Source organism: Dendrobates tinctorius, unplaced genomic scaffold (genome assembly GCF_039654945.1).
Source record: "Dendrobates tinctorius isolate UK_male_01 unplaced genomic scaffold, ASM3965494v1 ptg000219l, whole genome shotgun sequence".
NCBI classification, from domain to species: domain Eukaryota; kingdom Metazoa; phylum Chordata; class Amphibia; order Anura; family Dendrobatidae; genus Dendrobates; species Dendrobates tinctorius.
In genome coordinates this window covers 3,197,405-3,341,583 of record NW_027361886.1, presented here as the reverse complement: position 1 = coordinate 3,341,583, position 144,179 = coordinate 3,197,405, and the positions used below count along the sequence as shown (strand labels likewise).

Genomic DNA, 144,179 nt, shown 5'->3' with positions numbered 1-144,179 from the left:
GCTAATGGACAAGGTAGAGGAGCATTGTGTGGCAACTCTTTTACCAGGAAGCTACTCTTACATGGCTGGAAGAGAGACGGATGTCCATTTTCAAGAGTATTGGTAAGCATGCTGTCGACTAAGGCCGGCTTGTGTGCTCCTCCTAGGCAGACGTCTCCTATGATGACCCATCCAAGGTCGTGCTCCTGTGCGTATGGAGCGTTCCTGGAGCCATTGATACATTATCTAGCCTTGTGGACTTGTAGTATATCTCTTCCCAGAAGTAGAGCTTTTGGGGTTCCTGGATCCATCTCAGGTATCAGGTGGGCTATACGCTTTAGATGGGGGTGATGTGTCGCCACCTCCCATGAAGGTATTTCTGACCTGTTGTCAGGAATCTGGTTGCACTCCAGGATGGTCGGTAATGATAGGCAGGTCTGGGCATCTATAGACTCCACTTTGTATCCAGTTGCTTTTCTCCCCGCCATCTCAACGGTACCTGAACATGTCCTCAGGTTGTAGGGAGAACCAGGGCCTACGATGCTGAAGTTGTCAAAGAATATGGACCTGGCTAGAGAACTGTTACTTTGGTCATCCAGGATTGCATAAATCTTGAAGGCTTTGTCCTTGCGGCCTGCAGGATAGACTCGGACAAGGCAGATTTTTGAACAGGACCTTCCTCCCGTGAGTCCTCTACAGATCTCAGTACATTTAGAGCTGACCTCAGGGGTGTCTTCGTCAGTGTCCTTCTGCTTCCCATCGTACTCCTCTGCTTGTGACAACACTCATGGAGGTGATCCAGGGTGCAAGGCTGTATTGTGATCCATGCTGCTGCATTCTGCACATTTCACGCTAGCTTCACAGTTCCTGGCGAAGTGAGAGGTTGCGGCACAACATTTGAAGCAGATGTTGTTCTCCTTGAGGAAACCTTTGCGATCCTCTAAAGACTTCTCCCTGAGGGCTCTGCAGTTTAGTAGAGGATGTGGTTTCTTGTGTAGAGGACAATATTTACTGACATCCTGAGGTTTGCTCTCGTCTGGAGGGGGTTTATTCACCTTGTGAGGAGGGCCTGTGGAATCAATGTTAGTTTTGTGGACTGTCACGGGTGTCTTACCACATTTGACACCAGTGGCAGTGGAACACGACAGAGTAAAATCAAAACTAGGGTCATTTCTAATCCTAGATTGTTTGGTGACAAAATCAACAAATACAGTGAAAGGAGGAAATGATACATTATGATTGTGTTTATACTCTGAACCACATGTAATCCACTTTTCTTGTAGGTTGTAAGGAAGTTTCTGTACTATCAGATTGACACCCCTAGCGGTGTCTAAGAATGCCAATCCGGGCAAGTCTCCTTCCTGCTGAGCAACTTGCAACTCATTCAATAAAACTCTCAGTTCTCTAAGCTTTAGATAACCTTTAGGTCCTATCTTAGGAAAATCCTCAATTCTTTTCTATAAAGCATTCTCTATGACTTCTACTGACCCATAGTATTCATCGAGTCTTTCCCACACTTTATGTAGGGCTGTGCGAGGATGCTTTATATTAATGTCTCTCAGTCTTTTGGCATGCTGAACTGACTCACTTCCGAGCCATTTTACTTAGGAGATTGAACTCCTCACTATAAGAAAGGTACAGACCATGAATGGTGTTCCGGAACGAGGCTCGCCATGACCGATAGTTCTCGGGTTTGTCAATGAACTTTACAAGTCCCTTTGTAACCAGTTCTTGGTGGGCAAGGAACTTTGCAAGGTCCTTGATGGCTCCGTCAGTGCTGGCACGAGCCGGTGTGTAAAAGTCATGTCTAGTGTGTGGTGCATCACCATACCTGTAAGACGCTTGCAACTCCGGATAGTCTGTGCGGTACCTTGTCCATGACAAGCAGATCATGCGCCAGGGCTGTCATCTACAAATGCAATAATATATGGACGGAGGGCACAGCCAAATTAGTCAAAAGTGGGTTCACCAAAGATATATTCAAAAATACATTATACAAAAAACAAAAGAGAAAAGCAATATATCTACATATGGGAACTCCACAAAATGTACAAAATGTAAATTTTATTTATACATCAATACCTGACACATACACAAAGCAGCAAAAAGCATTAAAAACAGATTAAAAGATGCAAAAAATTGCAATCATCTCAAATCATGAAATAATGATATGATGATACTCCCACAGCAGAAAAACCCCACATAGCAATAGTGACATTGGGTAAACATCAAACAAGCCACCTCAACATATTGAATATCACAAACATTGTATGTAAAATAGTGTAGTCATACATAGACCTAAAGGTCTGTGTATGTGAGGTGTAAAAAGCCGCTATTCACAGCACCATATGAGCCAAAAAAGAATTAACAGTGCAAAAAAAAAAAAGCCCACACAATTGTTCAATACCTGACCCAAAAAAGGAAAGCTTATAGACCCTGTAGATGCATAGGGATCAGACGATATTCAGCATAAAGATATATAATGCAAGAAAATGCTGGAAGCAGCTGGTGGGGTAAGGGAGGGGGGGGAGCAAGGCCCCACGCATATCGCCACACGCTGTGTGGCTTCTTCAGGGGTGGATAAAGCGCTGTAGGAATGTATGTGCCACATATATATATATAGTGCGGTCACACATGATACATAATTACCAAAATCAAAGTCTAATACTAACCCATGAGGCAGATAGACGCTGCATGGCCGCAGCCATCTTGTCAGCGTTAGGCTGGTTTCACATTCGCGCTTTTTAAGCGCACGCACGGCCGGGGGTAGCTCCGCCCCCGAGCCGGCTCTCTGCCTGGCGTGCCCGCCCCTTCCTTGTTGCGCCGCCTCCTAGCGCACAGCGGCGCCTGCGATCGGCGCACCCTATCTTTAGCATAGGGTGCGCAGATCGTGCACAGGCCATGCGCTAGTTGCGCTTTGACCTGCGCTGCGCACTTTTGACGGTGCGCCGTGCGCGCCAAAATCCGAAAAGTTTGATTTTGGCGCGCACGGCGCACCGTCAAAAGTGCGCAGCGCAGGTCAAAGCGCAACTAGCGCACGGCCTGCGCACGATCTGCGCACCCTATGCTAAAGATAGAGTGCGCCGATCGCAGGCGCCGCTGTGCGCTAGGAGGCGGCGCTACAAGGAAGGGGCGGGCACGCCGGGCAGAGAGCCGGCTCGGGGGCGGAGCTACCCCCGGCCGTGCGTGCGCTTAAAAAGCGCGAATGTGAAACCAGCCTTAGTCACAGAGCAATAAAGCTTGTTGAAAATCAATAATATCACCGGGCAAGATAAACAAATAGAAAGCATGCGTCCAAAGTATGCCAGACATAGTATGGTGAGTGGTATTACTGAGCATGATCAATGCCTGCTCAATGAAAGCAAATAAACACCGCACGTATAGCCAGAGTATATCAGGCATGATGTAGTCATTGCTAACTTGATCAAATATTTAAGCTATTGCAGCAGCTGTCTCTTTGTCTGCCGCAAGTATTTCTAGCTCTGCTTGCAAACGTGCAGTTTCCGCTTCTCTCTCTGCCTGCAAATGTGCAGTTTTCGCTTCTCTCTCGACTGCAGGCGTGCAGCCTCCGCCTCTCTCTCTGCCTGCAGACGTGCGGTTTCGGCTTGCAGGTGTGCAGCTTCTGCCTCTTGATCTGCTTGTCTCAGCATCTCTCGTTCGGCGAAGGAGGATCTCGCTTTGGCTGCTTCGACCTCAGCGCGAGCAACAGCAGCTAACTCTGCTAAGGACGACCTGCTGGAGCTTGCTCGTGACCTTGTTTTGTGTGAGGATGTACTTTTCCGAGACATTGTGCGTTGAACTGAGTACTGCTTAGTATATTGGCGGGAAACAGTCTATGTATGGTGGGCTTCTGCCTGGCGGGAAAGATGTAGCACTTCTTGGTGGCTGCAGAAGCGTTCTGTGGCTGTATGGCAGCTGCTGTGATACCTGTATGCGGAGCAGTGTGGGTGTTAGCGGTCCCATACAGTCTATGCAATCACCACGTGCGACCGGCGGTCTTTTACTGAGCCCTGGGCTCTTTTCTCTGTGGCTGTGTGGCGGCTACTGTTGTACCCATATGCAGAGCAGTCAGGGTGATACCGGTGCCGTATAGCCTGGGTAACAACCGCTTGCGACCAGCGGCTCCTTAAGTCTTATTCACTATCGCAGGCGTCTAGCATCTGTTTTACTGGGCCCTGGACTTGTCTCCTGCGGCTGTATGGTGGCTGCTGTAGTACCCGTATGCGGAGCAGTCTGGGTGATAGCGGTCCCTTACAGCCTGAATTCACTATCGCAGGCATCTGGCATCTGTTTTACTGTTCTGCCTTCAGACACGTTGTGCACTCCAGCATACAGCATAAACAACAGCTCTGTCTTACAAAATAAGCAGACTGTTCTCTGTAGTCTAACTTGTTTATTGGTGAAGAGTAAAGTACATGTGGTAAAACTGTAAGAATACAATTGACATGCATAAGTATGGGCAGATGATCACAGCTAACACAAATACAGAAGCATTCAGTGTGATGCAACCTACATAGAAAACACACAGGTGTCTAATTACATCTCTGGTACAATGCAGTGTGTGCAGAGAGTTTAAGAAAGATTACGCTTACCAGATATGCTTTACCCGGATATCAAACTCGAGTTGGAGAGTTAACATGGAGGACAGGTAAACACATACATCCTATGATATACACAGAAGCAAAATGGCCCTTTTTTGTCCCAGAATGCATTGCTTCCTTCCCACAAAGCATTGCTTCAATCCCATGGTGCATTGCTTCTGTTAAAGTCACATACTCAAAATGCTATCAAAGACACTGCTATAAATTCAGCCACCACTAGATGGTGCTATAACTAACCCAGCACATAATAAAAACATTCTTTGCCCTATTCAAAGGGCAGAACACCAAGCATACTGCCAGGGCAATGAAGGAGTGGCTTCATAAGAAGCATATGAAGGTCCTGGAGTGGCCTAGTCAGTCTCCAGATCTGAAACCCATAGAAAACCTTTGGAAGGATTTGAAAGTCCATGTTGCCCAGTGACAGGCCCAAAACATCAGTGCTCTAGAGGAGATCTGCATGGAGGAATGGGCCAACATACCACCAACAGTGTGTCAACCTAGTGACGACTTACAGAAAACGATTGACCCCTGTCATTGCCAACAAAAGATATATAACAAAATATTTAGATGAACTTTTGTTAATGATCAAATACTTATTTTCCACCATAATTTGGAAAATAAATCTTGCCAAATCAGACAAGGTGATTTTCTGGATTTGTTTTCTCATTTTGACTCTCATAGTTGTGGTCTACCTATGATGCCATTTACAGGTCTCTCATCTTTTTAAGTGAGATAACTTGCACAATTGGTGGCTGACTAAATACTTTTTTCCCCACTGTATTTAATAAAAATCTAATTTTTAAAGGGTATATACTCTATTGTTATTCATTTTATCTTAAAAATTATAAGAATTGTAAAAAAAAACTATAATGTGAATGTTACATAACGTTTTTGATACAATAGTTGACATCCACCAGTAATCACCATTTCCCAGAAATAACTAATTGTTATGCAATTGAAAGGTAAGCAGAAATGTATTAATTATTAAATAAGTTAAGAAATATTCCCCATACCAATATACATAACATATGTAATGTATTTAACTAGTTAAATATCAAACTAATGACTAGTAATGTTATGATAGCATGACCATTATGCAATATCCCAAGGTTGCTGGGCAGAGTGCCCTTTGCCCCATCTTTGTCTGGGGTACAACACACTTCTTAAGATTTCCTTTGTATAGGGATTCCAAATAGGGTCTAGACAGCCACTCACTCTCCAGGACAGCAGGGGGACATCTGTCTCATGTCTGGCTGTTAGGAGGAATGCTGTGAAGGGGGGTGTATTTGATTAATGAGACTACATGATTCAAGTACTGTTCCCTTAGACTAATTATTAACCCAAATGTTGTTATGGCTACATTCAAAAATATGTGATAGATATTACCCTAGTAATTGTGCTTTTTTTAGCTATAAAATAGGGTCATGAGTCTTTAAAAATACACACATACACAGAGTGGTATGAAGAAATCATAAAATACGCAGGGCACAATTAATTATTGCATTTGTGCCTTTTAATTTGTGCAGCTTTTTGTGTTTGTTTTTCTTGTTTTTATCTTGCGCCTTATTCTTCAGTCTTTTTATGCAGTTCATGACTGTGCCATTTACCCCCTTTCCTGATTACGATACCATAGCTGCTGCTGCAATGGGCTGCCAGTAGCACGGCACCAGTATTATTTCCTCAATAGCAAGGTGACATTAACCCATTATTATTAACCCATGAGCCACCGCTAAAGGCAATGGGAATAGAGAGGCTAAGTGCCAGAAAAGGCGCATCTTATAGATGCGCCTTTTCTGGGGTGGCTGGGGGCAGATTTTTTAGCCGGGGGGGAACAATGGTCCCTCTCTAGGCTATTAATATCTGCTCTCACTCACTGGCTTTCCCTCTCTGGCGGAGAAAATTGCGCGGGAGCCCAAGCAATTTTTTCGGCGATTATAGCATTAAATTTAATCCACAGAGTTCCAAGTTTTTCTTAACACAAACCACTAAATTGATTAAACACTGACATATATAAATCGTTTTGATATGACATGGTTTACTATATGTAAACCATGTGTCATATCATGTCGGGTTCGGGAATAATTTTACTGAAGCCTGCAATTGATTTAGCGGCTATCATGCTATGTAGAACTCTATGAACTATAAATATATATATATATATATGTGTGTGTGTCTCAATGACATCTATATATACTGCTCAACGATGGACAGCGATGGATCTGATTTTTTGACAGTCACAAAAAACGTTTCTTTGTGTGTCGTGTCCAGCCGCCGGACAAAAAATTGACTGACGAAACGTGAGGCCATCCATCACAATCCGTTGCTAATACAAGTCTATGAGAAAAAATCGGATTCAGCGGCATCAGTCGTCAGATGCGTTTTTTTCAAAAAACTACGGATTGTGACTGATAGCAAAAAACTGATGTGTGAAAGGGGCCTAAGACATTTTGAGGTTTTATGGCACATGAGCTTTTAATGGCTCTATAGCTTTTTCTTGTTCTGATATTCAAATATGAAATACATGTCTAGTTTTCACATTTTTTATTTGATAAACAAAGGACTGCTCAAAACATTTTAAATTGTGTTCCCCTTTCCATAGAAATTGTTTCTATATATTGGTCGTATATTATTTTGATGGTGGCAGAGGTAGAATAGAGATTCAGACTCGCAGTGTCTTTTTTTTTAGTTTTTTTATTATTTTTTATGTTTTTTTCAATTTTATTTTTGCTATTTTTATTTATTTTTTCATTTATTTTATTTATTTTTTACATTGTAAGGATGGTGCTGATTTCTTTTTTAACTGGAGCTGGTATAATAGCCCCAGCTATAGTGAAAATAAGGCTTCATGGCTGCATAGCATAGCTTTCTGATTTCCTAGTACCCAGCAGCTACTGATCCCTCCCTACACCCAGTTTTCACATGCTCACTGGGTTTGGAGATGAAAGCACGGTGAGTGTTTCCTAATCTGTATACACAGCTCACTAGCTCAGTACTGTGTATACAGATATTGAGAAGGTAATCATGGTAATAAACCATGCTTAACTTCTCTCTGGGAAGTCTGGCTGAGTGTGACTGCCCCTCTCCCACAACTTCACAATCTTGTAAACGTTGACGTTTTAGTATGCAAGTGCAGGAATTAGAAAGGCATGTCGGTCATTTAAGGTTTGTGAACAGTCAGGAAGCAGTTTGAGTCCATTTTATATGAGTTCACCTGTTGTTTTATATGTCATTGTGGGTGAGGTATGTGGTTTCCAGATGTTTTTGGCTGATTCATCTATTGGGACTATTTTTGTGCAAATATACTCCAGATTGCCCCGGAGTTATTTTATGCTCAAACTGTTTAATTAAAGATTTTTACAAGATAAATAATACAAAAAACTTTAGTATAATTTTACATGTAAGACATATTAACCACATGGCATTTTTTTAGAAGTCTTGAGTCATGTGAAAACAAACATTTTTACATGAGTGAATTGACATTAACTTACACAGATTATGCTGTGAAGGAATAGAACTTAAGGTTTTCCAGCAAAAAAAAGCGAAGAAAAAAGACAGGGAATAATGAATTATAAACAAAGAAGAAAAAGAGAGATGGAATGCAGAGGGAAGGAAAGATAGGAAGAAATATAAAGTAAGGGAGGGATGCCAGGGCATCAATAGAGACTCATAGCACGAACCCAGGTTCACTTAGCGATCAAAACCACTACTGAAAAATGTTATGGAAATCAGTCCTGAAATATTATCCAAACGCTCCAGACCTTCCTAAATTGGTCTGATCTGCCAGAGCTTTCAGCTGTCAATTCTTCCATTTGGCACAAATCAACCATTTCAGAATAATATTCCTCTGTGGAGGGAATCTGTGATGAACGCCAATGTCTTGGGATCACTGAACGAGCAGCTGTTAAAGTGCAGAATGATAGCTAATGGAGGAAGCTAGAATGGAGAGGAGAGCTGTCTGTGGGCAGACAGTAGTCCTATTTCCTGTAATTATATGATAGGCCACAAACACTTTCCCAAAATTGTTTAAACTTAGTGGAAAATAGCATTTAATTTAAAAGGATAATGATACCATTTTGTGAGGATTTTATAAGTTTTCCCTGCCCTACATGAAACAGACATTTTGTGAATAAATAAGAATCCCTTCTCCCAATCTGAGGGGGAAATCGAGATCCCCAATTCCTGTTCCCAAGCTCTTTGGAATTCCCTCCTTTACCCTCTCTCCTTAGCCAGTTATAAAGTAGTGAGATTGCATGGTCAGGAGAGGAATCTTGCATGAATACATTTTCAAAAGCATAGGGTACAGACTGGAACAAAAATTCCTGGAGTTATTTTATGTACCTTTGATTATGTTGCCCACAAAATTTGTGTCATTTGAGCAAAAGGTGGTACTTTTTGAGGTAAAAAGTTGCAAAACAAAAGAGTAAAAAAGGGTATTTTTATTTTGTGCAAAATTCACGCAAAAATAATCAACAATCACCACAAGATAAGAAGGGTTAAGAAGAGTAGCTTAATAAAAGTGTAAAAAATGAATCAGGCCTAGTTTCCAAATGAGTGAAACTGTTATCCCCACATTATCAATCATTGCTCAGTTGCTTAAACTTCAAAATAAATATAGTTATCAAATGTAATCAAGTTCCAGGAGTGCTTACTATTCTAGATATCATCCCTAAGGCTCTCGCTTATGTGGCTACCCATGCCAACGCCCTGTAGATGTTTAATTACCTTGATATATTAATATATGCATTTGATGTCTTATTCCAGAGAAAACCATGTTTTCTTATATGTAAATGAGCTGGTAAGAGCTATGCGAAGGAAACTGATCTGCTAGGTTTATGTTAAATGAAAAGGGGAGTTAACAGTGTGAGACATCTAATGACTGACACTTTGCTCTTCTGATTTGCCTTCATGTTGACACACAACTCTACAGTGGGATCAAAACTAAAATAGAAAAGCAGCGCTAACACTGTAATGAGACAAAGTTCACCTCTGTTGTACTAACACATTTGCAATGCAGGAGTCCTCTCAGTGTTCCAACTTCAATCTCACAGGCAGCCAGTGTTGGGGGAATGGGCAGTATAGAAGAGTTGACATCACTGCAAATGTGTTTGCAATGAGATAAAGTTCAGCTCTGCTTTACTGTGTCAATTATGTAACATTGTTCTACATATTTTCAAATGTCAGGATCAGTTATGAAATGAGCAATATCTTAATGATTTTGACTTCCTGATTAAAATCTGACAATCAAAATGTTTAGTTGGCTCTTGTTTCCCTGATATCAAAGAGTTTTCCTTTCACTGCTACATATAATGAATACATAAACGTTTCAATACTTTGAAACATTATTATTTTTGAAAATATAAAGATGCAGAATATTTTGTTATGCCAATTTTCTGATATTTATTTAGTTGAAACTTAACAACAAATCAAATACTGTATATACTCCAGTATAAGCTGACCCGAGTATAAGCCGAGGCCTCTAATTTTGCCACAAAAAACTGGGAAAACTTATTGACTTGAGTATAAGCCTAGGGTGGAAAATGCAGCAGCTACTGGTAAATTTCAAAGATAAAAATAGATACCAATAAAAGTAAAATTAATTGAGACATCAGTAGGTTAAATGTTTTTGAATATCCATATTGAATTAGGAGCCCCATATAATGCTCCATACAGTTCATGATGGCCCCACAAGATGCTCCATACAAAATATGCCCCATATAATGCTCCATAAAGTTCATGATGGGCCACATAAGATGCTCCATAAAGGTTGATGATGGGCCCCTTAAGAGGCTCCATACAAAATACGCCCCATATAATGCTGCACAAAGGTTAATGATGGCCCCATAAGATGCTCCATACAAAATACACCCCATATAATGCTGCACAAAGGTTAATAATGGCCCCATAAGATGCTCTATAGAATAATATGCCCCATATGCTGCTCCATAAAGGTTATGGCCCCATAAGATGCTCCATAGAATATGCCCCATATGCTGCTCCATAAAGGTTATGGCCCCATAAGATGCTCCATAAAGGTTATGGCCACATAAGATGCTCCATAAAGGTTATGGCCCCATAAGATGCTCCTTAAAGGTTATGGCCCCATAAGATGCTCCATAAAGGTTATGGCCCCAGATGCTCCATAGAATAGGACCCATATGCTGCTGCTGTGAATAAAAAAAATTGCATACTCACTTCTATTCGCTGGGGGCCAGGTGCCGGTGTCACCGCTGCGATATTCACTTGTCCCCATTCCACCGCCACGCGCCGCTCTGTCTTCCGGTTCTCTGCAGTGACTGTTCAGGCAGAGGGCGCACATTAACTACGTCATCGCACCCTCTGTCCTGAACGTGACAGCCAGAGGACACGGAAGACAGAGCGGCGCGCGGTGGTGGAACGGGGACAGGTGAATATAGCATGGCTGCCCCGTCCTCCCCATCATACTCACCCCCTCCTGGCGTGTCTCTGCAGCCCCTGGTTCTCCCATGGTCTCGGCGCTGCAGCTCTTCCAGTGTTCAGCGGTCATGTTGTACCGCTTATTAAAGTAATGAATATGCGCATATTCATGACTTTAATGAGCAGTACCACGTGACCGCTGAACACAGGAAGAGCTGTGGTGCCAAGACCATGGGAGAAGCAGGGGCTGCAGAGACCAGGAGGGGATGAGTATGATCTGACACCCACGCTCCCCCTCCCCTGCTGACCCCCTGGTATATGATTCGAGTATAAGCCGAGAGGGGGCACTTTCAGCCTTAAAAAATGGGCTGAAAATTTCGGCTTATACTCTAGTATATATGGTAACTAAAACCTGTCTAAACACTATTGCCAAATATAAACAGTTACAGAAATTGCACTACAAAATTTGGTCCTCTTTCAGTGACATCTTTTTTTTTCTTGTCTCTTGTACTCTTATATCTGATCATCTCTTACAATTGTCCAACAGTAATCTACAAGCTTTGATAGATTCCATTTTCTTTGATATTTTTTCTCCATAGCTGCAGTTTGGTGGAAAAAGAGTCTAAATGCAAAAGTAAGAAATTAATCTGTAAGGACATATTATAGCCAAGATTCTTATATATTTTGAGGAGATTTTCCATCAATTCTTCATAGTCACCTGCTCTTGAGTGTCCCAAAAAATTAGTTACCACTAATGTGAATGCTACCCATGTAGCCTTTTCCTTGCCCCTGCAACAAACTGAGGACCAATATAGACTCCTTTCTTTATCTTTGCTTCATTCAACCTGCTTTTGCATTTTTATCAATTGCTGTCACAACTCTGTTGGGTGTCCCGTGACTAGGCGCTCCTTCCCTATCCCTAACGCCAGGCCCGGATTGGCAATATAACCAACCGGGCATTTTCCCGCTGGGCCGCTGTCACCTGGGCCGCGGGCGGCAGCACCCGATCATCTGGCCGCTTGCCAGCTGCTGCGGCCACTGTTGCTCCTGCCGCCGGCCCTCTGCGGGCACGGCGGTGATAGTTTCCAAGTTCCTCCCGCACTGCAGGGAGATAAGCCGCCACGCCCCCCCTCGCACCCCATCCTCGCCTTAGCATGAGACCCCCTCCCCCCCGCAGCCACTCACAGCGTCGCACTCGCTTGCCTGCTCGCTCTGTTCGCAGGACCTGTGATGAGGTCACAGGAGGGGAGGAGTCAGGGGGTCACATGATCAGGAGCCTTTGTCCAGACCCCCGATCATGTCACCCCTGACTCCGCCCCTCCTGTGACCTCATCACAGGTCCTGTGCCCTCAGCCTTGCCTCTACCGTCTGCGACTGCAAGACTCTGCTTTGCTGTTGTCATGGTGCTGGTTGAGGTAAGTATGTGTGGGGTCAGGATTTACAGTGTGGATGTAGCAGAGCTGTGTGTGTATGAGGTGTACGGAGCGGAGCCGCATGTGTGCGAGGTGTACGGAGCAGAGCCGTGTGTGTATGAGGTGTATGGAGCGGTGCCGTGTGTGTACAACGTGTACGGAGCGGAGCCGTGTGTACGAGGTGTACGGAGCGGAGCCGTGTGTACAAGGTGTACGGAGCGGAGCCGTGTGTGTACGAGGTGTACGGAGTGGAGCCGTGTGTGTAAGAGGTGTACGGAGCGGAGCCGTGTGTACAAGGTGTACGGAGCGGAGCCGTGTGTGTATGAGGTGTACGGAGCGGAGCCGTGTGTGTACGAGGTGTACAGAGCGGAGCCGTGTGTGTAAGAGGTGTACGGAGCGGAGCCGTGTGTGTACGAGGTGTACAGAGCGGAGCCGTGTGTGTACGAGGTGTACGGAGCGGAGCCGTGTGTGTACGAGGTGTACGGAGCGGAGCTGTGTGTGTACGAGGTGTACAGAGCGGAGCCGTGTGTGTACGAGGTGTACGGAGCAGAGCCGTGGGTGTACGAGGTGTACGGAGAGGAGCCGCGCGTGTACGAGGTGTACGGAGAGGAGCCGCAGGTGTACGAGGTGTACGGAGAGGAGCCGCAGGTGTACGAGGTGTACGGAGAGGAGCCGCAGGTGTACGGAGAGGAGCCGCACGTGTACGAGGTGTACGGAGAGGAGCCGCGCGTGTACGAGGTGTACGGAGAGGAGCCGCGCGTGTACGAGGTGTACGGAGAGGAGCCGCGCGTGTATGAGGTGTACGGAGCGGAGCCGGATGTGTACGAGATGTACGGAGAGGAGCCACGCGTATACGAGGTGGACAGAGTGGAGCCGTGTGTGTATGGAGTGGAGCCATATGTGTACGGGATGTACGGAGCGGAGCCAAGTGTGTACAAAGCATACAAAGCGTGCTTTTCCCACGGACACAGGAGTATACGGCGGAGCCCCGAGGAGCATTTTAAAACACACACATGATGTTCCACCTGAAGTGATGTGCTGGAAGCTGACCGGAAATGAGATAATTTCTTGAGGAGATTATGACGGAACCAGGAATGCTTCAGATCCATCACCGTGTCCTCCTCCGACAGCGCAGACAGCAGGATCGCCTTGGAATCGGGGATGCCGGCCATGTGAGCGGATCATGATAGGTCCTGCACCGGGAGGCTCAGGTGGGCACTACAATGGGAGCTGGGCTGCTATAGTATCTTTGTAGAATCTTTCTTGCTCTCTTTTTCTTTCTCTCTCTGTTCTTTCTTTCTCTCTCTGTTCTTTCTTCCCCTCTTTCTTTCTTTCTTTCTTTCTTTCTTTTTCTTTCCTCTCTTTCTCTCTGTTCTTTCTTTCTTTTCTTTACTTCTTTCTTTCTCTCCCTGTTCTTTCTCTGTCTCTCTGTTCTTTCTTTCTTTCCCCTCTTTCTCTGTCTCTCACTGTTCTTTCTTTGTCTCTCACTGTTCTTTCTTTCTTTCCCCTTTCTTTCTCGCTCTCTCTGTTTTCTTTTTTCTCTCTCTCTCTGTTTTCTCTCTTCCTTAGTGCCAGCCACTGTGCCCTCAGTACCAGTCAGTGTGATCAGCAGTGCTAAATGGGTGCGATTAGGTGTGGACATGGGTGTGACTATTTTTGACATGGGTGTGGCTGGGCGTGGCCAAAATTTGCAGCGCCGCGCTGCGCGCGCCGCAGTCTTTGTCCGTCTTTCCCTTCTTCAAAAGTTGGGAGGTATGATAGGGGCGGCTATGACCAGGGGGTCTGGTTGCCCAATAGAGAGCAGTTCTGCCAGGAATTCTGTAATCATGCATACAAAAGGGGACAGAGATTTGGGAGGAGTACTGTACCTAAAAGCAATAAATTGACTGAGCTGAAATACTGGGCACAGCTCTGACTACATGTTATATAGTCGTGTTAATCTCCTCTCACTTCTTGTAAACTACAAGTGTACAAAGATATTATATAGTCACCATGTGACTAGTGGGCTTGTGTAACTTCAAATGCCAGGGCTGAATTTTAGTCCCAGTCCGGCCCTGCCTAACGCTAGGGGCACCCTAGCTTGCCCTGCTCCCCGGATAACTTCTGATGGTGAAGAAGCCGGGGCCATGTACCTTGCCTTAGCTCCTGAATCTGCCCTCAATCTGTACCTTTCTACCAACCAGGGAATAGGGGAGTAGTAACATACCATAGTACAAACCAGACTAAAAGGTTAACGAAAAATACCAAATATGCAAATATACTCACACATATAACACAGGAATGCACAGGGGAGTGGAGATGGGGGTTAAACCAAAGTAGAAGAAGAATGGGAATTATCACGCACTCAAAACCTAGCAACAGTCACAGATAAATCAACCAAACACCTTCTCCAATTATTTATAAACAACAAACTTCAGCCATGAAGCATAAGCTAACTCTGACAATGAGTGCTAGACCCAGTTCATATAGGAGATGGGCGTGGCTAACAGTGCACAGCTGAGAGTCTGAGCGCTCCAGGAGCGCTCAAAAGAGCAGATTAACCCCTGCACTGCTAAAAGAAATTTACACTGTTTAATATGACGGTGAAGTGCTTCTAATTAGTGCAGGAGTAGGAGAAATCAGATGCTGCGGTCTTCTGGCTCCTCTCTGTCAAAGTAAACCCGTGACAATTGCCTTTAGAAAGTTCTTCATTAAGCCCAACTTGATATGCAATGGTGGTAACAAAATCTTATGTAGGTCAATAGGTGCTGGATGCAGGATATTTTTATTCCATGGCTGAAGTGAATGTCGAAGGGGACAGTCTCTTTTATTGTAGAACTAGCTGAAGAGCCCGGCGTTGCCCGGGCACAGTAACTAACTGCCATCCTGCTCTCTCCCTCCGCAGTCCCGCTCTCCACTCGCTGTACTGCTCTCTCCCTCTGAAGTCCAGCTCTCCACCCGCCGTCCTACATTCTCCCTCAGCAGCCCCGCTCTCCATCCACCGTCCCGCTCTCTCCCTCCGCAGCCCCTGTCTCCACAGGCCAACCTGCTCTCTCAGCAGCCCCGCTTTAGCTCCGCAGTCCCGCTGTCTCCCTCCACAGCCCAGCTCTCCATCCACCATCACTCTCTCTCCTTCTGCAGCACTCTCCAATCGCCTTCACGCATTCTCCCTCCACAGCCCCACTCTCTCCCTCTCCAGCCTCGCTCTCCACTGTCCCTCCCACTCTCCCTCCACAGCCCCGCTCTCCACTCACCATCCTGCTCTCTCCCACTCTCTCCTTCCACAGCCCCTGTCTCCACTCGCCATCCTGCTCTCTCCCTCAGCAGCCCAGCTGTCCACCCGCATCCTGCTCTCCCTTAACAGCCCCGCTCTCCAACCACCATCACGCTCTCTCCTTCCACAGCCCCGCTCTCCACCTGCCATCCCTCTCTCACCCTCTGCAGCCCTGCTCTCCATGTGCCATCCCATTCTATCCCTCTGCAGCCCCGCTCTCTATCCATGTGCCGCTCTCCCTCCACAGCCCCGCTCTCTTCCTCCACATCTCTGCTCTCTCCCTCCACAGCCCCACTTTCTCCCTCCCCAGCCTCACTCTCCACTGTCCCTCCCACTCTCCCTCCACAGCCCCGCTCTCCACTTGCCATCCCGCCCTCCTCTCGCCATCCCGCTCTCTCCCGCTCTCTCCCTCCACAGCCCCTGTCTCCACTCGCCATCCTGCTCTCTCCCTCAGCAGCCCAGCTCTCCACCCGCATCCTGCTCTCCCTTAACAGCCCAGCTCTCCAACCACCCTCACGCTCTCTCCTTCCACAGCCCCGCTCTCCACCTGCCATCCCTCTCTCACCCTCTGCAGCCCTGCTATCCATGTGCCATCCCATTCTATCCCTCTGCAGCCCCGCTCTCTATCCGTGTGCCGCTCTCCCTCCACAGCCCCGCTCTCTTCCTCCATAACTCTGCTCTCTCCCTCCACAGCCCCACTCTCCACGTGCCGTCTGGCTCTATTCCTCTGCAGCACCGCTCTCCATTTGTGTCCTGCTCTCTCCCTCGCAGCTCCACTCGCCAGCCGCATTCCACACATTCCTTCTGCAACCCCGCTCTTCATCCGCCAATGGGCGGGGCTATGAGGAGCGGGCGTGGCTTGATACATACACACATACATACACTCAGCTTTATATTTATATATTTATAGATTATTCTTTTGCACAACTATCCCACTCTCACAGAAAGAAACAGTACTTTATGTATCCTCCCTGGAGACCAAGTTAGAGGGCAACCACCTTTAAGTCACCACAGAGGGGCCACAAATGTTGGTCATAGCTCAGGCACCACAATAGCTGTTTCATGTTGTCTTAGGTTTCTTTTATGTGGACTGCATAACCAACGGGACTTGAAGGTAGAGCATTGTCATTTTGCAGCAAGACGCCTTTAAGTCTTGTTTTGGATGAATTAATGAAGAACCTCCATTCCTCTGGGTTATGACTTATCTTAATAGCTTACATTAAACTGTTGATGTTTTTGCATGCCAGAAGACCTCCCTCCATGAAGAAGTATTGGACAAGATCTTTAACACAGTTTAAGATCAAAGACATCTGAACATCGCCCACTAGGAGATTCCACTACTATAGCCTGAAACCTAAAAGTTCAGTCTTACTCTTGGACAGAACCAAATCTCTAACAAGATCATTAAGTTCACTTTGTGTGTGGTGTGGTTCAGTTAGGTTGCTGACAAAGTCTGGGTAATGAGAGGAAGATGCTTCATGACACCAAGCTTCCTCTTCTACCTCACTTTACTCAACTGAAAATGTTTCTGCTGGTTTTGGAACCAGCGAAAGCAAGAATGAGGCATACCTGAAAACATGTCAATAAACTTGGAAACTAAGCTAAGAAATCCTAAAACTGTGCACGTTACACAGAGAGCATTTATAAAAGTAGGTGATGCAACTGTAATTAGAATTATGTCATCAGAGCTGAGTTGGTGTCTTTTAACCCCTTTACCCCCAAGGGAGGTTTGCATGTTAATGATCAGGCCAATTTTTACAATTCTTACTACTGTCCCTTTATGAGGAAATAACTCTGGAATGCTTCTATGGATCCCGGTGATTCTGACACTGTTTTCTCATGACATATTGTACTTCATGATAGTGGTAAAATTTCTTTGATATGACATGCGTTTATTTGTGAAAAAATGGAAATTTTGCAAAAATTTAACAATTTTCCAACTTTTAATTTTTATGCCCATAAATCTCAGAGATATGTCACATAAAAGATATAAAAGTAACATCTCCCACATGTTTACTTTGCATCAGCACAATCTTGGAATCAATTTTTTTTTTTGTTAGCAAGTTATAAGGGTTAAAAGTTAAACAGCAATTTCTCATTTACAGTCATATGTAAAAGTTTGGGCACCCCTATTAATGTTAACCTTTTTTCTTTATAACAATTTTGGTTTTTGCAACAGCTATTTCTGTTTCATATATCTAATAACTGATGGACTCAGTTATATTTCTGGATTCAAATGAGGTTTATTGTACTAACAGAAAATGTGCAATCTGCATTTAAACAAAATTTGACCGGTGCAAAAGTATGGGCACCCTTATCATTTTCTTGATTTGAACACTCCTAACTACTTTTTACTGACTTCCTGAAGCACTAAATTGGTTTTGTAACCTCATTGAGCTTTGAACTTCATAGCCAGGTGTATCAAATCATGAGAAAAGGTATTTAAAGTGGCCACTTGCAAGTAGTTCTCCTATTTGATTCTCCTATGAAGAGTGGCATCATGGGCTCCTCAAAACAACTCTCAAATGATCTGAAAACAAAGATTATTCAACATAGCTTTTCAGGGGAAGGATACAAAAAGTTGTCTCAGAGATTTAACCTGTCAGTTTCCACTGTGAGGAACATAGTAAGGAAATGGAAGAACACAGGTACAGTTCTTGTTAAGCCCAGAAGTGGCAGGCCAAGAAAAATATTAGAAAGACAGAGAAGAAGAATGGTGGGAACAGTCAAGGACAATCCACAGACCACCTCCAAAGACCTGCAGCATCATCTTGCTGCTGATGGTGTCACTGTGCATCGGTCAACAATACAGCGCACTTTGCACAAGGAGAAGCTGTATGGGAGAGTGATGCGAAAGAAGCCGCTTCTGCAAGCACGCCACAAACAGAGTCGCCTGAGGTGTGCAAAAGCACATTTGGACAAGCCAGTTACATTTTGGAAGAAGGTCCTGTGGACTGATGAAACAAAGATTGAGTTGTTTGGTCATACAAAAAGGCATTATGCATGCGCTGTATTGTTGACCGATGCACAGTGACACCATCTGCAGCAAGATGATGCTGCAGGTCTTTGGAGATGGTCTGTGGATTGTCCTTGACTGTTCTCACCATTCTTCTTCTCTGCCTTTCTGATATTTTTCTTGGCCTGCCACTTCTGGGCTTAACAAGAACTGTACCTGCGTTCTTCCATTTCCTTACTATGTTCCTCACAGTGGAAACTGACAGGTTAAATCTCTGAGACAACTTTTTGTATCCTTCCCCTGAAAAGCTATGTTGAATAATCTTTGTTTTCAGATCATTTGAGAGTTGTTTTGAGGAGCCCATGATGCCACTCTTCATAGGAGAATCAAATAGGAGAACTACTTGCAAGTGGCCACTTGAAATACCTTTTCTCATGATTTGATACACCTGGCTATGAAGTTCAAAGCTCAATGAGGTTTCAAAACCAATTTAGTGCTTCAGGAAGTCAGTAAAAAGAAGTTAAGAGGGTTCAAATCAAGAAAATGATAAGGGTGCCCATACTTTTGCACCGGTCAAATTTTGTTTAAATGCAGATTGCACATTTTCTGTTAGTACAATAAACCTCATTTGAATCCAGAAATATAACTGAGTCCATCAGTTATTAGATATATGAAACTGAAATAGCTGTTGCAAAAACCAAAATTGTTATAAAGAAAAAAGGTTAACATTAATAGGGGTGCCCAAACTTTTACATATGACTGTAAACAACACCATTTTTTTTTAGGGACCACATCACATTTGAAGTCACTTTGAGGGGTCTATATGATAGATAATACTCAAAAATGAAACCATTCTAAAAACTGCACCCCTCAAGGTGCTCAAAACCACATTCAAGATGTTTATTAACCCTTCAGGTGTTTCACAGGAATTTTTGGAATGTTTTAAAAAAATGAACATTTAACTTTTTTTCAAAAAAAAATTAACTCAGATCCATTTTTTTTATTTTACCAAGGTTAAAAGAAGAAATTGGACCTCAAAAGTTGTTCAGCAATGTGTCCTGAGTAGGCTGATACCCCATATGTAAACCACTGTTTGAGCGCACGGTAGAGCACGGAAGGCAAGGAGCGCCGTTTGACTTTTTCAACGCAAAATTGGCTGGAATTAAGATCAGACGCCATGTCACATTTGGAGAGCCCCTGATGTGCCTAAACAGTGGAAACCCCCCCACAGATGACACCATTTTGGAAACTAGACCCCCTAAGGAACTTATCTAGATGTATGGTGAGCACTTTGAGCCACCAAGTGCTTCACAGAAGTTTATCACGTAGAGCAGTAAAAATAAAAAATCATATTTTTTTCACAAAAAATATCTTTTTGCCCCCAAATTTTTATTTTCCCAAGGGTAACAGAAGAAATTGGACCCCAAAAGTTATTGTGCGATTTGTTTTGAGTACGCTGATACCCCATATGTGGGGGTAAACCACTGTTTGGGCACATGGCAGAGCTCAGAAGGCAAGGAGCACCAGAATTTACTGCTATGGTTTGCAGGTGCCATGACCCACTAGGAGAGCCAATGAGGTGCCAAAACGGCAATACCTCCCCCCCGTTTATGAACTACACCTCTCAATGAATTCATCTAAGCGTTCAGCGATCATATTAACACCAGGGCGGCCATCAGGGCATTACTGCCTTGACTGGTGAATGGGGCCCAGTGGTAGAGGGGGCCTGCATCGGGCTCCATCTCATCTGCTCACTGGGCCCCTACCGGCAGGCTAAACCGGGCCCTTTGCGGCGCTGTGGCAATTGAACGCTATTGACATGTGGGCCCAGGCCCTCATTTCAATAGTCAACAGCCGCCAGCCAATAGGAGGCTGGCAGCTGACATCAGCCGCAGCGCACATGTCGCTGGTGTTTGAAGTCATTGTCAGTCGCCAGCGTTTGACGTCATTGTCAGTCGCCGGCGAGTGCACACTTCAGCTGCGTGGAGGGAGCTTCACCGCAGGAGCGTGGCCAGGTAAGAAGAACTTGTTTTTTTTATTTTTTATTGAAAGTGGCAATCCGGGGGGCCCGGGGCAGAATGCTGCACAACATGGGGGCAGAATGCTGCACAACATGGGGGCATAATGCTGGACAACATGGGGGCATAATGCTGGACAACATGGGGGCAGAATGCTGGACATGGGGGCAGAATGCTGGACAACATGGGGGCAGAATGCTGGACAATATGGGGCAGAATGCTGGACAACATGGGAGCAGAATGCTGGACAACATGGGAGCAGAATGCTGGACAACATGGGAGCAGAATGCTGGACATGGGGGCAGAATGCTGGACATGGGGCAGAATGCTGGACATGGGGCCAGAATGCTGGACATGGTGGCAGAATGCAAGAAATGGGGGCAGAATGCTGGACATGGTGGCAGAATGCAGGACATGGGGCAGAATGCTGGACATGGGGGCAGAATGCTGAACATGGGAGCAGAATGCAAGACATGGGGCAGAATGCTGGCCACGGGGGTAGAATGCAGGACACGGGGGCAGAATGTGAGACACTGGGGCAGAATGTGAGACACAGGGCAGAATGTGAGACGGGGGCAGAATGTGAGACACGGAGCAGAATATGACAGTGAGACACAGGAGGAGGCAGGATGCGAGACATGGGGCAGAATGGGAGACACATGGTGCAGGATCATGGGGCAGGATGGATACGATGTAGACACATGGGGCAGGATCGGGAGATCATATGGGGGCAGAATGGATACTCATGAGGGCAGAATGAGAGAAAATATGGCTGGAGCCAGGAATGAGACACACGGGGTCAGTATGGGGAGATATTATTACCATAGGGGCTAATTAAGGGATATTATTACTGCAGTGATGTATTTTATTTTTTTGAGGATACTGTTTTAAATGGGGGAAGGTCCTGTTACTGTGCAGAGCGACACTATGTCACCTTTTTTCTTCATCTGGAAAATTGTAGAAGTTGGGAAAAAATTAAGTAATGTGCTCTCCAAGTAGAGCTCTAGATAACTGTGTTATTTCCTGCAGAGACGAGCCCAGGCTGGAAGACGTGATGGCGGTCTGTGCTGGATGAAAGATGAAAATCGAAGCTGAAGGACTTCACCTAGAGACATCACTGGTGAGTCAGAGTGTTACCTGTACACTGACAGTATACACTATATACAGAGTGCCTGTCTACAATGTCACCAGTGATCACTGCATTACTGTCATGATCCATGCTGGATCATGTCAGATAAGAGCTCTGGTAACCTTTTTTTTTCTCTCTATAAGCTTTGTGCTTAGAGATAGTTTTGCCCCCGGTGGCCAGTATGGTCATTGCACTGGTGTTTTTAGAGATAGTTTTGCCCCCGGTGGTGGTTAGTGTAATTGCACGGGAATCACTAACAGGTGTGTTTACTCAATAAAGGTGTGTCAGTTGTGCTCACTCACGTTGGTAATATTGTTGGTCTTTTCCAACCATCCTGGGTGAAGGAAGGAGCTGAAGAGAGTCCAGGGCAGCTCAGTCAGAGTCCTGGAGTGGCAGCTATGGTGTCAGCGAGGAGTTTGTGTAAAGCATGGTGGAGTGGCAGCTATGGTGTCAGCGAAGAATTCTTGCAAAGCTTGGTGGAGTGGCAGCTATGGTGTAGAGCTGCACTCAGTTGCTGGACTCTGTTGCTGGAAGCTGCACTCAGGTGCTGGACTCCATTGCTGGACAGTTGCACTCAGGTGCTGGACACTGTTGCTGGACAGCTACACTCAGGAGCTGGACTCTGTTGCTCCAAGGCGGCACTCGGGTGCTGGATGCTGTTGCTGTAAAGCTGCACCCAGGTGTTGGACACGGTGGGAGGAAGATGCACTCAGGTGTTGGACTCTGTTGCCAGGAGCAAGTGCATCAGAGCAAAGCTAAGTGTTTCCCTGTTTGTCACTTTTCCTCATGTTGGTGTTAGTACAGCAGTGGGGCCAGTGCCTGCACCACCCAGCTCCCTAGTAAGGTGTAGGGTGTGCTAGGGTGACAGGTATCCTGATCGGTGACAGGTGAGGAGCCTGTATAGGGAACATTAGGCGTGTTAGGGACACTGACTCAGGGGAGTGCAGGAGGTCTCCACGTCTCCCGTTCCATATCACAGGGCCCACCATTGTAAATGTTTCCCTATCCCCTGTATCTTGTTGTATTAGTTACCGGCCTGCGGGCCGTGTCACACTGGACAATTACACGTGCCGTGTCCTGTTGTATTAGTTACCGGCCTGCTGGCCGCGTCACACAGGACGGGGCACGTGACATTATCACCAACCATACATTTTCTCTGGTGAGCCTTTGGCCATGTTCAGACATGTGAGCAATTGCTGCTGGGCCTCACTAGGGTGAGTGAGGAGCTGCATGGTGTGTTAAAGCAGTTCCAGCAGCAGTAACCGGGGTCTGGTGCCTTCCCTCTGGCTCAATCAGAAAATCAAATTGCGGCTCTGGCAAAGAAGCCCCCTAGTGTCTCTGCTGGGGAGCGGGACTTGCTCATACAGTTGTACGTACCCAGGCAGGTGGGTGGAGTTGGTATCCCCATGGTGCTGTCTGGGGTTCCCTAAGGTGAAGGGGTGCGTCCCTGTAGTGAGCAGACTGGTGATATGGTCCACGGGACTCACGCCAAATCTTCCATACCACATACCACCGAAGAAGCCGCCCCCTCCTGGTCGTGTGGAGGAAGGCGGCCAGGGAGTGTATTTTTCCTCCATATTCCAAGCCCCTCCCTCTCCGGTGTGAGCAGCAGGTGTGCTGCGGGGGAGTAGGGGCAAGTCTCTACCCTCACCATTAGCCAACTCTGGAGGCGCAGTCCTCGTGCTGGAAAGGGTTGGGGGGTAGTGTACCCCTTGGTGGAGTGCGGGGGTGTGAGTGTGGTGACACAGGGGGACGCCTCTGTTGTCAATCCCAGAGAGAGGTCACCGAATATTGACAAACGAATGTGTGGCAATAAACGTTCAGGTCCGGACCTGTTTGTGAATGAGTGTGTATGGGTCCCACCAAAAAAACATCTAGTGGAAGTGTGTTGTGGAGTCTTACCAGCTCATATCAATTATACACATATATAACTCGTTCCCCAGGACGGCGCTTTGGAGATGTGTGGTGTCTCCAGAACTTATATTGCCAATACCAGCGGTGCGTTTGTCATAAACCTGAAGTGCAGAGGGTTGCTGGGGTGAATTCTGGATCTGGGCGTCCCCTCTGTAGGTAGTTCCTGATGAGGAGTGGTTTTGAGGGTCCAGAGGCCCCTCATTAAGGGGAGGGTACTGTCATGATACATGCTGGATCATGTCAGATAAGAGATCTGGTAACTTTTTTTTTCTCTCTCTAAGCTTTGTGCTTAGAGATAGTTTTGCCCCCGGTGGCCAGTATGGTCATTGCACTGGTGTTTTTAGAGATAGTTTTGCCCCGGTGGTGGTTAGTGTAATTGCATGGGAATCACTAACAGGTGTGTTTACTTAATAAAGGTGTGTCAGTTGTGCTCACTCACGTTGGTGATATTGTTGGTCTTTTCCAACCATCCTGGGTGAAGGAAGGAGCTGAGGAGAGTCCAGGGCAGCTCAGTCAGAGTCCTGGAGTGGCAGCTATGGTGTCAGCGAGGAGTTCATGTAAAGCATGGTGGAGTGGCAGCTATGGTGTCAGTGAAGAATTCTTGCAAAGCTTGGTGGAGTGGCAGCTATGGTGTAGAGCTGCACTCAGTTGCTGGACTCTGTTGCTGAACAGTTGCACTCAGGTGCTGGACACTGTTGCTGGACAGCTGCACTCAGGTGCTGGACTCTGTTGCTCCAAGGCGGCACTCGGGTGTTGGACGCTGTTGCTGTAAAGCTGCACCCAGGTGTTGGACACGGTGGGAGGAAGATGCACTCAGGTGTTGGACTCTGTTGCCAGGAGCAAGTGCATCAGAGCAAAGCTAAGTGTTTCCCTGTTTGTCACTTTTCCTCATGTTGGTGTTAGTACAGCAGTGGGGCCAGTGCCTGCACCACCCAGCTCCCTAGTAAGGAATAGGTGTAGGGTGTGCTAGGGTACAAGTTATAGAAAAAACTGACGGCACATCTAGAACTAGTCTGAATAGGTGCATACCAAAAGGCAACTTACATATTAAATTAGAAAATGGTAGCACACCAAATATGAAATAGGAATAGCAAAATGGCTTTAGTAATACTTTTCATAATGGCTTTTATAAGGCATATCAAATATGAAATAAGTGAAATATGAATAGCATAATGGCTTTTGTAATCTAGAAAAACATATGAGATACTTAGCACAAAATTTGGCCAAAAGATGTGAGCCCATTCACCAGCGACAAGGTGATCTCAGATTGAATGGGTCCCTATACTGACTGCCTGGTGTGAACTGACCTCTGGCTAGTAACATGATAAAGCCTATATATATAGGACGATAGTAACCAAACATGTGATTGAATGCGATTAAAATCACCACTTGATGAAGGGCGGAGTGCTCAGTCAGAAAACTAGTATACAAGTTATAGAAAAAACTGACGGCACATCTAGAACTAGTCTGAATAGGTGCATACCAAAAGGCAACTTACATATTAAATTAGAAAATGGTAGCACACCAAATATGAAATAGGAATAGCAAAATGGCTTTAGTAATGCATTTCATAATGGCTTTTAAAAGGCATATCAAATATGAAATAAGTGAAATATGAATAGCATAATGGCTATGATCGGCGACAGGTGAGGAGCCTGTATAGGGAACGTTAGGAGTGTTAGGGACACTGACTCAGGGGAGTGCAGGAGGTCTCCACGTCCCCCGTTCCCTATCGCAGGGCCCACCATTGTAAATGTTTCCCTATCCCCTGTGTCTTGTTGTATTAGTTACCGGCCTGCGGGCCGTGTCACACTGGACAATTACACGTACCGTGTCCTGTTGTATTAGTTACCGGCCTTCTGGCCATGTCACACAGGACGGGGCACGTGACAATTACCTGTACACTGGCACTATATACAGAGGTCCTGTGCATAATGTCACTGTTGATCACTGTATTACCTGTACACAGACATGCATACTAAGTACAGATCTCCTGTGTATAATGGCACTTATGGTGATAGTATTATGTTTTTTTTATTAATGATAAGTATTGTAGTATTCAGTCACCATGTAGTGGTAATATGTGGTCTGTGCATGGTGTGGTGTTGTTTGTCCCTTGTATGTGCTATTATTCTGTCACTGTGGTGGTAATATTTGGTCTGGTCATGGTGTGGCTGTATTTGTTCCTTGTATGTGGTATTATAGGTCACTATGTGGTGGTAATATGTGGTATTTGTCCCTTTGGATGTGATATTATTGGTCATTTTAAAAATTGAAAAATAAATAAAAAATATACCTAAATTGTATTGGATATTTTAACAAATGATAAATAGATTAGAGTAGAGCAGGGCCCAGCCAAAAGAGTCTACCTCGTCGTGGTGGCAGATTTAAAAAATCTTTTGGCCAAAACAAGAGCTGCTGGCTATGTGTGTGATCTGGAGATGGGAACCATTAGGCTATGTGCCCACGATGCGATTTTTAAGCGTTTTTGCCGTGATTTTCGGCGCGAAAATGCAGCGAAAACATTTAAAAATCGTGTACAAAAAGCCCCCCATGCATTCCTATGGCATTCCGCACATGCTATGCTAATGCTGCGCTCTTTTCCGCGGCGGAAACGCATCGCGGAAAAAATCGCAGCATGGTCATTCTTTTGTGCGGAATCGCAAAGAATTGCCGCGATTCCGCACCCATAGGAATGCATGAGAATCGCTTACTTCCCGCATGTGGCTATGCCCACCATGCGGGAAGTTAAGCGTCTCATGTGCGGTTGGTACCCACGGTGTGGAGGAGAGGAGACTTTCCTCCAGGCCCTGGGTACCATACCCCTGTAAAAAAAAATAAAAAATACAAAATCTGGGTATATTTACCTTCCGACGTCCCGCGCTGCATTCCCGGCCTAAGCGTTCTCAGTAATGCCTTGCGGCAAGGTCCTGTGATGACGTAGTCTCGCGTGACTCTAGCGGTCTTGCGAGATCGCTATAGTAACGCGAGACCAACGTCATCACAGGTCTCGCAAGGCATTACTGGGAACGCTGTGGCCCGGGATGGCAGCGCGGGACGTCGGAAGGTAAATATACCCCGATTTTTTATTTTTTAATCATTTTACCTCTTACTATTGATGCCGCATAGGCGGCCTCAATAGTAAAAAGCTGGTCACACTTGTCAAACACTATGTTTGACCAGTATGACCAACCTGTCAATCACTTTCCAAGCGATGCTTCAACAGACTCGCGGTGAAATCATGTGGAAAAACCGCGCGATTTCTGGGAAGGAGTCCGGTTTTTAGTGTGCGTTTTAAAACGCTACGTGGGCCCATAGCCTTAATGTGTGATTGGTGAGAAGTTGAGTTTTTCCAAGAGAGAGCGGTGGGATTGTGGACAGTTTGAGGGGTGAAGGGCGGGGCTGGGGTTGAGCCTGGGCGGTCTCAAGGGGGCCCCGAAAACTTTGCCAGTATGGGGCCCCGAAATTCTTTGTGGCAGCCCTGATTGACACAGTGGGTGTGTCACAGAATTTTATACCATTGGGCAGTGAGGACAAAATAACTACATTTTTACCACCAAAAATTTGTTTTAGTCACAGATTTTACATTTCCACACAAGAAGTGGGTAAAAATGGCAACAAAATTTGTCCCACAATTTCTACTGAACGTGTCAATACCCCATATGTGGCTGTACAGTGCTACTTAGCCATGTGGAGAGACTTGGGAGGAATGGAACGCTATTTGGCTATTCAAGTGAATGGGTCTGTGCACATGTCAGTGTGTTTCCACAGACCATGTGTACGTGGGCAAAACACGCTGATATGTCCATTTTTTAATGTCAGCACAGATCACAAAACATTTAACACACATGCATACACATAACACACATGGATGTGATCCATGTGACACGCATCAGCACTGGGGAAGAAGCGATACAGTAAGTGCTGTTCCCTGGCATCGGGTGCTGAACAGTGCTATACTGATTTGCCTTATAGTTGTTAATAATGTCTCAATGGCTAATGTGTGTTGACCTGCCACAAAACCCTGCCAGTATCATTGAGTCTTGTCTCCTATATAGCTAGCGTGCATACATCTTTTGCTAGGCCACATGCACATGATCAGAATTTGGTCAGTATTCTACATCAGTATCTGTAAGCCAAAACTAGAAGTGGAGCAATCAGAGGAAAAGTATAATGGAAACACGTCACCATTTCTGGATTTATCACCCACTCCTGATTTTGGCTTACAGATACTGAGGGAAAGAACACCCCAAATATTGAGTGTGAACGTGGCCTTATTGTGAGGCTACTTATAGCTGATGTTGAGGACAATGTAATGGCACAGTGCATTTCCATGGGGCATTTTTACATGGCAAGGGACCACTGACAGGACTTGTTGGGGGAAAAAAGTGTAGGAGTCAAGTGTAGTGCAGGTAATTTGTGTTATGCAAGAGGCACTTCTAGGCTGGAGTCACACTGCCGTATTTTTCGTGCGATAATCGCATCACACTGCATGGACTGGCCGGCACCTCTCCTGACCTGAGCATGACAGCATGATGGATTACTATGCAGCTGTCAAGCTCAGGTCAGGAGAACTGACAGCAAGTAGAGGTTTTCCAATGCGATTCTCGCACGAGAAATAAGGCAGTGTGTCTCTGCCCGTACAGATACTTTGATAGAAGCCTGTCTGCAGGAGGCAGATACTAATCAGTCACTGTGAATCGGGCTGGTGGTAGAGACTGACATACATTCAGAGCCATTGCTTGGTTATTGTAGAGGTTGATGAGTTTGCCAGTCAGAGTCTTGGCAGTAAAAAAGCTGTAGCCAAAACACAGGTTTTGCTCCCCTTTTTGCTGCTTTTCTTGCTGCTTTTTTATGTGTTTTTTCCATAGTTCAGCTTTGCTTTCATGAAAATTATATGGTGTTAGGCCACCAATGCAAGACGTATGTGAAACCATAAAACATTTTTGGAAAAATGGTAATTTGGTCAAATTATTTAGGAGGAAAAGTTTTTTTATGTCTGAAAAACAATGACTATTGTGATCAAAAAAGCTGGATTCATGTATGAAGTGCAGCTATGAACTAAGTTTACATATGAGTTCAGAAAATACACAATTGCACATGTAAAAACAGTGGGGAAGTTGAATTGGTAGGGCATTCTATACTCAACACATTGGTAGGCCATTGAGTTGTTCGGGCACTGTTTACTGTCACACATTGGTAGAGCATTGAGTTGGTTGGACACTGTTCACTGTCACACATTGGTAAGCCATTGAATTGGTTGGGCAATGTTTACTGTCACACATTGGTAGAGCATTGAGTTAGTCGGGTACTGTTTACTGTCACACATTGGTAGAGCATTGAGTTGGTAGGGCACTTTTTACTGTCACACATTGGTAGAGCATTGAGTTGGTCGGGCATTGTTTACTGTCACACATTGGTAGAGCATTGAGTTGGTCAGGCACTGTTTACTGTCAAACATTGGTAGAGCATTGAGTTGGTTGGGAATTGTTTACTTAACACATTGGTAGGCCATTGAATTGGTCAGGCACTGTTTACTGTCACACATTGGTAGAACATTGAGTTGGTCGGGCATTGTTTACTGTCACACATTGGTAGAGCATTCAGTTGGTTGGGCATTGTTTACTGTCACACATTGGTAGAGCATTGAGTTGGTTGGGAATTGTTTACTTAACACATTGGTAGGCCATTGACTTGGTCAGGCACTGTTTACTGTCATACATTGGTAAGCTATTGAGCTGGTTGGGCATTGTTTACTGTCACACACTGGTAGAGCATTGAGTTGGTCGTGTACTGTTTACTGTCACACATTGGTAGAGCACTGAGTTGGTAGGGCACTGTTTACTGTCACACATTGGTAGAGCATTGAGTTGGTCGGGCACGGTTTACTGTCACACATTGGTAGAGCATTGAGTTGGTTGGACACTGTTTACTGTCACACATTGGTAGAGCATTGAGTTGGTCGGGCATTGTTTACTGTCACACATTGGTAGAGCATTGAGTTGGTAGGTCACTGTTTACTGTCACACATTGTTAGGCCATTGAGTTGCTTGGGTACTGTTTAATGTCAAACATTGGTAAAGCATTCAATTGATCAGCATTGTTTACATTAACATCCAAGCTCATGTGAGGGTACAGAAACATTATGGTTTAAAATTGGGAAAATCACAAAAATAAAAGCCTTTCACATACCGCTGTATCTGCGTTGTTTCACCAATAATGCTGCAAAAACTGATAGCAGCGGTTTTGCTGCATTTTGCACTTACTCATTGCTTTCTATAGTTAAAAAAAACACTGCAAAAACACTGAAAGAAGTGACATGCTGCAGTTTACAAAAACATATCAGTTTTCTCAATTCAATCAGGAAAAAAAACAAGCATGTGCATGAGATTTCTGAAATCTCATAGTTTCTACTGATACTGTAAAAATCAGCTTTTAATTTGCATAAAAAAAGTAGCAAAAAGACAACTTGTGAACATAGCCTAACATCCTGTTGTTTCAGGAATTTCACATGTACATTAATTAGCTGCAATGAACAGACTCTGACCCTATATTTTATATTGAAGCACCTAATGAGCATGCAAAGGTCAATATGAAGAAAGAGGAAGCAGGGTCAGCTGTGAAATCACCTATTGTTAATGCTGGATGTTGTGTTATCAGCTGTTTATAGACGCGTTTATCAGTGATTGTAATCCTGCCTCTGATAATAAGGAAACTGCTGAAAACTCATCCTGAAAGTGTTGGGAAGGTGACCTGACGGACAGACAGACTTGTCAGAATGGAGAAAGGAAGGTTTGCACAGTTTAGTCAGGTGTCAGTTACTACAGTGGGGAAACAGCTGAGAAAGTGTAGTGGACGTGCAGTACCTTGGGTTGACCATTAGAGGGCAGGGAGGAGTGTGAGCAAAGGACTTGACATCAGCTTAGGGCTTAGGAAACCGTTGGTCATGGGGGCGGAGTAACAGGGAACCAGGCAATTATATAAATTTGACAGGAGGGTTCCAGAAAGTTCCAGTCCCCAGGGGGAGCTCCAGTGATAGGAGGACTACGACAGTTTGTGCACTGTGAGGAAAACTAAACCAGGGGGACTGAGGAGAGAAAAAGTCAGGGGGGTGGTCCTGACACAAAAGTACCGCAGTATAGACGAGGCACCGAGGTAAAGCATACCGTATTGAGAGAGAGACGACTGATCAGTAAAAGTACTGTTGGTGTACGGGCCTAAGGTGGCCACAGTGATGGATCTGACAGGAGCGTCGAAGAGTGAAGAGGGGACAGTGCGTATATATACGTCCCCGGTGTAAAGTACGTTGTGCGAGAAGCGGCCCTGGAAACGGAGGGCCGATAAGTGAAGTGAAGTGAATTGAAGTGCGGTGTACTTCGGAGTCCGTCAGGCGGACGCCAAGAGAATAAACTTGGACCTGTTGTACCCGACACTTGCCTCCATGGTGTCTCTGTTGCGTCTCTGCGCGGTAAGAGAGGGACCACCCCCCAGTCCGGCCCACTGACCCTACACTTGGCGTAGTCGGCAGGATCACCGCCGCTAATACGTCATCTTCTGCGGCAGGCCTGCCCTAAAGAATGGAGAAAGACTTGGACTACACTGCTTGGATTACAAACACCTGTGGATTACAAATTACCCACCTGTGGAGTACAAATTGGGAACACTGTGGCAGATCTGCGTTGCCAGCATAGGATCCGGGGTGGTACCAGGTGCTGTGCAGTATGGCCGTGTTGCTTCAGCGCAGAGGAGAGGTCCAGGTGTTTGAAGTTGTTCTGAATGGACTGGGACCCCCTTCAACGTACCCCAGGGGGAAGCGGTATGTACCCGGAGGCCGACGCTCCCATATACTGGACCCTGGCAGATGTGTGGAGAGGCCTGCCATCACCCCACCCAGCAGAGGGAGTGGAACAGAGGGAAAACTTGGCTGCGGCTGCTTGGCGCCATTCGACTACTGCCCAACGGACAGTATGAGACGCTGCGGGTGTCGAGGCATCGGGCGCCGGGAGTGGCGATGGCTGCGGGAGGTCGAGCATCGCCAGAAAGCGTCCCCCTCAGAGCCACGGGCAGGCAGCTGGTTGATGATTGGAGAAGCGGAGCCTGTGCAGAACCAGCTGGAATGGCCGCCGAAGTTACCAGCAGAGAGCCTCCCTGCGGAGCCCCCGAGCCTGGAGGCTAGCCCCGCCGGATGGCGGGGTGAAGAGCAGAGACTGCGGGAAGAGCTGTGTGATGATGTGACGGAGGCCACGGCGCCGGGGAAGGTGAGAGTTCCCCCAGCACCGACAGTGGTTCTGCAAGCGGTCCCCACCATTCAGCCACAGCACGCGGCATCCTATGTCCCCGAGAGCCCGGCCAAGGAGGGCCCTACCATATACGCAGAACTGAGCAGGGCCTCTGCTCCTGGTCCAGAATCACTCCACCCGGTGGCGCCACGCCCGGTGGCGCCGCTGCGGAGTCTGACCGTAGAAGACACTGTTGCATCCCCTCTGCCGCTAGCGACCGCATCTTCAAAGGCGGCCGCTGCCCCGGCTCCGGATAAAAATTCAGGTGCGGCCTACCCTGCGGCCGTGGCTGCTGTGTCGGCGCTGGAACCGGCTGCGGCCTGTTTGACAGGCCTTGTGGCCCAATCTTCCGGGAACACGGCTCCTCCCACCCACCACCCGGCCCCAGCGGCTGCTGAGCCGCTGATATCATCGGCCGCCTCTGCCCCGCTCTCTTCTTCGGCAGAGCCCCGCCCACCAGACTCCAGAGCCTGCGCTGTACCCTCCGTCTGGGTCGCGGAGGTTATTAAGAAAAAGAAGGCCCGGGAGCAGGAGATATGGAACCTGCTCCATAAAAAGGGAGAGACAGGTATGGCGGCTAAGAGATCTATGGGACCGCTGGTGTATACTAACATCGCCAAAGGATACGGCTTTATTCGGGATGAGACTGGCCAGAAAGTTTATAGAAATGTGACTTCCATTCGTCACGGTCGGGCTTTGAAAGAAGGAGACTTAGTGTCGTACTACAAAGAGTACTGTCCCCGCGGCTATTATGCGGTTGCCGTACTTGCAGAGCCCGAAGGATGTGAACCCCCGTAAAGAGGACTTGTGTGGACACCCTCGGTATCCCAGGAGCTCCACGGTTGTGGAGCCCCTCACTTCTGACCACTAAAAGTGGGTTAGACTGTCGGGAGTTCGATGCACCGTTGTGCAGGTCATATGGACAGTTATGTTAAAAAAAAAAAAAATGTTTTTGTTGTTGTGGTTTAACTGTTGTTTCTATTTCCTTTTTCTTTCTTTCTTTTGTCTATGTTCCTTTTAAAGGAGAGTATTCGTAAATATGTTTGCCCGACTGAGCGGGGATACGAAGAAGAGAGGGAGTGTCCATGTCCAAGGAAGGGGGGGGGAAGAAGATATGCAATGTTATGTTGTTATATGTTGGTTTTAAAAACAAAGGAAAAATGAAAAAAAATATAAAAAATGGGGTACTTGTGATATTGTAAAGTTGTTTTGTTGTATAATATGCACAAGTAAATGCAACAGGTCTGGGTAAGAGAAGGTCTGAGGGACCAAAGGGAAGTGTGAGATCCGAAAGGGGTCTATGTGTGGAGAAGGTGGTCTGGGAGACCGAGACGCCGACCATGACATGTCACTGAAAGAAAGGTAAAAGAGATGGAAGACGTGAGAAAGACAGCCGTCCTAGGTCAGGTCGCCGACACCACGGACACCCCTGAAGGAGGAAGGTGGACGCCGACAATGATCTGGTAGGTGTGAGGCCTCGATCATGGCGTACCGGACAATGGAAGGTGACAGTAGGGGAGAGTAGGGGAAGGTACACACCATAGAGAGAATATGGGTGTACCTAGCCCAATTTGAAAGACGTTGTCATGTGGTGTGCATGCTGGTGAGTAGCAGTAGGCTGCTCAGAGCATGGTGCTCCCAGTATGGTTTGGCCCAACACGGGTAGTGGGTTTGGCCCAACAACTGGTCCGACAACAGAGTGTAGGTGAAGCTTCAGAACGACGAAGGCAGGGATGACGATTGTCAAGGACGACAATAGACAAAGGAAGGGAGAGTGTAGGGAAGGTGACCTGATGGACGGACAGACTTGTCAGAATGGAGAAAGGAAGGTTTGCACAGTTTAGACAGGTGTCAGTTACTACAGTGGGGAAACAGCTGAGAAAGTGTAGTGGACGTGCAGTACCTTGGGTTGACCATTAGAGGGCAGGGAGGAGTGTGCGCAAAGGACTTGACATCAGCTTAGGGCTTAGGAAACCATTGGTCATGGGGGCGGAGTTGCAGGGAACCGGGGAATGATATAAATTTAACAGGAGGGTTCCAGAAAGTTTCAGTCCCCAGGGGGAGCTCCAGTGATAGGAGGACTACGACAGTTTGTGCACTGTGAGGAAAACTAAACCAGGGGGACTGAGGAGAGAAAAAGTCAGGGGGGTGGTCCTGACACAAAAGTACCGCAGTATAGACGAGGCACCGAGGTAAAGCATACCTTATTGAGAGAGACGACTGATCAGTAAAAGTACTGTTGGTTTACGGGCCTAGGGCAGCCACAGTGACGGATCTGACAGGAGCATCGAAGAGTGAAGAGGGGACGGTGCGTATATGTATGTCCCTGGTGTAAAGTACGGTGTGGGAGAAGCGGCCCTGGAAACGGAGGGCCGATAAGTGAAGTGAATTGAAGTGTGGTGTACTTCGGAGGCCGTCAGGCGGACGGCAAGAGAATAAACTTGGACCTGTTGTACCCGACACTTGCCTCCATCGTGTCTGTTGCGTCTCTGCGCGGTAAGAGAGGGACCACCCCCCTGTCTGGCCCGCTGACCCTACAAAAGGACAGCAAGTAAAGCCCCCGTCACACATGGCAACGCACCAGCGATCCCGACAACGATATGACCTGGTCAGGATCACTGGTGTGTCGCTACATGATCGCTGGTGAGCTGTCAAACAGGCAGATCTCACCAGAGATCAGGACCAGCGACGACGGGGGTAACAAGAGCGTGCGTCGCTTAGTTACCCGCTGTTTACCTTGGATACCAACATGCTCGCGCTGGGAGCTGGTATCCAAGGTAAGCAGCAAGTAACTAAGCGTGTGCGGCGCTTAGAAATCCACTGTTTACCTTGGATACCAGCTTCCAGCACGAGCACGCTGGTATCCAAGGTACACAGCGGGTAACTAAGCGATGCGCGCGCTCAGTTACCCTATATATACCTTGGATACCAGCTCCCAAACTCTGCTTACAGCGCTGGGAGCTCGCTGATCGATGGTCTCCCGCTGCCACGCGATGCGTGCTGGCCAGCGGGAGACCAACGATCAAAAAAATGTCCTGAACATTACAAAACGATCAGCGATACCCGGCGGGGGGGGCGGTCGCTGATACGTGTCACACACAGCGAGATCGCTGGTGAGATCGCTGTTGCGTCACAAAACTTGTGACTCAGCAGCGATCTCACTGTGTGTCACGGGGGCTTAAGAGTCTAAAATAGCCTCAGTGGCCAGTGTGAAATTTGCAAGATTGCTAATTGTGTATTTAGTAACTATTCTGAAATGAAAAAAAAATGCAAAATGTTTTTAACAAAAACCTGATTTAAACCAGAGGTCATTTTTTGATAACACATTCCATGTAGAGAAAGCTTGTGAGTCCAATTTATCCCGTGAACACTGAATGATTGACAGTTCTTTCTACAGGCATACTTGGACAAAAAAAGCTGTCAGCTACTCTATGAAGGCGGGAAGAAACAGAACTTATAGGATTTATCTTCGATTCCTGCCAGATTTTAACATATACTGAAGCAAATGTTAAAAAATGATATATCTGTAAGCTCAGCATCTCCCACTCCATCCTACGCTGTCCTCACAGTTTTAAGATAAAAATAGAGAGCACCAGTATGGTGACTAGACCTCCTTACTAGAATCCATAGCACCAGAATGGACTACTATGGCCATGCTCGTGTACTGAAAAGGAATGCAAAATGCGGGGCATGGGATAATGGACAATTTTCTGATGGCATCTGGGGGTCTAATGGTTTGGTTATAGAAGGATGGTTTTTTAATTTTCTCCATTTAACCTGGCCAAGGACATTGTAACATTGAATCCAAATCCATGACGAATAGCTATTGCTTATGCACAATGGGAATAAACAAGATGTCAAGGATCAATGGTCATCAGTGTGCCATTAAAATGAACTGACTATGAAATGTCCCGGGAGTGGACTGTTTTACCATGTTCAAGTGAATTCCCACAGCCCTCACATTGTGATGTTTTATTTTTATCCTCAAGTCATTCCATGATTAATGCAGATAGCTGCATCTCATCTACATAGTAATTAGCATGCAATTATAAACTGCAAACACATTAAATATGGACTTTTTCATGTTCTCTAGGATGATGAGAAATTGTATGTTCAATATCAATGTAATCCGCAGTACAGTGATAATATAGCTTTTACTCTAAATATAATTGTTCAGTATCCTAGCACACCACCTTTTTATTCCAAACCTTGCCCCTGGACAAAACCAACGGCTGCAACTTCTTGTCAATCCATTCAGATAATCTCTCATTAACTCCTCCTATTCCAGACACAATTGGCCTGAATGGAGGAGGAAATGTTTCTTTGTGTGTTTTATGTAAAGCGTGGAACACCAGACAAACAGGTGTTTCCACATACAAAAATTCTGACATGCGTTTACTAAAAACGCCAAGAGACAAACCTTCCTGATAATTCCAAAAAGTTCTGTCTGGACTCGACTGGTAGGATCCATCCCCGAAGGGCGGTAAGTGGAGGTATCTGACAACATGGAAATAACCTCCCGATGATATAACATAGTGTCAAGCACCACCACTGAACCGCCCTTATCAGAAGGGTGGATTACTATATGTGGATTCTCACATAACGCATTAAATGCCTGTGTCTCTGTAAAGGACACATTTTTTGAGACTTGTAGATCTGAATCAAGTAAATCCTTAATTTCCCTTTCCATAACCCTTTGAAAGGTGTCCATAATCGGTACCCGTGATGCTACAGGATAAAAAAATGTATTAGATACCATATCATCATCATAAACCGGTTCATTATTAACGGAAACATCTGTTTCCTCTAAACTATGTAACATTTCTAATACAACTTCATCCTTCACCGTGGCCGACAGAAGTAACAAACTTTCGCTATTTAACATATTTATTTGAGCACCAGACACATTATCCTCCAATGGATTATCCTGAAAAAAAAATGTCTTTTGACAGTTAGTAAACGTACAAATTTGTTAATGTCACACAATGTTTGGAATAAATCCCCTTTACAAGTGGGAACAAAAGATAACCCCCTTGGGGAGGTAGTCCTTTCTAATTAATTACATGTGCTGTTGTGATAGATATAAGGAACTGTTCACTCTATGTTTGTATGCCTTTGAGGAAGGACTGTTCTTACTGGGACCGAAACGCGTGAGGCCTATGGGGGGTCCCCATGATGTTGTTTTTTTTATCACTGAAGATGTTTAAATGAAGAAAGAATTTTATTGAAAAAGGATTCCTGTGCCGGAAGTCTTCTATCTCCATTTATTGGCAAATTATACACAGTAACCAAAAGCTTTTTAGCTGAAAAGTTAACAGAGGTGTATCTAGGTTTTCCAGCACCCGGGGCAAGAATTCAGTTTGGTGCACCCACCTCCAAGCACATACGCAACATCCAAACTAAGGGTACATACTCATACCATATGTGAGAAAAAAAAGTTCCGATATCTGGACCGAAAAACAGACGAGTGCCATGCGAGTGTCATGCGAGTACAATGCGAGTGGCACGCGATTTTTAAAACTGACCATGCGTATGGTATGGAAATAGAACACACAATCAAATTTCAGTTGTGTGCTAGCCCTATATAAAGCCATTTAACAACATGTGTGATGGTAAGCACATCCATATTTTTTGTTTTGGATGTTGGCATTAACACCAAGCAAGTATGGCTGCTAGGAATCTGACTTTGGATCCTACCGAGGAGCTCCTCTTCAACTGGATGTTATTCCGAGAGTATGGGGTTGGATATTCCCCTGTTGTTGCTCCAAGGAGGCGGCGTAGATTTTGGGTGCATCCACTCCTCACCCAGCATCCTATTAAAGGGCATTTTGCCCGGCTGTATGGATATCTACGCAAGCATCGTGAAAATTTTTTGACCTACACGAGGATGTCACTTGAGACATTTGATATTCTACTGGCTGAGTTTCGTCCAGCCAAAACATTTCAAATGTCCCGTTTTTGCAAAAGCATTTCAGCGGCAGAATGGCTTCTGCTTACCTTGAGGTAATTTTATGTTTTAATTTGACATATGTGAAACATATATTAATGTATGTTAGGAACATAGCGAACTACCATTTTGTTTTATGTAATCTTTGAATATTGTTTGGAATAATTCTTAACACAACTTCACGTAGAATGTCTGCCATTCCTCTGCATCAATGTCAACCTTCCCTTAATTTGTAACTGTATTTACATTTTAGATTTCTTGCAACGGAAGAGTCTTATGCTGCCCTACATTTAGAATTTTTCCTTGGACGAACAACCATCTCCAATATTGTGAAGCACACCTGTTCACAAATCTGGGATCACCTTAAGGAGAAAGTTATGCCGGAGCCTACACACGAACACTGGGAACGCATCACAAATGGGATGTACCTGAGTTGTCAATTTCCAGATTGTCTGGATGCTTTAGATGGGAAGCATATCCGGGTCAAGAAGTTGCTGAACTCAGGGTCCCAATGCTACAATTATAGGGGGGGGGGGGGTTGTAGTGTTGTTGGCATTAGTTGACAGCAAATACAATTTTATAATTCTAGATATTGGTTCCTATGGAAGAACTGGAGATTCTCGAATCTTCAATTCTTCCATTACTGGTTGGTGGCTTAAGAACAATCAAATGGGTGTTCCACCCCCAAGGATTCTTTCTGCTTCAGGTGGCCAACCAATTCCTTTTGTCATAGTAGCTGATGAAGCTTTTCAACTCAGACGCTATGATATGAGGCCTTATCCTTGGTGGGGTCTTAACAGATGTCGTAGGGTATTTAATTACAGGCTAGCACGGGCATGGCGTCTGGTGGAATGCGCCTTTCGCATTTTGACGGCAAAATGGAGAGTATTGCTTAGTGCCCTCCAGTTAAGCTAGCAAAATGCGAACGTTGTAATTAAGGCATGTGTAATATTACACAATTTTACACGTATCCATGATTTGCAAGTGTGTGAGGATGCTGAGGGAGGATTGGCTAACAATCATGGTCAAATTGCTCAGGCTTTGCCCAGAGGCAGAGAGCTTTCAGGCCTCTGAGTTCGTAAAATTCTTTTAGGTTATTTTATTATACCTGAGGGATCCATACCCTGGCAAGAAAATGTTGGGCCATGATGTTTTGGTTAAATATTTGTACTGATTATGATGATTTCAGTAATCATACTATGTGTTCAATATTTTGACTTTGCATAATGCATACAGGAATTTTTGGAATAATAAACACATATTTTACTGAGAGAAGAAGATTTCCTTTCAATTTGCGCAAAATACAAAGAAATCATAGCCTTCCTTTTTGTATAACTAAGAAATAACCAACATTGACAATGATTTTGCTACTAGAACAATACCAAACATTACAAATCCAAAGGTGCTTTGCTGATGTGTTGTTTGGTTTGAATTTATGGTTGCTGGGTGGTTGTGCTGTGTTGGTATTGGTTGTTGGTGAGTGGGCACATAATCCACTGGACCCTGATGATACCAACAAGGTTCATGTGTATGTTGGCGGTGAGATCTTTGGGTGTGTTGGACAATATTAGAAGTTTGCTGTGGAGGGCCATGATGCCAGGCTTCACCCTGGCAAACTAAATCGGATTGCCTGTACTGTGTCCCTTATTGGCCTTGCTGCTCATAATGTGTTTGGTATGTGGTACATGCTGGCTGAGTGTGAGGGGATTATTGATGGCTGTGGGGTTGTAAGTACCTACTAAAGGAGGTCCTGGTGGTTGGCCTATGGTACTATGCTTCTGTACACTCATATGACGTTGCCATGATTGAGTAGAAAGTACAGTGGAAGATGGATGACCTGAGTCAGTACGTGATCAACCTCAAAAAGAATAATCTAGGGTTCAAGAAATCAAATAATATACCAGAAAGCACCAAAAAGGATGAACCCCTAAACTATAACTTTTAATTCATTGATTAAAAAGACACATATATATGAAATCACTAGATACTAGGAGGTCCAACATCAATAGAACAGCAAATGCGATCCATTTTAGGAATCTGTATATATCAGAGGGGCAATAGGCTATAATGCCCTAGTAAACCCTAATACAGCCCTTCCTGACTGCGGAGGTTGGCACCCTAGTTGTAGACGACATGGCGCCCCCCCCCGCTCAACGTCGGCATCCCTAATAACGCCCTAGACCACCCTGCATATACAAAAAAGGACACAAAAAAGAAGCCACACTCACACCTATGATACCGAAAAACCAATAAGTAAAAAGTGCTATAGTGCTGTAAACTTATCTCGAAATCAAGCAAGGGTATAAAAATGCAGCTTAATAAGACTTATCTCGTAGTCAAAGAATACTGACAGCTGCTAATATACAGACTGGAGGGTAAATACCCCTTTCAAAAAAATGTCTTACAGAGAAATATGATAGATGAACAATAATTATCTCATAATATAAATACCCCCCATAATAGAATCTTATCTCGGAGTCAAATAAGGGTATATACAAAATGCAGCTTAATGACACCTATCTCGTAGTCAAAACAAATGTTAAGAGCTGCTAGTCGATAAACCAATAGGTAGATACCCCCTTAAAAATAGGTATCTAACAAGAAAAAATTGAATATACAATAAACAGCACCTATAGACAGTGTCCAATAATTCAGGACACCCTGCAAAAACACACTACACATAGATTAACGGACAGAATAAATTCCACATATGGTATTAGTTGAAAAAGAACAAGGGTATACAATAACCCTATATGACATAAGGTAAAAATGAAAGAGTAATACTCGTGTAGCAAGAGGCTATTTCCACCTCGCCTGACTCACTGGTATAACACTAGGTTATGACTAAGGGGCATATTTGGCCCTGTAACGCGTGTCTGGGACCTTTGCTATTTTTGCCATTTTTTCTATTGTCGGTTGTCTATGCTTTTATATAAAGATTTTGGAATAAAGTTCATTGGAGTGCAACCCTTTGGTGCTGGATTTTTTCACTACTTATTAGATTTTCTTTTTTCTATGTAATCAAAAAGATACCTGGGATTTTTTTGGGGGATGGCAGCATGTAGGAGGTGTAGTATTGATGTTTTGGTGTTCAGCCTTAATTCTGTTGGTATTTGGCAAAGATGTTGGGCCAAGCTGCGATGAAAGGCCTCCTCTCCATCATCCAAAATGGTTCGACCAATATAATCCATTACACGGCTATCAATTTGCCTCCTTGACACTATATTTTGGGTATTCCTCCTTTTGCGCATTCACCGTGGTATTGATGCGTGGGGTGAGGTATCTAGTAGGACTGCTGTTCTTGACCTGCTCTTCCTGCTGTGCTGCATCCTCTTAAGGGTTTGTTGGTCCATGACATCCTCCTCTGATGGTCCAGGGACATCTTCCTCACATGGGCGTTGATCCACAGGTTGGGATGGCCCTGCCTCTGCCTCAGGGGCTGTGTCTTTTTCCCGTATGTTGGATTCTGTTCCATATATAAATAATTGTTTTTTAAACATTATGGTTACGTTACTACAAATGTGTTTTAAAACATTAACAATGTGGCCTAAAAAACAGTACTTACGGTCTTAGGTCCATGACAGGGGCTAAAAAGTTTAAGCGACTCATATACAGGTTGGGCTTTTTTTTTGTTGGTCCCGGAACCACTTTGCTGGCGATGCTTGTGCTCCCTCCTGTATTGATCACGGCAGCTCCGCCATCTCTGGATTACATCATTCACTGACAAAAGGAACATTTCCACGTGTAAATATAGTACTGTGAAGCCCACAATACAAAATGAAAAATAACTTAGCAAAATCTAAACATTACATTTGGTAATAATTGCCGACAAATATACAGTGGGGCAAAAAAGTATTTAGTCAGTCAGCAATAGTGCAAGTTCCACCACTTAAAAAGATGAGAGGCGTCTGTAATTTACATCATAGGTAGACCTCAACTATGGGAGACAAACTGAGAAAAAAAAATCCAGAAAATCACATTGTCTGTTTTTTTTTCATTTTATTTGCATATTATGGTGGAAAATAAGTATTTGGTCAGAAACAAGCAATCAAGATTTCTGGCTCTCACAGACCTGTAACTTCTTCTTTAAGAGTCTCCTCTTTCCTCCACTCATTACCTGTAGTAATGGCACCTGTTTAAACTTGTTATCAGTATAAAAAGACACCTGTGCACACCCTCAAACAGTCTGACTCCAAACTCCACTATGGTGAAGACCAAAGAGCTGTCAAAGGACACCAGAAACAAAATTGTAGCCCTGCACCAGGCTGGGAAGACTGAATCTGCAATAGCCAACCAGCTTGGAGTGAAGAAATCAACTGTGGGAGCAATAATTAGAAAATGGAAGACATACAAGACCACTGATAATCTCCCTCGATCTGGTGCTCCACGCAAAATCCCACCCCATGGGGTCAGAATGATCACAAGAACGGTGAGCAAAAATCCCAGAACCACGCGGGGGGACCTAGTGAATGAACTGCAGAGAGCTGGGACCAATGTAACAAGGCCTACCATAAGTAACACACTACGCCACCATGGACTCAGATCCTGCAGTGCCAGACGTGTCCTACTGCTTAAGCCTGTACATGTCCGGGCCCGTCTGAAGTTTGCTAGAGAGCATTTGGATGATCCAGAGGAGTTTTGGGAGAATGTCCTATGGTCTGATGAAACCAAACTGGAACTGTTTGGTAGAAACACAACTTGTCGTGTTTGGAGGAAAAAGAATACTGAGTTGCATCCATCAAACACCATACCTACTGTAAAGCATGGTGGTGGAAACATCATGCTTTGGGGCTGTTTCTCTGCAAAGGGGCCAGGACGACTGATCCGGGTACATGAAAGAATGAATGGGGCCATGTATCGTGAGATTTTGAGTGCAAACCTCCTTCCATCAGCAAGGGCATTGAAGATGAAACGTGGCTGGGTCTTTCAACATGACAATGATCCAAAGCACACCGCCAGGGCAACGAAGGAGTGGCTTCGTAAGAAGCATTTCAAGGTCCTGGAGTGGCCTAGCCAGTCTCCAGATCTCAACCCTATAGAAAACCTTTGGAGGGAGTTGAAAGTCCGTGTTGCCAAGCGAAAAGCCAAAAACATCACTGCTCTAGAGGAGATCTGCATGGAGGAATGGGCCAACATACCAACAACAGTGTGTGTCAACCTTGTGAAGACTTACAGAAAACGTTTGACCTCTGTCATTGCCAACAAAGGATATATCACAAAGTATTGAGATGAAATTTTGTTTCTGACCAAATACTTATTTTCCACCATAATATGCAAATAAAATGAAAAAAAAACAGACAATGTGATTTTCTGGATTTTTTTTTCTCAGTTTGTCTCCCATAGTTGAGGTCTACCTATGATATAAATTACAGACGCCTGTCATCTTTTTAAGTGGTGGAACTTGCACTATTGCTGACTGACTAAATACTTTTTTGCCCCACTGTAGGTCCAGGAGATGTCCTTTACTAGGCGATTTTGATCATTTGAGTTACAAGGATCCTGAAATTTGGGGCGCTACTGGACTAAAACCAAGAGCATCTCCACATTAAATGCACGAGACATGGCAAACTTGCAAAACAAAGCACTCCGTGGAGGTATGTCACATGCAATGATTCCTGACAGGTGGTTTATGGGACCCTGCCAAATATTATTATTATTATTTATTTATATAGCACCATTGATTCCATGGTGCTGTACATGAGAAGGAGTTACATACAAATTACAGATATCACTTACAGTAAACAAACTAACAATGACGGACTGATACAGAGAGGACCCTGCCCTTTCGGGCTTACATGCTACAGGATGGTGGAGAAGGAGACAGTATGTTGATGGGTTGCAGCTAGTGTTGAGCATTCCGATACCGCAAGTATCGGGTATCGGCCGATACTTGCTGTATCGGAATTCCGATACCGACTTCCGATATTTTTTCAATATCGGAATTCGGCATCGGAATCGGAAGTTCAAAGTTGATTGACAGACTGACGTCATCATGATGCGCGGTGTGTGCGCATCATGATGCGCCGTCATTTCGGGCCTTCCGGGGGTCTCTGCCGGCCTGCCGGGGGGCTGTGCCGGCCTGCCGGGGGGCTGTGTGGACTGCCCGGGGTCTGTACCGGCCTGCCGGGGGGCTGTGCCGGCCTGCCGGTGGTCTGTGCACCCTGTGGGGGTCTGTACCGGCCTGCCGGGGGGCTGTGCACCCTGTGGGGGTCTGTACCGGCCTGCCGGGGGGCTGTGCCGGCCTGCCGGGGGGCTGTGCTGATGTCCGGGGGTCTGTGCAAGCATCGTCCGATGGGACTACAAGTCCCATCGGGCGATGCCTGCTACCATGACAGTGATTGACACATTAGCCAATGATGGGACAGTAGTAGTCCCATCATCCGGCTAATGTGTTAAATGTTAAAAAAAAAAAAAAAATACTACATGCATGCTACATACATACTACATGCTACATACATACTACATATATACTACATACATACTACATGCATGCTACATACATACTACATGCATGCTACATACATACTACATGCATGCTACATACATACTACATGCATGCTACATACATACTACATGCTACATACATACTACATATATACTACATACATACTACATATATAATACATGCTACATACATACTACATATATACTACATACATACTACATACATGCTACATACATACTACATGCATGCTACATACATACTACATGCATGCTACATACATACTACATGCATGCTACATACATACTACATGCTACATACATACTACATATATACTACATGCATGCTACATACATACTACATGCTACATACATACTACATATATACTACATACATACTACATACATACTACATGCATGCTACATGCATGCTACATACATACCACATACATAACACATATATACTACATGCATGCTACATACATACTACATGCTACATACATACCATATACATACTACATGCATGCTACATACATACTACATGCATGCTACATACATACTACATGCTACATACATACTACATATATACTACATGCATGCTACATACATACTACATGCTACATACATACTACATGCTACATACATACTACATATATACTACATGCATGCTACATACTACATGCTACATACATACTACATATATACTACATGCATGCTACATACATACTACATGCATGCTACATACATACTACATGCTACATACATACCACATACATACTACATATATGCTACATGCATGCTACATACATACTGCATGCTACATGCATGCTACATACATACTACATGCTACATACATACCACATACATACTACATATATACTACATGCATGCTACATACATACTGCATGCTACATACATACTACATACATACTACATACATACTACATATATACTACATGCATGCTACATACATACTACATGCTACATGCATGCTACATACATACTACATACATACTACATGCTACATACATACCACATATATACTACATACATACAATACATTCATACAATACATACATAGACATACAGTACATATAACATAGAGTAACATACTTACCAATACTTGTCACATTGTTCCCCGAAGCCATTGTCTTTTCCGGAATAAATATTAACATAACAAACCACAAAAATACTCACCCACGATCCGAAGCAGTCCACGAGTGTGTCCCACGACGATCTTGGGTAGAGAACTGCAGCATCAGCTGATGCCGCCGTTCTCTACGGGCTGCAGGAATCCAATGACGAAAGGTAGGTATCCTTCCGCACTGTATTCCTCCGCCACTTAAAAAAAAAAAAGTCCCTAGTCTCACTTTATGCCATTGCTGCATGGGAAATTCCCACACAGCAATGGCATAAAGTGAGACTAGGGACTTTTTTTTTTTTTAAGTGGCGGAGGAATACAGTGCGGAAGGATACCTACCTTCCGTCATTAGATTCCTGCAGCCGGTAGAGAACGGCAGCAACAGCTGATGCTGCAGTTCTCTACCCAAGATCGTCGTGGGACACACTCGAGGACTGCTTCGGATCGTGGGTGAGTATTTTTGTGGTTTGTTATGTTAATATTTATTCTGGAAAAGACAATGGCTTCGGGGAACAATGTGACAAGTATTGGTAAGTATGTTACTCTATGTTATATGTACTGTATGTCTATGTATGTATTGTATGAATGTATTGTATGTATGTAGTATATATGTGGTATGTATGTAGCATGTAGTATGTATGTAGTATGTATGTAGCATGCATGTAGCATGTAGTATGTATGTAGCATGCATGTAGTATGTATGTAGTATGTATGTAGTATGTATGTAGTATGTATGTAGCATGCAGTATGTATGTAGCATGCATGTAGTATATATGTAGTATGTATGTGGTATGTATGTAGCATGTAGTATGTATGTAGCATGCATGTAGCATGCAGTATGTATGTAGCATGCATGTAGCATATATGTAGTATGTATGTGGTATGTATGTAGCATGTAGTATGTATGTAGCATGCATGTAGTATGTATGTAGCATGCATGTAGTATATATGTAGTATGTATGTAGCATGTAGTATGTAGCATGCATGTAGTATATATGTAGTATGTATGTAGCATGTAGTATGTATGTAGCATGTAGTATGTATGTAGCATGCATGTAGTATATATGTAGTATGTATGTAGCATGTAGTATGTATGTAGCATGCATGTAGTATGTATGTAGCATGCATGTAGTATGTATATGGTATGTATGTAGCATGTAGTATGTATGTAGCATGCATGTAGTATATATGTGTTATGTATGTGGTATGTATGTAGCATGCATGTAGCATGCATGTAGTATGTATGTAGTATGTATGTAGTATATATGTAGTATGTATGTAGCATGTAGTATGTATGTAGCATGCATGTAGTACATATGTAGTATGTATGTAGCATGTAGTATGTATGTAGCATGCATGTAGTATATATGTAGTATGTAGCATGTAGTATGTATGTAGCATGCATGTAGTATATATGTAGTATGTAGCATGTAGCATGCATGTAGTATATATGTGTTATGTATGTAGCATGTAGCATGCATGTAGCATGCATGTAGTATGTATGTAGTATATATGTGGTATGTATGTAGCATGCAGTATGTATGTAGCATGCATGTAGTATATATGTAGTATGTATGTTGCATGTAGTATTTATGTAGTATGAATGTAGCATGTATGTAGTATGTTGTATGAATGTAGCATGTATGTAGTATGCATGTTGTATGTATGTAGCATGTAATTTTTTTTTTTTTTTTACATTTAACACATTAGCCGGATGATGGGACTACTACTGTCCCATCATTGGCTAATGTGTCAATCACTGTCATGGTAGCAGGCATCGCCCGATGGGACTTGTAGTCCCATCGGACGATGCCTGCACAGACCCCCGGAGCCTGCACAGACCACCGGCAGGCCGGCACAGCCCCCCGGCAGGCCGGCACAGCCCCCCGGAGCCTGCACAGCCCCCCGGCAGGCCGGCACAGCCCCCCGGCAGGCCGGCACAGCCCCCCGGAGCCTGCACAGACCACCGGCAGGCCGGCACAGACCACCGGAGCCTGCACAGACCCCCTGGCAGGCCGGCACAGCCCCCCGAAAGGCCCGTACAGACCCCAGAGAGGCTGTACAAGGGCAGGAAAGGGTTTTTCTTATTCCGATACCGGAAGTCCCATAGACTTGAATGGGACTTCCGGTATCGGAATCGGCGATACCGATACTTTTTTTAAAGATCGGCCGATACCATCCGATACGATACTTTGAAGTATCGGACGGTATCGCTCAACTCTAGTTGCAGCAATTCCGGTGTTGGTTGAGGTGATATCACTGGTAGTGGTGAGAGAGAAGGAGATAGCGGGGTCATTGCAGGCTGTAGGCTTTCTTGAAGAGGTGGGTTTTCAGGTTCCGTCTGAAGGATCCAAATGTGGTTGATAGTTGGACTTGTTGGGGCAAAGAATTCCAGAGAATAGGGGCTATTCGGGAGAAGTCTTGGAGGCGGTTGGGTGAGGAGTGAATAAGTGTGGAGGAGAGGAGGAGGTCTTGGGGGGACCAGAGATTACGTGAGGGAAGGTATCGGGAGATTAGTTCAGAGACATATGGGGGAGACAGGTTATAGATGGCCTTGTAGGTCAGTATTAGTAATTTGAACTGGATATGCTGAGGGAATGGGAGCCAGTGAAGAGATTTGCAGAGGGGAGAAGCGGAGGAGTAGCGAGGAGATGAATTAGTCAGGTGTCAGAGTTAAGGATGGACTGGAGAGGTGCAAGGGTGTTAGCAGGGAGACCACAGAAAAGGATGTTGCAGTAGTCGAGGCGGGAGATGATGAGGGCATGCACAAGCATTTTAGTAGATTGAGGGTTGAGGAAAGGACGGATTCTGGAAATATTTTTGAGCTGGAGGTGACCGGAAGTAGAAAGAGCTTAGATGTGCAGTTTGAAGGACAGGGCAGAGTCAAAGGTTACTCCGAGGCAGCGGACTTCCGGTACTGGGGAAAGTGTGATGTCATTAATTGTTATAGCTAGGTCGGGCAAGGAAGATCTGTGAGATGGAGGAAAGATGATAAGTTCAGATTTGTCCACATTGAGCTTGAGAAAGCGAGAGGAGAAGAAGGAGGATATGTCTGATAGACACTATGGGATTCTGGACAGCAGAGAGGTGACGTCTGGGCCAGAGAGGTAGATCTGAGTGTCATCAGCATAAAGGTGGTAGTTGAATCCGTGGGACTTTATGAGTTGCCCCAGACCAAGTACATAGTTTGAGAAGAGTAGGGGTCCTAAAACAGAGCCTTGGGGGACTCCAACAGAGAGAGGGTGGGATGAGGAGGTGGTGTGGGAGTAGGAGACGCTGAATGTGCAGTTGGAAAGGTATGAGGAGATCCAGGATAGGGCAAGGCCTTTAATGCCGAAGGAGGAGAGGATCTGTAGTAGGAGGCAGTGGTCAACTGTGTCGAATGCAGAGGACAGGTCTAGAAGCAGGAGTATAGAGTATTGTCCATTTGATTTGGCTGTAAGTAGGTCGTTAGTAATTTTGGTCAGGGCTATCTCAGTGGAGTGATGGTGGCGGAAACCAGATTGTAGATTGTCAAAGAGCAAGTTAGATGATAGGTGGGAGGAAAGTTCAGCGTGGACGTGCTGTTCCAGGAGTTTGGAAATGAATGGGAGCAACGATATTGGGCGATAGCTGGACATAGCGATTGGGTCGAGGGTTGGCTTTTTAAAGATAGGCGTGATTGTGGCATGTTTGAAAGCAGAAGGGAAGGTACCGGACGTTAGTGATAGGTTGAAGAGGTGGGTAAGGGATGGGATAAGTGTGGTGGCGAGGTTGGAGAGGAGGTGGGATGGGATGGGGTCGAGTGCACAGGTTGTGAGGTGCGATTTGGAGAAGAGACGATTAAGCTCCCCTTCAGTGATGTTGGAGAGTGAAGTTATGGGGTTTGGGCATTGATCTGGTATACAAAGGGGTTGTGGTGATTGAGTGATGAAGACTTGCCTTGTTTGATCAATCTTGTTTTTGAAGTGTGTGGCAAAGTCCTCGGCAGAGATGAGGGAGGTTGGATGAGGCAGTGGTGGGCGGAGGAGGGAGTTAAAAGTTTTGAATAACTGTTTTGGGTTGTAAGATAGGGAAGATATGAGGGTTGTGAAGTAGGCCTGTTTAGCAGAGGTGAGGGCAGATTTGAAATCGAGTGTTGCCTGTTTGAATGTGGTGAAGTCATCTTGCAAATATGTTTTCTTCCATAGCCGCTCTGCAATCCTGGACACTTGCCGGAGCTTTTTAGTGGTGTTATTGTGCCATGGTTGTCTGTTGATACGTCACATTCTGCCATGAACGAGAGGGGCAACCGCGTCAATAGCTGATGCGAGAGTGGCATTGTAGAAAGCAGCGTCTGTGTCATGGAGTGAGGATATGGATGCCAGTGGTAGAATAGAGTCAGAGAGCGCGTGGGTGTCTTGGTGTGCAAGGTTTCTGCGGGGGTGCGCGTGTTGCTGGACATGGGTGCCAGGTGAGGAGGACAGGGATGAGAAAGTGAGTAGATGGTGGTCAGATAGAGGGAGAGGGGAGGTGGTGAAGTTAGAAAGAGAGCAGAGACGGGTGAAGACCAGGTCTAATGTGTGTCCATCTGTGTGGCTGGCTGAGGAGGACCACTGAGTAAGTCCAAAGGATGAAGTAAGGGACAGGAGTTTGGAGGCTGCTGACTGAAGGGTATCAGTGGGGATGTTGAAGTCACCCATGATGATAGGGGGTGTCAGTTGAAAGAAAATGAAGAATCCTGGTAGAGAATTGGTCAATAAAGGCAGTGGTCGGGCCTGGAGGTCGGTATATGACAGCCTCTTGGAGGTTGGAGGGAGAGTAGATGGGGACAGAGTGGAATTCAAAAGAGGGGAGGATTAGGGAGGGAAGAGGTGGGATTGGGTTGAAGGTGCAGTTGGAAGAAAGGAGAAGACCCACTCCTCCACCGTGTCTGTTGCCAGGGCGTGGAGTGTGGGTAAAGTGGAGGCCGCCGAAACACAGCGCAGAAGGGGAGGCGGTGTCAGAGGGTGTCAGCCATGTTTCTGTGAGACTGAGGAAGGCAAGATTGTGAGAGAAAGAGGTCATGAATCATATGGAGCTTATTGCAGATGGAGCGGGCATTTCAAAGTGCTCCCGAGAGAGGGAGCAGGGGGTTGGGTGTCAATGGCACAGGTTTTAAGTTGGAAAGATTGCGGTAGTTCTTATTAGATAGGGAGCGGTAGGAAGGGGAAGTAATGGGGGGTATGAGCTGTGGGGGTCCAGGATTGGGAGTTATGTCGCCAGCAGTGAGAAGCAGAAAGAGGGAGAGCAGATGGGAGGAGAGTGAGCAGCTTGTTTTATGTTTTATTCGGACAGATTTGAGGTTGAGGAGCAGGTCAGCAGAGGAGGTCATGTGGGGGGGAAAGAGGGAAGGGGAGATGATTATTTTGGACTAAAGGAGTAAACACTGTGAGGGCATATGTAAACATGGTGAAGAAATAAGATAGGTTAAGAAAAGCTAAGTCCAAGTAATAAGAAGGGCTTACTCAGCAGACATACCCAAAAGAGACAGGTAGATAGAGTGGGGTCCTGACTCCTACTGAGACTAACTGCCGTAGTAATAACGGCATTTTCATGATACTTTTGCTGCAGCGATACTTATGCTGCAGGGACACACGTGCACCCCCTAGGCGGCATCTGAATATATAGGACTGAGTAGAGGATCAGGTGAGAGGGATTGTGGGAACTGATTTGGAATAAATTACCAATTGCCTAGCACACCAGGGGATGTTAGACAATCAAAGGCACAGGGCCTGGCTACATCCATATGCTAGTAACACCTTACACCTGATAACATCTCTACTGGCCGCAACATGGCCATACAACAGTAAGTATTGAGTTCAATGCAACATACTTCCCTGTATGTCACTTCCTGTCATGGGATAATTTGTGTCTTTTGTTTAAATGCTCTAACTACAATCCATAAAAAACGGATGGCATATGGATGGTGTGAGTACTGTGCGTTTTTTTCTCCATCCATTGACTTGCATTGGCGAGTCTCGTCCGAGACACGCAGCATGCCGCAGCATGCCGTGATTTTTTTCTCAATCAGATTTCAGCTGAGAAAAAAAAATTGCAGATGAGATGTAAACCATTGAATAAGATTGGTCAGAGTGCAATCCGATTTTTTATCAGATTGCACTTGTCCGTTTTTCTCGCAAATAAGTATGAGCCCTTAGTCACATGCTGACGAGCTGCTCTTCCTAATTCTCTCAATGTTCAGTGAAAAACTGAGAAGCAGGAAGAAAAGCTAGTTGTCACGTGACCATAAGTATGAAAATCGCATATGAGTGTAGCGGCTATGGAACCAGCAAGCAGAGCTGAATCCTGACAGTGAGGATATTACACACTGTTAGGATTGATTACAGGGCTTCATTTTATATTAAATGGCTTGTCCAGGTTTTTGATGAAAGTCTGCAGTCATTCCAGGTGAGACGTCCGAATTCTCACAGTGAATAGTGCATACTCCCATACAGAATGGACCCATGGCAGCGGCAAGTGTGGATGGTCATGTGAGGAAAAAAATTAAATGAGAACAAATAAGGTGGTGTGGTGTATGTAAGGCAACAGATATAATGCAATGACTACAAAATATATGAATAAACAAAATTAAATTGATACCGAAAAATGTAAAGATATACATTAAAAACAATTAAAAGACGAGGGGCATGCATTATCCCATTGTAACACAGGACACAGGCCCTATCTTAGTGGAGCTCCCCGCAGGGCCTGAGGTTACTCGGTACCGGGCCCGTTGACTTCAATGGGGGATGTCACAGTGACAGTAACCCGGTCCGTGACCCTGGGCGTCCATTAATAAAATAGAGGAAAGTTGTGTGATGTTGAAGCGTGACGCCACCTGTGATGTTCGGAAATTAACAGCCGACGCTGCGGTTTTTGGTCCCCTGGGGCTGATGGTGGCACAGCCAAGATGGTTCCGCTCCCCACGGTTAGAGTGGGGGCCCCAGGGCAAATATATTTGATTAACAGTTCAGATGTCGGTGAACATTGGGGTGTGGAGAAATAAGAGGACACAGAGAGGTTCAGTTTCTTTACCTTTCACTGGCAAGTGGTTGCGATCCGGAGTACCACATACAGGTGATGGATTGAGTCTGGCTCACCTGGATGCATCCAAGGGATCCACCCTGCCAGGTGGGGGTTTGAGACCTTCCTTCTGCGCTTTGTGTGCGGGTCTCTGCTGTTTGTAATTTTCCCTTCCTGGCCCCCAGAGAGCAGCTCTTCCCCCCAGTTTTGGGTTCAGAGCTCCCTCTGCTGGCCTGGAGTGGGAGCTGTGTTGTGTGTTGTGTTTAACTGACAGAGAGACCCTTCATTGCTTCAAGCATGACATCACACTCCCTAGGAGGAAGGTAATGCCACTGTGGCAACCATACTACTGGGGGTGCCACACTTTTGTTCCCAATATTGTGTTTGCACCCATTTACCCCTCAGTTCCAAAACTGTGAATTTACCCATCCCCTCCTCGCTCCCAATACTGTGTCTACACCCATTTCCCTTTGCTCACCATAATGTGTCTGTATTCAATATCCCCTCTCGCTCCTCATACTGTATCTACACCCATCCCCCTCTCTTGTTTTCAATAATATGACTGCACCCATACCTTCCTCTCTCGCTCCCCATACTGCATCTGCACCCATACCCTCTTGCTTCCCATATTATGTCTGTACTAGTGATGAGCGAGCACTAAAATGCTTGGGTGCTCATTGCTTGGGTCGAGCAAATTGGAATAGTCGGGTACTCGGATAGAACAACGAGCCCAATGTAAGTCCATGGAAGACCCAAGCATTTTTGCTGTGATCCCACCCAGGGGTCCTTTAAAGGTCTAAAAACATCTGAAAATGATGGAAACACTGCTCAAATGACACGGGGACATCATGGGGATCGCCCCTGGAAGCATTCCTGAGTCCTAGTTCACAGCTTTAAACAATCTTTTCCGAGATTCATGTCATTTTTCCCGGTGCAACAAAAAACACACCAAAACAAATTTTGCTGGGAAATATGTTAAGGTACATCCTTTGCAGGTTAATGACTTGCCTGTAAGGTAAAATAATTAACCCCAGTCCAAAATGTTCCTCCCCGACTTGGGCTTAGTTCAGACGTAGCATTTTTCAACTTTAACATTGCTTTCAACCACTACAAATGCATTCACTGAGAAATGTCATTGTAACATTTAACAACCCTAGCTGGCCATGTGGTCTGTGACACATAAGCAGACCCATCTTGTTTCATTTATGAAGGAGGGACTCTTAAAGTCATAGAGCCTATTTTTGCTGGTGCATCAGGCGGCATTATTCTTCTTAAAGGGCCATTATTAAACAGTGGGTCTCCTAAACTGTTGTAGCCTATGCTGTGAGTGGATGGGCTGCCAAGAATTACGACGCACCCCAATACCCCTTTCATAAGATGTCCAGGAGGGCCTCCATAAAAAATGTTGCATTGAATGCAAGGCCTGCTACCAATTCATATGCACCCCAGTAATCCTTTGAACCCACACACTGGATGGGCCCAGGAAAATCCACTTCACGTTATTCATTTTGTACTCCCGTACTCTTTGATATACACATTGGCAGCAAGGCCAGCTCTGCTGCATAGTCATATGCACCCCTTTACACCTTTGAACCCACATACAGTATGGGCCCAGGAAAATCTACGTCACCATATTCATTTTCTACTCCCGTACCCTTTTGTTTATGCAGTGACAGCAATGTCTGCCCTGCTGCATAAACATATGCACCCTATTACACCTTTGAACCCACATACTGGATGGGTCCCATAAAGTCTACTTCACCATATTAATTTTCTTCTTCCATACTCTTTTTGTTACGCATTCACAGCAAGGCCAGCCCTGCTGCAAAGTCATATGCACCCCATTACGCCTTTGACCCCACATATAGTATAGACCCAGGAAAATCAAGTTCGCAGTATGCATTTTGTACTCCCGTACTCTTTGTTTTACACATTGGAAGCAAGGCCAGCCCTGCTGCATAGTCATATGCACCCCATTACGCCTTGGAACCCACATACTGGATGGGCCCCGTAAAATCCACTTCACCATATTCATTTTCTACTTCTGTATTCTTACACAGTGACAGCAATGTCTGCCCTGCTGCATAATCATATGCACCCCATTACGCCTTGAAACCCACATACTGGATGGGCACATGAAAATCCACTTCACAATATTCATTTTGTACATACAGAAGTTGCCAATGATAGACATAAAATGTCTAAGTTAATCTACCCAAGTGATGAATAAGGGGGCTTCAGTGCAAGATTTCCAACATATCAAAGTAAGTGGCATTTTCACGCAAAAGCAAAAAAAATTACTTACACCTCCATGCAAAGTGTGCGTTTTCTCCACAGAAACCCTTGAAGATCATTATATTTTTTTCGTCTGTTATTGTATCAGATAAAGAAAATAATGTGGCTTCCCTGAAATCGTCTTCTGATGGCAAAGAAAAGCATTCAGTGAACTGCAAAACTGTAGGCAAAGATCGTACATTGCAAGATGGTGGACGTTAAACAAGGCATGGTTCCCAAAGATTATTTTCAAATGTCAGAAAAGTGCGTTCTTCACCTACTAAATCCATTTCACAATGTTCAAATATAAAATCTCATAGAAAATCCCACAGAGTTAAGGAGAACTGACTGCAAGGAAAAAAATGAAAGAATCTGCATCTCTTCCACCAAAATTTGCTAACACTTCAGAGTTGTGGCTGATAAAAATCTCACCAATTACTCCAAAAGCGAGTGAAACAGATTACTTAAAATCCTTGCAAGACTATAAAGTTTACTAATGTGAAACAAAATGATGTCTGTTTTCAGTAAAACTTTTGAGAATAACCAACAATGCAGTCTGAATGACGTGATTGGAGACAGGAGACCGTTAGTTAAAAAAAAAATAGCGTACCATGAAACCTCAAGCTGTCAAACCCTTTCTTGGTTTTCAAATGGTAATGGAATCCCGACACTATGTTGAGTGCAGGATGCACTACATTGAAGGACAGTCAACTTTTTGTATTTTTTAATGGTATGATAGTTCCCTCTTTGCAGAATTATTTACTGGAGAATTTGACTATTTGATTTGCCAAGTTTTTAACGCTGAGGTTCAGATATGGCTTTAAAGAAGGCTAATACTTGCAATATAACGCAATTTTATTTCAAAGTACAAAATTCAAGGAATAGTATGACTGAATAGTATGAATGTGTACACTTTTGTATATTTTAACATACAAATGTTAAGTACATATAAGGATTAAATACATATAATGATTAAGTATGTATAAAGATTAACTACATACAGTATACTTACATCATCACCAAGAGGCTTTCAAACATCATACATCTGGAATATCAGAGAAGCAACACCAAGACAGAGAACCCCTGCGAGATTCACTACACTGCATGGGCGTCCCCAATTATGCAGGTATGAACACACTGTACATGTAATATTGTAATGGGGAGGTGGGAAGAATTATTTTTACATAATGATAGTAATCCCTTTAAAAGGAATGTGGTATGGATGGGTAGATTCATTGATGATTTGCTGTTTATCTGGAGAGGTACACAATTGGAATTACAGAATTTTATATATTATATTAATATCAATGATTTCAATTTGAAATTTACCTTTTGTTCTAACAAAAATTCGATTAATTTTTTGGATGTTACTTTGAGGACTAATACAGATGGGAAGGTTGAGATTTTACCTTTTAGAAAACCTACAACTTCTAATAACATTTTAGCAGAGGATTCTTGCCATCCACCCCATGTTATAAAAAATCTTCCCATTGGTGAATTAATAAGGATTAAAAGGAATAGTACAGACCCTGCTACCTTTGAGATTGAAAAACTAAAAACTTGTAAGAGATTAAAGAAAAGAGGATACTCCCGATGGTGTCTTGATAGAGCGGATAAAATTGTTAATGAAGTAAAACATAGTGACCTTTTTGGCGAAAAGAAAAAAGATTCTGATACTAGAAAATCTACAATAATTTTTTCAACACAATATAGTACAGATTTTTATAATATCAAGAAAATTCTTCTGAAATATTTACCCATTCTTAATCAGGACCCAAAATTAAGGGAAATCTTGAGAAATAACAAAATTGAATTTATTGCCAAAAAAGCACCTTCTTTAAGGGATATCCTTTCCCCGAGTTATTTTTCTGAAAAAATCCACCACTCCAACAACGTGGTTGGATATGAAAGGGTTTTTTCCATGTGGTGCAAGAAAGTGCAAGTGCTGTCATTTTGCGAAAAAAAATCGAAACTTTTTTCTTCATTTGCTTATAAAAAAACCTATGTAATTAACAACTTTATTAATTGTAGTTCTGACTATATCATATATTCAATAGAATGCACCATTTGTTTGATCCAATATATTGGTTGTACTTCAGGACCCTTAAAAAGGCGTATTCGTAAACATCTGAGCGATATTGAGAGCACTACGGCACTTACTATTTCTGCTGCATCTCGACATTTTGTGATAGTCCATGGAAGAAACACAGATTCATTTTCCTTTATGGGCATTGAAAAGGTTTTTCCACCTCCACGTGGCGGTAATTATAAACGCAAATTATTAAATAGGGAGAGTTTTTGGATTTTTACTTTAGGTAGTCGTACACCAGATGGCATGAATAAGAGACAGGACCTTATTACTTGTTATTGAATGTGTTTCCATTTTTTTTTTTTTTAAAGAAAGAAGGATTAAAGGGAATCGAACAAGAAATAAATAAGAAATAATAAATTTATAATTAAAATTGATGATCTATCCATCTGGTGAATGTATATTTATGCATATATATATATATATATATATATATATATTTTGTTTGTTGTATTTTTGTGTCAAGATATTTATTTAGTGACATTATTATGATGTAGAATGCCGGAACATTTTTTCCCATATATATATTTGTATACTTGTTAACTGACTTTTCATATGCTCTTTCCATGTATCACTATTAATTGGGGTTTTGTCATCATAGGGTTAAAGTATGAGAGGACTTACTCTTGATTTTAATTCCTTTTTTCATCCCTTCCCCCCTCTTCCTTATATATTGGTAGCTTAATTTTCAGTTGGACAGGCCATGTGGAAGGCGTTAATTCGCCGAAACGCGTAGTCTGAGAGGCTAGCCCCCCCTTCCCCTAATCTATTTATCTACTGTCCAGAAGTGTGGATTTATTATATGATGGACTTTAATAATAAAAATCTTTGCTAATGCAAGGAAAAACTTTTTAAAATTTTGCATCCTGGATTTTGTCCACTGGAGTTTAAAGTTACATTTTTTCATTTGTATATTTTAACATACAAATGTTAAGTACATATAAGGATTAAATACATATAATGATTAAGTATGTATAAAGATTAACTAGATACAGTATACTTACATCATCACCAAGAGGCTTTCAAACATCATCCATCTGGAATATCAGAGAAGCAACACCAAGACAGAGAACCCCTGCGAGATTCACTACACTGCATGGGCGTCCCCAATTATGCAGGTATGAACACACTGTACATGTACAGGTACCCCAGTTTTTGCTTCTGTCTTAGTCATGTTTCTCTGGTCTTATATAGTGATTTACACTATGTAGTAACTAGTTTCACCCAGCCCTTCAAGTGGCCAGCTTTCAAGGTCAGATGAAACTGAGATATCATGGAGTCATCGGACGAGGGGACATAAACCCTTAGAATATAAAAGCCACAAGGATTTAGATAAAACCACCACAGACAGAGGTTAAGTAAACCTTAATGTTTTACAATGACAAACAACAAACATATAGTAAGTTAGAACTGTTTGTGAGGTTAACAAACAAACAGTTCTCAAGATTGTGTCACTGTGAACATTGTCTGTCACATCTGTAAATGTTTGACCAGAAATACAGCTATGTAATTGTCTGAATGCATTCTGTGTATTTCAATATGGACTCAAAATATCCATTTGCATATTCACACTACACTATTAGCAGCATTCATATCTTTATTCAACCTTTCTAGAAAAACTTAAGCTTAACCCATTGAGTACTCTGGATAATCATGACAATCTTCTTAACCAGTATCTATAGGTAAGTAATGTTAAAACTAGCTGCTAATATGCATTCTGGAAATAAAAGAGAGAACTCCAAGAATGTGAAGATGTTCTAAAACATAGCTGTGACCATGCTCAATTTTCCATAACTGTTCCATTCTGCTGTGTAGTAAATATTGGAGACACAATATATGATTTGACATCCTTTCAAAAAAATACCTTACAGATAAAAGAGCATTTATTATTATTCCTGTTTATTATCCAGGAAAGAAGGAACATGCAGTCTCCCTCATAGAAGTTAACTCACCCAAAATTGATTACATTATGTACTCTGCATCTGCAAGCATTCAGCTGTCACTTTTTGCTATTGAACACTTACCATTTGATGCAGCCAAAGTGATGGCTTTCAATAAGATAAAACATATAGTGGCAACAGATATATTTCTATTGAGCTACTGAGCCAAAGTAACAGCATTGCTTTATCAAAGTTACATATGCAGTATATTGTGTCCAATGTGATCAACCAGTCAACAAAAAACGGAGCTTTACAAGTGAGGTCTTTAAAGCACAACATTTTTCTGAAGTATTTGTAAACCAGGATGTGGTTTACACATGTGGGAGTACCTTGGTAACAAATATACTCTTGTCAGCACAGACACACTTGCCCAAAATTGTACTGCCTATAACAGCACAGAAGATGTTCCCCCTGGTCATCTATTGGCTGTTATGGAGGAGACAGTGATGAAGGCCTCAGTAACAAGTAGGCTAAATGTAGAGGACCGAGTCTCCTAGACTAGTAATGCCCATACACGCAGTGCATAGGTTGACAAACATTTCCCCATGAGGTGGAACTTTGTAAAAAAAATATTATTGCAATCATAGACACCCTTGCCCAAAATTGTACTTCCATAAACAGCACAGAACACGTTCACCCTGGTCATGTAGTTGCAGATAAGAGGTAGACATTGAAAAGGGCTCAGTAAAAAATGGGCTCAAGGTAAAAGGACCGGGTCTCTTACACTTATCATGCCCATACATGCAGTGCATGGGCTGTCAACCAGTTCCCAATGGGGGTACACATTTTTAAATACTATACTCTGGGCATCATAGACATCCTTGTGAAACAAAGAATCTGCATCTTTTCCAACAAAATTTGATAACACTTCAGAACTGTTGCCGAAATAAAACACCTAAATTGGGCAAAAAACTAGTGATACAGATTCCTTAAAATCGTAGCAAATCTCAAAACTAATGTGCAAGAAAATTATGCATGCTTTCATTAAAGCTCTAGAGAAGAAGCAACAATGCAGTCTGAATAACGTGATTGTGGACGGGAGACAGTTAGTTTAAAAAAATCTAAAAACATTTCTAAAGTGTACCCTGAAACCTCAAGCTGTCAAAGTCTTCCTGTAATTGCAAATGGTTATGGAAACCCTACAATATGTTGAGAGCAGGATGCAATATATTGTTGGACGACAAACATTTCGTAATTTTTTATGGTATGATGGGACCCTCTATGAAGAATTATTTTCAGGAGAATATGACGATCAACAGCAATCACATGTTTATTCAGCCTTTCAAGAAAAACAGAAGCTTAACCCATTGAGTACTTGAAGAGAATCATTACAATCAACTTTCCCAGGATCTACAGGCAATTAATGAAAAACACAGCTGCTACTATGTATTCCTGAAATAGAAGAGAGAATAGCAATAATGTGAAGATGTTCGAAAACATAACTGTGACCATGCTAAATTTTACCTAACTGTTCCTTTCAGTTGTGGAGTAAATATTGGAGACACCATAGATGATCACAGAGCCTTTCAACAAAGTAATTTAGAGATAATAAGATAATTTTTTTTATCTTCCTGTTTATAATCCAGTAAAGAAGGAACATGCAGTCGCACTCATAGAAGTTATCGCTTCAAAAAATGATTAAGTCCTCTGCATCTACAAGCATTCAGCCATCACTTTTTTGTATTGAACTCTTGCCATTTGATGCAGCCAAAGTTATGGCTCTCAAGGAGAGAAACAAATATAGTGGACAAAGAAATATTTGTAATGAACTACTGAGCCAAACTAACAGCATTGCTTTATCAAATTTACTTGAAGTGTGTTGTGGCCAATGTGAGCAACCAGGCAACACAAAAAGGAGCTTTTCAAGTGAGCTGTTTAAGGTGCACAAATGTTATGAATTCTTTGCCAACAAGGATGTAGTTTACCTTTTTTAATAAATAAAATATTGCAATCACAGCCCCCTTGCTCAAAATTCACCGGCCTATAACAGTACAGAACACGTTCACCCTGGTCATCTAGTGGTAGGTAAGGAAGAGACATTGCAGGAAACCGAGTTAAGAAGTAGGCCCAATGTAGAGGTGTGGGTCTCTGAAACTTGTAATGGAGTGCATAGGCTGACCAGCATTTCACCAATGGGGGGTACCTTTTTTAATAAATAAACTATTGCCATCACAGCCCCCCTTGCCCAAAATTCACCGGCCTATAACAGTGCAGAACACATTCACCCTGGTCATCTAGTGGTAGGTAAGGAAGAGACATTGCAGGAAACTGAGCTAAGAAGTAGGCCGAATGTAGAGGTGTGGGTCTCTGAGACTTGTAATGGAGTGCATAGGCTGACCAGCATTTCACCAATGGGGGGTACCTTTTTTAATAAATAAACTATTGCCATCACAGCCCCCCTTGCCCAAAATTCACCGGCCTATAACAGTACAGAACACGTTCACACTGGTCATCTAGTGGCAGGTAAGGAAGAGACATTGCATGAAACCGAGTTAAGAAGTAGACCCAATGTAGGGGTGTGGGTCTCTGAAACTTGCAATGGAGTGCATAGGCTGACCAGCATTTCACCAATGGGGGGTACCTTTTTTAATAAATAAAATATTGCCATCACAGCCCCCCTTGCCCAAAATTCACCTGCCTATAACAGTACAGAACACGTTCACCCTGGTCATCTAGTGGCAGGTAAGGAAGAGACATTGCAGGAAACCGAGTTAAGAAGTAGGCCCAATGTAGGGGTGTGGGTCTCTGAGACTTGTAATGGAGTGCATAGGCTGACCAGCACTTCACCAATGGGGGGTACCTTTTTTAATATGTGGCCTTTTTTTGTGGGCTAAATACTGCTGTATTTAAACAAAAGTGACAGCCAGCCCAAAAAAATAAAACAGCCGTAAACTGGCCAAAGATTGAGCACGCACAGATATGATCTACCATGGAGATACCACACCAAAAAATGTGTGGCCTGTATTCCAATTGCACCTGGGGCTAGCCATATACGGCTAATATATTCCACAGGTAGCAGCAGCAGCAGAACACAGGAAGGGAATGGACCTTCTTGATGTATGCAATGCTCTACACTGTGTTCCAAATTATTATGCAAATGATATTTTTCTATGATTTTCCTAAATAGTCGGTACAAATGACAGTCAGTCTAATAAAAGTCATCACCTGTTAGAGTATACATCAAATTTTATTGAAGAAACCTCCCAATGATAACAGTATAATCTCCAAAATGAATAAAAACTCAAATTGCACTGTTCCAAATTGTTAGGCACATTAGAATTTCTAAACATTTGATATGTGTTAAAGAACTGAAAATGTTCATTTGTGGAATTTGCAGCCTTAAGAGGTCAAATTCACTGAACAAAAAAGCTATTTAACTCCAAAACATCCTAACAGGCCAAGCTACATGTTAACATAGGAACCCTTCTTTGATATCACCTTCACAATTCTTGCATCCATTGAACTTGAGTTTTTTGAGAGTTTCTGCTTGTATTTCTTTGCATGAAGTCAGAATAGCCTCCCAGAGCTGCTGTTTTGATGTGAACTGCCTCCCACCCTCATAGATCTTTTGCTTGATGATACTCCAAAGGTTCTCTATAGGGTTGAGGTCAGGGGAAGATGGTGGCCGCACCATGAGTTTATCTCCTTTTATGCCCATAGCAGTCAATGACTCGGAGGTATTCTTTGCAGCATGAGATGGTGCATTGTCATGCATGAAAATGATTTTGCTCCTGAAGGCACATTTCTGCTTCTTATACCATGGAAGACAGCTGTCAGTCAGAAACTCTATATACTTTGCAGAGGTCATTTTCACACCTTCAGGAACCTTAAAGAGCCCTACCTGCTGTTTCCCCATGATTCCGGCCCAAAACATGACTCTTCCACCTCCTTGCTGATGTCGCAGCCTTGTTGGGACATAGTGGCCATCCACCAACCATCCACTACTCCATCCATCCGGACCATCCAGGGTTGCTCGACATTCATCAGTAAACAAGACTGCATGAAAATTAGTCTTCATGTATGTCTGGGCCCACTGCTACCATTTCTCCTTGTGAACACTGTTTAGGGGTGGCCAAATAGTAGGTTTATGCACCACAGTAAGCCTTTGAAGGATCCTACACCTTGAGGTTCGAGGGACTCCAGAGGCACCAGCAGCTTGAAATATCTGTTTGCTGGTTTGTAATGGCTTTTTAGCAGCCGCTCTCTTAATCCGATGAACTTGCCTGGCAGAAACCTTCCTCATTCTGCCTTTATCAGCACAAACATGTCTGTGCTCAGAATCAGCCATAAATCTCTTAACAGTACGATGATCACGTTTACATTTTTGGGAAATATCTAATGTTTTCATCTCTTGACCAAGGCATTGCACTATTTGATGCTTTTCAGCAGCGGAGAGATCCTTTTTCTTTCCTAAATTCCTTGAAACCTGTGCCCTGCTTAATAATGTGGAACATCATTCTTAAGTAGTTTTCCTTTAATTGGGCTCACCTGGTAAACTAATTATCACAGGCATTTGAGATTGATTTCAGTGATCCAAAGAGCCCTGATACACAATACCATCTATGAGTTTATTTGAAAAACAAAAAATAACATCTTTATGACACTTAAATCCAATTTGCATAATAATTTGGAACACAGTGTATATACACACATACAGTGCCTGCAGGCCTTGCACTGATGTGTATACTGCGACGTACAGTACTCTGCCTGCCTAACAGCGGAACCTATACACGCCGGAATTAGTTCTTAGAAGGACTGTTGGTTTAGCTGGATGTGAAGATTTAGGATCGTAGACCCCACACTAACTAATAAATCCCCAAATCTGACCCTATCAAGGCTGCAGCTCTCCCTACACTCTCTCAATCCGGAGCTGAATGTGCCAAGCAGGTTTCTTATACCCCTGATGATGCTGTGCGGCCAGCCAATCACTGCACAACCACAACAAAGATGGCTACGGCGTTTCATAGCCTAGCAGACAATCACTGCACCGTGATTAGATCTCTAAAGTCCGCCAAAATTGCTGGGTGGAGACCCGATTTTCCGTCGACCAATCCCCCAAATGCTCGCTGCTCACCGAGTACACCGAGCATACTAATACTCAGGTGAGTAACGAGTAGTGATGAGCACATTCACTCATCACTAGTCTGTACCCATCCCATCGCAATAAATCTTTGGGGTTTTCAGCTCCACTGGAGCACTTACCACCAACATTGTATGCGTCTCTGCTGTGTCGGTGTGTGACGTCAGCAGTGTGACCAGCTGATTTGATCACGTTGCTGACGTTGCTCTGACCTGGAAGTGCCGTCGGTCTGGGCTTCAATGGTACTCGCATCTTAAAGACGCTTGACAGCCGACTCAGAGAACTGCCGACTCCCACTATGGGACGTAGCAAAATGCAGCCGTTGGGGTGACACCTCAGACAGTGTTACACCGCTCCGACATACTCATCCGGCCTCCGCTCCCACGCCGTCTCTGCATATTCACCCGGCCTCTGCTCCCACGCCGCAGCCTCTCGCCACCCGACGGCCACAGCGGTCACCTCTGACAGGCTCGCCATCTCTGCATGCAATGCGCATGCGCCATAGGCCGCGGCCGCGCCTCCCTTCTGCTTCTTGTGCTCCGGCTGTGCCCTGACCCGGAAGCACCTTCGGACCAATGGCAGACCAGACGGGGCCATATCAGGCCGCTTCCCCCTGAGGGAGACGCCTGATCGTTGTGTTACCTTGCACACTGGGCCCTGCCCTGCTTCCTCCTGTGCTCTCTGCAGCCTCTCGGTTCCATCCGCGGTGTTTCCTGCAGCCTTGCAGCCCTGTCAGCCGTGTTGCCTGCAGTATTCTCCGTCCCACTCCAGTCCTGCTCCAGTGTTCCTGTTCCATCCTGCTCTGCTCCAGCGTTCCTGTTCCATCCTACTCCAGTCCTGTTCCTGTATTCCTGTTCCATCCTACTCCAGTCCTGCCTCCGGTGTTCCTGCTCCATCCAGCTATCCAGCTATCCACACTCCTACAGTCCTACTCCAGTCCGGTCTCCTGTGTTCCGCTCCAGCCATCTCTCCACGTTCCAGCCTTACAGTCTACACTTCAGTCCCGCACTCCTACTCCAGTCCATCCTGAGCCGTCCCTCTCGGTACCGGCTACCGTGGTACTTGAACCCCCGGGCCTGCTCCTAATGGTCCCTGTATAGGGGTGGGTTCCACCTGGCAGCTCTCCCGGGGCCCCTCGATGCCACGATCCAGAGGGTCCACTCCTGGAGATTCCGGCTCCTGACCACCCACGCTAACAGACAGCCTATTCAGGCAGCCCAAAGGTGCCCCATCCCCTACATATGCCCAAATGTATACATTTACAGTACATGCTTGTTAGCTGAAGAACTGTTTAGTCTATGCAGATGGTGGAAGATTAGCGCGTGCATGACTTGTGTCAATGCTTTTCCACTGTCAAGTATAGGTCAAGAACACTGATATACATCTTTCCACTAATATTTACATGTAAGCATGATTGACCGTGTCATAGATACATATGGAAAGAACCCTTTGGTGATTTATTTGATTTCAGAACACCTGAAAAGGTTATGTAAAGTGCTCAATCCCCCTTGTCATTGACTTGGGATAATTATGAAAATATAATTGTTATTATTGTCTATGGTACTTATAATGATGTGCCATATTTCCAGTAACCAAGTATCTCTGTTCTGTGCCAATGGATTTAAGTGCTTTGCAGAGTACTTTCATTATTAAAATCAGTGGTGGTCTGAAATCACAGGCTATCACCTATATAATCTTTTCACATATGTCTATGACATTGTAAGGAAGTGAAGGTGCTCCAAACACTCCCCCCCACCCTGAAAGATATGTGTTGCATTGTACTATTTTATCCCCTTAATGAAAGAGCCAATTTTGACCTTAATGACCTAGCCAAATTTTACAATTCTGACCAGCATTACTTTATGTGGTTATAATTCTGGAATGCTTCGACATATCTCACTTATTCTGAAACTGTTTTTTGTGACATATTGTATTTCATGACAGTGGTAAAATTTATTGCGCTTATTTGTGAAAAAAACTGAAATTTGGCAAAAATTTTGAACGATTTCCAAACTTTTAATTTTTATGCCCTTGTGACAAATCGCACAGGGGAAGGGGGTGTCGACTTCGGTCACCTTGGGGGAGGGGAGAGAAGGACCCAGCAGGGTTCGGCTCTCTGACACCACCACTTGCCTCTGCTCAGTCAGGGAACTGCACCAAGGCAAATAGTCGCCGGAAGGCTTCCCTTATAGATACAAGTTATTGAGGCGCTCCTAGCAAGAGAGGATATACATCAACAGTCCAGGCTGGGGATATATATTTAAACCTCCCCGCCGTCACTGCCAGAGTTCCTCACTAACACAGTATGGTATTCTGCCACCAGTTCCTCATTCGAAAAAAGCCCCATCTGACAGAAGGCTTATATCAGATCAGAAACCAACCTGGGTAGCGTATAATTGACCAAAGGAGATTCGTAGGGATTCGTGTATTGAGATAAAGGAGCAGCCCAAGATTAATTTTATATTTAATCGCCGAAAAGATGCACTAGAAATGTACAGGTATATATACAAGAACAAATATACAAGTTTACAGTCAGGAGTGCAGTACTAAGGGTATAGATAGGTTGCAATTACTGTGTTATGTGGCATATAACCACAGGGAGGCACTGATAGATCACAGGTCTAAATCTTAGTTACGTGGTTCCTCCTGCCAGTAGAAAACTAAGTCCAAAATAAGGGACTGCCTTATATCTCTGAGGCTGTTCCCTCCCACACTCTGCTGCAACCCCTGGGCTGGGCTGCTTTCCTCCTCCCATGTCTGAGAATAAGATTTTCTGTCCAGAATAGTGGATGGTCCATAACTTTCTGCCCGAAGCTCTGAATGGGTCAGTGGTGCCGCCACTGGTTTCCGCTGGATTTTATCTGCGCATTGAGACTAAATATGAACAATGTATGTAATTCCTGGTGACTAAGCTTTATAACTCCATAGCACAGGGTACTAAAGGTGGCTGTCGGACACTGGCGTATGGAGTAAGGAACGCTGATTTGGAGAATGTGCTCGGATAGGATCAGAGATATTGCATTCTGTTATTATAGGTCATTTTCCAGATTCAATACCTCAGAGCCTGCTGTGACTTGTTGTGCCATGGTATCTCCATGTGCTTGGTCAGACAAAGGGAGCCAGCTGGATGCAGTTGCAGAAAATTTCACACCTTTGTGTTAAGAGCTTAAAAGAGCTTCTTCCTGGCGTTTTAATTAAAGCAAAACATTGCAATGCCTTTTATGGCCTGGGGGGATGCAAGGGTGGGGGCACATTCCAGGAGTGGAAGGAGATGTACTATAATCCAAAATGGATTCTATGTAATTCCTGGTGGCTAAGGTTTATAACTCCATAACACAGGGTACTAAAGGTGGCTGTCGGACACTGGTGTATGGGGTAAGGAACGTCGATTCGGAGAATGTGCTCGGCTAGGCTCAGAGATATTGCGTTCTATTGTTATAGGACATTTTCCAGATTCAATACCTCAGAGCCTGCTATGACTTGTTGTACCATGGTATTTCCATGTACTTGGTCAAACAAAGGGAGCAAACTGGATGCAGCTGCAGAAAATTTCACACCTTTGTGTTAAGAGCTTAAAAGAGCTTGTTCCTGGTGTTTTAATTAAAGCAAAACATTGCATTGCCTTTTATGGCCTGGGGGGATGCAAGGGTGGGGGAACATTCCAGGAGTGGAAGGAGATGTCCTATAATCCAAAATGGATTCTCCCTCGTCCCTCACAACCCTTATGTCCACTTTACATCAGCACAATTTTAAAACAATTTTTTTTTGTTAGAAAGTTATAATGGTTAAAAGTTGACCAGTAATTTCTCATTTTTCCAACAAAATTTACAAAACCATTTTTTTAGGGGCCATCTCACATTTGAAGTGACTTTGAGTGGCCTATATGACAGAAAGTATCCAAAAGTTACCTATTCTAAAATCTGCACCCCTCAAGGTGCTCAAAGCCACATTCAAGAACTTTATTAACCCTTTTGGTGCTTCATGGAAACTAAGGGCCCCGTTACACGTACGACGTGGATTCGATCGCTGGGACATAGTTAGCTGATCGCTGGTGAGCTGTCACATAGACAACCCCTCCAGTGATCAGGACCAGCGAGCAAGCTGGCTTCCAATGTAAACAGCGGGTATCTAAGAGCCTCGCAGCTCTTAGATACCCGCTGTTTACCTTGGAAACCAGCGCCCAGCGTCGCTGATCGCTGGTCTCTCGCTGCCACACGCAGCGATGTGCGCTGGCCAGCGAGAGACCAACGATCAAAAAAAATGGCCCACGACGTTCGAGCGCGATCAGCAGGGGGGCTGGTCGCTGATGCCTGTCGCACACAGCGATGTCGCAGGCGAGATTGCTGTGGCGTCACAAAATCAGCTATCTCGCTGGCGATATCGCTGTGTGTGACAGGGCCTTACGGCAATATGGTAGGAAAATAATTAACATTTAATATGCACCGAATATTGTGAATGCTCGAGTGACATACTCAAATCTCCGCCCTGCATGTTTTGCGGCTGTTAGACACCAAAAAAAAATGTGGGGATCTGCAATGCTCTGTGCATATCCGACCATCCGATGCAAGCTTGAGTAGCGAGCAGTTGCACACAACACTAGCTGTCATATTGTCTTTTTTTTTACTTTTGAAATAAAAACAATTCTAACCCTAACACAATCCTAAGACCTAACTTAACACAACACTTACTCCAACCCTAACCACAACCCCAAACCTAACCCTAACCCCAACTGCAAAGAATGGAAAAAATATATATTATATAATTTTTATCTAACTAAGGTGGTGACAAAGCAGGATTTGATTTACTATTATTTTTCTTTTGATCACTGTGATAGAGTCTATCAAAGTGATCAATAGGAACCAATAGGAAAAATTTCCTATTGTTGCCAGGTACTGGCTGGCAGATCTCGACAGTTGCACTGCACATGCGCCTGCCATTTTTTTTTCGAGGAAGATTACGCAGGGCTGTGGAACGTATAAGAAGGCCCCAGGGATGGTGGAGGTATTGAGGGATTCGGGGGGCATCATTTCTATCTCCTCTGACATGTATATCATCCAGCAAACCCCACCCCCCCAGGAGATTTTCCAACTCTGGTGGGTGCTGCAGCCTTATTCCCGATCGCCATTTAAAACGGCGATGAGGGAATAAGTACCCTTAGCGGCTGCCGTTTTAATGTGTATTAGCGGAAGTTAAGGAGCTAAAAGTGATTTTGTCTGTTTTGTAATTTGCATGCACTTAGTTTTGAATAGAAAGAGTTAATAATTGGAACTAGCCTAAAATGAGAGGGGCTATGTGTGAAAACAGAAGATAATGAGTTAGTTAGAGCCTAGTGTTCAGTAGGCAAAGGCCTAAAGTCCGACAGTTGGCAGACTGTCATATTAGTTGTGTGCGAAGAGTGAGGATCACAGGACATCAGATAATATGTCCTAAGGACCAAGGAAACATAACGAGACATTTGACGGTTTCAAACTCAGGCCAGGGAGGCCACTATACAGGGGATTGAAAGCTGAGAATGAATTGTATCAGAAAGACGTTAGTGAACAGTTATCTACAGTGAAAGGAACCTTCATTGTGCATATTAAAAGAAAGCAATGGTCACCATACTGGGCCTTAAATTCTCCTACGGAGAGCAGTGGAATTTCGAGATTCTAGTGAGAAGTCGTATCGACTTAGAGTCCTCTTTACTCATTTTGGAATTGAGAGTATCTGCGAGCGGCCGTAGCATTACATCTCGACCTATACGGCCCTCACAGGGAAGGATGATGTCTCCCATAAACATTAACTGGATTGTCATGAGATGCAAGAGTGTGAAGTGCAAGAGACATGAAGTGTCTGTAAATGTAACCAAGAAGTGCCCATGTCTGCTTAATGCAAGATAAACCTTTGTGAAGAAATGTACCTATTATCTGATGTACATAGTTCTTATCAAGTTTATTTTCAGCAAAAAGAAGTTTATTTTTGGACTTTAGTCCCATTCAATTTGTTCTCTAACATCTGGTCCTGGGCAGCCCAATATAGCAGCACCATCCAGTCTGTAGAGGTGCATCCGCCAGGTTAGTCATTTAACCTACTGGCAACTATTTGCTTTTAAAGGCTTCTCTAATCTTTTTATTTTTCATTCATAAAGAAAGACATAGTTGCCAATTAATATTTAGGCCAGAAAAGTAGCATGAAAGCTTTCAAAAATTACAAAATTCTGGTGCACATTAAAATTTTGCAAAATTTGTGCCACTTTTGGCCTTTTGAGTTTGAAATAGACAGAGCAGAGGAGGAGCCATGGTCGGCGGGGCATGACTACACCCGCCCATCCAGTTCATCAAAATTGCTGGTGTTTAGTACTTCAGAAATGCATTTCTGGCTCAGCACTTGGAGGTGCATGCCACTCAAATGGTGCATCAAATTTATTAAGTGGTGTCCACCCATTAGTTAAGTCAGTGCCTTGCACATCATCAATACTAGCATAGTATGAATTTGCGCTATGCCAGCCTTGATGAATCGTCCTCATAGAGGCCAGAAAACGTATTTGAGAAGTGTGTGGCACTGTGTGGCACTTGGCATTTTCACGCCAGTTTGAATCAGCTCCAACAAAATGGGAGGAGCCAGGTTGGGAAGGACCAAGGCCATTAAAAGTGATGGCGTTTTGTATGGCAGCACTGATACTCCAGACCCTGAACGGAGAAGCAATTCTGGCACTATGCATGCCACTCAGTAGAAGTGCCAAATTAATTAAGTGGCATGCATCTTTTAAAGAATTTTGTGCCTTGGAATCCAACAAAGTTGGTGTAAAGCAAGTGTGAACTATGCCAGTCAAGAGTCATCTGCTTCTAAGGTCTTCTTTAGTTGAATAAAAGTATTTTGTCTTTTTGTGTGCATTGAAAGAAATGTCTCTCTTTTTGTGAACTTCTATGTTATTTAGCTAGTATATTTGGTTATTGCTTTCTAAACAATCATCTTCAGAAATCTAATTAGAAAGTGATTGTGAGGGATCTCACAGGGGAAGGGGGGCGTCGACTTTGCTCACCTCGGGAAGGGGAGAGAAGGACCCACAGGGATCGGATCTATGGTGCCACCACTTGCTCCAGGTCAGTCAGGGAACTGCACCGAGGGCAAATAGTTGCCGGAAAGACTTCCCTTATAGGTACGAGTTAATGAGGCGCTCCCAGTGAGGGGGGATATGTATCACCCGTCCAGGCTGGGGATATATATTTAAACCTCCCGGCCGTAACTGCCAGAGTTCCTCACTAAAACAATACAGTATTCTGCCACCAGCTCCTCATTCGACATAAGCTCCGTCCGACAACAGGCTTATATTGGGTCAGATACCAACCCGGGTAGCATACAATTGGACAACCGAGCATGCGGACGTGGGGATTTGTGAATCGAGATAAAAGAACAGCCCAAGATTATTGTTATATTTAATCTCCGAAAAGGCGCTCTAGAAATATACAGGTATATACTGTATTTACAAGAACAATATACAGGTATAAAGTCACAAGTGTAGTACAAGGAAAGGATATAGATAGGTTGCAATTACCGTGTTATGCAGCATGTGACCACAGGGAGGCGCTGATGGATTACAGGTCCAAATCTTAGTTACAGGCTTTGCTGGCTGCATCAGCTAACGTATACTCCTGTCATTAGAATCATAGAATCATAGAATCGTAGAATTGTAGAGTTGGAAAGGACCTCCTGGGCCATCTGGTCCAACCCCCTGCTCAAAGCAGGATTCGCTAAATCATCCCAGTCAGATGTCTGTCCAGCCTCTGTTTGAAGACTTCCATTGAAGGAGAACTCACCACTTCTCGTGGCAGCTTGTTCCACTCATTGATCACTCTAACTGTCAAAAAGTTTTTTCTAATATCTAATCTGTGTCTCCTCCCATTCATTTTCATCCCATTGCTTCTAGTCTTTCCTTGTGCAAATGAGAATAAAGTTGATCCTTCTACAATGTGACAGCCCTTTAGATATTTGTAGATGGCTATTAAGTCTCCACTCAGTCTTCTCTTTTGCAAACTAAACATTCCCAAATCCTGCAACCTTTCCTCATAAGACAGGGTTTGCAGACCGGTCACCATTCTAGTCGCTCTTTTCTGAACTTGCTCCAGTTTGTTGATGTCTTTTTTAAAATGTGGTGCCCAAAACTGGACACAATATTCCAGATGAGGTCTGACCAAAGAGGAGTAGAGGGAAATAATGACTTCACGTGATCTAGACTGTATGCTTCTGTTAATACATCCTAGAATTGCATTTGCCTTTTTTGCTGCTGCATCACACTGTTGACTCATATTCATTCTGTGATCTATTAGTATACCCAAGTCTTTTTCACATGTGCTGTTGCTTAGCCCTATTCCTCCCATTCTGTATATGCTTTTTTCATTTTTATGGCCCAGATGTAGTACTTTGCATTTTTCCCTATTAAAAACCATTCTGTTATTTGCTGCCCACTTCTCCAATTTATTTATATCTTTTTGAATCCTCTCTCTCTCTTCTCTAGTATTAGCTATCCCTCCTAGCTTTGTGTCATCAGCAAATTTAATCAGTTTACCCTCAATTCCTTCATCTAAATCGTTGATAAAGATGTTGAACAATACAGGGCCCAGGACAGAGCCCTGTGGTACCCCACTTGAGACATTCTTCCAACTGGATGTGCAGCCATTTACGACCACTCTTTGGGTCCGATCACTAAGCCAGTTATGAATCCACCTAACAGTTGCCTTGTCCATTCCATACATATTCATTTTTTCAATAAGGATTGTATGAGATACTTTGTCAAATGCTTTGCTGAAGTCAAGATATACTATATCTACAACATTTCCTTGATCCACCCAATCAGTGATTCCGTCATAGAAGGAAATTAAGTTAGTCTGACATGACTTATTAGTTACAAACCCATGCTGACTCTGTTTAATCACTTCATTCTTATCCAGGTACTGACATACATGTTGTTTAATAATTTGTTCAAACATCTTTCCTGGTATAGAAGTCAGACTCACCGGCCTATAGTTGCCTGGGTCCACCTTCTTCCCCTTTTTGAAGATAGGAACAACATTTGCTCTTCTCCAGTCTTCTGGCACTTCTCCTGTTCTCCAGGAATGTTCAAAGATTATGGAGAGGGGTTCAAAAATTTCTTCTTCTATCTCCTTCAGTACTCTGGGGTGTAATTCATCTGGACCTGGAGACTTGAATTCATTTAGGTTAACTAAGTGTTTCCTCACTATCTTACTGTTTATAGATATCCTGGATTCTTCTATTCCCTTAATAGGACAGTGAATAACAGTTGATGTTACATTTCCTTTCTGAGAGAAAACAGATGCAAAATAGGAATTTAAAAAACTAAGTCCAAAATGAGGGACGGCCTTATATCTCTTAGGCTGTTCCCTCCAACACTCTGCTGCCACCCCTGGGCTGGGCTTCCTCCCTCCTCCCATGTCTGAGAATAAGATTTTTTTTTGCAGAATCGTGGAATGCCCATAACTTTGTGCCTGAAGCTCTGATTCGGTTAGTTGAGCTGCCACTGGGTTCAGTTGGATTTTATCTGCGCATAGAGACTAACTATGCCTACCGTGTGTAATTCCTGTTAGCTATGCTTTATAACTCCATAATGCAGGGTTCTGTAGGTGGCTAAATAATATGAGCGCATGGGGAAAGGAATGCTGATTCCGATAATGTGCTCGGCTAGGCTCAGAGATATTGCATTCTGTTATTATAGGTCATTTTCCAGATTCAATACCTCAGAGCCTGCTATGACTTGTTGTACGACGGTGTCTCCATGTGCTTCAAAGGGCCAGCTGGCTGCATCTGCAAAAAAAGTTTTCACCCTTGTGTTAAGAGCCTCAAAGAGTTCTTTCCTGGCCCTTTAATTAAAGCAAAACATTGCATTGCCTTTTATGGACTGGGGGGACACAAGGGTGGGGGTACATTCCAGGAGTGGACAGAGGTGTCCTATAATCCAAAATGGATTCTCCCTCATCCCTCATAGTGACTCTATACAGCTTTCCTATGGGCTCAATCAGTAGTACATAGGCAGAGTCATTTTAGAACTCTGACAGTATACAGATACTGCTTACAACAGCCTGTATTGTGTGATTACTGCTGCTTTCCTGTATGATAACAATATTCATAAGACATGTCATATATTCTGATTTTTTTTGTTATTTTCTTTCTTTTTTAATAGTAAGTTTATTATGTGTTTAGGTAACCATAAAGATTTCATAAGCAAGAAACAAATGCATTTTCGAGAATACAATCCTTTAAGAATGATCACGTTGTCATCCTCCATCTATATATAGAGAGAATAGATATGTTATTGTTCTCCTCTGTCATCCTATGGTGCTATGCTTGTCCTGGTGAAACTGGAGCAATTCTCGTCAATGGGAGCCTCATTTGTCACAGTCCATATTTCTGTGTAGGCAGCACATAGGAAACGGCTGCAGTTCCCAAGGAATAACCCAATGACAATCATCTATTTTTAGGAATACTCACTAGATAGCCTTACTGTAAGTATACTAGGAACAACTGAAAATCAGTCTCCTAGTCATGGTTACAAATATTTATTCCCCTTCTTGTATAAAATAGCATTTTGGGTAAAAATTTCCTTCGCATTCATATGAAGGTAGTTAATAGTTCATACAGTATTAAAGGTATATGAATGTCTGATCAATGGAAACCTCCACAGTTCAGACCCCAGGTGACTGTAGTAAAATGACTGTCATGCATGCATCCTGGCCCTGTCACTCTACTTCTAGTGGGTGGCCTAAAACCGTTCTTCATTGTCTTGGACAGTCCTCTAGACTTCAAACTCCTCCTCCTGTGTGCAGTGAGGACCCATGGAAGGTTTGGGAACCACGTTCTAGTGATTGGTGGTGGGGTCCACAGTGATTAGACAATTATCATCTACCCACAGGATAGGTCTTAATACATTGCTGGCTGTAAAGCTTCATGGTTCCTTGTCTCACAGCCATAAAAACTGTGTTTGTTAGATTTCCTACCATATTGTTAGTCATCAGATTCTAAACATTGCACATGAACTGAAGACCAGAAAAACATTGTACTCTACCAATAATAAGTACAGTATGTGCTCACATTTATCAGGATAGAGGATTGATTTTCTACCTGTAAAGAATTCTGCTATTTAGGCACATTGGCCCATATTTGGTCTCGATCCCTCCCATCTGGAAGGGCTCTGGTCTTAAGGTTCCATGCGGAGGAAAGTAGTATGCAATATTGGATAATTTTTTTACTAAAAATAGGCTCAAAAATTATTTATTGTGCTCAGTCTTCCTTTGACTTTCATATAAAAACCAAAAGGGAATCAAACCTCGGTGCAAAAGGTATGACTAGGGCTAATAATTTCTAATAATTTCAGCTGCAAGAAATGTTTGACATTACTACTATGAAAATAATAACAAATAGTCTATGTTCCCATATTTGGTGCATTTTTTATGTCGCAGATTTTCTGCACCAATTTGCTCAATTAGATTACGGTACTTGTATTTTTTCATTGCTTTTTTAGTGTTTTTTAACCTGCGCTTTTTATTATGTTTCTTGTTTTCAGCTGTGGTTTTTCTCTCTTTTGTATGTCAGGTTTGTAATAAAACTACTTTGTTTTGGAAATTTCCTGTTACATAGCTTTGATAAAACTTTATTGATACAGTCATGTATGGATTACATGCATTTTTATTCCATTTTTTTATTCCATTTCCACTATAGAAACACATTAAGAGTGCAAATGCAGTTTTTTTTATCTGCAGGCTTTCCTCACCCAATTCAAGTCTATGGGCAAAATCCGTAGATAAAATACATATTTACCAGAAGAGAAATTGACATGTTGCAGATTTCAAAATCTCATCACAGGCCAGTTTCCACAGTGTAGAGAAAAAATCAGTGTTCATAAGATTTACCTAGGTCCCATTTTTTGCACATGAAAATATGCAGAGAAAAATACACACCAAATACTCAGTTTCAGAACTTAACCTTAATGTTAGTAGATTGGATCAGGGGTGGACATGCCAATGGTGGATTGTTAGAAGAGGGGTCCATATGTACGGTTCCAGCACAGGGGCCCATTACTGTCTATGTCTGCTCCTGGATAGGATGAAAATCAAATATATGATGAAGAAGAGAAGGTGGGTTCCCTAATTGTACTGCTATGAAATGATTTCATTCAGGGGCGATCATATTATTGGTGCAGGCTGTGCAGCCGCACAGGGGCCCAAGAGGTAAGGGGGCCACATCTACCTCCAAAGCACATGAAATTGGCAATTATAATGAGCTATTGGACTGCAAAGGGCCCATATATTGTTCTTGCACAGGGCACTCGTCTGTCTGTGTTCACCAGTGATGTCAGTGCGCATTACATACACAATAGGCTGCACCTTGTTTGTACTGTGTATATTACTATTTTTGCTGGTTATACTGAAAAATGCAGAGAAATCATAGTGCAACTATTGAAGCTTCCTTGCTGTATAATCTGCATTGATTATTAATATCTATACACTTACATAGTCCTGTTATGATGTACAGTATTTTAAAGTCACCTTTAATTTGCCTATGCATATCTACTGTATCTATTTTATCTATCCTTCTATCTATCTATCTATCTATCTATCTATCGATCTATCCTTCTATCTAATATTTATCCATCTATCTATCTATCTATTATCTATCTATCTATCTATCTATCATCTATTAACCATTATCTATCTATTATCTTTCTATTCTATTTATCCTTCTATCTATCTTTCTATCTATCTATGTATCCTTCTATGTATCTATCACTCTATCGCTCTACCCTTCTATCTATCTTCTATCTATCCATTATCTATCTATTAACTATCTATTCTATCTATCCTTCTATCTATTGCTCTATCGCTCTACCCTCCTATTTATCTATCTATCTATCCATTATCCATCTGTTTTCTATCTCTCCATCTATGTAATATCTATACATTATCTATCTATTATCTATTCAATCTATCTATGTATCTTTTTATCTATCTATGTAATATCTATCTCTCTATCCTATCTATATATGTAATATATGTCTATATATCTATCCTTCTATCTATTTATCTATCTATGTAATATCTATGTATTTAAGATAGATAGATACAGTAGATAGATAGGTAGATAGATAGATAGATAGATAGATAGATAGATATTGGATAGATAGATAGATAGATAGATAGATAGATAGATAGATAGATAGATAGATCTTCTCTCCAATCTATTTTATGTTCTCGCTAGTTACATCAAGGCTCCACAGAGCAAAATCAAAGTATTATTATTGGCAAACTACACAAATAGGAAACATTTGCGAAAGAAGCTCATACAAACAAGTACAGTAAAGTGTATAAATTCTATATGCTGAAATTGTAAGTGTGTTATTCAGGGAGACACTTGCTGGTATTCCAGCACAATGATAGAATGAAGGCAGCGGAATATGATTACAGACACAGGCTATAGTTATCATCTGATAAGTTCATTGACATATGTATAGCGTGGAAAATGTCCATCATTACTATATATGTGAAGTGAATGCGTTCCTTGTTTACAGTGCTGTACAGTAGATGCAGTGAGTATTCCCTGATATGTAGCAGACATTGTAACATAACCAATATAAAAACTGGAGCACACACATGCTTAGGGATGGGAATGGGTCTTGATTTTCTGGAAATATTATTTCCTACATGTATGATTATGACACTAGAATTGCAATGCTACCCATGTATTAGTATAAATGCACATATGTCTGTAAACTGATGTATTAAGTGCTCACCTGTTAGACATCACTGCCTTAAAGTGTCCCCACATGTCTGTACAGTTTACTAGGGGTGCTGCTTGCCTTCCTTACAGTATATATATATATGTGTAGGGAGAGTAGGTAGGCTGGTAGTTATACATTTTAATGTGTGGATGTGTATGTGGAGATATATATAAAATACACATATATATAGTATATGATGCATCCATCTCTATATGTGTGTGGAGGTATATATCATATATACACACGGATACACGGCATATAATGGCTATTTACCCATCTGTGTATATATGTGCACTTATATGTGTCATACATAGATCTCTGCACACACAGCTTGTCCTACACATATCAGTATACAGAGCTTTCTCCACATAATAGCCCTGATATGGGAACGCAGGATCTATAGGTCGCTGATTCCACAGTGATCTCTTCTATACAGACACAATGACAGGTTGGCGATGAAATCTTTATTCTTTCTAAAGGGATCCAGTATGAAACCTAAGGAGTCAGCTGTGTGCCGGGGGCTTCTTGTAGACAGGTGGGCTGTGCTATCACTGAAGCCCATGTCGGCCTCGTCCCATAGATTATAGTCTAGCAACTAAATGATCTAATGGCATAAAGAAATCCGAACTGAAGCCAATTCTCCCATATTGGCAGCACCGCTTATTATCCAAGGTACATACACAATTAATAGAGTTTGGAATTCTCTCTGTATGTATGTGTTCGCAATAATAAGGAGATAACGAATATTTACGTCACATGTGAGCTGGGATCTTCGTTCCTTCCTCCTTATGGCTCAGTCCTTATTACTCAGAAGATCGGTATCATTATGTGATGGACAAAATTAGAATTTACCGCTAAAACAAAAAAATGGCAAGGGAATCTCTCAGGCGGGATCTGACGCTACTTTGCAGATCTAATAAGTGGAATATTTTATTATCACAAACGAAACAAGTCCTGAGCCCCGTGTGGAGGATGAGGAGGAGCTGCTCCAGTTTTCGCGGCGGTGCTGCGCTGGTCGCTGACGATAGGTGGCGCTGTTCCCGCCTCGGGGATGCAGCTGCCGCAGGCTGTAGCGGAGTACGGACCGCAGTGCAGACGCTCACATTACTGATACATTACTGATACATTACTGGGAACATTCGCAGCTAATCTGAATATCCAAACTCCTAACCACACACGGCTGAGACTGGGGGCAGAAATGGCGCATATCGCCTCTGTGTATTCACTGCCACCTTCTCCAGGTACACGGCTCACAGGAAGTCTCCTCAGAGAAAAGGCGGGAAGTGTTCAAGCACATATAGCAATGGCAGCCTGGGTGCAGAATCCGGAGAAGGGCCACCCAAATGCTAAGCACAAGAGTTCTAAAGTACGAGCTTCATCTTCCATGTTATAGCTATCATAATTATATATATATCTCTCAAACAATAATAATATAGATATTCTATATATAGTTTTATCACTGCCATATATAATATGCAGACGAATGTACCATTATTCTAAATATTACCACATCATGTACAGTGTCATCATTATCACAACCATGTTAAAAATGTAAATAGTACACTAACCTTTTAATCTAGTTTTGGTGTGTCTCTCTATTATCTATATCTATCAATCAATAATCCATTTATCTATATCTATCTCTTTATTAAGTATATTTATTAATTTAGCTCTCTATTATCTATGTCTTTATTATCTATGTTATCCCTATATTTATCTATATATCTATCTCTTTATTATGTATATTATTTATCTATCTCTCCATGATATCTATCTATCTATCCTTCTATCTATCTATCTATCCTTCTATCTATCTATCTATCTATCTATCTATCTATCTATCCTTCTATCTATCCATCTATCTATCCATCTATCTACTATCCAAAAAAGATGAAGGCAGCACACCAACAGGAAAGATAAAACATGGGCCAATAAACCGCAGTGTATTTTTCCTATTGGGGTGCTGCCTTCATCTTTTTTTGTATACTATTGAGAAGGTTTGGTAAGTGCCTGGAGGGCGTCTTCACCCATTTGTTAATTTTGTGCTGCTTTTTGTTATTTTTGTTTCTATCTATCTATCTATCTGTCTGTCTGTCTATCTCATATCTATCTACATCTATCTATCTATCTATCTATCTATCTGTCTATCCCATATCTATCTATCTATTTATCTATCTATCTATCTATCTATCTATCTATCTATGTATCTATCTGTCTATCCCATATCTATCTATATCTATCTATCTATCTATCTATCCTTCTATCTATCCTATAATCTATCCTTCTGTCTATCTATCTATCTATGTATCTATCTATCTATCTATCCTTCTATCTATCCTATAATCTATCCTTCTGTCTATCTATCTATCTATCTATCTATCTATCATCTATCCTGCTATATATCCTTCTATCTATCTATCTATCTATCTATCTATCTATCCTTCTATCGGTCTATCTATCTATCTATCTAATATCTATCTATCTAATATCTATCTAATATTTATCTACCTAATATCTATCTCTATCTACCTATCTGTCCGCCTTAATTGGATGATTGCAGAAGTTTCATTCAGCAGAAGATATTTCCGCTGTGCGTTAATAGTATATTGCATAGTGTGAATGGCATTATATAAGTGGCATTATATCCGTATACGGTGTGTACTCCAGGAATGGTATTATCTGCGGTGTAGGTGAGGTCTGTTGTATACACATATTATTAGTATTAGTGTATAGAATATTTGCTGTGTATCTCCATTTTGCGGTCTGGTGTACTTATATTTGTAGCATGATGCGGTCTGCAGTGATTGTATATGTGTCCTGTGAAGAAACACCATCTGCACTGTGTTTCTTTATATGATATACTGGTGAGTGTATTTGTGGCAGCTTTTGCTCTCTGTGGATGACATCGATGACAATAATGTGTGATTCTGGGACCTGGACAGCGATTGTTCATCCGTAGAATAATTTCAGAGCACATAATGATTATCTAGAGTAGCATGGGAAAGGAGAGGTTATAATGTGTAGTAGGATGGACATTACAGTTCTATAACCGTGTAACTAATGTATATGCTGTAGTATGTGGGATATGTTATTTGTCCAGGCTACTTTGGGATATATGCTTTACAGACTATTATTGCTGATGGGACTGTGTGTATGCTGGACTACATGCTTATGTATCAGATGGAAATTGCCATATACTGTAGGACAAGTTGCTTTTTAGCAACTTGTGTATGGTATGTCGCAAATAATAATAATATTAATCTGATAAAAATGCTATGCGCTCAGTCTCCGTCTGTGTATGGCATCATGTGTAATATGGTTTCTGGTATGTACATGGTATATAGTCTGTATAATTTCTTTGCTGTATCAGTGTATGACAAGATCTTAGAATGATTTGTTGTACTGTATTTTAACTCCCCCAGAAGAATCCCTAGACTCTAATGAAGGAAATCTAGCAAATCCTGCTGAATAATTTATGCAGACCAGAATCCCTATGCAAATCAGCAGAGCTTCCATGTATAATGAGGTCACGTGGTGCAGCCAGCCAGACAAGCCCCAGTCTGCGCAATTTGCATATTATAGCTGCTAAAATTAACTCCTTCCCACCTGAGTGCAAAAACGACTATATCAATTCCAACCACATCAGGTCTACAACAATACGTAAGTGTGATGACAGAACACTGTGTGCATCGTCAGACACCAAACTGTGATAACACCGAGTATAATAATTCATTCCACATAGGCAGGATATGAAATAAACGCTGCAAGCAAGGGGTTAATGAGCCAATCTTTCACTAACCAAATCTATGTAAGTAAGAGTTGCAAAAAGTCAATTCAGGGGTTGGTGTAAATGCAGCAATAGCTTCTCAAGGTCACTGGTAAATATATAATGCGCTTTCCACTGGTGGGTGCATGATAGAAAACATGAGGCATGGTGGACGACCCTCAATAGGTGCTTTTTGGGGAGAAGAGAGCTGACATTGGCATATACCAGCACGATTATTTACACTCACTATAGGTTTACATGCCCCTCCATGGAGCTACAGTACAGGTATGAGGCAGCCAACATCTAGGAGGAATGGCCGGGCTGTGGACGCTGTCTGTGGCCAAGGAGCTGTCCAAGGTATAGAGAATAGTGTGTGACAGTCAAATTACTCCATGTGTCTATGGATACACATATTAAACATGATAGTGTATATATATATATATATATATATATATATATATATATATATTAGCCTCCGCATCATGGTATATGTATACATGCACAAACATGCAGACACAATTGCACACTTTTGCTTCTTAATTTCTACACCTATATAGACATACATATACATATGTGTGTATATATGTATCTTGCATGCTTATAAATAGAAATAGGTTTGTCTGTATATTGCAGATAGATTAATATGTGTATTTGTGTATTTTAAGATTTTTTCACAACTGGACAAAAACACGTTCTGTATAATATAATGTACATAAATATGGATATACACTAGATACACATAGGAATAGAGAGATAGATGAATGATAGATAGATAGATAGATAGATAGATAGATAGATAGATAGATAGATAGATAGATATGGGATGGATGTATGGATGGATAGATAGATAGATAGATAGATCTATAGGCAGATAGATAGATAGATAGATAGATAGTACATGCAAAAAAAGAAGCAGCAGCAATGTTTCCTGTGCCTTGCCCCCAGGCAAAGACCAAACCTTCAATACAGAAGACAAAAATGTAGGCAGCACACCAGTTTTAAAGGTGAAAAAGTGCTGTTTAATAACCCAAAATGGAGAAGTTTCGGCTCCAAGCGTGAGTCTTTCTCAAGGCTTGAGAAAGGCTCACACTTTGAACCGAAACGTCAACATTATAGGCTATTAAATAGCACTTTTTCACCTTTAAAACTGGTGTGCTGCATACATTTTTGTCTTATAGATTATAGATAGATAGATAATAGATAGATGGATAGATAGAAGGATAAATAGATAGATAGAAAGACCGATAGAAGGATAGATAGTAGGATAGGTAGATAATAGATAGATGATAGATAGATAGATAGATAGATAGATAGATAGATAGAAGGATATATAGTAGGATAGATAATAGATAGATGATTGATAGATAGATAGATAGATAGATAGATAGATAGATAGATAGAGGGATAGATAGTAGGATAGATAGATAACAGATAGATAGATAGATAGATAGACAGAAGGATAGATAATAGGATAGATAGAAGGATAGATAGATAGATAGATAGATAGAGATAGATATGGGATAGACAGATAGATAGATAGATAGATAGATATGGGATAGACAGACAGACAGAAAGATAGATAGAGAGATAGATGGATGGATGAATAGATGTAGATAGATATGAGATAGACAGACAGATAGATATATAGATAGATACATAGATACAGTAGATAGATCTATAGACTGATAGATAGATTATAGATAGATAGAAGGATAGATAGACAGATAGATAGATAGTAGATAAATGTTTTCTGTGCCTTGCCCCCAGGCAAAGACCAAACCTTCAATATATAAGACAAAAATGTAGGCAGCACACCAGTTTTAAAGGTGAAAAGGTGCTATTTAATAGCCCAAAATGGCGAAGTTTAGGCTCCAAGCGTGAGTCTTTCTCAAGACTTGAGAAAGGCTCACACTTTGAACCGAAACGTCAATATTATAGGCTATTAAATAGCACTTTTTCACCTTTAAAACTTGTGTGCTGCCTCCATTTTTGTCTTCTAGATTATAGATAGATAGATAGATAGATAGATAGAAAGATCGATAGAAGGATAGATAGTAAGATAGATAGATAATAGATAGATAGAAGGATAGATAGTAGGATAGATGGATTGATAGATAGAGAGATAGATAGATAGATAGATAGATAGCTTGAGAAAGGTCCACATCTTGGACTGAAACGTTGCACATGGGCAAATAAATCACACTTATTTTTTCTGTTGGAGTGCTCCCTTCGTTCTTTTGGACTAAAGATAGATAGATAGCTAGATAGATAGATAGATATATAGATAGATAGATGATAGATAGATAATAGATAGATAGATTATAGATAGAAGGATAGATAGATAATAGATAGATAATAGATAGATAGATAAAATGATAGATAGATAAAAGGATAGATAGATAATAGATAGACAGAAGGATAGATAGATAGAAAGAAGGATAGATAGACAGATAGATAGAAGATAAATGTTTTCTGTGCCTTGCCCCCAGGTAAAGACCAAACCTTCAATATATAAGACAAAAATGTAGGCAGCACACCAGTTTTGAAGGTGAAAAGGTGCTATTTAATAGCCCAAAATGGCGAAGTTTCGGCTCCAAGCGTGAGTCTTTCTCAAGACTTGAGAAAGGCTCACACTTTGAACCGAAACGTCAATATTATAGGTTATTAAATAGCACTTTTTCACCTTTAAAACTCGTGTGCTGCCTCCATTTTTGTCTTCTAGATTATAGATAGATAGATAGATAGATAGAAAGATCGATAGAAGGATAGATAGTAGGATAGATAGATAGATAGATAGATAGATAGCTTGAAAAAGGTCCACATCTTGGACCGAAACGTCGCACATGGGCAATTAAATCATACTTATTTTTTCTGTTGGAGTGCTGCCTTCGTTCTTTTGGACTAAAGATAGATAGATATATAGATAGATAGATAGATAGCAGATAGATAGATAGATAATAGATAGATAGATGATAGATAGATAAAAGGATAGATAGATAGATAGATAATAGATAGATAGATAGATAGATAGATAGATAGATAGATAGATTGCTAAAAGGATAGATAGATAATAGATAGACAGAAGGATAGATAGATAGATAGATAGAAGGATAGATGGATAGAAGGATAGATAGAGATAAATAATAGATAGAGAGAATGATAGATAGATAGATAGATAGATAGATAGATGATAATACATAGATAGATAGATAGATAGATGATAATACATAGATAGATAGAGAGAGATAGATAGAAGGATTGATAGATAGATGATCGAAAGATAGATAGACAGATAATAGATAAATAGAAGGATAGAAAGATAATTGATAGATGATACCTATAGTGAGAGATACACAGACAGGAGCTACAGCTAGATACAGTAAGTGGAGAGATTTATGGCTAGATCGATAGCCGGGTAGTGGTGTCTCCGGAGCGCAGGGGTTAATGATCAGAGCGCCCCCCCCCCCCCCCCCCCAAGCTCCCCGGGAGAAGTAACCCGCATTAGAATGTGCATGCTGCTGACCTATCCCGGGGTGTGACGTCAGGACGCAGCACTGCGTGGAGGAGAAACCAAAAAAAGGGGAATTTTTCCCTTCTGTCCTTCTCCATTTCCAAAATGGATGTGCAGGAGAATCCGGGGATGTCCGTGGTGCCGGCTGCGGAAGCTCCCAGGAGGTACTGGCTACAGGGCATAGTGCCCATTCCAGACACAGCTGGGGTGAGGTGAATGGGGCACAGCTGGGTGCCTGCTTCTCATACTTATTGTATACAGCCGGGCACTGCATCGCTGCCAGTACCCAGCATGTGCATACTGCTCCCTGCACAGACCACCCTACACACCGAGCCCCCTGCTCTCTACAGCCGCCTCTCATTCGCTGCCAGTGTAGCTGATCCATCTCGGCACTGACAGCTGCCAGGCTACAACTCCCCGTACTCCACACTGTGCCAGCTAATGTCCACTGCACGCTCCAGATGGCATTGCACCAACAGGGTCCAATCACAGGTCACTGCCAGTGCTACACCTCACTGCACCAACAGGGTCCAATCACAGGTCACTGCCAGTGCTACACCTCACTGCACCAACAGGGTCCAATCACAGGTCACTGCCAGTGCTACACCTCACTGAACCAACAGGGTCCAATCACAGGTCACTGCCAGTGCTACACCTCACTGCACCAAAAGGGTACAATCACAGGTCACTGCCAGTGCTACACCTCACTGCACCAACAGGGTCCAATCACAGGTCACTGCCAGTGCTACACCTCACTACACCAACAGGGTACAATCTCAGGTCACTGCCAGTACTACACCTCACTGCACCAAAAGGGTACAATCACAGGTCACTGCCAGTGCTACACCTCACTGCACCAAAAGGGTACAATCACAGGTCACTGCCAGTGCTACACCTCACTGCACCAACAGGGTCCAATCACAGGTCACTGCCAGTGCTACACCTCACTGCACCAACAGGGTACAATCACAGGTCACTGCCAGTACTACACCTCACTGCACCAAAAGGGTACAATCACAGGTCACTGCCAGTGCTACACCTCACTGCACCAAAAGGGTACAATCACATGCCACTGCCAGTGCTACAACTAACTGCACCTACAAGTTATCACCACATCTCACTGCCCAAACTATAATTCACTGCATTTTCATCGTCTAGCTGCCTCTTCTATACCACACTGCATACTCAGCTTCTCAATTTATTCTCAGCACCTCACTGCACCTTCAGCATCTTAATACCTTTTCTACACCTAATTTCATTCACATCACTGCACTCTCAGTTTCACTGCCCCTTCTACATCTCACTGCATTCTCAGCACTTTTATACCCCACTGCACTCTTAGCACCTAACTGCCCAATCTACACCTCATTGCACTCTCAGCATCTCAATGCATTTTCAACACCTCACTGTCCCTTCTACACCTCACTGCACTCTCAGCATCTCATTTTTCCTTATACATATCACTTCACTCTCCGTACCTCACTGCCAATTCTAAGCATCTCACTGACCCTTTAAACTTCACTGCACTCTTAGCATCTCCTGCACTTTGAGCACCACATTGCCCCTTACACATCTCACTGCACTCAGGCATCGCACTACTTCTTCTATTCTTCTACACCTCACTGTACTCTCAGCATATCACTGCCTCTACTACACCTCACTGCACTCTCAGTTTCTCACTGCTCCTTCTACACCTCACTGCACCTCAGCATCGCACGGCAACTTCTACACCTCACTTTTCTTTCTACACCTCACTGCCCTCTCAGCGACTCACTGCTTCCATGTCTTACACTAGAGGAGCTGTCCATATTGCACTGCACTGAGTACATGGGCAGTAGCCCTCTCACTGTCAGCACTTATGTCCTTGCGCACTGCACAGTGTGCTCAGCATCTATGCGCCCCCACGCACTCAGCTGTCAGCTAGGAAATCGCTGCAGTCTGCACTGTGTGCTCGGTGTCCACAACACTCACTGGCAGAACTCACAGTTTCCCTCCTCTTCATACCCTGTGCTACAAGTCGGGATGGCGCCTCCTGTGGAGGAGCGTTGGTTCTTCTTAGGACCACTTGTCTTCTCTCCAGCTGTGGCTGGTTCTCCTCCATCCAGATCGAGGTGAGGCCAGAAGGACCTGTCAGTGCATCAGCGGAGGATCAAGGTGTCTTCTTCTCCCACCACCATGGATGCAGTGAGCCTGGAAGTCTCCACAACTTGGGCTTTCCAGTGAAGTTCTTCATCGACTGTAGCTGCCTGCAGGATGTCTCCTCTCCCTCCCCTTGTCCCCTGTCTTCTGGAGGTAAATGCAATCTCATAAGTTATTCCTATGCTATTGAGCAGGGGGCAACTAAAAGGCGTGAATAAAGCGCAAACTAGATCATGCGGGGGCTACACAATGCATGGGACAATGAATGGAAGCTCTCAGGATTTCTGCACACGTCTGCACCCCAGACACAGCTTGTGGGAGAAAACAAGTGCAAGACATCACAGTATCACAACTAAGTTATCAGAGGGATTATCCTCCCCCACCCTCTGCTCCAGTCTGGGGACCACCACCTCCTGCCTGTCCACAGCCCACAGCCGGCCACGCAGGAGCACACACGGTCCACAGCCTTCCAAGACCTCTGTCTCCAGCATTGTCCTTCCTGAGTATAAGGATGGCACTGGGAAGTCCTTCTATGCAAGTAAGTGCGTCTGATTGTCTACAGCCTGGCTACTTATGTATGAAGATTTGTACACATATGCTATATATATATATATATATATATATATATATATATATATATATATATATAATATTTATATATTCACAGGCAAACCCTACAGGAGGGATGGATATTATACATTGATGTTATATGTGGAGCAAATACATGCGGGCGAGTTGATGATATGGGAGGGTATATATATATATATATATATATATATATATATACATATATATGTCTGTGGATCTATAACTAATATATATATACACAAAAATTTACATATATATGTATATATATACACACATAATGTACACCACATACATATATACCTACATATACACACACGAGTATTTTCACAGAAATATATACAGTATATTTTTTCAATAGATGTATATATATATATATATATGAACTGCTCAAAAGAATAAAGGGAGCACTAAACAATGCAATGTATTGTTTCGTGTTCCCTTTATTTTTGAGCAGTATATATAATATATTACATAGTGTATATCTCTGATTCCTCCTATATTCCGGGGCTGCACTTGCCCTGCTATATGTTCCCACCCCAGCTTGTCTTTTCGGCCTGGCCTTGCACTAATGACCTATTCATGTTATTAGAAGACAAACTCCATAACAAAACGTTTATGATGCAGACAAACAGTTGCAGGCTTGTTTTGAAGCCTGGGAAAATGCCCGGAGTGCAGTGGAGTCCAGCCTATTCAGTACAGACCCTCTGCCTCCAGAGACCCTCTCCCCCCAGACATCATTGTCATGCTAATTGGACAAACTGAACTTGATTTTGAATTCCCCCCTCTATTTTGGGCTGTGGGAAAAAATGGAGACGCTACAGTGAGAAATAAATGAATGGGGCCTTCCTTCTAGGCCGCATACAAAGGGGGCATTATGCCAGACGTAACTTTTTAAAGACTAACACTAACACTAGTCTAAGCCTGGTCTTGCATACATTTTCTACAGTAAGTGCACACTTCTATGGCAGCTACATATTCATTCATACCAGCCCATTCACTTCACTTTTTGCTCACATCTTTTCTTCTTTTTTTTTCTCCTGGCATTCTAAAATGTATATTTACTTTTCTGTAAACATATTTTTTCTTGATATTATTTTTCTTTAATTTGTATTTTTAAAAGCAGCTAGTAAATTTAGTAAATTGTAATTTTGTGTGTACATACAGCTTACACACACACACTCACACACACACACGTTTATATATATATATTTATATTTGCCTGCATATGCTGTGTATATGTGTTTGTATTTATGTTTGTTTTCCACAATACACGTGCTTTCGGGATAAACCATATTTGCACACATATAAATACATTTTATTACATTGTATATTTGTTTAAAATTATTATTTTACATAATAAACTTAAAGAAACCATTGTTCCAAAGTAAGCTCTGCCTGAATAAATATGCAATGTGTTTAATTATTAACCTCTTAGATCTATATGTGTTGCTTTAATTTGTTAGAAACTTTACAGAGGATTTGCCAAATATCACCAATTTATAGTGTACAGATTTCTGTGTATTATATGCATATAGCGGTAATATAGCAGTACATAGTGATACATTCAATCTTAGCTTGGCACACACAGACATCATATTCTTTAGCAAGTTTTCACATTAATGGTCAAAATGAACCAAGTCATGCAAATTCTACATAAGGCTAGATATTATCCATCTGCATAATTTATATGCACATAAATATATGCCAGCGCGTTAACATGAGAGGGTATGTGGGTTGACACCTGTCATTTGAAACCAAGTGTTCCTGTACCAAAGAGCAGAGCTAAGGATGGATGGGATTTAAATATTATAGAACATTGAACACCATCTGTTGTTTTGTAGGTTCAGAAATCATCAAGACATTTTACAGGAGATGAGGTAAGATCATATTTTGTGTTGTTCACAGATTGCAGGTTATTGGAGACAGTAAAAGTGTTTCCATATATTTGTACTTATTGTATGAAATGCAATCAACATATTTATTTCAGCGCATGTATTAACATTAAGAGCATTAAATGTTTTTTTTTCTGTAAATATTATAACATTTATACTCTTTTTAAAATATATACTTAAAACTGTAGCAACTATATACATATATATATATACTGTATTTGTCAACATATGTACCTAATATATAGGGAAATTGTGCCACTTCAGATTAATAATGATGCTAATATTACTAATTGTAGCCTTAAAATTGTCTTCAGTATATTTGCAAGTTGGGATAGAGTATCAACTTTTATCCAAATAATGTGTTATGAGTATGTTATTTGGATGGTCAGATAAATGGATATGGTATATATATATATATATATATATACTGCTCAAAAAATAAAGGGAACACTATTCCATTTTCAACAGGCTGTTTGTGTTCCCTTTATTCTTTTGACCAGTATATATATAATTTTTATATATAATAAATATATTATACATACTTATAAAGTAATTCTAATCCCAAGTTTTGACAGTTTTATTATGTAACTGACCTCTTAATATTATAAAGTGCAAGATTTAGGCGTTTAGTCAGCTGACCAATGTGTTGATAATTGCAGAAAGGTATTTCAAATCCATCAGTAAAACTAATTTCCATATAATGATGCTGTTTCCTACAGGAACTATAGATCATTTGTATATGTTCGCATATATCGTGTGGATAGCATGTTAGTTAGCTCAGTTTTATAGCACAAACAGTACAAGCTGTTGAATTCAGCAGGGTATTGTAATCTCCATTTTATTCGATTAAATTATAGAATTCGGTTCACTGTCCTTAAGTTTGCCAAGATCAGAAAGTATGATAAAAAGAAATGAAGGGATATGCTGATGTCACGTGTTGTGTGCGTCATTAACAAAGGGGGAGATAATGGTGTTGCTCATCATTGCTAGATGTGATTTACAAGATCCATGTGAATAAAATGCTCCCCATGTTGGATTTCTCCCATGCTTTGTTCCATGGTGAGAAAGCTGGGAGGGGTCATAATAAGATGCTACTTATGAATAATTTGCCAGATCTAGGCCTGGGGCATGTGTGAGGTCTGGCTCAGTTTTGGTAAAGGGTGCTGCCCTCTTTCAATCACATAATAAATATCATGCATTGAAGGCTTGTGCCTAAATACATAAAATAGATGAAATTTGGTGCGATTGGAATGGAATCAATAACACATTATCAGCAGAGTACAATGAGTGTTCATATATATGAGAGATTAGGGATGGTGCCAAGTCAAGTTACATGACCTCTAAGCAAGAAAAAGGGGTTTATTTTTCAACGGCAGCTTCAACTGCTACCATGTGAACAGATTTGTGTTTTTGCCACACAATTTCTACAACTTAGCATTATTAAAGAGGATAGACAACGCACACAACCACATCCATTGTGTTATTGTCACTTACATTCTGTAAATGCCTAAAATATTTCAGCCGAGAGAGGTCAATGACATAAATAATGAAAGACTATTTCACGTTTATTGAACCCCATTAATCAGCACATTACTCGGTTTACAAGGTAGCGCAACTTAAAGTCCAAGATGTCAGTGCGATTGCAAACAGCATTCTTTTTTGCATTGGACAAAATGTATGTTGCTATGTGAACAAGCAAGCCCGGTGACCATAGAGATAAAAAAAAAATCCCCGTCACCGAGCATTATGAATGCAGTCAGCATACAACCATCAGACCATGTGGACACCATGGTGAGAAAAACACGAATCACCAAGCACAATGAGGCGTTGCACAAAGAGTTAAAAAAAACAAAACAAAGGGAAGTTGTGATGTATTAATTTGTTTTACTAATGTGTTGGCTAAATGTAAAGCTGTATCTTAATCCAACTTGATGGATCTGTGCACAACCATTGCAGTCAAGATGTAGCTCTCCATTGTCTGCAGCTTGGGAGACAGAGGCACTTTAGCCCCTGTGTTTGGGGGGGACAAATCAGAAAGAAACATTAGACAAAGCTCAGTGCACACTTGGGTGTCACAATGGATTTTCTAGGATTCCCACCCTTGGCCTGGCCTGTTTACTGGATCACCACGGGTTCTTAGTGCCCAGATATGATGGGTGCTGACGTCAGCCCGGACAGCCTACATTATTGATAATGGGGGGGCACAGGTGTAGCTTTTACACTGGAAACTGCTGCTTTCCTTTATCCTTTCATATTGTTATGATATTATGCTAAACATTTACCTACTGGCAAAACCATTAGCTTTAAACCTCCTTGCATTGTAGTCAATAGAATTTCAATCGGTATTTATTGACTATTATATATGTTTTATATGCAGCAAGATTGATTTTCTTAGTTTACCATCTGCATTGAGCGTGCTTCTTCTCATGCACCTCACCAGGTCCCTCAGCTTCCTTCAGGAGCATACAAGCTAATAAAGTGATGATTGCATCCATATCAGTTAGTGTATGTATGTGTCTGAAGAAGGGACATCAGATTGTGGGCCAATATAAAATACATTTTCCGGACAAAACTGCAGAATATGCTTACATTAAGACAAATCAGAGCTAATTACATAGATACAGTCTAAGAGAATCTGGTCTCATTTTTATATACTACAATTGGAAGTGAGCTTAATAATATGAGTTATTAACTTACTATATCTATGGCTTGCTCATATTATGGTTGGGATTACAAAATAGATAAATATCTATTTCTTTATATACTGATAATATGTTTCAAATTTTAGCAAATTAATATTTCACAAAACATCACATTATATTTCAGGTAGTAATCACATTTAGGACCCTATGTTTTACAATGAAATGTATATTTCTATAGGGTGTCTTATAATGAAAACCCATAGCTGCATTGCTTACAGTGAATGTCGGCGTCTCCATGTGTAAAATTGGGATGTGCACATATATACGTATTCTCTACTTCATCCCATAGAGACATCAACCTTCCTCATCAAATGTTCTCCATTGCCTCTTGTCTCACATAGAAGGTTTGGCTGCTGTTTGGCCATTGTTCTGCTGTAAGGTGGATGTACGATGCTGGGCCTCAATTTTGCACAAAGGCCGTCAATGACACGTTCTCATGGCCCCTCCATTTGACATATGTTCGACTGATTTTAATTTTCAATTTCAGATTTACATTGCATTGAGGTGAGGATTTGGCATTTGCACATCTTAATGAATGTGTGACCATATTATTCTTAAAACAGATTGCACAAATATGTCGTTTACGGCATATCTTCTGCATATTTATTACTTATATTCACTTGATTTTTTTTTTTTTTTACCTGCTAAATAGGAACTAATACATATAACTGAAAGCAGCTCTTATTATGGAAGTAAATGAAATACATATTAAATAAATGATATATATATATATATATATATATATATATATATATATATATATATATATATATATATATATATTAAATAAACACTTGTTAATGCATTTAAAAAAATGACTTTAATTCTAAAATATTAGGGTTCATTTTTGGTATTTGTTATGATGAAAGTTAAGATACAGATACTTCTACATGGGGAAAACAGGTCAAATGTCAATAAATATCCAGTACTGCATTTCCCAACAATTCCTTCTGCAGAGAAATGAGGTCCTGATACTAATTTCCATGTATTGAAATAGCATTATTTGGGCTATCTGGCTTATGAATTTGCTGCAGTAAAATGAAAATAGAACAGCGCCCTCAAGTGGCAAAATCCTCATAATGCAAATTATAATTAATTTGATTTTAAAACATTTCAATACTTCTTGTTTGTGTTCTAAAAAAGCGTAAAACAAATACAAATATAAAAATATTAGAATAATTCAAAGAAGCACAAATAAAACAATTTTTACAGACTAAAACCCACTATGGCTTTATGAAATAATGCTTATTTTGTTAGGACTTTTCCCCTACAGTACTCATGTATTATGGCCTGGGCTACGACGGCATTGAGTTTGAATGTGTTTTGTTCAAATTTGTTTCCCCGGGGTCTCCTGGTCTCTTTGCGAGCTACAAAATGTCAACGATGGTGTGTTGTAAGGGTGTCTGGAGCAGGGGAATACTTGGAACATTGCTATATGCTTTTCTGGAAATGTAGCACAGTATTGTAATATTCCTTTTCTATAGAGCAAGTGGTATCAAGGGGAATTGTAGTAAAACAAAGCTCAATGATCATTTACATTTGTAAGAAGACAAACTATTGTAGACGTTCCATGGTCACTGTTTAAGGTTAAACCCAATATCCTTTGTATGTACAATAGAGCAAGCCTCCATCCTTTCGTATTCTTCATTGGAAATTCTCATAGGTTTAGAAACAATCTCATGGTTTTCTGACCCTGATCCGATTCACGAATTTGTCAAAGACATTTTTATCTCATACGTTTTCGTTGTGCCCAACAATAAGTTAACTTTGTCAATAGAGTTGATTAATGGACAGGGTGAAAAAACAATTATACCACCACATTATAAAATAACAAAAGCATCATGGTGTTCACCCTAAGATCATATAGAGATGCAATTAGTTTCTTGTCAGATAATTCCAAAATAGATTTTTATATATTTTGTTAATATACATCACAGATTGCTCCAATAATGTCATATTTATCTACGTCGTCAATATGTCCAAAGCGATAATGCAAAAATTTAAAAAGTAGTCTTTTATAGAAACATATGTAAATGACGAATATACTAAACATAACCATAGCAAATGAGATTTTCCATGAAGGCTGTGATAACAACCCGATAACATTGCTTAATGTAATTGCACATTTATTATTTTAAGATATAACTTTTATTATTAACTGCTGTGATATTTATTGCAATAATAAAACAAGAATGGTGCTCAATTAAAATGAGCATTGACACCTGACATGTTATATATATTTATTTCTTGATATAAGTTTCAATTTGTCAACTTTGCCAATTAAAAAAGAAGTATCAGAATTAAATTAGAGATGACAGAATTGATCCGCGCAGGGTCGAATTTGTTCAAATTTGCAAAGACCTGAAAATTCGACTCACTCTGAGATTCGACTCTCAGGGATCGGCAAAAAAAACGTTCGTTACTGGTGAAGACTCAAAAAGTGAATTAATGACAAGAGGCCAGGCAGGCGTCTCCATAATGAATGCCCTGAAACTATCACATCACATGGACAGCACAGCCAATCAGGGTGGTCTATAACAACCAGTAGAAAAGATGCTCATTTGGTTGCTAAAACTCATCTGAAACCAAGGCTTGCGTCACAGAAAGAGTGCTTTGTGTATTGTGAGACAGGCACATGCCTAAGGAATAATCTCCATAATCCAGAAATGGAAAAAACCACTGTGTTTCTCATAAAGTGTTTATTTTTTTCACACTTCATGTGTAATAGCCCAATATTAGACCTATACACACCACCCAAATACCTCTGTTGTTTACCACCTCATGCTATCTGTTTCCCCCTAGCCAGGTAGGTTGAGGTCACTTGGATATTAATAAGGCTGTGTTTGCATTAAAGAGCTCAAAATAGGTTCAATACAGTTCTAGGAGAACTCATAGTGTTATGCATGTATGTTCTGGTCAGTTGAAGCCTTTTCAGTATTGCAATTGTTTCCAAATTTATTTGCCAAAAATCATACTTTGGGGACCATTCAGTGAAGCAGGCAAATTCTAATTTGAAATTTTTCATCAAACTCTACTCAGAATGCCTAAAAAACTACCAATTACTGCTGAGCCATCATTTCCTGTGTGTTCAGATAGCCTAGGTAATAGAGACCAGTGAAGGACTTGGGAAATATTCAACCAGGATAAGTCATTTTTTTAGCCATACTGAGCTATATTAATGTAGTAGACAGCCACTTTAAAAATGCATTGCTTAGAATAGAGCTGATGATATCAATCAAAGGTGTATACATTTCCCATAAGATTCTCAGAACTGGAGATATGTGATATAAAGCAGGGGTCCAAAAGGTGGCCATGTTCCTTGTTTTCCTGTTAGCAATCCCACTGAGGAACCATACAATTAGCACACCATAACTTTCAATGGGTCCTTGTTTTCATATACTATTCAGCAAAATGGAATTATTTGTGCTAATTTCATGTAAGAAATATGATTATTTTTTCTTTAAAGAGGTTTAATGTGTATTAAATTATGACAAGCATTCTGCAACGGTGAGGTTTCCATAGTGGAGTAAGGACCGCATTGTGTAGCAGTGCCCCTAGGGGCGTATGTGCTGCAGATAATGCAAAAATGACAAGCACAACAGCCATAAAATATTGCTGCTCTTCACCAAATGGAAATAGATCACTTGTGCATTGTGCTTAAAAGCAGTGAAGTTTCCAATATTTTGTTGCTGCTGGTATACTTTTCCGCTAATTGGAGCATATAGATGATGTGTTCCAGTGAATACAGTTGGGTACATTGGTGTCATCTATCTGAGGCATATACATCAAGAGATGCGCCTGACAAAGACCTCCCATGGTAGCTCAAAACAAGATGTGAACCGACACTTAGATCAGTATCATTTGATCATAGTGTATATTTAAAAGATATTTTCATGTCTTCAAGGGGGTTATGGTTTGGGAAAAAAATGGAATGAAAAGATGCATGGTGAGCCCAACTAACAATCATAGTCACACAGCTGAACAGCTGATTATCGGGAGTGCGCCAGGTATTCGGGTTGCCGTTGCAGCTATTCGGGAAGCGCTATAGCTATTCAGATAATCTATTTGATCAACTCTAGGCACGACCTGACTAGTCCGCCAGCTGTCCTCTCCCCATCCTGCTTCAGATGCTTGTCAGCGCTCTTTCCTGTGTTTACATTGTGAGAGACCCATCAATTACCAGGTGTGAGGTGGGGAGAACCCAGCCAGGGCTGCATCGGACTAGTCATGTCAGAGGAAGACATATCTACCTGCAATCACGCAGGCAGGCTCAGTGGTACAAGCAGCGTGAATCGGATGGCTGGTTCGCTTTAAAGAAAGCTATTAGATATATAAAATATGTTGTGGAGATTAATTTACTATTCAATTTACACTTTTCCTATATGATCCAGAGTAGTTAGATGAGGAAACCGTTTATTACGTGACTACAATGCAGGCAGAAAAATAAAAATGATTACAAGTTATAGAATTTTGCACCTGCACAGTGGAATATGATGGATCTTCAGTATTGTGTTTCCATTGCTTTTAAATTATCATTGAATAGTTTATTATGAAGACACTGTATCACAGCCTGTTATTAGTCAGGGATCTCCCACTTCAGCACCATGGAGAGAAGCAAAGTGCTGCCAATCTGGCCTGGTCTTCTTCTCACATCAACGTAAAGACTGCTCGTCAAGAGTGAGTACTAATGATACCATCAATGCTAGAGAACAATGAGCCTTTTATGAGACCTATAACTGCCATGATAAAACAATGCATGTCCTATTAATGGATTATATGCACTGTGGTTTATCATTATGCTAATAAATACATGGTGGAAAGATTTCTCAAGTACTGTACATACATTATAACTGCATTCATCACCGTGCAGTCAAAAATAATAGAGTGCAATTGCTAATCTTTTCTTTTTTGGGGAAACTCTTGTAGAAGAACTCCACTTTTTCAACAACAATTTAAAACATACCAAAGTTACAATAATCTAACTCTTATGTAAATGATATCTTCTTAATTCACTTTTTAATTTTAATTTAGAATTTTGCTGCTTTTCTGTAACTGGAAGCCAGTACATAGTGGGAGATAACAGTTACACAGTCTGAGCTAAGCAGTTAGGTCACTGGTCGAATAGCCAAGTAAAAAAAATAAGACATTCCAAATGTTAAGCAATCACATGCCCTTTTTCATGTTCTAACCTGCTAACCTTTGTACAGTTTGTATACATGATGGCCCATTGACTCAGATCTGTTTTGATGTGGAAATGGGAAAAATCCTATCAATGACATATATTATTATAATGCAATATTCTTAAATGAAAAAAAGATTAAAAAAAATATGCATTATTGCATTTAGGGGATTTAAATGTTTACAAGTCACTTTTTTTTCCTGCACCTTATTCTTCTTTTAATTTGTGCCTTTTTTAAATGCTATTTTTAACTCGTTTTTCTTTTATATGTTCGCCATTGTGATCAGGGTTTGGAGTTTCCTGATGTTTTCAGCTGATGTATTAATTGCCAATATTTAAAAAGACACAAATTTTTTTTTGTGCAAATCTACTCCAGGCCTACCTGGAATGATTGGGCTTTTTTTTTGTACGTCTGAATTTTTCATCAGAACATGTGACATTTTTCCTTTTAAAAGTTGCCAAAAAGGTAAAAGATACAAATAAAGAGCATTTTTATTTCGTACAAAATTCATGAATCACATGCACCATTTTGAAGAATTTGGCATAAAAACCACTGGAAAATACCACAAGACAAAAAAATACAGAGACTTAAAAAGAAAACCTGCACGTGATAAATCAGATTCTTTATGGTTAATTACATATAGCTTGATCTCATTTAGAAAAACGATTAGAAATTTTTTTTAATTTTTGCGCATAGTCAGCCAATAACAATACGCTTTAATTTTTTAGAGCACTTTAGGAAATAAAAACAGAGCTAGGGTTGCTATAAACAGTAATGGAAGCACGGGCCCAATTTGCACAAACAGCGATTCTCAGTGTTCTTGCATCACCTATGTATTAAATACATGCACATAGACTGAGGATCACTTTACGTCAATGGTGATCTGCATTCATTCTGCACATTGATTCTGGAGATTAGAGAGGAAAATCTGAGTAATCGGCTGCCATGACCCTGGGCTTCTTCTTAGTGGATTATAAAATCCCAGCACAAGAGCTTAATAGACTATGATAAATTTTGGAGTTACAAGGCGCGGGGATTTCATGGGTTTACTACAACAAGAAGCGCATTTTAGCTCTGCAGATACTCTTTGCTGCCCCCTGTGGGTAACCATCAGAAGAAGTAAAAAGACAAAAGATTATCAGTTTGGATGGCTGAGGAAGCGATAACCAAAAGATGAGGCAGGTTAAGACCACACAATGTTAGCTTTCATATAATAGCTTCTGTTTAAAATTCTATAGAAAGAAAAAGGGGCAAGTTAGGAAAAGGAGATTTTAAATAAAATGTAGTGATGAGCGAACATGCTCGGATAAGGTGTTATCCCATCCTCGGGTGCTGACTGAGTGTCGTCGGCTTGCTCGAATAATATGTTCGAGTCCCCACCGCTGCATGTGTCGGGGCAGTTTGGCCACCGCTACACATACAGGGATTGGCTGTTTGTGAGGGAGACATGCAGCAGCGGGGACTCGAACATATTATTCGAGTATGCCGAAGACACACGAGCATGCTCGGATAACGCCTTATCATAGCACATTCACTCATCACTAATAAAATGATGTTTTATGCATAAAATAATGCATCTTGAATTCATCTCCACCCTAAACAATGTATTTGCATGCTACTGGTTTCAAGTTAGATATTCATCCTGAAGCTATTGAGCGAAATGTAGATCACGTCTAGCACTGGTTGGTATTTCAGTAACGACATATTATGTATTACGTTACTCCTTTGTGATTTATTCTAGCTGTAGGTCCAGGTTAACTATCCTTAAGCAACATTTTTATCTATTTTGCATTTGTAAATATCTGTCGCCACCAGTTTATGGCCTGTCATTTGTGTTTCAAATGGGTTTTAGTTCTATGGTAGCATTAATATAATTTATATTGTTTATTACATTTTATTATGTCCAATTTTTTTTGATCAGGGATTTTGTATGTGGTTTATGGTTTGGAAATTCTCCCTGTCCATTTAAGCACCCTATTGCTATCTCATACATATATACAATAAATATGCACATATAATACCCAACTCATAGTATATACACAGTGTCTCACATCTTCCAAAACAGGGTTTTATAGGAGAGGAATCTATTGGAGTGGATTGTAATTTGAACTTGCAGTTGACGTGTGGCAATGTAAGCAGGATCCTTTGTAGAAAAAAAGAACATATATATGTATATAATTAATAGTCAGTGTCCTGTAAACCTAGCAATTTCAATCTGAATGAGTTATGACTATAATGACTCAAACCTGAGCAACAAGCCAGTTTCCACTCCGAGCACGATGCATGTACAATGCAGGAATGAGTCAGTAGAAAAGCTCCAGAATGGTGCAGAAGGCTGGTAGGCGTGGGCATAGTGTGCAGTGTTCACATCTACCCATATGGTGAATGTGATCTTGCATTTTGGAGTAAAGTACTTGAGGAAAAAAAGTCAATCCATTCATAGAATTCCAAAACGTCTCTTAGGTAAGAACACTGATGGTGAATTCAAAGATCTTATTTTTTTAAAGATCAGAAGTGCTGTGATTATAATCAGAATGAAAAAAGGTCTTCCATGTTAGATGCTGGGAAAGTCACTGGCAGCTTTTCTTGTCAATTTTAAAATATATTGTTAAGAGAAAGCTGTTAATGTCATTCAATGTGAAATATTTGCCCAGTAACACCATTTCCAATTAAATGTTAAGGTATGATATTTCCTTATTAATGAATTAAAAAAAAAAAATGGTATCAGATATTGTTCGAAAATAAAAAAAAATATATGTATGAACTTTAGACACTATTCATACATTTTCATCTGGTTATTTATTTATTTTACTCACTTATATAGCGCTATTAATTCCACAGCACTTTACAGACATTATTGGCACTGTCCTCAATGGGGTACACAATTCATATTCCCTATCAGTATCTCTTTGGAATGTGGGAGGAAACCGAAGAACCCAGAGGGAACCTACGCAAACATGGGGAGAACATACAAACTCCTTGCAGATGTTGTCCTTGGTGGGATTTGAACCCAGGACCCCAGTGCTGCAAGGCTGCAGTGCTAACCACTGACTACGGTGCTGCCCTTATGAGACTTTGATTCTACTGTGAATCTATGTATTTATTAACAAGAATTTAGCCAGTGAGAAATTAATATACATTTTTATCATTATGTGTATACACAAACCTGTCTTGTAACTTCCAACCTTCATATAAAGCGATTAATAATACATTTATTACTATATGTATATTATTATATCGGTTTAGGCTGCGAATGTGTTAATAAAAATAAAATCTGCATTAAATGGATTACAAGGCACATAGTTATTAACGGGGTTTGTAGTTTATAGATATATATTTTTTTATTGTTTCCCCTTTTTATAATCTATAAAAATGTAAAATGCATTAATGTAGGATCTGCTATTTGTACTAGATTAGATAGGGGTTAAATTTTCGGTGATGACCAATGTGTACCACCTTTCTTTATCAGGCACAGATTCCTTCCTTTATTTTCAGGTGTGTCTGGGATTACAGCTCACTAGAGTCGTGTCCCATCCACACTAACTAAAGTACAGACCTGTGGGTGTGACTAATATTATCAGTGGGATTGCCAGTCAGACCTCCACAGATCTAATATAAATGGCCTGCCCTAAAGGTTTGTGCAATGTGCAGTACTGTTGGTTGGTGGCCATTTAATAGTCTTTGTACACAGGCCAACCATGCTTCAGATACGCACTGAACAATCTGGAACATAGTAGAGTGCACATAGGCTGCCATTGTCCTTGGCATGGCCGGTCTTGCCAAGAATGGTGATCGTTTGTGCAGTCCAAAAGATCCTTTCACCTGACGAACCCATCATTTTTCTCTTTTGTCGGTGATCAGGAGCCTGTTTAGACTGTAATATTAAAGGGAGCGTTCCTAGGAAACCTGGTAAACAATAATTGTGCAGTGTAAATGGACCTTTATAGGACCGTTAAAGAACCATATAACATCTTAAAGAGTCATACAGTAAATAAAAGGCACCATCTAATCCTCATGTATGTGTACATGTACATGTGTGTATATCCACGTAATACAGAATAGACAGTTTAAGTTTTTTCCATATGCTTTATAAAATCATGATCCAGGTGGAATAGAACTGTATGTGCGTAGCCGGCTTCGGTCTACTCCCACAGCATGCTTCCAGAAGATGTAAAAAATAATGGCACTTTGATGCTTCACTTTTTTCCCTTTACAAAGACATTCCTTCAAGTGGTGTCTGGATCTTGGTTTCTATAGGTCTCAACTGTATTTTATGTTTTCATTGATGCTTAAATAAACCAGTGTGTCAGTTAAGTGAAATGTTAGGACTACACAAGTAGCCACATTTCCATATTTTCTGTTATCCATTTATTTTGTTCATAACTTATTTCAAGCACTTTATATATGTCACCTTAAATTTTGGAAAAGCACTAAAGAAATTGTAAAAATGGAGTTGACAAAAAAGCAAAAAATAAAAAATGAAAATGTAAATCAAATATAATGAGTATAAAGCAAAAAAGAATTATTGATTCAGCTTGCCGAATGCATGCTTACATTATTTACCCTCATGCTTCTATAGTTGAACAAAAAATGCAGTTGGGTTGTAAGAAAACAGTTCATCTTTGTCAAAAGCTAAAAGTATAGAAGGAAACAGAAGCATAGGCAAATATTTAGTTAATATGTATTTAAATACCCTGGTCCCATTGCTAGTGACACATCACTTGGTAATCTGCACCTTGGCATCATGCCCATTGGTAAAATTCATGTGTAGGTTACAATAGAGGTCCCCTCTGATCTCTGATCTGACGTTTTATCAGCGGGCTGCTTATATAGTATTTCCCTAATATAAGGTTGTAGGAGAATCATTCCCGTAAATTCCTAAGAGTATTCAAATAATTATGTGCATGAATGAATAATTCCCTCAAAAACCAGGGGGCAGAAATATCATTGGTGCAGCCTCACAGGGGCCAGGAGGTAAGGGGGCCCTTTTCCACCTCCAAAGCAGCAGGGAGTTTCTATTATAGCCGAACTATTGGACTCAAAGGGACTATATACTGTTCTCGTGCAGGGGCTCCTTTTTGTCTATGTTCACCACTGTCAAAAGTTATTAGTAGGCAACAGGCTGTTGTAAACCAGCATGTCATCTAGTACAAACTAACAGCAATGCTACAAGTATTGTCCGTCTCTGGTAGTCATGATTGTTATTAGCAATAAGAGGAAACTTATGCAACAGGTTTGGCATTGGGGTGTAGATAAAGAGGGTACAGAGGTAACAGTTGCACCCAGGCGCTGGTGCTTAAGGCTGCTTGATGACATTCTCCCACAGACACCAGTATTATAAATGACACATGGTAGGTAGGGAGGGTCTGTGATAGATTTTACTTTGAGGCACAAGAGTTTTAACCTACACCTGTTTAGAGTGTCACAAAATTCGGTTCTGATTTGGATTCTCCACATAATAGTTCATATTTAATATTGTCCACTTACTTGGTCCTATTGACCTCCACTTTTAATTATATAGATTAGCTTAAAGTGGTCTAACAGCAAGATAAAAAAGCTCTTGGTACCCCTCCGATCTTTTGTTTGAAGGGTCCCTGCTACTTCTTTATTGTTTGCATTGGCTTATAAGGCTGGTACGTACTTGCCTGCACTGCACATTTTTTAGCGAAAGTGAAAGGAATTGCCATGTAATGTAACATCATTATAATATTTATTATAAATATAATATATATATACATATACGCACGTCTGTTTTTATCTACACACATGTATAACATTTATTCTAAATATATATATATATACACACACACACACACTTTTTTATACATGTGACAAATATAAATATATATATATTTACTATTTATTATAAATGTATATCATTTTTACATGTATAAACATATATGCATATACATATACTGTATATGTGATCAATAAATACACACATATACTGTATATATACATATACACACAGTATACATTGCAGAAATGTAACAAAGCAAATCTTAAATATATTCCTGTTTAGAAAATACGATAAAATGATAAATTAGACCTCTCACGTCTACAGGATAGCTGAACTACAAAATTACTGCTTACTTTTATTTCCTTTCTTAACAGATAAGACAAGATCAATAGAATGCAAAATTTGTCAGTATTCAACTTGTTAGGATTCCCAGACTGTTACCATAGAGACAAGAGTCAGGATTTACCCAGAAGTAACAACATACAGCCGAGAGCTTATATAACAGGAAGCTAATATTGGTTAATAGGAGATGTGTAGGTAAAAATAAATTAAATGATAGATATTAAAAAATGGAACAGCACACTATATATCCAAACACGTTGGGTGCAAGACCTCCAATATTTACCAAAACATAAGGTGGGATAAATAAAGTCCACTTTTTATTTGGGTAAATATTGGTGTACTGCCTGCTTTTCCTTCGATAGTTTTCTTTATCACTTTTCTCACAATGTGCTCTAATTGTAATTTTACTATATATTCTTTGTATTACTAATGGCACAATTAAGCAGTATAACTTAGCACTTTATAGTGTATATTTCATGAATGTATAATTTGTTACCTTATAACATTTAGAAGAATATTTCAATAGATATTTTTAAGCACTCTATCTAAAAAACTATCTATATCTTTTGCTTTTTATTCTATAATTCATTATTTCCATAATTATAATCATTATTCCAATTGTAATCATGTTGATTTAATATTTTGTTGTATTTTTTTTTTAAATATTCCAAATAGTTTAATATCCAACTATAAGATCTTGCTTTCTAATATTAAAATATCACAATATCTTCAAACACAAACTTCAGTTTCTATACTGATTAGATGCTATGTTAGGGGTTTTAAAATTTCAGTTGGTCAATAATTCTTGATACTATCAACTACTAGAATTTAGTAGTAAAATAAGATAAATCTATAGAAACCGAATCAACATAGTAAATACATGGCAAACATCAGCATATATGTACCGGAAATAATAATTCCATAATTGCATTGTACTTCTAGTCTTGACTATCACTGATGTATTTAAATATATGTGTGTGATTATATATTTACACACAAATACACAAATGAACATATGTATAGGATATCCATGGGCTTTGAAGCAAAGGGCAGCATGTATGGTATGGTGTAATCTTGACACGCTGTTGGTGGAGTGACCTCTAGCCCCTGTCTAGGCTATCCTTCTCAGGATGAGGTCTTTTCATGTACTCAGCTCAGCTTTATTCCCAAAACCTCTTTTCAATCCCAGACTTTCCCAGCTTCCAAAACCCAGAGGAAGAGAGACGGAGGAAAAAAACTTTCTTCTGATCTTCCAACTAGAATTTTATCAGTTAGATGGAGAATGGAGATGTTCCCATAATGGACCAAATTGACCATGCCCCTTCTCTTGAAATAATGCTCCAAAAGAAGGAGGGGTGCGGGGCTATGATAATGTTAGGGGTGTGGGGGAAGGAGGAGGAGTGATAATTTCTCAGGGTCATTCTGGTTTTCCAAATGAATCCACATTCATGGAATTGCATCTTCCTCTCTCTCATCAACCAGAACATTCAACTTCAGTTAGCAACTTCATAATCGTTTCCAAAAGGTATTTTACTTTTTACTTCTACGTGTATGTGTACTCCTTCATAGTTTCTTATATATAGATATATAGAAGGTCAATTTGTGCTATTTGGATTTTATGTATATGTATATATATATATATATACTTAGCAAATAAAACATATATCTTGTTTATACATGTTAGTACTGAGCGAGTGAAGAATTTTACATATATGTACGCGCTTGTAATTTTTAATTTTTAATTTGCTTAGTAGAGAATACAAATTTAAAAATACTTTAGTGATTATTGTAAGTGGTAAAATATATTCAAGTTGGTAGGCAATGTGTTGTAAATGGTAACTAATAGGCCTTCCTACAGAAGACATGCAATTTTTATATAGAAAATTATGTGTTATGACAATATATAATAGTAAATGACCTTTATAGATTCAAGTGCTTTAGAGCACCGAGGGAGCGAAAGTTTGAGTGTCTGAAGGTCAGGTCATGGGAAGAGGGGAAATAAAAAGAGTATGGTAGTGGAGAATTTAGAGAAAGAAAGGAATACGATGAAACAATTGAGAAGGGATAGGAATGTGTCAAAGGATTGAAGGGGGAAATGACTGAAAAGAGATTTACTGAGACACTGATGTCTGGGAGAAAGTGAAAATAATTCAAGTAGCCATAATTGAGAATAGGATAATGCTGTAGAAGTTCTGGCAATCTACTCTAGCAAAGCTGAGGCCTTCTTTAGCGGTTTTTCATCTAATGTTATGTAATCAACTACAAGCTACAGTAACATGTGGCTATCATTTCAACTAACTTTGCTTGTGCTAAACTAGTGAGCCACAATTTGTAAGGGTTTAACTGATAAAGGGTGAGAAAATCAATTTATCTTCTAATAACTCTTGTATAGCATACAGATGGCATGTAACTTTAGCATTAGGGACCATTAAGTATTTTATAAATGTAGTTCCACTAAGCACAGCAAGTAGTATCCTCCTAGTCTAAAATACTAAAGTGGTAGTTTAAAGATGAGGACGTGTGAAAAACTTCATCTAAACTAGTTTACATTGGATTGAATACTGATAGGGCCAGATTTCTATTGGATTATATTACTGCACAAAATAAGATTTTAAACATTTTTATGTGACATATTATTACACAAAATAAGATTTTAAACATTTCTATTTGACATCGTTGATAACAGCGTGGGAACCATGAAATCATCTACATAGTGAGTTGGTTTCTGTCTTTGGTTACCTAGCTGTATGAGTATACCTAAATTCATAAAGCTAGACAACCGAACGTACAAACCGATTCTCTCCTCCACAGAACGACCACAAGACTACAAGGCCTTGGAAGGAGCTGTGTGTAGAAGACTATGTGGACAAACCATGTAAACCAGTCTTGATGCGTCTTTCAATTCATGCCCATGCAGTTTAGCTCTAGAGATGTTTATGCCATATATATATATATATATATTTTACTGGGAGAAGCAATTTGTATAAAGTTTGATAGATATCGCCATCATTAATTATTTTTGCTGCACAGCCACATGCATAATAAGAAACACACAATCAATCATGTTCAAGTTGTACCCATCTGCCAAAATCAAAACACAGTTTAAAATACAAACAAACAACCAAATATACAGTTGTGTTTGCCCCTTTCCTGATTTCCTATTTTTTTTGCATGTTTGTCACACGTAAATGTTTCAGAAAATCAAATAAATTTAAATATTAGACAAAGATAACACAAGTAATCACAAAATGCAGTTTTTAAATTAAGGTCTTTACTATTAAGGGAAAAAGAAATCCAAACCTATAGGGCCCTGTGTGAAAAAGTCATTGCCCCTAAACTTAATAACTGGTTGGGCCACTCTTAGCAGCAACAACTGCAACCAAGCATTTGCGATAACTGGCAATGAATCTTTTATAATGCTCTGGAGGAATTTTGGCAGACGCATCTTTGCAGAACTGTTGTAATTCAGCCATATTGGAGGGTTTACGAGCATAAACTGCCTTTTTAAGGTCATGCCACAGCATCTCAATCAAATTAAGGTCAAGACATTAACTAGGCCACTCCAAAGTCTTACTTTTGTTTTTCTTAAGCCATTCAGTAGTGGTTTTCCTGGTGTGTTTTGAATCTTTGTCCTGCTGCATAGCCCAAGTGCGCTTCAGTTTGAGGTCTTGAACAAATGGCTGGACATTTGCCTTCAGGATTTTTTGGTAGACAGCAGAAATCATGCTTCCATTTACCACAGCAAGTCTTCCAGGTCCTAAAGCAGCAAAACAGCCCCAGACCATCACACTGCCACCATCATATTTTACTGTTGGTTCCATTTCTGAAATGATGTATTACTTCTACACCACATGTAATAGAATGAATAAAAATACCTTTGACAAATATCTGCATTTTAAATGTTAGGAAATCGACATAATAATTCAATAGCAGACACAAATGAATGGACAATAAGGACAATCGCAATCTACCAAGAGAACACACTGAGCCAAGCTCTAAAAAAGCGACTATAAGTCCAAAGTAAAATCAATAATTTTATTGTTAAGATAAATCCAGATACAAATGGGAGGAAAGTGGACAATAACGTGTGGAAACTGCACCACGCATGGATAACAAAGGGTTGCTGTACAATCAGAACCTATAAAATATCAAGAAATGCATGCATTAAATTCCTAAATAATCACAAAGTGCATATAGTGCATGGCAATGTATGGCAAATAAGAGTGCACCGCCAAAAAAATATATCTTATTCAAGCTCCATCCATCAAGTAACAAATAAATAAATACACATGTCTTTATGAGATAACAGGTGATGATTCACCATAATTCAACAGATATATGACGCCTAAAAAGCAAAGTAGCAGGAGAAGCGAGAATTACCTGATGAAATGACAGGCAAAGGTTCCAGCAGTCAGCAACCTGGGTTATGGGGTCTTTTGTGTCTTCTTGGATGAGTAATTTTGGTCGGTTAGCCACTCCTGGGAAGGTCCACCACTGTCCCATGTTTTTGCCATTTGTGGCTAGTGACTCTCACTGTGGATTGCTGGAGTTCCGAAACTTTAGAAATGGCTTTATATCCTTTTTGCAGACTGATAGATCTCAATTAATTTGTTTCTCCTTTGTTTCAGAATTTATTTGTATTGCGGCATAATGTCTATCTTTTGAGGATCTTTTGTTCTGCTTCACTTTATAAGACAGGCCCTATTTAAGTGATTTCTTGATTGAGAACATGTGTGGCAGTAATCAAGCCAGGGTGTCACTAGGGAATTTGAACTCCGCTTCCTAAAGATGTGATAAACCACAGTTGATTTATGTTTTAAGAGGGGGTGGCAATCACTTTTTCACACAGGGCCCTGCAGGTTTGGATTTCTTTTTCCCTTAATAATAAAGGCCTTCATTTATAAACTGCATTTTGTGTTTACTTGTGTTATCTTTGTCTAATATTTAAATTTGCTTGGTGATCTTAAACATTTAAGTGTGAAAAACATGCAAAAGTGTAGGAAATCAGGAAGGGGGCAAACACTTTTTCACATCACCAAAAAAGTGGTAAAATGCTGGAGGGGAGAGTGTCACTCAGGATGTTAGCCTCCATGATATGAACCTGGAAAAATGCGCCAGCATATTAAGTGCTGAGAGGAGTTACTTGGCTATTTTAAGGCTGGGTTTTAGTGAACAGCTGATGAGTGCGTGGGAGGCTGTTCACCAAATCACCACCCCAGGATGTGGGCGCTTGGTAAATAGAGCTGAAACTAGTTTTCCAGTGTGGGCAGATCCCCACAGTTACAAGGACTATAGTGAGTGCTATTTTTTTTGTTTATGTCTAGAAGACTGAATATGTCAATTTATTTTGCTTGCACTGGTTTTTGAAACCTGTTTTATTAAACCAGTTGAAAACTTAAAGTAAAAGCATTCCTGTGACTACCTCATTAAGCCGCCAAGTGAGCCGATCTACCACAGGTAGTGGCTAGATGTGGGGGCAAGATCCCCAGAAAGTGAGTGTGAAGGCTGTAGACAAACTGCATGTCCTATGTGAAGGTGGCTATAAGGATCGAACAACGTTCAGGCAGAATGGAGTACTGGTATCTGGCCACTTGGAGCTTAGTGAACCTCGTAAGGCCCACACTCCTGCTTATTCTGGGACTTATGGCAAAAGGCGAGGGTGCCAAGTTACTCCGATAAGAGCCAGTTCGACAATGATGAATCCTTATCACAGTCGGAGGGGGATGAGTTACTCCTGTGTGTCCTTGCTGGTGATGAGCAAGGACACACAGGAAGACCCAAGAGGCCGATATTCTTGAGGTGGGGGTTTCTGGGTGAAATTTTGGGAGTGCTCACATGAAGGACCTTACCTTTAAAAGGGCATTTGATAGTGTTACTCTTCTAAATGGGGTTGCTAAAGAGCCGGGGGTCAACACCAGGTTTATATACTTATATACTTATAAACAGGCCTACTTCACAACCCTCGTATCTTCCCTATCTTACAACCCCAAACAGTTATTCAAAACTTTTAACTCCCTCCTCCGCCCACCACTGCCACCTCCAACCTCCCTCATCTCTGCCGATGACTTTGCTACACACTTCAAAAACCAGATTGACCAAACAAGGCAAGTCTTCATCACTCAACCACCACAACCCCTTTGTATACCAGACCAATGCCCAAACCCCATAACCTCACTCTCCAACATCACTGAAGGGGAGCTTAATCGTTTCTTCTCCAAATCGCACCTCACAACCTGTGCACTCGACCCCATCCCATCCCACCTCCTCTCCAACCTCACCACCACACTTATCTCATCCCTTACTCACCTCTTCAACCTATCACTAACGTCCGGTACCTTCCCTTCTGCTTTCAAACATGCCACAATCACGCCTATCCTTAAAAAGCCAACCCTCGACCCAACCGCTATGTCCAGCCATCGCCCAATATCGTTGCTCCCATTCGCTTCCAAACTCCTGGAACAGCACGTCCATGCTGAACTTTCCTCCCACCTATCATCTAACTTGCTCTTTGACAATCTACAATCTGGTTTCCGCCCCCATCACTCCACTGAGACAGCCCTGACCAAAATTACTAACGACCAACTTACAGCCAAATCAAATGGACAATACTCTATACTCCTTCTTCTAGACCTGTCCTCTGCATTCGACACAGTTGACCACTGCCTCCTACTACAGATCCTCTCCTCCTTCGGCATCAAAGGCCTTTTCCTATCCTGGATCTCCTCATACCTTTCCAATCGCACCTTTAGCGTCTCCCACTCCCACACCACCTCCTCATCCCATCCTCTCTCTGTTGGAGTCCCCCAAGGCTTTGTTTTAGAACCCCTACTCTTCTCAATCTATACACTTGGTCTGGGGCAACTCATAAAGTCCTACGGATTCCACTACCACCTTTATGCTGATGACACCCAGATCTACCTCTCTGGCCCAGACGTCACCTCTCTGCTGTCCAGAATCCCATAGTGTCTATCAGACATATCCTCCTTTTTCTCCTCTCGCTTCCTCAAGCTCAATGTGGACAAATCTGAACTCATCATCTTTCCCCCATCTCTCAGATCTTCCTTACCCGACCTAGCTATAAAAATTAATGACATCACACTTTCCCCAGTACCGGAAGTCCGCTGCCTCGGAGTAACCTTTGACTCTGCCCTGTCCTTCAAACCGCACATCCAAGCTCTTTCTACCTCCTGACGCCTCCAGCTCAAAAATATTTCCAGAATCCGTCCTTTCCTCAACCCTCAATCTACTAAAATGCTTGTGCATGCCCTCATCATCTCCCGCCTCGACTACTGCAAAATCCTTTTCTGTGGTCTCCCTGCTAACACCCTCGCACCTCTCCAGTCCATCCTTAACTCTGCCGCCCAACTAATTCATCTCTCTCCTCGCTACTCCTCCGCTTCTCCCCTCTGCAAATCTCTTCACTGGCTCCCATTCCCTCAGCGTATCCAGTTCAAATGACTAATACTGACCTACAAGGCCATCTATAACCTGTCTCCCCCATATGTCTCTGAACTAATCTCCCGATACCTTCCCTCACGTAATCTCCGGTCCTCCCAAGACCTCCTTTGCTCCTCACCCAACCTCCTCCAAGACTTCTCCCGAATAGCCCCTATTCTCTGGAATTCTTTGCCCCAACAAGTCAACCACATTTGGATCCTTCAGACGGAACCTGAAAACCCACCTCTTCAGGAAAGCCAACAGCCTGCAATGACCCCGCTACCTCCTTCTCTCTCACCACTACCGGTGATATCACCTCAACCAACACCGGAACTGCTGCAACCCACCAACCTACTGTCTCCTTCCCCACCATCCTGTAGCATGTAAGCCTGAAAGGGCAGGGTCCTCTCTGTATCAGTCTGTCATTGTTAGTTTGTTTACTGTAAGTGATATCTGTAATTTGTATGTAACCCCTTCTCATGTACAGCACCATGGAATCAATGGTGCTATATAAATAATAATAATAATAATAATATACTTTGCGGTAAATGGGGACTTGCTATACCGGGTTACTAAACTGCGAGGGGAGGTAATAGAGCAACTGTTATTACTGGGCCTCTATAGGCGTAGAGTGTTAGACCAGGCCCATTCTCATGTCTCGGGCAGGCATCTGGGCGTAAACAAAATCCAAGAGCGGGTCCTGCACAGGTTCTACTGGCCTAGATGTCAACGAGAAATTGTTAACTATTGCTGGTCCTGTCCCACCTGTCAGCTTACTGCTCCAGTCTCTCACTTTCATAGTCCCCTAGTGCCATTACTCATTATAGAGGTCCCATTTCACTAAATTTCTATGGATCTTGTAGAGCCCCTAACTAAGTCCACCAGAGCGCACCAATATATCCTGGTGGTCATGGACTACGTAACATGCTACCTGAAGGCGATACCACTGAGAAAATCTTCCGCCATGAGTATAGCCTGAGAGATAGTCAATATTTGTTCCTTGATGGTCCTGCCAAAGGAGATCCTAACCGACCAAGCAACTCCTTTCATGTTCAGAGTGATGAGGGAGATGTCTAGGACATCGGTGCACCATCCGAAATCAGCTGGCCTGGCAAAGACATTCAACAAAACTCTGAAGTCCATGCTTATGAAGGTCATGGAGAATGATATCTGAGACTAGGAGTGCCTATTACCGTATGCGCTGTTTTCCATTAGGGAAGTTCCACAGGCCTCTATGGGGTTTTCACCATTAAAGCTATTGTACATCCAACACCCTTGGGGGCTTCTGGATATTGAAAAGGAGACATGGGAAGCAGAGCTTACACCCCACCTGAGTATCATCGATCATGTGGCACAGATGCAGAAAAGGTTTGTGGAGATGATGATGATTGTGTGAGAGATAGCGTCCTTCAGGTACAAGAGGCCCTGGCAAGAGTCTCCAATCGGTCGGCAAGGCTGAGACAGTTTAGCCAAGGATGTTGGATGTAAATTTCTGGCCATATGGCAGGGACCATATGAAGTGGTCGAAAAGCTGGACGACGTCAACTACTAGATCCACTTGCCAGGGAATCTGCATGTATGGGTAAACCTAAAGCCATATCGATTTCCTGAAGCCCACCGTGAGGTGATTTTGAAGGAGATGAAAAGAATGTTGACCTGGGTATCATTGAGGAGTCAAAGAGCAGCTGCTACAGCCCCATTGTCCTTGTGCCAAAGCACTATGGAGAATGGCGCTTTTGTATTTATTATACAGTGGGTACGGAAAGTATTCAGACCCCTTTAAATTTTTCACTCTGTTTCATTGCAGCCATTTGCTAAATTCAAAAAAGTTCATTTTTTTCTCATTACTCTCTGCACCCCATCTTGGCTGAAAAACCCCCCAGAAATGTAGAAAAACTGAAATATCACATGGTCATAAGTATTCAGACCCTCTGCTCAGTATCGAGTAGAAGCACCCTTTTAAGCCAGTACAGCCATGAGTCTTCTTGGGAATGATGCAGCAAGTTTTTCATACCTGGATTTGGGGATCCTCTGCCATTCTTCCTTGCAGATCCTCTCCAGTTCCGTCAGGTTGGTGAACGTTGGTGGACAGCCATTTTCAGGTCTCTCCAGAGATGCTCAATTGGGTTTAGGTCAGGGCTCTGGCTGGGCCAGTCAAGAATGGTCACAGAGTTGTTCTAAAGCCACTCCCTTATTATTTTAGCTGTGTTTTGGGTTATTGTCTTGTAGGAAGGTGATCCTTCGGCCAAGTCTGAGGTCCAGAGCACTCTGGAAAAGGTTTTCATCCAGGATATCTCTGTACTTGGCCGCATTCATGTTTTCTACAATTGCAATCAGTCGTCCTGTCCCTGCAGCTGAAAACGCCCCCATAGCATGGTATTGCCACCACCATATTTCACTGTTGGGATTGTATTGGGCAGGCGATGAGCAGTGCCTGGTTTTCTCTACACATACTGCTTAGAATTATCACCAAAAAGTTCTATCTTCGTCTCATTAGACCAGATAATCTTATTTCTCATACAAAATATATGCTGGTTCACAGTACCTCAATATGCAGATAATTGTAAGGGTTCGTAATACCCATTTAAGAGCGCACGTCCTATCCAAGGAGTCCTTCTTGGAAAAATGGAGATCACAATAGTCAAAGAACAGCGCTCCACACATTAGTGAAAAAATAACTTCACATTTAATCCGCCTTCTGTGGCAACGTTTCGATCTTGATAAAGATCATTGTGATCGAAACGTTGCCGCCGAAGGCGGATTAAATTTGAAGTTCTTATTTCTCATAGTCTGGGAGTCCTTCATGTGTTTTTTTGCAAACTAAGCGGGCTTTCATATGTCTTGCACTGAGGAGAGGCTTCTGTCAGACCGCTCTGCCATAAAGGCCTGACTGGTGGAGGGCTGCAGTGATAGTTGACTTTGTGGAACTTTCTCCCATCTCCCTACTGCATCTGTGGAGCTCAGCCACAATGATCTTGGGGTTCTTCTTTACCTCTCTCACAAGGGTCTTCTCCCATGATTGCTCAGTTTGGCTGGACGGCCAGGTCTAGGAAGACTTCTGGTGGTCCCAAACTTCTTCCATTTAAGGATTATGGAGGCCACTGTGCTCTTAGGAACCTTCAGTACTGCAGAAATTCCATTGTAACCTTGGCCAGATCTGTGCCTTGCCACAATTCTGTCTCAGAGCTCCTTGGACAGTTCCTTTGACCTCATGATTCTCATTTGGTCTGACATGTATTGTGAGCTCTAAAGGTACTGTCACACTTAGCGATGTACCACCGATCCCGACCAGCGATATGACGCTGTCAGGATCGCTGGTACATCACTAAGTGGTCACTAGTGAGCTGCCACATAGGCAGATCTCACTAGCGACATCGCTGGGGACGGGGGTCGCTACTTACCTGTCACACCAGGCGATCCTGCGTCCTCCCGCCCGGCTCCATGCGTCGCTCGTCTTCACAGCAGGAAGCGCCGCAGGAAGCTGACGACGAGAAACAGTCCAGCCTGTTCTCGCGCGATCAGCGATAAGCAGTGGGGGAGCGGGTCGTAGGTAAGTATCACACACAGAGATATCGCTAGCAATATCGCTATAACGTCACAAGTTATAGAGATATTGCTAGCGATATCTCTTAGTGTGACATGCCCTTTATGTCTTATATAGACAGGTGAGTGTCTTTACAAATCAAGGCCTAATCAACTTAATAAAACACAGCTGGACTCCAATTAAGTAGAACCATCTCAAAGAGGATCACAAGGAAATGTACAACATGTGACAAATATGAGTGTCTGAGCAAAGGGTCTGAATACTTATGACCATGTGATATTTCAATTTTTCTTTTTTAATAAATTTGCAAAAAATTCTTAATTTCTGTTTTTTCAGTCAAGATAGGGTGCAGAGTGTACATTAATGAGAAAAAAATGAACTTTTTTGAATTTACCAAATTGATGCAATGAAACAAAGAATTAAAAATGTAAAGGGGTATGAATACTTTCCGTACCCACTGTAGGATGCATATGCGATAACCCGGGTTGAAAAACTCATTGAGAGGCTAGGGTCAGCCAGGTACATCACCACCCTTGACTTAATGAAAAGATACTGGAAAATTCTCCTGTCTCAAACAGAAGATGGCCTTCTCTACACCTGACAGTTGCTTCCGATACATCAGAATGCTTTTGGGGCTGCAGGGAGGCCCAGCCACCTTCCAGAGAGCCATGGACCGGATCCTAGCCCCTCACAAGAAGTACACCGCAGCTTACCTCAACAATATTGTGATCTTCAGTTCAGATTGGGGAAGTCATCTGCAGACGGTCCAGGCGGTACTGGATGCAATGTGGAAGGTTTGGTTTACCATAAACCCAAAGAAGTGTGCCATGGGGAAGGAGGAGGCAAAATACTTAGGCTTTATCATCAGAAGGGGCGAAATAAAGCCACAAATGAAAAAAGTAGAGGCGATCCAAAGTTGGCTGCACTCAATCCCCAAGAAACAGGTTAGGGAATTTCTTGGAATTGTGGGATATTATTGGCGAGTTATCCCAAATTTCGCCATGATAGCTGCACCCTTGATGGACCTCCATAAAAGACACAAAGATGTTGATGGCCAAGTGGTCTTCCAAGAGTTGAAGCTCGCCCTGTGTAAACAGCCGGTCTTGGTCGCACCTGACATCAGCAAGGAGTTCGTGGTCCAGACAGACGCCTCAGTCATCAGGTTGGGGGCTGTGTTGTCCCAGGAGATAAATGGTGAAGAAAATGCATTTCTATACCTCCTCTTCTCCTCTTGTGAACAAAAATTATGCTATAGTAGAAAAAGAATGCTTGGCCATCAAATGAGAAATTAGCACTCTGCAGTACTACCTGTTAGGCCAGAAGTTCAGGCTAGTGTCAAATCATGTGCCTCCGAGATGGATGAGGGAAAGGAAGGGGAAGAATGCTCTGGTGGCTGGGTGGTTTTTAGAACTCCAGGACTTCAGCTTCAAAATGGAGCATAGACCCAGAAAACTATGCAGTAATCAGATGCCCTGTCTAGGCTTCCCTGTTTAGTGATTGAAGGTGCCAAAACCACAACTTTGGGCATAAGGGGGGTGTATGTGAGAAGGTCACTGGCAAAATACTGGAGGGGAGATATGTGTCACTCATCGTGTTAGCCTCAGTGATATGAATCTGGAAAAATGCTCCAGCATAATAAGTGCTGAGAGGGGTTAATCGGTAAAGTTAAGGACTGGGTTTTAATGAACAGCTAAAGAGAGGGTGGGAAGCTGTTCACCATATTTCCATTCCACTCTAGTGTCTGGTCCAGAAGCTAAATGTTTAAGCCTTTGGGCTCATTCAGAGTTCTGTGTATTCTGGAGAAGCTGACCTCAAAATTTAAATGGAAAGCATTGCTGTAACTACCTCGTTGAGCAGCAGAGTGAGCCGATCTACCACAATATGAGAGAGAAAGAGAGAGGAGGAGAGAGAGCCTACAAAGGAAAGATTGAGAAGCCTTTAAAATAGCAAGGACCACAGTTAACAGTGTTTATTACCACCTAGCCAATATTCTGGAGATTTTTATTTGACTTGTTCTTACAGGAGCATACAGTTTTATAGCTTCTACCACACTATGATTGGCGATTGCCTATCAATAACAGGGCTTTCAAGAAAAGTTTATAGGAGAGTTTTGAATGTCTGAGGGTGTATGTGGTTCATTTATTCATACGTTACAGCTAAGATAGATAGATATTGAAAGTGATAGGGGTATACAGTTACACACAAGACCTATACTACACTATAGTACATAGAATGTAAAACCAAGTTTTGATAGCTGGAGTTTATTAAGACTTTGTCACTTCTCTCTTTTTCAGGAAACATCATTGAGAAAACGATCAAAAGATTCTCCAAAGGTAAGAAAAACACCAACGTTTTTGATATTTTGGGACCCCACAGTAAAGTTGTTTTATAGAATTTACAAAAATTTTAATATATACAATGTAATGACATAAAAATACTACAAACCAGTGAGTGAAACATCAGCCAATGAAAAATAACTACAAGGAAGCAAAAATGCATACAGAGTATATAAATTGTAAACAATACTGAAAACGGATACTACAAAATATTCAAGTATTAATAATATAGTATGGATGGACCACAAATAAAGGGAAACAGTAGATGTCATAAATTAATCAGGTAAAGGTACAAATAAAGGTGAAAATGAACAGCGACATAAAGAGAACCAAACCAGTCTGGGAGAACGCACACAACTCGTAACATGCTTTCGCCAACACCCCCTGACCAAGTAATCAAAAGGTTACAAAGTCTGGCAAACGTATAATATACACCAGTTCACTAATTTAGCGATGTTATATAATCTTACACTGGTTGCATGAGCTTAAAGGGCTATTTTCATGTATCCTCAGGAGTGCACCTTCCTCTGCCTCTTAGCTACTTAGTTGATGGGTTGCAGTCCTCTACTGAGGATTGACCATTGGTACCAGCAGCATGGATGCGCCCTTACATGAGTAAGGGTTATGATTAGAATCTACTAGGCCATGTTAAATTTCAATTTCCCCTCCTAGAGATCCAATCAACAAGCTACAGACTACGGTTATGGATTACTGTGGATTCCTAGGAGAATGGTACGAAAATATTGCTTATAGAGTGCTGTCTGGTTTATAAAAATGATTTTCAAATACCGTATTAAAGGATTCATAGGTAACACATTGCAAAACTTTCACTTCAGACCACTTATCTATAAGATGCAATTGAGACGGGCGACGGTGCCTCTTAAATTCGGACAACTTCTTTTCAATTGCTACATTACCCCTAATATTATAACAATAGCTTGTACTTACCTTCAGTGCTGGCACTGTTCCAGTGATGACGACACTGGCTCTCCTGGTTCTCGTGTGACGTTATGCAGCTAATCAGCTACCACTTTAATTCTTACTTCCAGCGGATGTAACTAATATTTCAAAGAAGTCAAAGTGCGATCCATCTAAAGGAAGTGAAAGTGAAGCGGTAGCTGACTAGCTGCAGGGCTCGCGTCATATAACGTCACACAAACAGCGGGAGAGACAGTGCCATCATCGCTGGAATGACTCCAGCACCTAAGGTGAGTACAGGCTGTTGTTATTTCATGAGGGGGGGATACAGCAGTGATAAGGGGTTGTCTGAATAGTGGACAACCCCTTTTAGCCACTTATACACATTAGACTAATGTCAGCCCAACCAGGTTTGTCTGACAGTCCAAAGTGTATAGAAGCCATGGATAATTGATTGACAGAGGAGTTAAGGATCTGACATGTCTGATTTCAGACTGCCAATCCTTTTGTCCTCCTAGAGATAAGCCACAGCTAGGAAGTGGCTTCTATGCATGGGGAAGATGGCTGAGACAGCTACTGGCCGAACAATTGGCCCAACCATCGTACAGCTGACAGCTATCTAATATGTATGGTGGGCTTAATTCTATAGAACCTGGCACTCTCAAGAACATAAAGACACAGCCCATTCATTTAAGTGGAAATTGGTAATGCTTCATTTTACCTGTGGTGGTGCCACATGGAAATTCAGCACAGCCAGTTTCCCTCACAGATTTGAGATGATTTTGTGGTCTGCAGCAGTAGGACATCATATATTCCACTTATAAAAGTCTAACGCTGACCACTCTATAGGAATTATTGTTTAAATAATTCCCTATTAGGTTTATGTAGAAACTGCAAAAGTCTCCCTTCCCTTTGAGCCGTGTCCTAATAATGCAGCTTTGATGTATAGCCACCCAGGGAATGGCAGGTAAGCACAGATAATATACACAGAGTCGAGGTGACGGGATCACTGTGTATTAAAGCTTCCTCCTTCACTTCAATTTTCCCCTTATCAGACACGGCTGGAGCATCCTGCTGAAAATGGCTGCCAGTGAAAGTGTCATTAATTTTCTGCAGTTCATTAAAACCAAACATAGTCTCCCGGCAATGCCATTTGTCTGTAATAAGCTAGAGTTGTATGCATCCCGCAGGTGAGACCAATACTATGAGATTTGTTGTTATATACATAATAGTGTACACAATGTGTACAACAATGACCCAGTCCATCAGCACTGATGGGTGGAAGTCACTGGGGGAATTTATTTCTATTAATTTATTTCTAAGCAATACTAGCATACATTTTGTCATTGCCTCAATAAGTATTATTGTGTAAACTTGTATAAAAGCATAATGTGGCAGATTTGTTAAACACACCAGTCTTAACCCGATAACGGCCACTGATATGCATTAAAACGGCATTGATTAAGGGGTTTTATTCCCTCATCGCCGATTTAAAACGTCGGTTGGGAATAAGCTAATAGCGCCGATCGGGGCTGCATTTCCCAGGAGTATCAGCTATACATGAAAGCTGACGGTATCAACCCTGAATGGTTTTGAAGCCGATTGGGGCCCATTAACCCCTTAAATACAACTGTCAATTGCGACAGCGGTATTTAATTGGTTGCAAGGGGGTTATTAGACCCCCTTTGTGACCATCGAAACCCCGCGATGAGAATCGCAGGTCTCGATGGTTACCATGTTGCCCTGAGGTCATGTGATGACCCCAGGGTACAGTGGCCTGTGAGATCCAGCTATAAGCTGGGTTTCACAGGCTGTTTCAGTGAAACACTGACAGTCTTATGCACTGCAGCACATGAGTACTGCAGTGTCTGAGAACACAGATCAAAAAATTCTAAAAATTTTATTCAATTGGACTAAGTAAAAAAGTGAAATGAAATATGTAAAAAAGTAAGAATAACCACAGAAAAGAGCACACAAATCACGAAAAGTTGTTTCCCAACTCAAAACGCAGCATTTGTGATAAAACAACAAAAGTATGCATCTGGAACTACCTGCTCTATAAAACTGGCACATTACTTATTCTGTATGGCGAACGCTGTAAAAAAAACATGCCAAAAATTTCGCTTTTTCATCATACTGACTCACAAAACAGTGAATAAAAAGTGATCAAAAAGTCATATGTAAAAAAAAATGGTATAAATGAAAACGCCAATCCGTCCCGCAAAAAAGAAGCCTTAATATGGCTAATTCGGCAAAAAGATAAAAAAAGATACAGCTGTCAGAATATGACAATGCAAAAAAGAAATTCATTTTTGTAAAATATTGTTTTAGTCTGTAAAAATAGCAAAACATAAAAAATATATAAATCTGTTATCGCTGTAATCGTACCAAGCTAATGGAGCCCACAATCTATTCAAATGAAATCTGCGTTCTAAAAGCCAAGTAGCGCTCCTTCCCATTCCATTTCTGCCAGGTGCTCAAACAATAGTGTACAACCACGTATGGGGTACTGCCACATTGGGGAGATATTACATAACAAATTGTAAGGTTCAATTTCTCCCACCACCCCAAGTGTAAGTGCAAACTATAAATTTGGTGCTAAAACAGTATTTTAGAGGAAAAAAAATATTTTTTTGTTCTCACACGTAAAATGATCAGATGTAAAAAAAAAAATTAGGCCTGGTCATTAAGGTTAAAATTGGCTCGGTCACTAAGAGGTTAATAATAGGACGATGCGCCAAGTTCATTAAAAAATTTGATGCATCTTCTCAGTGGTGTGCGCCATTGTGCACCTTGCCAGAAATGCTTCTCCAGTCATGTGAATAACATTTGTGACATCGGCACTTTTTTCAATCTGATGGGCAAGCGTAGCCATGCTCCGTGCTGCTTTGGCTCCTCCTCAGCTCCTCTCATATTGGCAGAGCTGCTTCAAACTTGCGTAAAACACTTTGTAAAGTTACAAAATTTTTACACAAAAATGTTGTAACTTTTCAAAGTGTTTTATACCAGTTTTTGATAGCTTGCCCCCAATATTTTTTCACTAGTATAATTCGATGTAATGGTTTCGAATAAATTAATTTTAATTAAAAGGGTTGCCCACTACTAAGCAACCTCTTCTTAAAAGCTATAATGGCACCAATAAAATAAAAAGAGCACATAATCACCTCCTGGATAAGTGCTGTTCCAGTGATGTTGTTGCCCTCTCCTGATAGTCACTTGACATTATGTCATGAGTGCTGCAGGTTATCAGCAGTTGGTGATCAGCTGAAATCATCACTTTTCTATCAGCTGGCTCTGTGACTTTTGACAGAACTTTGAAGGCTGCAGCCCATTAGCAGCTGCTGATTGGCTGCTGTGCTCAAATGATATAATGCCACGTGACTGCCGGAATAGACAGCGTCAACTTCACTAAAATGGCGGAAATTCAGGAGGGGAATGTCGTAGAGAATAATTGTAAAATTCATAAAGACATCTCTGGATAGGAGACATATTGCCCTCACATTGAACATATGGAATTAATATTAACTGGTGAAGTGAGAAAGAGCTGACACTGCAACCTCCATTGAAGTATGACATCCTGCTAAAAACAGGTAATTACAGATCTGCTGAGAACCAGCCAACAAGCCTAGAATTCGTATACTCAGAGGTGGAGAAGTACAGGTGCTTCCTCTGGTCAAATTAATTATCTCAGACACTCTGGAGCCAGTGATCAGTGATGAATATTGGGGTTTCAATCAATCTATTATTTGTGAGAGATATATTTTTGGCATTGTTGCGAAGCGACAAACATAATGCATTCACTCACATTACTGTAAGGCTGGCTGAACAGCTCTAACTTAATATCAGCCAGATGGATGATGCTATAAATTCCCGTTACATCTCGGTAGAAAGGTAAAATTGTGATAGCAAACATGACAACAATATCTCCCACCTGGGGCTCCCAGAGGCGAAGATATCCTGAGAGTTGCGGATCTCATGATCTTCTAAAGACCTGGCACATCCCACGATTAGTCCCCTCATATGAGCTCACCAAGGGGAAGTATGTGGTCATAACCTTGATCTAATAACAATCAGAGTTTGGATTTTTGTAATTTGTCAGTTCTGGAAGAGACAGTACTCTGTGGTTCTGTCCGTCGCTCTAAGGAGTCCTTAGGCATGCTTCCCTCTGCTAAGCTTTGAGCCATTTCTGTGACACAGGTTCAGTACTTTTTCTTTTGTCATCCTTTTTATCCTATGTGATTGTATATACCGTATTGTTTTGTTTTCATCTTTGTATATTATTTAAATAAACACTGCCTACTTTTTTGGATTAAATATATGACATTTAATAGCTCAATTCCACTTGCTCTGTTAATTGCACCCCTGAAGCCAGATGCTACCTGTAAGATGTCCAGTTGGCCTGTATAAACTATTGGTTGTGGGAGCTATTTTTTTGTGAGTTATTGGACCGTACTGGAGCATATATATTGTATATACAGTCGAGCCATGTTGTTTTTTCCCTGTCAGGTTCTTGTCTGCTCTCCTGACCCGTTTAAGGGAATAATAGATTTTCCCATAATCTAATAATTTTGGAGTATCTTTTTTAAGAACTCGTTGATGTGTTTTTCCTCTATTATTCCAACTAGAAATAAATGAATGTAATGAAGGTAATGAATGAATGGATAATACCAGCTTAGCGTGTGTCCATGCACAGTCAGACCAGTTGCTGACATTTTTGTACTGCATGCAAACACACTTCTTGGACAAGGGGAATGGTAACATCCACTTGTCAATTTATTCAGAAATTTCTAGAAGCAATAGCCAAATAATAGTAATAGTACATCGCAGAGTTTAAGGAATGATACTGCACAATCGTTATTTTCCGGGGAACACAAGATATTACTAAAACAGACATTTCAGAACAGAAAAACTCTTTAGCCCTTATATAAAGCCAGTGGCGTGTTTAGGTACAGCAATGTGGCACATACTTATATGCATCTTACATACATGTATCTTAACCCCATATACATATGCTAGTTTACGACACATGTATCTAGAACATTCACTTTTTTCCAGTTCATTGAAATCTATGATTTATATTCTGTAATGCTGGTATTTGTAAAATGTAACAATTATACTGCATATATATATATATATATATATATATATATATATATATATATATATATATATAAAATTTTATAAATATATTAAATATATAATAAATCAATATTTCTACAATAAAGAAATACAATTTTCCTTTGCTTCCATACATGGCATGTGCAATACTTTTGTATCCCACTTCCATAATTCAGTATCAGTAAAGGGGTCTGGTCACTCAGTGCTTGCTGCCCTGTATGTGGAATACTAACACAATGTACAGTCCAGCTCTCCATGACGGATGCATTGGTTATATTTAACTGGAGCAACTTGGCTCACGGAAAGCAAATTCATGTGTGATAATAGGCCAGTCAGTCAGAAGGACAAAGCCTCCAGCGAAGGCATCAGTCCTGGCAAGTGAAGGATGCCTTAAAGGTGGATCTTAGCCTCACTGAGTTATAAGAAACACAAAAAGCACTCACAAACAATTTACATGATGGCAGTTCTTTAATGCTCCATATAGGAGTAACCAAATTAGGAAATATTTGTATACCTTACATTAGAATGTGTGTATGTATAATGCATCAACCAGGCTTTATGCCTGTCCTGTTGAGCCATTAGAAGCTGTCATCTGGGAAGTTATTAAATATAATATTCTTTCTGAAGATGCTGGGATGTAAAGGGCACAGCAAGAAATATGGTCACCCTGTAAAACAGGCCCTCAGTCTGACAAATAGCTCATACTGCACAAAGAATAAATGGCCAAAAAATGTATCCTACCAAATCTTTTTTTTCTAAGTACTTTCACATTGAGTTTTATAGAATTTCAAGTTGATATATGTAAAAATGATTCTGTAGCAAGTAGCCGTTTGCAGGCTCTTGTCACATTGATACCATTGCAGATACTGGGAAACACAATCTTGGTATTCTAACTGTAAACAGACACAAATGTCTGATATAAATGACAAGGAAATAAAAACAGGTAAAAGCAATAAGGAAAAATACAGGAATTGTTAATAGCAAACAAAATTGCTTTTAATATATATTTGCTTTGGAAATCAGTTTTTAGATTTTCATAAAGTAAGAGAAAAAGAGTTTGTATGTCCTCGTGTTTGTGTTGATTTCCCCCGGGCTCTCCGGTTTCCTCCCACAATCCAAAGACTTACTGATAGGGAGTGTAGATTGTGAGCCCCAATGGGGACAGTGATGATAATGTCTGTAAAGCGCTGTGGAATTAATGGCGCTACATAAGCGAGTAAAATTAATAAATTAGACAAAACCGTAAACTGTGGTTATGAAAAGCAAACAGCAGCATCTCTTTTCTGGCACTGAATGGAAAGGGAATTTTTTAATAGCATCAAAAAGCTAAAAACTATGTAATTTATAAGCTATTATACAGTAGGATGGAGTCACAAGAGCATATTAAAAAAAAAATCGGTGCAATTTTCATCCAAAAAAGTGTGAAGATTTTTTTTTCTCATTTGTTATCTGTGTGCAATCTGTTTTTTTTATCTCAGCAGTAGTTAATCATTTGCAAGACAATTTACAGTGTCATATGCTACAGAATTATAATGTATCCATAAAAATCGCATGTCCAATTTTTTTCTCTCACTTATCCGATTTGAGAGTGAAATTACAGCATGTTGCAATTGTTTTCAGAGACAGATTCTGACAGTGAAAAAAATAAGTCATCAGCACTGCCTCATTGAATAACTTTGGTCCGAGTGTTGTCAGATAAAAAAAAGCTCGGATAGCACTCGTCTGATTTATTTGGTGATGTGAGCGAGCCCTTAGAGTGCCAGCTTGACATATTTAACAGGTTTTCAGTTTATGTTTGTGTCTGTTGACTGTCGGGTCTGCTGAGTGTCAGGTTTGTGGAGTGTCGGGTCTGCTGTATGTCAGGTCTGTTGAGTGTTGGATCTGTTGAGTGTCAGGTCTGTTGAGTGTCAGGTCTGTTGTGTGTTGGGTCTGTTGTGTCGGGTCTGCTGTGTGTCGGGTTTGCTGAGTGTTGGGTCTGCGGAGTGGTGGGTCTGCGGAGTGTAGGGTCTGCTGAGTGTCGGGTCTGCTGTGTTCAGGTCTGCTGTGTGTCGGGTCTACTGAGTGTCGGATCTGTTGAGTGTCGGGTCTGCTGAGTGTTGAGTCTGCTGAGTGTCGGGTCTGCTGAGTGTCGCGTCTGTTTTTGTGTCGGGTCTGCTGTGTGTCAGGTTTGCTGAGTGTCGGGTCTGCGGAGTGTCGGGTCTGCGGAGTTTTGGGTGTGTTGAGTGTCGGGTCTGTTGAATGTCGGGTCTGCTGTGTGTCGAGACTGCTGTGTGTTGGGTCTACTGAGTGTCGGATCTGTTGAGTGTCGGGTCTGCTGAGTGTCGGGTCTGTTGAGTGTCAGTTTTGCTGAGTGTCGGGTCTGTTGAGTGTCAGGTCTGTTGAGTGTCAGGTCTGTTGAGTGTCGGGTCTGCTGAGTGTCGGGTCTGCTGAGTGTCAGGTCTGTTGAGTGTCAGGTCTGCTGAGTGTTGGGTCTCAGAACAGACCTGTTTATTTAGATGTATAAAAAATAGAGAAGACAAGAATTGGAGATGAACAATATAGCTTTTGTTTAATGGAAAAATATACTCCTGATTACTATGCTAACTACCTCAGGAAGAAGATCTCTGATTCCTTATCTCTATTGCCTTAAACTGGTGGTACAAGGCCACATCCTGACAGTTAATTTGTCCCCCATGCAGGATCACTGTAGGCTTCATTGCCGCTACTCAATGGAGTCTGTCAGTGCTCATGTATCATCCATGCTAAACATCCTTCCTAGCAAACTAGATTTCAAGGAATAATTGTAAAGGGCCCGTCACACTAAGCAATATCGCTATAACGTCACTGATTTTGTGACGCAGCAGCGATATTGCTAGCGATATCGCTATGTGTGATACTTACCTCCGACCGGCTCCCCCGCTGGTTATCGCTGATCGCGCGAGATCGGCCTGGGCCATTTCTCGTCGTCAGCTTCCTGCTGTGGCGACGAGCGACGCGTGGACGCGGGCGGAAGGACGTCTTCATCGCCTCGTCTGACAGGTAAGTAGCGACCGCCAACCGCTGCTATGTTGCTGGTGAGATCTCTGCCTGTGTGGCAGCTCACTAGCAACCACTTAGCGATGCACCAGCGATCCTGACCGGGTCATATTGTTGTCGGGATCACTGGTGCATCGCTAAGTGTGACAGTACCTTAAGACATAATGCACCGTACTTGGGTAACTATGATGCTTATAATATAATAAACTACTGCTATATTTTTTTTTATCTCTTTGGGGTAATGATATGGATGTTAAGTACCGTATATGCCCCAGGGATATGCAATGTTTTGCCTATGTGCTAAAAAAATGTTATTTTGCACAGTAATATTAAAAAACAAAGTGGATGATGCTTTTAAATACAATTCATATTATAAATTGACAGTAGGCAACAGATGTATGCAAAAAGGAAATTCTTATGGGATGTTTCTGGTAATTAGAAGACTATGGACTTAGAATTATATGTAAATATTTTTCGGCTGCATTTTCCAGAATTGTGCCCAAACATGGTAGGCGCCAAACCTTAGTAAATAGGAAAAAAAGCTATGTATTAGAGCCATTTCAGACCAACCATGTACGGTAAGTATTATCATTTCTTTTGTTGCAGTGTGTTAAAAATATATATTTTTTCCAAATTGAGATATACTGTATTTTGCACAGCTCGTAATTTCGTAGCTAACTAAAATAGAACTATGAAAATCGCCTACAGGTATGGAAGCAATTTGGGTTGTATTCTTCCTTCCTATATGTGATAAAATATGACAAAATCTAACCATCTCTCCTACAGTGCAGTTATATAGATGATGCTTATTTACCTCGACCTGTAGGATATATGGCTTTGACAGTAATGAGTCGCTTTCAATTTCTATGTATAAATGTGTTTTTGAACAGATGCCACTTATATAAATGTTGTTCTGCAGGGCCAAGGGAGAGAAGGGCAGAGATTATTTCAGGATATATTCAGGCGTATTAATCGTATTGCTTTCTTCATCATGCGCTGGTTGAGATGTTATATTCTTCCTATAATGTGACCAGTGTAATCTCTGTGTGTAAATGGGCAAAGTGATTATTTCCATCAGGGGAAATTTATCTAATTTTTTTCTCCTAATGATCACTGTTATTGTTAATATCTTAGTGTATGTACATTTATTACAGAGAAGACCCATAAAGGGGATAGTAGTTTTATTTAGCTACCATGAGAGTGTGTTTTTCTATAGAAAATATATTTGTGCTGTGTTAATGATTTCTTGGGACATTGGTGTAATTGGGGCAAAGCTGTTATGTGTTAGACAAGTGGAGATATGAGAAAATGGCAAAAATGGGAAAGATAGACTTGAGTTTATGTGATTGATTTAGAACTGTAGAAGAATACAATGAAAGAAGACAACAATAGATGAGCTGAGACAATGAATATCACAGTATGTGAAGGCTAGAATGCCAGGAATATACACACATCTAAAAACTATATTCGCATGACAGAAAGAAGAAGTTGGGAAGATGTAGAGAGAAGAAGTGAAAAGATATAAGAAAATGAATGAGAGGCATAGAGAAACAGATTAAATAATTGGTTTATGCTTGTCGCCTGTGTGGGTTGAATATTCTGGGGGGTATGTCTGTTGACTTCTTTCACCATAAGGGGTGTCACAGGGACAGGGGGGTGTTAACTATACAGTATGCTGAAAGCACTGATGCAAAAAGGATCCAAGGGTGGGAACACTCATATCCCTCTAATTCTTCATGACAGCTACTGGCTGGCAGCCCACTGCCTAACCGTCTCTGACGAAAACAGCGTTAAAAAGGTGTGTAACCCCCCTGCTTTTGTCAAAAAATATACATCACATCAACAGGGAAAGGTCAGGAGAGAATCACATATCAAGAAGAAGACATGTTGTAGCCTTGACTCTGTCCAGTAGGCAATCCTGCTGAAACCATGTCTGGAATACTAGAGAGTAATATGGACCTCCAATATTGAAGGGTGAGTCCATCTCTAGCTTCCTAAGCTTCCAACAAATGTTTGTTAGCAGGCGCAATCTCAGAACATGAATTGGATTAGAACATCACGACACTTTGTATTGAGGAACTCTTGTAATGTAGTGATAAATTTCGTAAAATTGATAAAGCAATTTAGAATAAGGGCGACAGTATTGTCTAATGAACAACTGATAGTTTAGAATAAGAGCGACTGTATTGTCTAATGAACAACTGATAGTTTTGACTCCTTGTTCTTTCAAAAGGAGCTAAAAATTGCCTACATGGTTCAGATTTATGTTATCTTATATACAGAGTAATCAACTAATTTTATGAGTTTGAGGTAAACTTTTGTCTTTCTGAATAGCTGTGGAAATTGTACGTGTGCTTCTCTATGGCTTATCTCAAAATTCTGCACTAATTATTAGAGTTGAGCGAAACAGGTCGGCCAGATTCATAAGTCGCCGACTTATTGCAAAGTCGGGTTTCGCCGACCAAAACCCGACCACAGCGTGAAGTCGGCCATGCGGTCGGCAAAACGAGCGCCAAAGTCGGATTTCCCAGAATGCTTGCACGTGACTTGTTTCAGCCACTGAGCAAGGACGTACACTGTGGGCAACGAGATGACATGTGCAGAGAGAGAGAGTTTTTCGCGCACTTTAAATAAGTGGTCCGGCATGTAGGTGTGTTTACTGTCCTCTACTCCCTGCCGACTTTGCTTCCCCATTGACTTGCATGGGGTTTCGTGTTTCAGTCGGACCTTCGACTTTTCCCGATAGTCGGCCGATTTCGTTCGACTCGACTTTTGAGAAAGTCGGGTTTCATGAAACCCGACTCAACCCTATTAAAGGCAAAGTCGCTCATCTCAACTAATTACTCTTGTATAATTGTAGCAACTGCAGTTTAACCTAATAGTTGCATCCCACTCTATAGATTCTCCTTTCATAGAATTAAATTATTGATCAGTTTGTTTTACTGGGATTATATCTTCTGTAGGGGATTATAGTAAATGACCCAGAGCTTTAGCTAAAGTGTTAGTTCACCCTGGGTGTTTTTGCTGAGTTTTTTGCTGCATTTTTTAATGCTAATTTTCAGCTGCTTTTTTCAGTACCATCAAAGCTTATGATATTTCAGAAATTTCATGCACACACATTGTTTTCTTTGTCATCAGGATTATGTACTTTGCAGCGTTTTTCTGAAATAGAGCATGTCACTTATTTCAGCTTTTATACAGCGTTTCTGCAGGGTTTTTCACCCATTGACTTGAATGGATGGTGAAAAAACGCTAGAAATATGCAGGTTGATTTTTCTTGCAGCATATGTGTTGCAGAAACGTCAAGGACAGCAGGGTGTGACCTCACCGTCAGCTCTGCTATCTCTAGATGGTAGGTTGCATAATGCGTCCATACAGCCTGTCATCCAGCAGAGCGGACCTGAACCCCATTAACTTGAATAGGGGGCCCGACAATACAGTGTTTGACTCCATCATATGCATGACAGCGTAGCAGACACACTTCTGATGGTCAGTAAAACCATCCCCGCTGGGCAGAGAGCCGCAGTTCCCATGCAGCTTGAGCGCTCAGCTGTGATCTGAGGTATACAGTTTAACTCCGGTCACTGGTGTCAGCTGATGGGACAACTACTCCCATCATCAGACATCTGCTGCCGCTAATAATAGTAAGAGCAGGCCCTGATGATGGGGGTATTCATCAGCTGCTTCTGCAGTGTAAATAAATAATTAAAAAAAACACCTTAATGAGTTCCCCCTTATTTTTGATAACCAGCTAGGCAAAACTCACAGCTCGGCGCTGCTACCCTTAGCTGTCATCTTTAGCAAGGCTGGTGTTCAAGATTAATTATAATAATAAGAATAATAATAATAATCTTTATATAGTGCCAACATATTCCGCAGCGCTTTACAGATTAACAGTTTCAAAACACAAGTCATAAGTAACAACGTTAACAATGCAATAATTAAAGCAAAATAAGACGACCCTGCTCATGAGAGCTTACAATCTACAATGAGGTGGGGAGATTCAAAGTACAATGGTGTATTTACAATGATGGTCCAGCCATCTTGAGAGAGTGAGGGATGGATGGAGATAGTGAATGGGCTACACATGCACACTTACACATAGAATGACTTTGATTAGTGAACGTGATAGGCCGCTCTGAACAAATGTATTTTGAGGGAGCACCTGAAACTATGCAAATTGTGGATAGTCCTAATTTCTTGGGGTAGAGCATTCCAGAGGATTGGCGCAGCACAGGAGAAGTCTTGAAGTCGGGAGTGGGAGGTACAGATTAGTGCAGAGGTTAGTCAAAAGTCGTTTGTAGAGCGCAGCGGACGGTTAGGCCGATACACAGAAATGAGGGAGGAGATGTAGAGGGGTGGTGCACTGTGGAGAGCTTTGTGGGTGAGAACAAGTACTTTGAATTGGATCCTACAATGAAAGGGCAGTCAATGTAAGGACTGGCGAAGAGCAAATGTGTCAGAGTACCGATTAGCCAGATAGATGACCCTGGCTGCTGCATTAAGTATGGACTGGAGAGGGGATAGTCGAGTAACGGGGAGGCCAATTAATAGAGCATTGCAGTAATCCAGGTGGGAGTGGATCAATGCTAGAGTGAGGATTTTTGTTGTTTCCATGGTGAGAAAAGGGCGGATTCTAGAGATGTTCTTTAGGTGTAAGCGGCAAGAGCGGGCAAGAGATTGTATATGGGATGTGAAGGAGAGATTGGTGTCAAGCATAACACCAAGAAAGCTTGCCTGTCGCCTGGGTGTTATTGTGGTGCCACCCAGGGAGAGGGAAATGTCAGACTTAGGGAGGTTAGTAGATGGCGGGAGCAGAAGAAGTTCAGTTTTGGAGAGGTTGAGTTTCAGATAGAGAGCGGACATGATGTTGGAGACTGTGGACAGACAGTCACTGGCATTCTGTAGTACAGCGGGTGTAAGGTCGGGGGATGACGTGTATAGTTGTGTGTCATCAGCATAAAGATGGTACTGAAAGCCAAATCTGCTGATGGTCTGTCCAATTGGGGCCGTGTAGAGAGAGAAGAGAAGGGGGCCAAGGACTGAGCCCTGAGGTACCCCGACAGAGAGAAGAATAGGAGATGACATGGAGCCAGAGAACAAAACACTGAAGGAGCGGTCAGAAAGATAGGAAGAGGACCAGGAGAGAGCACTGTCCTTAATGCCTAGTGACTGGAGCCTAGAGAGTAGGAGATGGTGGTTAACAGTGTCGAAAGCTGCAGATAGGTCAAGAAGAATGAGCAGAGTGGTCAAGGTTCCTTTTTTGCTGTCAGAAGGTCATTGGTCACTTTGATGAGTGCAGTTTCAGTTGAATGTAGGGGCGGAAGCTGGACTGTGAAGGGTCTAGAAGGGAGTGAATGGAGAGTTAACGGGTAAGGCGGGAGTAAACTAGGCGCTCCAAAAGTTTAGAGATGAAGGGGAAATTGGAGACTGGTCTGTAGTTGTTTGTGCAGGATGGGTCGAGAGCGGGTTTCTTTAGTAATGGAGTAATGATGGCGTGTTTGAAGGAGGATGGGAAAATGCCCGAGGAGAGGGAGAGATTAAAGATTGCAGTTAGGTGAGTTGTGTCGACTGGAGAGAGAGACTGGAGGAGATGTGAGGGAATGGGGTCGGTAGTGCATGTAGTCGGATGAGAGGAAGATAGGAGACTGGAGACTTCTTCTTCTGTGATGGGATCAAATGTGGAAAGTGAGCAAGGGGAGATACAGGAAGGGATGGGAGTCACAGCACTTGGTGGTTGGGAGCAGATTTCCTGATGTATATTATCTATTTTTTCTGTAAAGTGGGAGGCCAGGTCATCAGCACAAATGTCTGTGATAGGTGCTTGTGCTTTTGGCCTGAAGAGGGAGTAAAAAGTGTCAAAAAGTTTCTTGGGGTTGTTGGCTAGTGAGGAGATTGGGGGGGAGTAGGTCTGTTTGGCGAGGTGAAGGGCAGCGTTATAGGTTCTTAAACATAAATTTGAAGTGGATGAATTCTTCTGGTGTGCGGGTTTTTCTCCATAGGCGTTCAGCACTCCTAGATCATCACTGGAGAAATTGAGTTTGCGATGTGAGCCAGGGCTGTTTTACTCTGTTCTTGGAGAATCTGAGGGTGAGGGGAGCTACTTGGTCAAGGGTGCTTCTAAGAGTGTCGTTGTAGTGATTAACAGCCAGATCTGGACAGGAAAAAAAGGTGATTAGAGACAGTGATGAGTGTAGGGAGTCTGAAAGTGTCTGAGGGTTAATGGCTTGTAGACTTGTGAATGTGTGGTAGGTAGGAGTGAGCTGGGGTGGGCGAGGATTTGTGAGCGTGAAGGAGAGAATGTTGTGGTCAGAGAGTGGAAGCGGTGAGTTATTTAGGTGGGAGATTGAACAGAGCCGGACAAAGACCAGATCAAGGGTGTTACCGTCCTTGTGTGTTTCAGAGGTTGAAAGCTGCGAGAGGGCTAGAGAAGTGGTTAGTGATAGAAGCTGGGATGCAGATGTGGAAGTAGGGCTGTTAATGGGGATGTTGAAGTCTCCCAGGATAAGAGTTGGTAGTTCTGAGGACATGAAGTGCGGCAGCCAGGCAGAAAAGTGGTCAAGGAAGTGGGTGGGTGAGCCTGGGGGCTGGTATATGACCGCTACTCGGAGGGAGAGGGGACGGAAGAGCCTGATGGTGTGGACCTCAAAAGAATGGAATGAGAGTGATGGAACTGGGGGATGACCTGGAAAGTGCATTGTGGGGACAGGAGTATGCAGACTCCACCACCATGTCTGTTTGTGGGTCTCGGGTAATGAGAGAATTGTAAGCCACCATACATAGTAACATAGTTATTAAGGTTGAAGGGAGACTTTAAGTCCATCTAGTTCAATCCATATCCTGTCCTAACCTGCCCTAACATGTTGATCCATAGGAAGGCAAGAAAATCCCATGTGGCAAACAGTAAGCTTCACATTGGGGAAAAATATTCCTTCCCGACTCCACATACAGCAATCAGACTAGCTCCCTGGATCAACGCAATATTAAGGAAACTAGTGTATATACCCTGTAATATTATACTTTTCAAGAAAGGCATCCAGTCTCTTCTTAAATTTTAGTAGGGAATCACTCATTACAACATCATATGGCAGAGAGTTCCATAGTCTCACTGCTCTTACAGTAAAGAATCCGCATCTGTGAGTATGCTTAAACCTTCTTTCCTCCAGACGTAGAGGATGCCCCCTTCTCCCCGTCACAGGTCTAAGAGTATAAAGATCATTAGAAAGGTCTTTGTACTGTCCCCGCATATATTTATACATTGTAATAAGATCACCCCTAAGCCTTCGATTCTCCAAACTAAATAACTCCAAGTGTAATAACCTGTCTTGGTATTGCAGACCCCCCAGTTCCCTAATAACCTTGGTTGCTCTTCTCTGCACCCGCTCCAGTTCAGCTATGTCTTTCTTATACACCGGAGACCAGAACTGTACACAGTATTCTAAGTGTGGTCACACTAGTGACTTATATAGAGGTAAAATTATGTTCTCCTCATGAGCATCTATGCCTCTTTTAATGCATCCCATTATTTTATTTGCCTTTGCAGCAGCTGCCTGACACTGGCCACTAAATGTGAGTTTGTCATCCACCCATACACCCAGGTCTTTTTCAGTGACAGTTTTGCCCAGTGTTTTACAATTAAGCACATAATTATACATCTTATTCGTTCTATCCAAGTGCATGACCTTACATTTATCCTCATTAAAGCTCATTTGCCATTTATCAGCCCAAGCTTCTAGTTTACATAAATCCTCCTGTAATATAAAATTGTCCTCCTCTGTATTGATTACCCTGCAAAGTTTAGTGTCATCTGCAAATATTGAAATTCTACTCTCTATGCCCCCTACAAGGTCATTAATAAATATGCTAAAAAGAAGCGGTCCCAAAACTGACCCCTGTGGTACCCCACTGCTAACCGTGACCCAGTCCGAGTGTGCTCCATTAATAACCACCCTTTGTTTCCTATCCCTGAGCCAGCTCTTAAACCACCTACACATATTTTCCCCTATCCCCATTGTTCTCATTTTATGTATCAACCTTTTGTGTGGCACCGTATCAAAAGCTTTTGAAAAGTCCATGTACACCATGTCCACTGCATTCCCTTGGTCAAGTCCGGAACTTTCCTCTTCATAAAAGCTTATCAGATTAGTCTGACAGGAACGGTCCCTTGTAAACCCATGTTGATATTGTTTCATGAGGTTATTCTTCTCCAGATACTCCAGTATAGTATCTCTTAGAAAACCCTCCAGAACTTTACCCACAGTTGAGGTTAAACTTACTGGCCTATAATTTCCGAGTTCAGTTTTTGTCCCCTTTTTGAATATTCGCACCACATTTGCTATACGCCAGTCCGGTGGTACAGACCCTGTTATTATGGAATCTTTAAAGATTAAAAATAACGGTCTATCTATGACTGTGCTTAATTCCTGCAGTACTCGGGGGTGTATCCCATCCGGGCCCGGGTATTTGTCAATTTTAGTGATTTTTAGACGCCGCCGTACTTCCTGCTGTGTTAAGCAGGTGACATTTAATGGAGAATTTTTATCCCTAATCATGTTATCTGTCATGGGATTTTCTTGAGTAAATACTGTTGAAAAAAAGTCATTTAGCATATTGACTTTTTCCTCATCCTCATCCACCATTTCACCCAGACTATTTTTAAGGGGACCAACACTATCATTTTTTAGTTTCTTACTATTTATGTAGTTAAAGAATATTTTGGGATTATTTTTACTTTCTCTGGCAATGAGTCTCTCTGTCTCAATCTTTGCTGTCTTGAGTTGCTTTTTACAGAATTTATTTAATATTCTGTATTTAGTTAATGCCTCATCACTACCTACTTGCTTTAATTCTCTAAATGCTTTATTTTTATCTCTTATTGCACCCCTTACAGCTCTGTTTAGCCATAGTGGTTTCCTCCTATTTCTCGCATGTTTATTCCCATACGGCATATATTGTGCACAGGTCCTATTCAGGATGCTAATAAACGTCTCCCATTTTCTTTGTGTATTTTTATGTCTCAGGATATTGTCCCAGTTAATTGCACCAAGATCATCTCTCATCCGTTGGAAATTTGCTTTCCTGAAGTTTAGTGTCCTTGTAACTCCTCTACTACACATCTTATTAAAGAATACATGAAAACTTATTAATTTGTGATCACTATTACCCAAGTGACCCCAAACCCTTTCATTTGATATGCGGTCTGGCCTGTTGGTTAATATTAGGTCTAGCAGTGCCCCCCCCCCCTCTTGTTGGGTCCTGAACCAGTTGTGAAAGGTAATTGTCTCTCATAGTTGTCAGAAACCTATTACCTTTGCTGGAACTGCAGGTTTCGGTTCCCCAATGTTTTTCAGGGTAGTTGAAGTCCCCCATAATAATAACTTCTCCTTGAGTCGCTGCTTCATCTATTTGCTTTATTAGGATATTGTCTGTTGCTTCCATTATTTTTTGGAGACTTATAACAAACCCCTATCAGTAATTTATTATTTTCCCCCCCTCACCTTATCTCTACTCACAGGGACTCTACATTTTCATTAGATTCATATATATTATCACGAAGGATGGGTTTTAAGGATGAAATGGCAGCAGGAAAAACAGTGTCAGAATCCTGAATCCAGGTTCCAGTGAGGGCCAACAGATTAAGAGAGTTGTTCAGAAAGTAGTTGTGCAGGAAAGGAAGCTTGTTACAATCAGACCGTGGATTCCAGAGGGCACAATTAAAAGATGGAGATGAGGGAGTGCAAGTAATATTAATAAGATTATTATGGTTTCAATATGAGGTAGGGTAGGGGTTGAGGTTGGGGGATGATGGACCAGGGTTGGGGAAGATGTCACCTGAAATCAGTATGAGTAGAAAAATAAAGAGCAAATAGTTGTTGGAATTGTAAGTATTTTTTTCTGCAATGTGTTTGGGCAAGATGGGCTGAGGTTTCTCAGGAAGGTGAGTAGTGCATTATTATTATTATTATTATTATTATTATTTATTGTTATAGCGCCATTTATTCCATGGCGCTTTACATGTGAGGGGGGTATACATAAAAACAAGTACAATAATCTTAAACAATACAAGTCATAACTGGTACAGGAGGAGAGAGGACCCTGCCCGCGAGGGCTCACAATCTTCAAGGGATGGGTGATAATACAGTAGGCGAGGGTAGAGCTGGTCGTGCAGCGGTTTGGTCGATCGGTGGTTACTGCAGGTTATAGGCTTGTCGGAAGAGGTGGGTCTTCAGGCTCTTTTTGAAGGTTTCGATGGTAGGTGAGAGTCTGATATGTTGTGGTAGAGAGTTCCAGAGTAGGGGTGATGCGCGAGAGAAATCTTGTATGCGATTGTGGGAAGAGGAGATAAGAGGGGAGTAGAGAAGGAGATCTTGTGAGGATCGGAGGTTGCGTGCAGGAAAGTACCGGGAGACGAGGTCACAGATGTATGGAGGAGACAAGTTGTGGATGGCTTTGTATGTCATGGTTAGGGTTTTGTAATGGAGTCTCTGGGCAATTGGGAGCCAGTGAAGGGATTGACAGAGGGGAGAAGCTGGGGAATAGCGGGGGGACAGGTGGATTAGTCGGGCAGCAGAGTTTAGAATAGATTGGAGGGGTGCGAGAGTGTTTGAGGGGAGGCCGCAGAGCATGAGGTTGCAGTAGTCAAGGCGAGAGATGATGAGGGCATGGACTAGGGTTTTTGCAGATTCTTGGGTGAGGAATGAACGGATGCGTGAAATATTTTTGAGTTGAAGTCGGCAGGAAGTGGAAAGGGTTTGGATATGTGGTTTGAAGGAGAGATCAGCATCAAGGATTACTCCGAGGCAGCGAGCTTGTGGGACTGGGGAGAGTGGGCAGTCATTTACTGTAATTGATAGGTTCGTAGGGGGGGTCACGTGAGATGGGGGAAAGATGATGAATTCTGTTTTGTCCATGTTGAGTTTCAGATATCTAGTGGAGAAGAAGGATGAAATAGTGGACAGACATTGAGGGATTCTGGTTAGTAGGGAGGTGATATCTGGTCCAGAGATGTAGATCTGTGTGTCATCAGCATAAAGATGATACTGAAAGCCATGAGATTCTATGAGCTGTCCCAGGCCAAAGGTGTAAATAGAGAACAGCAGGGGCCCTAGGACTGAACCTTGTGGGACTCCGACAGATAGGGGGCGAGGTGAGGAGGTGGTGTGTGAGTGGGAGACGCTGAATGTCCGGTCTGTTAGGTATGATGAGATCCAGGAGAGGGCCAAGTCTGTGATGCCGAGGGATGAGAGGGTCTGTAATAATAGGGAATGGTCCACTGTGTCAAAGGCAGCCGACAGGTCCAGGAGGAGGAGGACAGAGTAGTGTCGCTTGCTCTTGGCAGTTAAGAGGTCATTGGTGACCTTAGTAAGGGCAGTTTCAGTGGAGTGGTGTGACCGGAAGCCAGATTGTAAGCGGTCGAAGAGGGAGCAAGAAGAGAGATGGGAGGACAGTTCAAGGTAGACGTGTTGTTCCAGTAGCTTGGAGGCGTATGGGAGAAGTGATATAGGGCGATAGCTAGATGCAGAGGATGGGTCAAGAGAGGGCTTTTTGAGGATAGGTGTGATGGAGGCATGTTTAAAGCTTGAGGGGAAAACACCAGTTGTTAGTGATAGGTTGAAGAGATGGGTTAGGGTTGGGATGAAGACTGTGGTGAGGTTTGGGATGAAGTGGGATGGGATCGGGTCGAGTGCACAGGTGGTGAGATGTGATCTTGAGAGTAGAGTGGAGAGTCGATCTTCTGTAATGGTGGAGAAGTTGGTTTTGAAGGTGGAGGGCTGGGAAGTCAGGAGGAAGGGCTCTGGGGGTTGTTGACCAAAACTGTCCCTGATGTTATCAATTTTCTGCTTGAAAAATGAGGCAAAGTCTTCAGCTGAGATGAGTGGGGAGGGAGGAGGTGCTGGGGGGCGGAGGAGAGAATTGAAGGTGTTGAATAACTGTTTAGGGTTGTGAGACAGGGAGGATATGAGAGATGAGAAGTAGGTTTGTTTAGCTGTGGCGAGTGTGGTCTTGAAAGTAGTGAGGGACTGTTTGAATGCGATGAAATGCTCGTTGGAGTGGGATCTTTTCCATCTGCGCTCAGCAGCCCTGGAAGCTCGCCTCAGCTCTTTGGTCAGGCTGGTGTGCCAGGGCTGTCTGTTGATTTTGCGAGTTTTGGTATGTGTAAGTGGGGCAGCGGATTTCAAAGCTACAGCTATTGTGGTGTTATATAGAGCGGCAGCGTCATCCGCATTGTGTAAGGAACTTATATCTGTAAGAGGGAGGAGGGATTCGGAGAATGAGTGTAGGTCAAGGTGTTTAAGATTCCTGCGAGGGTGTGAAAGTTTGTGGGGTGGGGATTGTAGACATGGAGTGAAGAGGGAAGAGAATGTGAGCAGGTTGTGGTCAGAGAGAGGAAGAGGTGAGTTAGAGAGGTTAGATAGGGAGCAGAGGCGGGTGAAGATGAGGTCCAGTGTGTGGCCATCTTTGTGGGTGGCTGTAGAAGACCATTGAGTGAGGCCGAAGGAGGAAGTGAGAGATAGAAGTTTAGTGGCAGCTGAGAGGGAAGTGTCAATGGGGATGTTGAAGTCGCCCATGATGATAGTAGGGATGTCCGCGGAAAGGAAATGAAGTAACCAGGTGGTGAAGTGGTCAAAGAAGGTGGTGGCTGGCCCTGGGGGGCGGTAGATGACAGCCAGTTGGAGGTTGGAGGGGGAGTAGATGCGCACAGAGTGCACCTCAAAGGAAGGGAGGGTAACAGAGGGTGGCAGTGGGATTGGGGTGAAGGAGCAGGTATCTGACAGGAGAAAACCAACTCCTCCACCATGTTTGCTGCTGGGGCGGGGGGTGTGAGAAAGGTGGAAGCCGCCATACGAAAGTGCAGCAGGAGAGGCTGTGTCAGAAGGGGTGAGCCAGGTTTCGGTGATGGCGAGGAAGGAGAGTTTGGTAGTAACAAAAAGATCATGGATGTAGGAAAGCTTGTTGCAGACAGAGCGAGCGTTCCACAGAGCTCCTGTTAGTGGGACTGGGGAAGCGGGGGCTGGGTGAATGGGTATAAGGTTGGAGAGGTTACGGAAGGTTGTGATAGAGCGTGGATGGGAGGTAGAAATGACTGTGGGAATGTGGTGAGGAGGACCAGGATTTGGAGAGATATCACCAGCAGTGAGAAGGAGCAGAGAAAGTGTTAGCAGGTGGGAGCAGGAGAGGGCATGAGGGGGCTGTCTGTGTTTGGAGACAGAGGATTGTATGTTAAGGAACAGTTTTGAGGCGGAGGTGAGGTGGATGGGGAGGATTGAAGAAGAGATGAACAGTTCCTTACTAGGAGTAGGGATTAGGGGAATTAGCAGAAAGTGAAGGATTATTGGGGTGAAAGTGAAAACAAACAGAAACATTGTTTACAGTGACTGTGTCCAGTTACCTTCAGTTCCCTTCTGGTTCAATTCTGGTTTTAATTCTTAAATTAATCTTCACACTTCTAGCACACACTTATAGCAATCACAATGCAGACTGAAGTCTATGCAGACTTGTACTCTGCAATATATGTACAACTAAGTGCAGTCAGGTGTGAAGCAGAGAGGAGTGGTCTCTGCTCATCTTGGCCAGTGCATGGGAGCTGTACATGGGAGAGGGAAGTATAGAGGGGCTGATGTGTATGAGCCTTGATGGAGGGGGGATGGGTAGGTGAATGTGGATGGCAAGGGAGCACAGGAGGATAGAAATAAATCACATGGATAAAAGAGAGAGCAAAGTGTGGCTTACTTGTCTCCTGCCCTGACTAACTGCCATGGATAACTGCCGTTTACTTGATGCTTTGCTTATGGGAAGATTAGAGGGATCCCCATGCTGTTTTTTTAATTATTTAAAACTGACAGCTGAGGGCTGGTATTCTCAGGCTGATAAGGGGGTCACTGATATTGCCCCCCCAGCCTAAAAATAGCAGCCCGCAGCTGCCCAGAAAAGGCACATCTATTATATGCACCAATTCTGGTGCTTTGCCTGGCTCTTCCCACTTGCCCTGTAGTGGTGGCAAGTGGGGTTCATATTTGTGGGTTTGATGTCACCTTTGTAATATCAGGTGACATCAACCCCCAAGGTTAGTAATGGAGAGGTGTCAATAAGATGCCCCAATTGTCCTGACCGAGTTCACCCACAAAACACCCCGTAGACACCCTGGCCCCCTTGCACATGAAACACAGGACGGACACAGCTTCCCCCATGGATTACCTTTTCTACCTCCAGCCACGGTAGTCCAGATAATTAAGTCCAGGATTACAACTGTGGTTCAAGAGGGAAACAAATTTTAATAAGAAACGACGTGAAAAAAAGAAGTTACAACACCGGCTTCATGCTCTTTCCCTAACACTGTCCACGGCCGTACCCACAACGGCCACGGTCGCCGAGATCAAGCAAGCAGTCCACACGCTGAAATCTGGATGTTCACAGTCTCTTCAGCGGGGGACCTTCCGATGTCTTGGGGCCTGTGTTATGGTTCTTAAGTCCTTAGTCTGGGGCAGCAGATTTCCTCCCCTCCTGGGACCTGTCAATGCCCCGCGTTAGTGTCCTTCAGCTGGGGCAACAGCCGCCTTTTCTGCTGCAAGCCCAGCCCCCCATTTTAACCCTTTACTGTCCCTGAGCTAGTGCACGTAGATATAAGGAACATTACAAGCACAGCACTTGCGTTACATTACATAAAATGAATACAACAGAAGACACATATTAACATACATGACAGCAATATACAGCACAATACAGTTAATTCAACAAAGTGTACGGGGTCAACACATAGGAGAGAGAGAGGTTCCTGCCACCTCCTTACAAGTACACTGGAGAAAGGGAACATCATCAGGAACGGATTCTGTCCCACTCTGTGTGTCACTCACAACCTCATGTATCCTAATTGCACAGTAAATCTAAACCTGTTGAACCAGACCCCAGATTTCCTGTCATGTATGCAACAGAATTTGGTCCCTTCAGTGGGGCGGTAACAAGGACTCCTGAACTACAAGTGAGTACAGAACGAACCCCACTGCACATCACTCACATGTCAGATTCCTGTTTAGAAAAGGGGTTTAAGGACAAAGAACTCTGTTCTGGCCCACAGCAATCGTCCCTGTCCCTTCGTTAATGGCCGCTACAGTTAGGAGCAAGGAAGAAGCATGCACACTTTGGTCTTCAGGAGTGTCAGTACATACTGTACATGCAATTCTGTTAAGGCAGCACTAACTCTGGGCATGTGATCGCTGTCAAGGTAAGGGGCAGTACATTCCATGCTAATTGAGGGGGCCGAATGATGCACAGAGCCCTTGACCACACCATGATTTACATATTAAATAGCACATTTCTTTTCTGGACTGCAAAAGCAGTCCCCCATGTGACTGTACTAACCGTTTAATTGGAGTTTTGGGGGTTACAGACTCCCTTTAAAAATAGTGATGAATTGAAAAAGTATATTAGAATGTAGCTGAACTTCTCATTATACAGTTCATTAGATTTACTAACAGAAGACCCTTTTAAACAAGTCCCCTGGATGACGTTTTGTCAAATTGGACTGATAACTGGAATTCGCTTAAAATTCTGGTTGAGTCAGCCCCTGCTAACACCCTACCCAAAAAAACAAGAAATCTAACTCACAACTGAGAGTCTGAATTGCTAAGTTACAGAGAAATGAGTGTGATGGCTAAGACAATATGTATTGTAAATCCATGTGATATCATCATATACTTGATATTCTATTGTCAGCAGGAGACAGATTTATCATAAACAGCAACAATGTAAAAATCACTTTACCTATGTAAAACTGGTATGGTATGGCAGAAATAGAGTTACTTCACAGTGACTCATGTAAATTAATCAGAGTAAGGCCGGGATCACACTACCGTGTGCGATGTGAGAAACTCGCACAAGTCTCTCGCATCAACACCCGGCGCTACCGTCAGCACTCAGGACCAGAGCTGCATAGAAATACATGCAGCTGCAGCTCCGGTCCTGAGTGCTGGTAGCAGTGCAGGTTGTTGATGCAAGAGACTCGAGCGAGTTTCTTGCATCACACACGGTAGTGTGATCCCGGCCTAACTGTAAGGGTCATGTAAGAATTATGACACATAAAACTCTATGGATATACGATTATGTTTTATCTGTTGTGGCTTCTACCTGGTTTAGGTGCAATACTGGTACTTGCAGACGTGATGTTTTTACACAGAATAGCAGTGCTGTTGGGAGTAGTAAAAATGAATATCTTACTTGCTTATTTTACTTGTATAATCATGAAAATCAGATATTAGCACATTCTTTTATTTTATTTATTTCTTATCAGAACTGCTACTAACAGCATTGTGTCATATACTTCCTTGCAGGTACATAGAAATTAAGGACCTGCACACTTGAGATGTTCACTAAGTAGTATGATGAATGTTGTGTGTTTTTGAGAAATATTTTGGAGAATTTCTCTGTTGCTACTCAAAACTCAGGGTAAACATACCGATAAGGCCGGGGTCACACTAACCGACGCAAAATACGGTCCGTATTTTACATGCGTAATACGGTGAAATGTCCCCTAAATGGTGCTCCGTATGTCATCCGTAAGCAAGGTGTGGTCGCGTATTTTGCGCATGTAAGCATCCGTATGTAATCCGTATGGCATCCGTTTGGCGAGATTTTCTCGCAGGCTTGCAAAATTGGCATTTAACGGTTTTGTGGCCTGCTAACTATTTAAATCATTAGCCTACACCCTATTTATTGGCTCTGGAACAGGTGGCTGCCTCTATTCTGTCCATTTGTGACCTTGCCTTGACTAGGTGTGTTGGTGTTGTATGTGCAACATGGCAGACAGTCTCAGTTTTAACACAACTGAGCAGGTTCTCTTCAACTGGCTTTTGTCACGCTGCTTTAGTCACCCATACCCAGTGATAGTGGATCCGTGGAGGAGGCTGCATGTGGGTTCATCCACTTTTGAGGCAACGACTCACAAGAGGTCATTTTCACTGGCTCTAGTCTTCTCCGCGGGATCATCCGGAAAAATGTTTCCAATACTGTCGCATGAGCCTTGCAACATTTGATCTACTCTTGGAGACAGTGTGCCCTGGGATAACCTTTCAGGACACAAGGATGTGCAAAGCTATATCTGCAGAGGAGCGACTTCTACTCACATTACGGTATGTACTACACAACTACATTCTCTGTGTTCATGATGTGTTGCCCAAAGTATGTGTATTTTTGTTTTTGGAATAATTTTTTTGCCCTCATCTTAGTCCAGATATATTAAAAATTACATACCAGAATGTTATGTGTAATATGTACTGAATATCACATAGTCATTATGCTAGAAAAAATATGTGTGTTAGTAGATATGAAACAATAAAAAGTTTGGTATGTCTGTAGCTGGTCTTTTTATCATTTTTGCCTTCTAAAATGTTCCATTTCTGTTGTTCTTCAGCTTCCTGTCCACTGGCCTGTCTTATGCCGCCCTCCACCATGAGTTTCTTATTGGAAGATCTACCATTTCTGGCATAGTCAGGTCGACATGTAGTGAAATATGGTCAAGACACCATCAACTTGTCATGCCCGAGCACAGGATGGAATACTGGTTGAGGATCTCAAGGGACTTTGAGGAGGAATGCCAGTTTCCTAATTGTATTGGGGCCCTTGATGGCAAACATATCCGAGTGCGTAAGCCGCCGAAGTCTGGCTCCCAATTCTTCACTGATAAGCAATACTTTTCTGTTGTATTGTTGGCTCTGGCCGACCCTCTATACAAGTTTATAATTGTCGACATTGGGGCCTATGGAAGGACGGGAGACTCTAGAGTCTTCAATACTTCCATTATGGGTCGACGGCTACGCACCAACCAGTTGGATCTACCCCCACCATGCCAGCTACCAGGCTCCACTCAAGAATCAGTCCCTTATGTCCTTGTGGCAGATGAGGCATTTCAGTTAATGCGCAATGTCATGAGACCATATCACCGACGCAACCTGGACCACCGGCGCAGAATTTTTAACTTGCGCCTATCACGTGCTTGGCGACTGGTGGAGTGTTCCTTTGGCATTCTTTGTGCCAAATGACAGGTCCTCCAGTCTGCCATTCAGCTGAGTGAACAAAATGTGAATGAAGTTATCAAAGCGTGTGTCGTTCTTCATAACTTCACCAGGATACATGATTGTTCCTCCTCTGCTGGTGAGTCGGACAATGTGCGTAGGGCGAGACCACATATCAACCCTCAACGTAGACCGCTCTCTGGTCTCAAAGTGCGTGATATTTTCACAAATTATTTTACATCACCTGAGGGGGAAACTTCTTGGCAAGAGCATGCTGTGTCTATGTTATAAATTTTTGATTTCTGTCTGTGT

The 144,179-nt window shown here is 42.1% G+C and overlaps 1 long non-coding RNA gene across 2 annotated transcripts; it reads right to left on the bottom strand.

Annotated features, from left to right (window-relative positions):
* Window positions 1-36,701: 36,701 nt before the first annotated feature.
* LOC141058914 (uncharacterized) lies at window positions 36,702-86,984 on the bottom strand. 2 transcript variants are annotated; one of them, XR_012222350.1, is made up of 4 exons: window positions 78,386-79,570; window positions 75,843-75,953; window positions 41,447-41,601; window positions 36,702-41,347 (listed from the first exon to the last, which is right to left on the bottom strand). It is a non-coding gene; the product is annotated as an uncharacterized lncRNA (long non-coding RNA). The 2 variants fall into 2 exon arrangements; XR_012222351.1 differs by lacking the exons at window positions 75,843-75,953; window positions 78,386-79,570 and adding an exon at window positions 86,883-86,984 and having other exon boundaries at window positions 36,703-41,347.
* Between the last annotated feature and the right edge of the window lie 57,195 nt (window positions 86,985-144,179).